We start from the raw sequence: 143528 nt of genomic DNA, 5'->3' as shown, positions 1-143528 counted from the left end.
ATCAGGAGCCAGCATTCTCAACCAGCTCCATCCTTGCTGTTTCCTTGCCATGATTTGACCAGGAAGTAGAATTTCTACCTGGGAGTCTTCAACTTTTTGTCATCAGATATTCAATGGGTCTGAGCCAGGCATTAGCTTGGACTTACCCACCAAAGAGGTAGTAAGGAATGATGGTCTGTGATGGAATGGAAGTTTTCTCTCTGCCAAATACTTCTGCCAAGAGCTAGAAGAATAAGTTGGTATCCAATTGAGGAATCCTAGATCTGAGCTTCCTGGCAGGAGGTGGCTGTATGTGGTTTAAACCAGGAGATTACAAGGTAGAACTCCTGCACACCAAGTAGTTAGGGTAAGGCAGTAGTGCTGTGAACTGGCTGAAAGGCAGTGAATTTCGCTCCTACTTTGTTTTCCTGTGTCAGATAGGATGAAGTTCCACTGCAAATAATAGAACAACAGATAGAATTAAAAGAAAGCCTGAAAATAAATAGTCCAGGGCTTTTATGGTGGCTCCATCATCAAGAATCCAGGCTTCTTTTTCTTTCTCCATCATCCTTAGTGCTTGGCTTCCATTGTCAAAATTACTTCATATATTTCATCATCACAACATGGCTACTGGAATTCTAGCCATCATATCCTAGTGTAAGGGAGAACCACCCCTAATTATAAGGGAAACTGGGAAAGATTATCTTTTTAGCTGTGGGCCCATTGCCATCCGAAGTAAAATTAGAGTTCTAGTGGTAAGCAGGAAAATAAGATTAAAAGCTAGATTTGCAGCTAGTAATAGCTACCATATTTTCTCAAGACCAGCAAACTATGTCCATTAGTCTTTGTGACCAGTATAGCAAAAAAGAGAGCATTAGACTAGAATCATAGGCTTCGAGCAGATCATGTCTTTGAGCCTCAGCTTCCCTATTTATAAAATGATTAGGCTAGATGGGATAAACTCCAAGAGTCCTTATACATCTATTAGCCTTAGAGTCTGAGTCTGGCCTAAAATCAAGTAAGCAAAATGAATATATTTACAATCCCAGACTCTATTAGAGTAGTCAAATATATATGTGTAGAAGGAAACTATTTTGGTGGGAGGAAACTTAAATGCTTTTATTTGAAATTCAATACTTTCTTTAAATATTACATATACTTTATATTGCGACTCATCTTTGGTCATTGTTTCACAAGTTAACAAATATAATTATGATATGGGTTCCATCTTACCATAATAAATTATCATTTATGGTAAAATGTGCTAAATTATCCTCTTGGACATAAGAATCTATTTTACCACCCTATCCAAAATATACCTGTCACTTTCCATCCCCTTACACTACTTATTACTTATCGTTACCTGACATTTTATTTACACACATACACACACAGTCTATTTATTGTCTGTTACTCAACCCGAATATAAACTATATTAGAGATTTGTCTGTTTTGTTCACTGCTGTATCTCCAATACCTAGAACCTTGTCAGGCATATTGTAGGCATCCAATATATAAATAAATGAATGAATGGATGTTTGTGCTAATTCACAAATGATCAGAGAATCTGAGTGTTTAATAGCTTACTACAATCAGGTCTCACTTTATGTTCATCCAGACATAATTCAGATAATTTACAGACTTCTGTTATTCTTTTAGGTTGGCTAAACTGATCTGCTTTTGGTTTTTCAGGGCCAAGTACTTTAGGTAACATTGTAGAAGAGGTGACTCATCCTTGTAACCCTAATCCTTGCCCCGCTAATGAGCTCTGTGAGGTCAACAGGAAAGGCTGTCCTTCTGGAGATCCCTGCCTTCCATACTCTTGTGTTCAAGGTAAGAGAGGTAGGTGGGTGCAGGTGTGGGATGAGTATGGATGTGCCGCTGGTGTTTCTTTATAGGAATTATCTTTGGAATGAGATTACAAGGGACTTTATTTTCTCAATTATATTTTTCTATAATGTTTCGGGTTTTCCCAATAAACATGTATTATTTATATAAGCAGAAAAATGAGAAAGACAAATATAAATTTCAATAGTCATTTAGATTATAAACTAATATTAATCCAAAACCAAACCCTCATAATGAGTTATAGGGTTATTGACAACAAAAGATAAAACAAACTTTGGGCCAGCTTTTTGTACTTTGTCTTTCATATTGTAATGTTTGAGAATATGTACTGCATGTTTTTCGTGTTTTTTCTTTTTTTTAGCATATGGAGAATTGGCATTCTCAGTGGACTGTGTAATTATCTCCATAAATTTAAAGTTATTTCCCAATTAAACATGTTTCTTTATTACGTTAGAATCAACATTTTTTTAAGGTGTGAAATAAAAGGAAAGTATTAAATAAGCATGATGTCTCAAAGGATCATCTATAATATTTTTGTAATACCATAATATATCAACTATAGAGTCATAAGAAATCTTGTTAAAATTAGAAAGTAATGAGTTTTCCTTAAGCCCAATCAAGTATTCAACTTTTTTAAAAATTTAAGGTATGTTTATATTCCATCAATAAAAGTTTTCTGATCAAGATTATTCTAAAAACTGTCTGATTTTATACTCTATTTTTAAAGTATCTGTGATTTTTAAATCTCTTTGATAAGCTCCCCAAAATAAAAAACTACATATCTTCTAACATTTTTGCACAGAACTATAGCTAACTTTGGGATATAGGTCCTTAATCACCACCATTTCACAGAACATGGAATTTTCATCTGAGAAACTATGTTTTTGACCAGTGAACCAAAACAATTCCTTAGTTTCATGAAAGTTCTCTTACATAATTGTTAGTAGCTGCACAGTACCTATAAGACTTATGTGAAGTGTATCTAATGCGTAAAATATTATCATAGACCAATACCCACTGTCTCAGCTAATTTTTGTTTGTATAGGTTGCAAATTGGGAGAAGCCTCTGATTTCATTGTCCGTCAAGGGACATTAATCCAGGTGCCATCATCTGCAGGAGAAGTTGGTTGTTATAAAATTTGCTCATGTGGACATAGTGGACTTTTAGAAAACTGCATGGAGATGCACTGTATAGACCTTCAGAAGTCTTGTATTGTTGGAGGAAAAAGAAAAAGTAAGTCTTAAACTGTATTTATTTGTTTCTTGTTTTTAATATGGGATTAGTTATTTTAACTTTGTAGGAAGAACATTGAATGGATTCTCACCAGAGGGTAAGTCTACAAATCTGATACTTCAGGGCAGTATTTTTCAAACTATATTCTACAAGGCACTAGGACTTCTAAGGAACTCTCTTATAAGCCTCCTCAAGAAAGGACTACTAGCTAATAATAATTAACACTTATTGAACTCTTAACTGTATACCAAGCACTATGCTAAGTTTTATATGTGAGATCTTATTTGAAAGAAGAGTGCTCTTGGCCAAAAACGTGCTTGCACATTCTACTTAGCTAAAATGAATGGTGGGTACCTTGTATCTTTGAGAATAAACAAATTCATTCCTTCTAGAAACTTTCACTAATTAATGCCTATTCTATACATAAGAACATACTGAGATGAAGGATTAAGGTCGTGCTTTCCATGATAAAATGGAAGAGAATTTGAGCCCCAAAAAGGAACAGGCGAAGTGCTTTTCGGGGAGCTAGTCATTACTGCCAGGGCATTGGAAGAGTCCGTGATTCAAAGGTGGCATTGGTATTGGTCCTGGAGAGAGGAGTGGAGTTCCAGGAGGAAAGGAGCATTTGAGGCAAAAGAGCAGCCAGAAGCATCCTCAGAGAATAGGAGCAGTCTGGTGAGACCAGCACATTAGGGATTTGGAGGGATATGGTGGAATGTAAATACAAAAATATAAATATTACAGATTTAACTCCCTTGTTTGTATGTTCAGAAGTTATTTTTCAAGAATTTCTATTTTTAAACTTTTTAAACTATTACATTTAAAATTTGTGATCTATTTATAAATGCATGATATGGAACAACGTTTTATTTCTCTCAGGTCATGGAACATCCTTTAATATTGACTGCAATGTCTGTTCTTGTTTTGCTGGCAATTTGGTGTGTTCTACCCGCCTGTGCCTCAGTGAGCACAGTTCAGAAGATGACCGTCGCACCTTCACAGGTAACCGTGGTCACCCAGAAGCTGTCCTCATCCCTTGTACCCATTTTCCCTTCACTGCAGATGTACACAGTAAAGTAACTACATAACCTGTATTTATAAAAGCAAGATACCCTCTCTAGATCTGTTTCCTTCTCTACAAATTGAAAGCATTAAATGAAATGATTTCTTAGGGCCCTTCCAGTACTAATATTATGGAATTCCATGTGAAAAGAACAGGACCAGTGACTGAGATGGTTTTAGTTAAATGGAATTTTCCTACCTGCTAACGTACCCCATTTACCCCTACCATTATGGTCTAAAATACCCATGTATTTTCTGAGTTTATTTTTGTTCTAATGGTTTTCTTACCACTTTCTTCCTTGTCCTACCTTAACCTACTGGTTTATATAGGTAGAGACCCCTATAAACAAAGTTATAGGTAGGAAAAGTAAAGAATGTTTCTCTCAATATGATGTATAAAATCTGAAATTTAGATATTTAAAGTCTGGCTTGGGGACGGATTTCTGGAGAGTCAAGGGATAATACCAAAAACAAGACAGAGAGCGGAGGTCGTAAACTCCTCACATGGGCTTCTTCCCCTCTCGTCTCCTTAGGGATTTCTCCAAGATGGTAACTTGAGAAATTATTGTAATTTTGAGACTTAAGAATTTTTCTGAACAGTCAGTCAAGAATACTAATTTCTTGTCTTCCCTGTTTTCCGCTGCTGGAATTATACTCACTCCAGCTACAGTAAGTGAGAAATCTGGTGAGGTGGGATGCTCTTTTCTTAAGAAGAAACTACAGTTGTCAACGGCAGCGGTGTAGTCTACTGGTATCTATCGGTCTCTGCTTTTTCCCAGATCTGAAATACCTTTAGTCTGGGTAAAGAGGAACCAGATAGCTGTCCTTACCCTATTTCATGCTGCCGTAGCAGCAACTTGATTCTTCTTCCCCTGGAGTTAGTATTACACATGGAGTGGGGTGAGGGAGAACAGAATAGGGATTTAGCAACCTCGTGTCTCCAGACCATTGAAAATACAAAAGGAGACCAGAAATAAGTGCACAGCAGACTGATGGAGAAGTAAAGGCAGGACCAACTCCACCTCATCCTGTATCCACCTAATGAGCACCAGCCTTCACTGCTTGGTTGTTGTTGTCCTTTATTGTTATCCTTTATCTGCTCTGCTCTGATGAGGACGGTTCATTCTGCTAATTTCTGTGGGGATGAAGAGTGAACTAAAGATTTACCTGAATACTTTTATTTATTTATTTATTTACATCTAAGTGATTTTGAAAGATGAACCTTACAACTAGCAGAACCCTTTTCCCTGTAGTGTGCAGCCCCTCGTTTCTTGGGATAAATTAAGCTAATGACTGTTTAGCTAGCAGACTCTAAGGAGATTTTCCTGGCTGCAAAGTTTACCACATTTCTTGGGACTCAGGTGGTTTCCCAGTACAGACATGACTCAGAGAGAGAGATGTTCATAAAAATTCTTGAATTTCAAAACTACAGTAATTTCCCAAGTTACTTCTTTTTCTTCCTCTTCTCTAAGGAAATGGAAGGAACCTATATGAGAAGTTTACAACCTCCACTCTTTGTCCTGTTTTTGGTGTTTATTTTTTAGTCCATATTCTATGGACTAAATGTAAGGTAGGTGCATTCCAGAAATCTTCCAAGACAGACTTCAAACTTCTAAATTCTAGACTATATACACCAGATTGGGAGAAACAGTCTTTACTTTTCCTACCAATAGCTTTTTTTATAGGCATCAAAGTCTGGAAGCCCTCAATTATCTGGCAATAAATGGAACAAAGGAAACCGTTATGCAGATAAATGGTTTTTCAGAGGCCTCCTTGCCTTTACAAACAGTCATAGATTGGAGGAATGGTCTTTTAAAAATTCTTTTTTAACATGAGACCCCCATGTAATCGTTAATGGTTTGCCTTAATAAGGAAATATGAGGAAAAGGGGCATGTGCAAGTACACATTGTTAAGGCTATTTCATTTCTTCAGGTCTGCCCTGTAACTGTGCAGATCAGTTTGTCCCCGTGTGTGGGCAGAATGGACGCACTTATCCCAGTGCTTGCATTGCTCGCTGTGTGGGCCTCCAAGACCATCAGTTTGAGTTTGGATCATGCATCTCAAAGGATCCGTGTAATTCTAACCCCTGCTCAAAAAACCAAAGGTAAGTCAAATGGCTCCTTATCTTTTTCAACTGAAGATGAGCCCTTACTAAGCATCTCCTGTGTACCAGACAGTGAAATGAATTAAAAAGGTCTCTGCCCTGAAGAGTTTGGAGTCTAGCAGGGAAAAGCCATGTAAAGCTGCTTGGTAATGTACTGTGATTGGGGTCCTGGAGTGGAACAGTTGATGCAGCCCGAGGAAGGCCTGGGAAAATAGAGGATGTGCTATTCAGCTGCAAAAATGAATAGGAGATTGCAAGCAAGGTTTGCAATGGAGGTGTTGGTAAAGGCTGAGAGAGTCCCAGGAGAAAAGATCTTGGCTGCCGGAAATGAGGGGATAGCATGGAACCATGCCGGGAGCTACACCAGTTTTGTGAGACTGAAACAAAGTATGGGCAAAGTAGGGGCAAAGAGGGGTAGCAGACGAGACCACAGAAACGGATGTATTCTTATTATTAGCTATTTATGCGTGATAGTAATGGGAAATTTTCTTCTGTTTGTCTGCTTCCATTTTAGAGATCGGACATGAGAAATCTTGGGAAAATGCAGCTTCAGTATCATTTGAAATTATTTGTTTAGGGGTTCCTTTCTCTGGAGTTTCCTCATGAGCTCAGGGTACAGTTGACCTACCCTTACTGGGGGATTTCTGCATGTGGTGGCTGCAGGTCAGGTGTCATGCCGACTCTCTTAGGCAGCCAGCCTTCTTTTTTCCGCTGGCTGCCTCAAAGACCTGAGCAGGACACATCCAGTGCCATAGTCCTTTCCTTAGGAAGGATTTTGTGGAAAATAAGCAGTTGCCTCTCCATCCTTAAAATCTTGGTGCAATATAGAGGGATAGGTAGATTTTTCTCATGTGTTAAAAAAAAAAAAATTAGTCTCCCATCTGGCAAAGTTTATGCCATGAAAGCTAAGCCCCAAAATTTCTTATGGGAAGAAGACAGGGTGATGTGCATAAGAAAAAGGGATAAAGAAATAAGCCAAAAGGATAATAGAGTTGTGTTGGGAGATAGAATTGAGGCTTGTTTTGGTATTTGCTTGTTCGTTTTCCTCCATTTGCTAACCCTTCTGAATAAGGTTTGCTTTTATAAGAAAAAACTAAAATCTCAAAGTCCTTTCTGGGTATAATACAAAACCAACCAAAGAAAAGATTGAAAAATATAGCTACATGAAAATGAAAATTTTCTGCATGGTAACAGACAAATGACAAACTGAGAAGAAAATTACAGAGAAAGGCTACCTAATAGAAAAATGGACCATGGACATAAACATAGAAAAAGAAATACAAATGGTTCTTAAACCATTTGTAGATGCTTTTATTAGTCAGGGTGAGTAACTCTAGTTACTGTATACAAACTCAGAAATAGCAGTACTTTAACATAACGGTTCTAATATGGACCATTTGGGTGTTCAGCAGGTGGCTTTCCACATGGTGATTTAGAGACAGGACCCTGTCATCTAGTGACTCTGCCAGCTCCCATAGACTCCTCGTCCTCTGTATCTTCTGCATCTGGCCAGCAGATAAGCTTTTATGGGCCAGGTTTAAAAGTGGCATTCATCTCTGCTTCCAGCCACATTCCATTGTCTAGAACATAGTCACTTGGCCACAACTAACTGCCAGGAAGACTAGGATGTGCCCTGGAAGAAAATTAAATGAATTTGATGAACCTCTCACTAATCTACCACAGTGCTTAACCTTCCTCATATTAAGTGACATGTAAGTTAAAACTACAATTGTGTACCATTTTCCATCTACTGGACTGGCAAAGATAAAAAGTTTAATAACATAATGTGGGGAAACAAGCACTCTTATATAAGAGGGAGTTGGAGGATTGGTGTATCTTCAATGGAGGGCGATTTGGCCAAGTCTAACAAAATTTTAAATGTACATGCTCTTTGAATCAACATATGTAAATGTTTATACTTACATAAAATATCTCTGGAAGAATAAACAAGAAATTGGTAATAGTGGTTGCGGCTGGGGAAGGATACTCAGTGGCTGGGACACGAGAATAAGAGACTTATTTTTCACTATATATCATTTTGAATTTTTTTAATTTCACCATAGGTTTGTATTATCTAAAAATAATTGTTTAAAAAATAAAAAGTTGTATTCATGCATCTAAACACTAGGACACAACAGTAAGCATGACAAAGTCCCCACCCTGATCATGTTTACTTTAATTGACGCCCCAGATTCTCAGCCTTTCCTATTGATCCTCTTATTTCTTTATATTCAAATTGATAAAGTTTGTCTTTCTAAAATTATCAAATTTCTCCTGATATTCTCGGTTCTCATCCCTCCTGTGTTAATAGATAATGAGGTTATAAATATCCTTTTCTATTATTTCTCTTCAAATATCTTAAATTTCCATACAGCCATAACTACATGCATTCTAATTTTAAATCCCATGAGAAAGGGGAATCGTGTAATAGTAGTGATGGTGGTGGTCATTTCAGAGCAGGAGGCTCATCCCTAAAGAGAGTAGAGCAATTTCCTTTGAAATGAAAATAATGTTAGTTTCTATATTCTTTTTTTCATTTCCAGGCTAATATTTGTAGATCCTGCTATTTCAAAGACCCAGTGAAAGCTCAATATTTTAATAGGTCTTATTTTCCTATAGAAGTTATAAATATCATTTATAGAAATGAAAGAAGTAAAAAGTCTAAAGAATAAAAAAGCCATCATCCCTAACCCCTCTAAGGAAGTTCAGGAATTGAGAATGAATCAAGGTTCAGATATTACTAGGAAAACCGAGCTTCACGGAGTGGCATTCTCCCCGTGATTCGCAACCAGCGCATTACATGGCTCTCAGCCTTGTAAGCACAAAAATCTGAATTTTTCAGCACATGTGCGAGGCTTTCTTTTAAGAAAGACTCATACTAGCCAAGTAGAAAATTAAGGACCTGAAAACGCTTTATTTATTATTGACTACAAGGCTTTCAGCATTAACCCACTTGAGGGTCTCATATTGGGTCACTTCTACCCTGTGCATCCTTTGCTTCTTTTCCTGGTGTCACCTGCCCTTTCCTCCAGCACCACAGAGTCTTGAGCATCACACCTTTGCTCATGCTGCTCCGTCAGCCTGGCAGGCCTGTGTGGCTCTCCTGATCCTCCAGTTTCCAGCCAGGATAGTACCTTTGCCCAGTGCATTCTCCAGGCTCCTCAGTCAGAATAACTCGTTCTCAGGAACTTTTATATGTAATTTTCTAGCTGATAGCCTAATTTCTATGCATGCTTGACCCTCCAGCTCTCCATAAGCTCTTGGGGACAGGGACTGTTTCTCAGTTTCTCTCTTGCTTTCTCTTCAACCTCCTGGGCCTTGTCAATGCTTTACCAGTCCCACCATAGTCCCTCCCGACTCATGGTGCTACATTCATGTTTTTCAGATGCATACCCAGACCACAAGTCTGCTTGACAACTTTTGATAAATTTGGATGTAGCCAATACGAGTGTTTGCCAAGACAGCTCACCTGTGACCAAGTCCGTGATCCTGTTTGTGACACAAACCACATGGAGCACAGCAATCTCTGTACTTTGTACCAGAGAGGGAAAAGCCTCTTATACAAAGGCCCATGCCAGGTACAGGTGGTTAGCTGACAAACTGAAGTTCACAGAGCATAAAATTGGTTTATGGTCTTTTACAGATGAATCAGCAGTAAGATCACTTGAGAGTCTTTTGTGAACCCTATGAAATCTAGAGAACTTAGCCCTCTACTAAAAATGAACCATCCCAAGACTGGCTTTCTCCTAACTCTGAAGAACTTCCTTGCTAGTGTGTGTATCTTTGCACATCCAATGAAAAAGCAGGAAAAGAGAGTGACTTTTTACAGCCCACTCCTAAGAAAAGAACTTAAGGAAGAATGCACGTTAAAACAACCAAGAAAAGAGTTCTTTTCCCATTCTTCCCACTGAAGTCCCTATTGTAGTACTGAAAAGTAATAAAAAATGTCTCAAAGACAATGTCTTTTTTTACATCAGTTTATCTTTTGGTCTTTTAAGGTTGTGTAATCGCTAATCTTGTTTAAAAATAAACTCAAGGACAACCCCACTGAGGCTTCCCACATGCACCACTGGTCTATGTGCTTGCCCCTTTCCTGGGAGAATCCCATCTTTGGGCCCAGCATCCTCTGCCCACAAGCAGCTAACACCTGACACAATTGCTTCTCCTTTCCTGGTCTTCATTGTTGAAAAATCCTTTCTTCAGCTTGTTTCCCTTAAACTTGTTTTCTCTCAGAGTTTGTATTCCAATTGCATTGATAACTTGCTACTCTGAATTCCCAGTCTTCTCTTCCTGCTTGTTCCCTCTTCCTGGCTATGGTTTTTCTCTCGCATATTCCTAGCCTACCTGATGGATCTAGAGTCTTCCTGCCCTCTACCTCTCCACTCTTCCTTCTCCTTGCCCCTTACCCAGTGTGAAATGGTAGAGCCTCTATATGTGCATAAAGATTGATCTTGTTTTCTTCAAACAGGCACTTCTGGAATAATAGAAATCTGAGGGAGGGGGGATTTTATCTCATATTGCTTCACTTGGATGGAGCACCCAAGTCCCGAAGAGGCTGAGAAAAGTACTCTTCATTTCATCTTGGGACAGCCTGCTTGCCCCACACCCCATGTTTAGCCTACCTCAGGAGCTTAATTAAGAGGGACCCAGAGTTTATACCTATGTCTTTTTTCCTTCCTGAAAATAGGGAGACCTACTGTGTACTCTTGGTTAGGAAAAGTACACCATAGAGGTTTCCAGGCTAACTGTGATTTATTTGCCCTCAGCCCTTCTGCAGAGCCTCAGAGCCCATCTGTGGGCACAATGGGGAGACCTACAGTAGCGTGTGTGCTGCCTACTCAGATCGTGTGGCAGTCGATTACTACGGGCCCTGCCAGGCCGTTGGGGTCCTCTCGGAGTACAGTTCTGTCGCAGAGTGTGCTGCTGTGAAGTGTCCTTTGCTCTCAGCAGCTGAGTGCAAACCCATCATCCCACCTGGTAAGCTGGCAATATTTGGGGTGGGGTAGGGGTGGGATTGGGAAGACGTGCTTATCTGCCTCCAGAGAGTGAGTCACTGAGGAGAAAAGAGCTGACTAGTTTATTAAAAATTTTCAAAAAGTTTTAACTCTACCTGACGCTGATTAGATGCATTACTCTGGGTCGACCTTGAAAAGCCATGGGTTACCTTAGTATCATCTGGTCCAGTGGTTTTAAAACAGTATGACAAACTTTTTTCAAGCAAAATCTTACACCAAACACCAATGTATAAACCGTTAAAGCAGTATTTAATTACTAAAATTATGGTTATTAGTTCCATTGCACAATGTTTACTTTAAAAAGTAGATATTACCATAAAGTTAATTCATAAAGAATTAGTAATTAATGAATGAATAATTGAAATAGTTTTGATGAACACAAACATTTGAAATTGAGAGAGACAGAAAATAGTTGTCTTAGATTGGCCTTAGCATCTAATTGTTTTAGTTGCATATAATCACGAAAGTCTTGTTCTATACAGACTGTTACAAGCGATAACAGTTTTTTAAAACAGCTTACCTTACAGTCTAATATTGTTCAGTTAAACAGAGGTGGCGGAAGAGACTTTATCTCAAGTCTGCACAGAACAGATTAGTCTGGATCTAACAAGTGTGTTCCTCATCCATAAATTCATCAAGTGTTTATTGAGCTTCACTATATGCCAAATACTCTTCTGGGCACTGGGGACACAGCAGTGAGCAAAACAAAGCCACTTTCCTCCTGGAGACCATGATCTGATGTTTCGTTAACAGTTCAAAATAATTTGCAAAATTCAAGTAGAGTTAAACACTCATGAAATACCTGCTCCCTTGTTTTGCAGCCAGAAATCAAAGGCCCAGGAGATCATATGCCCCGGGTCACAGAATGGGTGTTGAAGCAGAGCATGGTTTAGACCCACGTCTTTTGAAAGGCCAGATCTCTTTGTGTGGTCTTACACCACCACACCTCACCCTGAGAAGTGGTAAAGCAGGGATGGAGGGAGGATTTGGTAAATGTATAAATTATAAGATCCAGGTTGGTCAGGGTACGATCTAAAGGGCAGTCATTAGGAAGGCCAGCTATAACTCTTAGCACAAAATGAAGGGTTGATAGTGTCACCAACTATTTTGTATTCTCCTTGTTTCTAATTCTGAAATTCTGAACTCATGTAAAATGGTTTCTCTTATACAGGTGCATGTTGCCCATTATGTGCTGGGATGTTAAGAGTTTTATATGACAAAGAAAAACTGGATACTATTGCAAAGGTAAATTGGTTTACACGCTGGGTACTGTTGAAACCTTATCGATAAACTTCTCAGTAATCCTACTGAGTAGAATGTGTTGTCCCCTTTACAGATGGAGAAACTAATTTGCAGAGAAGCAACTTGCTCAGGGCCGTATAGCTCATAACCAGTAGAACTAGGATTGGAATGGAGGCTGTCAGGCTCCCGATTCTGTGCTCCTTTCCTCCACACCCTGGCTGCGTGGTGACCTTGCTCTGCACATCACAGCCTGAACCTTTCTTAGTAAAGGTACCCTCCTGGCACAGTAAGCAGAGTTAGGACTAGAGGCAAAGCTAGGCAGCCAGAAACTGGTAGATGCCCAGATGGTTTCAGGGCATCTGCCCTCACATGGTCCCCGTCCTCCGGGGGCTGTTTCCAGAGCCAGTCACCATCCCTTGAGTGTTTTGCCCCTTTCCTTTTTCTCTACCATCACTTTTGCTGTTTGCCGTTATGAAGACAGGGCTCCTGAAATGTTACAGCCTCTAGCTCAAAAATTATCCCCATTTTGATTAAAACACCTGTATTTTTACAGGAAGACTGATTATTTCCCTATGGCCTCCAATTCAGAACAGTCACTTTTAAACACTTCTGGTGAGAGTGTTTATCTTGGCTACAAAGCTCCATGGCAGCTGATTTAGAATTCAGCTGACAGGGCCCTATTGGGGCCCTGCTCTTAGGACTTCCTTGGCCCAAAGAGCCTCCTTGACTTAGGCAAGATAGCAAGGCAGCTTAGGCAGTAATAAGGAATTTTTTTTTTTTTTTGATAATAGAATTATTGTTTCTCTTTCTAGGTAACAAACAAAAAGCCAATAACAGTTCTAGAAATACTTCAGAAAATTCGTACACATGTGTCTGTCCCACAGTGTGATGTATTTGGATATTTCAGCATTGAATCAGAAATTGTGATCCTGATCATTCCTGTCGATCATTATCCAAAAGCTTTGCAGGTGGGGTTCAGCGTACACTGTGCAGCTATCTTGTCAATTTCAAGTCTGGTGGACTTGGAAGGGGGTGGGCACAAGCCAGGTTGGGTTAGGACTAGATGGTGAGGAAGAGAAGCATTTGAGCTGGGCAGGAGAGAGAAGAGGAAGGCAGTCTCTGAGGGTCAGCGCTGCACCAGGTGAACCGAGGCTGGGTACGCATATGACAGCAAAATGCTAAGGAGTGGGAGAGGGAGAGGTTGAGAACTGTGGCTCAAAAGTGTGCACAGATGGACGGCATCTGCTCATCATACAGACGAGGCAACTGAGGCCCAGGGAGACAGGGAGTGACACAGGTCACACAGTGACAAAGGAGAATAGACTCCTGACTTCTCAGGGCTAGCTACCATTGGGAAGGAGGAGCCCACTGGAGCTGGTCTTGCGGGCCCCAGTTTTTCTTCCTCACAATACTGAGGTGAACCTCACTTGTGTAATCCCAAGTTTCAGCATCAAAATAATAGGGCTCAAGTTAAGGGGGTGATTACAAGCATCCTATAAATTGCCATCATTAGAAAGCTCATTAAGCCTAATTGCTTTCCTGAGGTGTGAATAGGCATTGAAAGTCCATTACCTATGGCTGTGTTTAACCATGTAAAGATAATGTCTAAATGTGGATAAGTAATGAAAGGATTATGGAAAAAGAAAGGGCAGTGCCATTGTGGATTGTTTCTTTTCTGATTTGATTTCCGTTGGTGCTGTTGTTATTTATGTAATAAGTTAAGACTATAATTAAATGTTACTTTGGCTAAGAAAAGGACAAAGAGAAAGCATATTCTCTATGTTGGGATATATGTGGAATTTGACCTTTTCACGGATTCTGTGGTTTTATATTAAAAGAATCTGATTTTCCTCTTCCAGATTGAGGCCTGCAATAAAGAAGCAGAGAAGATCGAATCCCTTATCAACTCGGACAGCCCTACTCTGGCGTCTCATGTCCCTCTCTCTGCCCTCATCATTTCCCAGGTTCAGGTTTCTAGCAGTGTGCCATCGGCCGGCACTGGGGCCAGACCTCCCTACCATTCTCGCCTCGTCCTCCTCAGCCTGGGCCTTGCCTTGCACATGGTCTGGACACGTAACTGACCACCCATGAAAAGTGCAAACTGTCCCTCAATCTAATTTTTCTTCCTTGCGAAAGACATGCAGGACTGCTGGTTCGTAATTGAATAGGGGCCAAGTAAAAGCACTTGTCACCTCACCACACAGTATTTTTTTAATCTGCTAATATTAGTAGGGTTTTTGTTTTGTTTTTACAAATGTTAAAATACGTTCTTCCAAATACTAATGAAAAGAGGATATTTCCTTCTGGAGGAGTCACTGCCTTGCAATTTCCCTTTTGCTCATTAGATGGTTCCCTCACTCAAACATATTCAATATCACCGATAAATGTGATGGTCACTTTTTAGAAAGATAACTCATTTTTACTATGGGCTTCGTATTACAGAAACTTCATTTCAGAGTTCCTAGAAGTATTAAGGGGCCCCTAGTGTGTGTGTTTGTTTACAGATAATTATACCTACTCTGTCTAGAAGCGATGGGTCACAGTGAAGAGCCACTGCCATTAGAATATGAAATAGAGATAAAGTATCTTTGGAATTATCATGTGGATCGTCAGGCAAATTTAACTTAAAAGAAATTTAATTTAGGAACCCATCTATTGTGTTAAGCAAAAGCAAGCTAACTGAGTGGCACTCTGATATACTGTGATGGTCTCAGTGGTTACAAACGTGTCTGTGACTTTTGTGAAAGGGAGAAGTTATATCACATCAAAACATCTTGCATTGTGCATCTTTATATTAACCAGATATATATTCGGTATTCATCCGAGTTAAAATCAACCTTTAAACCAATTGCTGCTACTGATATAATTGCCAAAAAGTGAAATAATTAGTAGTTCATGTAAATAATACATGATTTTTCTATTTTATTATGAAGAAGGTGAATAGCCATATTTGTAAAGTGACAATCATGTGTTTTAACCCAGTACTTTCCGTTCATGAAGATACATTTGCTTTTTGTGACATGCACATTGTAGATAAGTGTTCTGTCTGACTTTCTTTTCTGATACAGAATTATAAAGAGTATGGTTTATATATTTAAAAATGTCAATCTAAGTATTAAAATGTTTGCATGTTGTCTAAGAAATTGAATACTTTGAATGTGTTTTCACAGTTTGAAATAAGCTATTCAGTATAATACTTCTTGTTCGTATGCACCTAAACTTAGATTTTACATGAAGTATTTTTTTCAGTATTATATGTACCCTCTGAAATATATAAGAATATGCTTATTAAACCAAAATGTTGTTTAAAAGTGAGCACTTAAGCTTTCAGAATATCTCAATGTTGATGTAGCATGTTTGTTGCAATTCCTTTGTCTATATAAATGTCTTCAATGCAATATACTGGAAAGCTTTTCTATTTTAATAAAAATAATTTTTATATGGTTATGTGTACTTCCAGGCAATGTGGACATCTAAAATGAAACCACTGCTCATTCTTGGGTCTTGTGTCCTTTGCTCTGGAATAGGAAGTTACGGGAGTGCTATTATTCCAAGCCAAGGGCCCTGGGAAAGTGGGGCAGCTGGAACAGAGCTGGTCAGACCAGACCCAGGCATGACCAGAGGATAGGTGGTGGCAGATGCCAAGTACAAAGACCTCAGCTTTAGACCTTCAGGACCAAGAAAGCTTCGGGCCCTCCAAGACCCAGGAAGCCTTTGACATGATATTCCAGCTCCAGGGTATCTCCTAGGGCAGTGACAACTTTGGACTGTGGAGACAGAGTGCCTGTTGATCAGAGCCTGAGAGGGTCTATCAGTTAGCCGAATTTAAGGCCCCAAAACCTCCATGGATGACGACAGCAGAGGCTCCCATCTTGCTCCCATCACATGTCCACTGTGGGGCAGCTGCACTTCTTTTCCGCATCATCTTCGCTCCAGGACCCATTCTGGCGTCCTCACAAAGGGGAAGGGAGAGACCCAGAGAACCACGACTGGCCCATTGGTCCCTGCTCAGAAGTGACACTGTCATTTCTTCCAATTCAACTTGTGCACCCAGCAACGCCCGACCCTCAGGCTGAGCACACACCCAGAGGCGTTGTACCCATCAGCCACCAGAGCCTCATAACAACCAATGGGGTGCTTTGTGCGACCAATCTATTGAAAAAGGGGATTTTCCAAAGTGACTGAAAATAAAATAATTGTATCTAAAGCAAAAGTGGCAACAAAGAGCAGAGACTGTAACGGATGAGTGCAGAAAATTAAAATCAGTTAATGCAAAAAGGCCAACCTGCGGAAGACTCTGCTTGCCTCCTGGATGCCTCCCTCCACAGCCAGCTGTATCAGGGAGCTTCCCAAGGGCTCCAGGACAGAGGACGCAGGCTTAAGACTCGACTGTACTGATGGTCTCTCCTACATCATTTTTCTGTAGGCCAGGGACAGCAATGCATGTCACTCATGCCACCAAGTCTTCATTTTATGTCCATAGTAAAGAGATCACAGCTCTGTCCTCATGGTCGCCTGGAGGCTGTCTCAGCTCCAAGCTGAGCTTCAAGCACAGTATTCTAAGCAAGAAGAAAGGGGATGAGAGCCACGGGCCTCCTCCTTCTACTGCCAGTGCCTCTTATGAGTAAGAAAGATATTTCTCAGAAATCCCTTACCAGTCATCCCTTGTATCTCCTTGGCCAGGATCAGGTTGTATTCCCACCTTTAGACCAATTACAGGCCGAGGGGAGCAAGATGGCCATAGCTGGCTAGTCAGACACTGCAGACACTGCTGCCCAAACCAAGTCAAGGTTCAAGAAGGCAAGTAAGAATGCCAAGGCCACCAATAGCATCTTCCTTAAGAAAAAACAGGGAGACCACCTAAGAAGACCAGGTGCTATAGGCGTAAGAAATAGAAAATAAGGGATTGTAAACTGACATGTTCCTTGCAATCTGTGAGGTCAACCGAGGGTTGCCTCACCTAAAATAAAATTAAAAAAAAAACGGTTTTTTGCAGTCTCAAGTTAGAGTATAAATATGAAAACAGTTTTATTTTACCAATAACTGTCTCCAAGTGTGCTAGATGGACCCCTGTTTCTAACTAGGTAGTGAAAACCCGTAGCAAGATCTCTGTTTGATGCCATAACTTTAGTACTTTCTTCCAGTTATTTAAATTTCATTTCTCAGGTCTCTTTCCTGGTTGTTTTAAAACTTCATTCCCATATCCAGTGCAAAGGCCTCTTCTGCCTTCACCAGCTGAGGCTAGACGAGTGGCTAATCGTTTAGAGGAGGATAGAAGGTATGGTCTCTTTGCCCCAAACATAGGCAAGGCTCACTTCTCAGCAAGTCGGTGAGCTCGGCATGGTATCACTTGGCAGCAGCCAACAGCAGTCACTAGGATGTCTTTGATACAAGCTGTGGGGCATTCATTTCTAGTGTGAAAGGCTGCCAACTAAGCCCCTGTGTGGCGTTGTCCTCAGTTATAGGTTTGCCTGTACAAGACAGGAGCAGGTGATCTGATTGCACAGCCAACATGCCACAGGAGGCATGATGAGGAAGAAAGTCTTACAAGGGGAAGACAGAAGGCTTCTTAGGGTTTGATTTGAGCTGGGCCTGGGAGAAACAGGAAGGCCCTGCCAGATGGCTTTGAGGAGAGGCATTCTGAGCATAGAGTCCAGCCCGAGCAAAGGTACAGAAGCAAGAGCGTCTAGGTCCTCAGTGGTGAAACAGTGGAGCTGGCAAGTTGGGAAAGGGTAGTGAGGGGAGGTATAGGAAAGATCGGATGTGCCAGCCTTGAATGCCAGGCCACAGTGGCATCTAAAGCCTCTGCCCTTCTCTCCCGGCTGTACTGACTGATCTGAATCACCCAGGTGTGCCTGGAACTATGTGCATCAAACTTCAATGTCACAAAGACCTTCAAGATCGTCCACCAACCTCGCTATCAGGCTGTGCTTCCTTTCCCTCTGTCCTGTGAATATCTTGGGCTCTATCGAAGAAATATTAACTGAGCCAGGCTGAGTGCCAGGCTTCCCCTGGGCTTGGTCCCCTCCCTCCAGGTTCAGCCTGGGTCTGTTTCAGCTCCATCATGGGAAGAAAGTTACACCTGCCACCAACACTGATGACCTTGACAAAAAATCCATAGGAAACATTTTATTTTTCTTCATATGATTTCATGGTTTTCCTTCAGTCCTGGCTGGTGGGAGTCAAACCCACATACTCCCATAGAGGGTGTTCTATTTCTCAAAGGGAACTTCCTCTCTCCCAGTTGCCAAAGGGGCTTGAGTTGTGTACTTTGCCAGCTGAGGGAAAGGGAAAGCAGAGAGATCTTTCCTAGGGAAATTTCTCTCCCAAATCCACCAGTTTTGGAGGTAGGGGTGGTTTCTACTTTGTACATAGAGGGAAACAGGCCCAGAGAGCAGAAGTACTAGTCCAAGGTCTCGCAGGGAGTTAGGGCAAAGCCAAGGCCCAAAACCTGGTCTGGACTTTACCTGGCACAAGGCAGCTAGGCAGGATTAATGATTCTCAGGGCTGGAGCCAGCCATGCGAGAGAGCTCTCTGAAGGTGAGCACAAGGGGTGGGCAGAGTGGAATAGGTTCAAGGTCAGACCGACAAGGCTTGCTAGGTTGGGTCTGACTATCAGGACCAAGGAGCAACTGGAATTATAAAAGTAACAGACACAGCTATTCAGCACTGTCTACGTATTTTCACCTTGTTCTCTCACTGGCCGAGAGCAAATCTGTGCACACAGAGAACAATTGCAAAGTCTAAAGTCAAATTCTCAGGATGTTAGGCTGGTGGGGGGTAAGGTAAGCAGGAAGCCTTCACATGGGGAAGCAAGTTAACACCCTTGCCACAGCTCCACCCACTCTTTTATTTTTCTGAAATTGTATTGTTTTCTCACTATAAAAATAACATGTACATTCCCCCAAATACCTGGAAATATAAACAAAGGAAAAAGTCAGTCACACTACACCTTCCTCTCTCTGGACTCTACCAATGAGTGCAGAATCTTTCTAGAGCCTTCTCTGTATCAAGTTGGGGCAGGGTCTCTCCTCTGCCCACATGGGAGCAGAGGTGGTTATCTTGCTGCGCTGTGAGGGAAAGTTCAGGAACATGGTTTCATATCTGGGATGGCATCTGCTGGTTAACACTTCCACAGGTGGAAGCCCTATCTTAGCCAGGACCCCACCAGGTAAGCAGGTGAGGTCACCTCACCTGTTCTCCGCAGACCAATCTCCCACTGGACTTGGCTGGAGATGTGAGCAGTTGCTTTCCTGAACAGTCAGGTAAGTGTTTACGTTTTTCGGGGCTCAGCAGGAAAATAGTGGCAGGTGTAAGAAACCACAGGGAGAATGCAGGGCATGTGCTGTAACACGGGGAGGCCAGCACCTCTAAGTCCAAAATGATGAGGTGGTCTCCAGAACCTAACGAGAGCACTGCATGGAGCAGGCATGTCCTCCCTCCCTCCCTTGGGTCTCCTCCCATTTCTGAACCCAGTTGGAAACCAGAGGACAAGGGAGCCTGTTGCGGTAACTATGCAGGTCAGCATTCTGGGCAAAGAGCAGGGCGGAGAGTCATTTTAGGGAAGGAAATGGAGCAAAAAGAAGATACCAGCACAGCGGGCCAGGGCATTGCCAAGTAAGAGGACCAAGGAGATGTGACCGGATCTGCCAGTCATTCCAGCGCACCGCCCAAGATGGGGAAGGCCTCTTGCTTTAAACTTTTAGAGGTGTTCTACTGAACGCTCCTTCCTCCTGACCTCACTAGGCCTTCTCAGTTCCTCTCTATCTTCTCTCTCAGTCCTTCTGCACACCCACATTTTCCAGAGTCTCTTCCTTGCACCCTGAAAACCTCCAACCCTCCAAACCTAGAAAGGAGTCCAGGCCCTCTGCCCCTTCTTGAGTCACACAAACATGGCCCTCAAGCTACAGTCCTTTAGACTAGAGCAGAAGTACAGGCTGCACTAATTTGGCCCATGGCAGAAACTTCCTTCTGACCGGGCTTTGCTGGCTCTGAAGTGGAAGACCAGACTCTGGCCCAAGAGTGGCAAAGGTGGGCACTATGGATCCAGTTCACCTTCCCATCAGCAAGGAGCAGCCACACCAAGAGCAGCACCCCTCATCACAGCGAGTGTTCATTTTCTTTCTAAAATGGCCCAGGCTGTCACATGTGAGTAAAGGATATATAATCTTTATAATAGAATGAATTTGGTCATGTGTCTAGTGAAGTAAGTCTATACCTGGGTGCTTTTAAAATGACTTGCTGCTATTGTTGCTATTTCCTCAATGATATATTTTAACAGCTTATTGATTCTACGTAAAAAAAAAAAACTATTGACTTTTAAAAATATTTTTCTTGGACCTGGCTATCATTAAAATTTTTTTACATTAATTTAATAGATTTTCTTAGGTTTTTCCAGGGAGGAGCCATAATGAAAACTATGCTTTTCCTTTTCCAATATTTATACTTCTTATCTCTTTTCGTTGTCCTGGTATTGGCTAAAACTCCCAGAGCAATGTTGAATAACAATGGTGATAGCGAGAAACCTTGTTATGCTCTTGATTTTAATGGCATTGTCCCATTTTACTGTTAAGTATGACATGTTTAAGTATAACATGTTTTACTGTCATACTTTTATTCTGCTAAGGGAAAATTAAAAAATTTTTTTAACAGTAATGGATATTGAATTGTATCAAAGATATTTTTGACATTCACTTACATTATATTTTCCTTTGGCTTATTAATATTATAAGTTGTGAATACATTTCTTAATATTAAGCCATCCTTTATACCTTTGAAATAAATTTTATTTGGCTGTGATGTGTCATTCAAATAATACACTGCTAGATTCAATTTGTTTGATATTTTATTTAGGATTTTGGTATTTATATTCATAAATGATGTTGCACTATGGTTTTTGTATTTGCAATATTTTTCAGGTTTTGGAATCAGGATCGTTCTAGCTTCATGAAATGAACAGGGGAAGTTTTCTACACTTTAGGACACGTAAGTAGTAACAGAATCATCTGTCTCTCAAAAGTCTGATAGAAGTTGCCTGCAACCCTACTGGGTCTAACTCTATTGAAGTAAGCAGTGATATTTTCCTTTTTTTTTTTAATGGTTATTTGGTTCATTGAGAATTTTTTCTCATCTTAAATAAGTCTTAGTAATTTCTGTTTTCCTAGAAAATTGCCCAATTCAGAAAAATTACTAGTGGAGAGTTGTAAATATTTTTCTGAACACTCCTAAAAAGAGATTACATCCCCTTTTTAATTACTAATGTGGTACTTTTGAGTTTTCTCTCCTTTTAGACATTTTTTATTAATTTGATTTTGTAGAGATTTATCTATTTGTCTTCCAGTTCTAGGATGTATTTTTCAATTCTGCTTTTTTTCGTTTTCTAATATATAATTTTCTGTTTTTAATCTATATTAACTTCTTTGTTTAAATAATATTTAAACACTTTATTATGGGAAATTTCAAATCTGCAGATCATTTTAAAATGAAAATTCATATACTTACCCGCTAGAGTCTACGATTAACATTTTGCTGTTTGTTTTATTGCTTTTGTCTCTCTTCTTCTATCCATTCATCTTATTTTATATGTGTTTTAAAGTAAGTTGAATTCATTTTTTTATGCATTTCATAGTAAATTGTAAACATCAATACATTTCACCCCTAAACACTTTAGCATCCCTTCGTTAACTAGAGTTTGATATTTGTATATGATTTTTTAATTGATGTTTCGTAATTTGTCTAGCTCCTTAAGTCCAACACTTAGTTTGTTTTTCTCTTTTTAAATAAGTAGTATAATAAAATTTAAGATATATTGACTATCAATCGTGTTTCAGACCATTTTAAGGGCATCTTTTTTAAGTCAAAGATCAGGGGAGAGTCTTTTCTCTCCAGACCCCAAATTAGGCAATAGATTATTTTTATTATAAGCCAATAAACGTAAGGTTCAGAATGCTAAGATACATGTCTTAGTCAGTTTGGGTTACTATTAAAAACACCATAGACTGGGTGGTTTATAAATAACAGGAATTTATTTCTCACAGTTCTGGAGTCTAGAAGTCTGAGATCAGAGTGCCAGCACGGTCGAGTTCTGGTTGAGAGCCCTCTTCCGGGTTGCCGAAGACACAACCACCTTCTGGTTGTATCCTCACCTGGTGGAAGAGTCCAGGGAGCTCTCTGGGCCCCTTTTCTAGGAGCACTAACCCTATTCATGAGGGCTCCACCTTTATGATTTAATCACCTCCCAAAGGCCCTACATCCAAATACCATCACACTGGGGATTAGACTTCAACGTTGGAACTTTAGAGGGACACAAACCGTCTATAGTAAAAATGGATTTTCATTAAAGTACTCTATTTTCAAATCAAGGAAATCTTACGTAATAATAAGTCACTCAGCACACTCTTTTTTTCAGCCTTTTTATAGTGAAACTTCTCTCCTTACTGGTTTCTAAGCTCTGGGCAGAGAGTCAGATAAGTCTGACTATAAATACCAAAGGGGGGGACAATAAGAGGTTCATCAATAGTTTAGCCCCATGGACATGACCTAGTGACAAGTCCTCTTCCTGACTCTTGCTTATCCAGGATTGACAGTGATGTCATCTAACTATAGCTTTTCTTTCTTATTTGGAGTTTTGAGAGATGAATTTGGTCTCTACACAGGAGTAATATACTACAGGTCAGCAAAATGTGAAATCTAGTGAACACTCCATACTCAGTTATATCTTACATCTTTTATCTCATTGCACTAGAACAGCCTGAGCCTTATGTATCATGTTCTTCTACTGACAGTTCCCACTGGAAGAATTGTTATGTCACAAATGACCAAGAATGATCAAGAAGGTTCCTGGACTACTTTCTCAAGGTTGTCCAAGGATTCCTTTCATATAAGCATAGAATCAAGTGCTTTAAATGAATTAATTATCTCATATAATTCTCAACCTCCATATGAGGCAAATAGTATTATTAACATTGTGTAAATTGATGCAACTAAAGAGTGAGGAGATTAAATAATTTCTTCAACGTCGCATGGCTGGTAAGTAGCAGAACAGGGATAGTTTGGACCCGGGTCTAACCTAAAGTTTATGTTCATACTTATTATACAGTATATTTGCCTCTAAGTACGGCTTTGGCTTCATCTCATATATTTTACAACAACAATAATAAAGAGAGAACAATCTGGAAAAATAAGGAGATTTCTGGTAAGATTTTTCTATCCCACTGCTTTTCTAGTTGCCATGGCCTTCCACTCATTGAGCTACTACAAAGAATTTTTTATTCTGCCCCAGGGTTTATTGCCCCCTCCCCAAAAAAACCTCTGCAGAGAAGAGCCAAAGCCTGAAAGGCTTAAAGCACAATTTGTACCTTAAACCACACTTTGGGGAAGAATTCTTGATGATGGAAGAGCTTAGACACTGAGAAAGGCTGAGTCATGGAGTGTGGAACATTCCAGGGAAACAGATGTAGGACAGAAACAAAATTCCCTCTTCTGAAAATGAAGATATGGCACACTTTTGCTGTGTTTTGGCTGCTCAGCATGTAGAGAAGTCTCTATTTGAGTGTAAAAGATCTTGTAACTAATTATGGATGCTTTCTAAAAGCTGTGTGGAGATACATGACCCAGGCTCAGCCAAACAGATGCTCCTGCCCAAGAATCTGAATCTGGAGGGGTTGACCCAGAGGTGTGGAGAGGAGCCAGGAAAGATTCTAGAATGCTTGAATATTTATCCCCAAGAGATTAAAGTAGATGTGACCTAGTTTTCTTTGACATGCCAGTTTAAATTTTCCATCATCAGCAGAATTTTGCCTTGAAAAGAGAAAAAAAGGTATCTTTTTACATATATAAATTGTAACCGTAAAATATAACACAAAAATAAGCGACATTTAATGTGCTTTTTAAAGTGTCACTTTATTTCATTTTTTAAAAAAATCCTCTAAGATAAAGTATTATTATCTTCATTTCAAGCACCTAGATCATAATCACAGTTAGTGGGCAGCAGAGCCAGAACTTGGACTTGAGCCACGTGACTTCAAGTCAATGCCCTATGCTCTTAACTGAGTATTCTAATTGTCATTTATCTCTGAGTGTCTGTTTTGATTTTGACTTCATTTACATTGTTGATTCATGAACATTGGATTCATGGCCAATAGCACTATTAACTCGTGCCTAAACGAAACTTGTCTAACACATACATTTTCTCCACACCACAGGCTTCTTGCACTTAGGAACACTAAACAGCACTTCACTTGGGGGCTATTTTGAAAAGTAAAATATCATCACCACCACCAACAACAACAAAAATGCAAAAAAGCATGGCACTAAATAGACCATGGAGAGGACATTTGCTTACAGTATGAGAGCTGAAACAAGAGCATCTTCTTGTTCAACCTCACCCGGGCACTTGTGTGTTGGGCAACTCAGATTTTCCCTGTTCTGCACATGTCTTCAAATGACCGTGAAAGCATCACAAGTATTGATTTTCGAGTTACAAATAAATCTTACCAAGTAGGTGGATTCATAAATACAGAATCCACAAATAATGAGGATCGACTGTATTAATAAACCTCTAGAAGATGCAAATTACCAATATTAGAAATGATAAAGAGATACCAGCACACATGATATAGACAGTAAGAGGATAACAAAATATTATCAACAACTTTATGCCTATAAATTCTACTACTTAGATGAATGAAATGGACACATCCCTTATAAGATACAAGTTACCAAAACTTACTCAAGAAGAAATAGATAATCTAAATGGTTCTATATCTATTAATAAAGCTGAACTTATCATTTTAAACCTTCTATCTCCCAAAAAATAAAAATAAAAATACCTCCATGCCTAGTTGACTTCATTGACAATTAATAGTAAATATTTAAGAAAGGAATGATACTAATTTTATACAAACCCTTCTAGAAAATAGAAGAGAGAACCCTCTCCAACTTCTTTTATAAGGCCAGTATTACCCTGATTCTTAAATCTGAAAAAGACATTATAAGAATAGAAAACTAAATAAAGAGCAACATCCCCGAAAACATAGTGAGAGAGATTAAAGAAGATATAAATAAACAGAAAGATACACCCTGCTGATGTATCAGCAAACTCAGAGTTGTTAAGAGATCAGTTCTCCCCAAGTTTATCTATAAATTCAAGGCAATCCCAGTCAAAATTCCAGCAGGCTTTTTGTTTGTTTGTTTATAGTAATTGACAAGCTGATTCTAAAATTTACATGGAAATACAAAGGACCTTAAATGGGTAAAACAATTTTGAAAAGAAAAATAGAATAGGAGGGTTTATACTACCTGATTTCAAGGTGTATATAAAGCTGCAGTAATCCAGACAGCATAATATTAGGGTGATACTATAATTAGTGTATAGTGATCTATATGTGTATAGATCAAAGGATTGGAATAGAGAGCCCACATATACTGGGCCAATTGAGAAAGAATAATCTTTTCAAGAAATGATACTGGAGCAATAGGAAAGTTATATGCCAAATAAGAAAAGAGAGAGAATTACAACCCTGACTTACTACCACACACCATACTCGAAATGAATGTAAGAACTAAAACTAAATGTAAAAGCTAAAACTGTAAAACTCCTAGAAGAAAACATAGAAACTTTTCATGATCTCGGAATAGGTAAGGAGTTCTTAAATAGGACATAATACAAAAAAGAAATGATAGTCTGGGTCAAACACTCCTGTGTCTGACTTTTGTTATCATTTCTCGTGTCTTGGTCTACTGCCTGGGCACCAGCTAGGACCAGCTGGGCAGTGACTCCCACTCCAACCAGCCCATGGCCCTTGCTAGGCAATAACTTTGACACTACCTAACTCCATTCATAACATTTTCCCTTCCACATGCCTGCTGCTAAGGTCAGCTCTAAGGCCCACAGACTCCAAAGATGCCACTAAGTTCAGATTTTTGTCCCCCACCAACTCTGGGGCCCTCTCTCACCTCAAACTTCACTTCTGTGAAGGAGATGTGAGTGAAACTTCATGGCCCCCAGATGGGCTTCCCTCTGCGTTCAGTCAGTGAGTGGCTCTACTGTGCTCAGCTGTCTCTGCCTATGACCTTGAAGTTTTGCTTAAGATGGAAACAGCCTTCTGGAGATTCTAGAGTTGATATAGAATTCTTCCTACTAGGATCATTTGGTCATTTCAATGAGGATTGTTGTCAAAATGGGAGAGGGAACTAAAATAAGGGATTAGATTCCCAACTAGCACCAGAAGTCTCTTTTGATTCAGAATGGGCCACTCTTTCTAACAATCTAACACTGAAAGTACTAAAATCTAGAAAGTGTTTTGCCTGATACAGTGGGAGGGAGTAGACAGGGCAGTACCCAGCCTCACCGTTGCCCTATGATCAGCAAGTCAGTTCACTTCAGTGCCCATTTATTGAAAGGGCTTAAAATTATCTTCCTTTGATTAGAATTCACTGAGCCCCTTCTCCAATAAGGAGTTACTCTGGGGAGCTACACAGGCGACCCAGGCTATGCCTTCATGTTATCACTCTTCTCAGACACGGCCATGACTGAGACCAAGTCTCCTTAGTGCCAGATGTGTACTGATCAGGAAAGGCCAGGACCTCTAGTAGTTGACTCGTAGTTGAAGGGATCCATAGGCCCTGAGGGATGGGTAGCACTTCAATGGGAAGTGATGAACCAGCACTCCAACTCCAACCCGGACTCACACCAGAAGGTGTGTCCTGGGGGGAGAAGGGACATGCCCTTCGGAGTACGGTGTCAATGGGGAGGAGAAGGCGGCACACTTGGCCAAGGCGTGGAGAGCGCCGACCTCTGGTGATGGGGGCCGGAACCATCCCTCGCGCGAGATAGGGAGCACCGCTGAGTGGCTACCGGGAAGCTACTGAGAGGCGTGAGATTCCGCGCCGGGAAAGGACACTGCTTGGGGCTGAGATCCGGCAGGCCCCGGGCTTCCTATCCACACCTGGCGAGCCCGGGTCAATTGCCGGAGTCCCTACGCAGGGCAAGTTCTTCGGAGCCGGGTGGGGAGGCTCGCGGAGCGCGGGGCGCGTGGCGCCTCCTCGGGGCAGCCCGCAGGGTGGCCTCGGGCGCCTCCGCCAGCCGCTGCTGCTGCCTTATAAGGCGGGGGCCGGGCCGTGCCGGGGGAGGGGCTGCGTCCGCCGGGCCTCCTGCCAGGCTATCCTAGCGGTGCCGGGCGGGTCAGAGAGCGCAGCGCGGCGGCAGCAGGAGCCGAGTAGCGTGCAGAGCCGGTCATGGGCAAGTCAGGTGAGTCCACCCGGCCGGCCGACCTGGAGTACGGAGATAGCTTGGGAGCCCCGGGCCCCGCGATGCTCTCCGTCACCCTCCCTCGCTGCGGGCTGGATCCTTGGGGAAGGGGACGCCTGCCTCAGCGCCGGGACAAGGCTGCGGCTGCGCTGCAGAACCCAGAGCGCAGGATGGAGACGCGCGTGGGGCGCAGCGCCAGGAGACCCGGCGCGGGCAGTTTCCGGGGCGGCCAGGAAGCTGGGGTGGCTGCCCGGCCACCAGGAGAGAGAAAGGGAAGGCGAAACCGAGGGAGGGTCCCCCTGTCTGTTAGCCAGAGATTGCATAAGGAGGGCTTCCAGGCGCTGATGGGATTAGCGCTCGGCGTCCGGCCAAGGCGTGGCTTTTGCATTGTTTCAGGAGGACAGAGTTAGGAGTTGGAAATAGCCACCAAACTCAGCATCTCTCGCAGCATACTCCAGCCAACCCTCCTAAGGACAACTCAAGCATCCTTCTGTCGTTGCCCCGCCTCCCCTGAGCGCCCCTCTGTGCCAGGCTGTCTCCGCTTCTCCTTTACCTCTTACCTGTTGCTGCCCATCCTCACAACTGGCTGTCTCAGGTGAACTATCTAAAATGCAGATCTAATCCTGTCACTCCCTAGCACCTTTCATTCCATTGTCTGCAGGTGAAAGAGTACACATTCTTCAGCCCCACCTTGAGGTCCTCTGGGAGTTGGTCATCACTCCTTAACTCCCCCTACACTCACCTATCCTGAAACTGGCACGCCAATCCCTTCCCCTGGGTTCCCTTTCCCAATACCCACCACCACCACCACTCTGCCTCTCCCACTTATCTGGGGTTGAACATGCTCCCATCCTTCTAGGCTCAACTCCTCGGAGCCCGTCCCTGATTCGCCCCATGCCTGCCCCCAAGGACACCTTCACCCAGTGTCTTCCTTGTTGTAGCCCTCCCCGCAGTCAGTTGGGTCTCTACCCAGCCATAGATCTGTTTCCCAGACACCTCACTCCTGGTGGCCAGGGCCACCCCACTCCACATAGTTCCTGCCTCACAAGAGGCTCTTAATGAATAGCTGTTGAACAGAGTTCAGAAGTCTTGTTTCATGAGAAGGCAAGGTTGTTAGCCTCAGGTGGGTGAGGCCGGGTCCCTTCTTGAATCTGTTCTCAAGATCTAGACTCATGAGGTACCAGTGCTGAGAGTAAGTGTCTTTCCCTCGCATTGCTTTTAACCTGCCTTACCTGTAGTAACAGGTCTGGCTTTCAACCCTGGCTCTGTTAATCACTTGCTGTGTGATCTTGAGCAAGGCTCTTTCCCTCTCTGTGCCTCATTTTCCCCATCTGTACAATGAGGATGGCCCATATGATCCCCAGGGTCCTTCACAGTATGGAAAGGTGACATAAGGAGTTGTCATGAGGTTAAAAAACAGGATGGTATATGGTGATTGGGCAAGAACATGACAGACATGAGAGAGCATTTTGAAATGCTCTCTGTAGATTAAGAAAAAATCTCTGAAGCTGCATTTTAATCAGTTGTTTCTGGCTTATTCCCTAAGAAACAGTTTTCCTGAACTGCTAATATTCAGCTGTGTGCCGATTCTTCTGCCTGTTCATCTATCTACCCATCCATCTCTCTCTTCCTTCTTCCTTTCTTCTCTCCCTCCCTCTCTTCCCTCCATTCCACCATCTATCAGCTCTGTACCCAGTTGTGGGCCCAGTGCTATGGAGGACTTGGCCCTTGTCCTGAAAAGTGTTCATTTAGATTGTGAAATGAATCATAAAGCTGATCGGTGGGGGGGTGGGTAGACAGGTACCATGTGGTTCATGTGGGAAGTGACTCAGGCCACAAGACAAGTGCAGGTGAAGAGCAGTGGGGAGCTCAAGGGAGGGAGAGATCTCCTTTGCAGAGGGGCCCATTGAAAGCCCCTGGAGGGGGTGGTCAAATCTCAGATAGTCTTGAGGATTTGGACTTTATCCCTGAGACCTGGGGTGCCATTGAAAGGCATTGATCTGAATGCAAAACCAGAGCTGTGCCAGGGTAGAAGGTAGATCAGATGGGGAGAAGGTGGAGGTGGGTGGTCAGGAGGAGGGTGCTACAGTTATTCAGAGAAGAGATAACAGAGACATCTAAGGGACTGGACAGGAGGAGGGGGTGGATTTTGGAGATGGTACCCTCAAGCAGATTTGGTGACTAACATTGTGAATGAGAGGTAAGTGTCAGAGGTATATCTGGGTGCAGAATGGTGGTGATGCCTTTTAGGACTAGAGATGCAGAGTCAAGCAGGTTTTAGAAGAGGGGGACAGTGGCAGAAAATGGGTTAGAGCGGGTTCAGGCAGGTGCCACCCACCCCCCACCCAGGGACCTTCCAGAATGCTGGCCTAGGCCTATCTCCCCCATAGCCACATGCATTCTATTTGTCTCCCCCAAACATTGTGGACCCCCAGGACAATGTCTGGCTCCCCTAAGAGTCTCTAAGAAAAAGTGACTTTTCTGGGTGATCCAGACCCAATGGCCATCAGCACAGGCATAACCTTGAAGCTCCAGGCCATAAGCCTAAGTTCTGTACTGTAGGGCTTGGAGCACTCACAGATGTGTAGGCACACAGGGGCTCAGGGGCTTTATGTGGTTCCATCAAGACTGTCATAAAGATCCAGTCCCTGCCTCTTCTGGGCCTTAGTTTCCTCATCACTGCATAGGAGCCAATCTCTTCTTAATCTTTAATCTCAGATATACCCCAGAGTGGCTTGGGGTAGTAGACATGTTGAAAAACTATCATGCAACTGACACAGCTTCAATTCCAGGAGACACTTGGCCCAGTGTTCAGAGACCGCCAGGTCCATTTCTCAGCCTTGGTCTCTGCTGGGCTTCAGTTTATAGCAAGTGTGATGGAGACAGAGAAAGACAATGGCTTTGGGTTCAGTGTAAACCTCTGATCCCTAATAATAGTGATTGCCAATTATTAAGCTCTTAGTACAGGCTTAGAGCTAGGTATTTTATATATGTTAGCAACTTTTTAACAGCTCTGCAAAGCAGTTATTATCAATTGTATAGATTTGTAGAGGTTAAGTACCTTGACCAGTAAGTGAACAAAGTGGGATTTGAAGCAAGCTCTCTGACTTTCCAACTGTGGGTTTTCCTCTCAACCACACTGACCACTTCCCACCTGTTTCCTGCCTGCTTCTCAGCCTGGAATCTGGCTCAGTAGGGACTTCTACACACTCTCTAATTATCTCTAAGAATCTTAGTGTCCCCTGCACCCACATCTCCCAGCATCAGAGGCTATCAGAGTAGAAAGGCTTTTCAGACCAACTAGCCCAGGAATTTTCTACTGAGCAAGGCCCTGACACCTCTGCAGGGTGAGGCTGTGTGGGCTGGGTCACTCCTAGCAGTTCCATTTATGCTGACTTTATTTAAAAAAAAAAAAAGTTCAAAGTAAAGGTTTCCCTGCTTTGAAGATATTTTGAAAACCACAGATGTCATCATTCCTTCTCACACAGATGAGAATCTGGGGCCCAGAGGAGCGGGGACTTGCCCAGTACTCAAGTCGGGCCTAAGTGGCCACGAGCAGGGCTGAAGAATAGACGCTGGCTGCCCTGGCTTCTTCAGTCCCTCAATGACTGTTGTGTATCTGCAAAGGGACAGCCTGCGGTGGGTGCTCCCGGTCACCCTTGTTCTTATAAGCAATCTAGCAAGTCTTAATTGACCATCACTGTTGCTTAGGGAGAGGAAGATGTATGTAAAGCGGAAAGTATGTAAAGATGTATGTAAAGGGGCAAGGGAGGGGGTGAAAGGAAGGCTGTTCTTAGATCTGGCTCAAAAGTGGACTCACTGTATGAAATTCTGCAATTTACACGTCCTTCCAAAGATCACGGTTTCCTAATCTGTAATGAGAAAATCTCATTCTAGTGTCTTCCCAGTGCTGCTGTGAGGATCTCATTCATTTGCTTTCTCACTCACTCATCCACTCAGCAAATATCTGTGCTCAGAGGTCCTGATAGAGGTTGTCAAAGACTGATTTAAATACCAGCAGACCTCCTCCTAAGAAAATCAGGGAGGAGAGTTTCTCCCAAGGCCAGGGGCTAAAGGGTCTTGGCCCAATACTAATGGTATAATTATAGATGACATTTAATAATTGTTCACTGTGTTCAAGAACTGTTCTAAAGCATTGGCATAGTTTAGTTCATTTAATTCTCACAACAACCCTGTGAGATAGATACTGTTATCCCCGTTTTTTATGTGGGGGAAATGAGGCAAAGAGTGATTAAGTAACTGGTTCGAGATCACACAGCTAGTAAAAGGCAGAGCTGGTATTCCCCTATGAATTTCCTAGAGCCCTGGCTGGAAGAACCGAAGCTGCCCATCTGAAACTCTTGCTTTTTTTTTTTTTCTCAGCTTTTTATTCTTTATTCCTGATAAACTAGCAAAACCAGTTTTACCTCAAGGGTGGGACCAGGTCACTTTCCAGTATTAACGAACAATATTCAACTGAGTAAATATGGAGGTCTAAAACTTGCCTGCGTTAGTAAGCAATTCATGGGATTCGTTGCTTCTAGCAACTGGAAGGGACCTCCGATGAGTTGTACAAAATGGAAGGTTTTTATAGGCAAAAAGGGGGTAGGACTAAGGGAGTTAAATGAGTAGATTATTTTAGGCAGGGTCACCTTCCCTTAGTGGGTCTTATCAGTCAGTTTACCTCACTAGCATCAAGAAATTCCAAACTGGTTTAAAATTCCACTCTGAGAGGCTGAAACTACAATTAATTAAGTTAGTTATTAAGTTTTGGTTTTGTGAGGTGGCTTAGCAAAAGTGACTCCATTTTGGCCTGTTGTTTCTTTTTTTTAAACACCAGCCTCTTGCCAAGGGGTCAGAAGGGGCCTGTCCACAATTCCTGCCCTGGTCTCTGACAGTCCTGGCCCTCTTTGGTGGGGAGAGTGGAAATGAGTCAGGCTGGGCTCTGGGAGGCTTCAGAAGAGAATAGATGTGTAGGGAGGAGTCTGTCCTAGCCAACAGCCATGTGGGAGGGAGGGACAGACCTCCTTAGGGTCTTTATTTGGCATTTAGCAGCCCAGGCCCAAAGGACCTTCAAGAGCCCCCAGTTCAGCTCCACCTAAGATGCCTAGCTGCACCCTCTACCTAGCAGAGATAGCCCAGCCCTGCCAGGCTGGGTGTCTAAGGTGGAGCTGAACTGGGGGCTCTCAGCCTCAAGGAGCCATGACTGGACAGCTCCTTCTCCCTTTCAGCAGCTCTGACCTTAAGCCCCAAACTTGCCCGCTGGAGCTTCTACTCCTGTGGCCCCTGATTTTCCTCTGGGGCCCCTCAGGCCCGTCTGTCCATAAGAAGCTTGGCACAGGAGGCTCTTGAGAAATCTTAGTTCTTTTTTCCTCTTCCTTCCTCTTCTCTCCCCTCAGAGATTTGAAGGCAGCCGCCAGGCTCACTGGGCCTGACCTTCCTCCGAAGTCTGGTCAACCCTTCTGTCTCTGCTCTGTGATTTCTTTGTCTCATGCTTCTTGGGGGTGCTGTGGGATTAAGGACAGTGTTTTCTTACCTCGTGGGCTTACCCCTGGACCAGTTGTGGGAATGTGGGCAGGTTACTTCTCTTCCTGAGCTTCGGTTTCCTCATGTAAAAAAAAAAAAAATGGGTACAGTAATAGAAGCTCCCACAAAAGGTGATGAGAAGTAAATGAGATCATGCACAGGCCCGGCACCCAGCAATGGTCGGCCAACGTGTAGAAGGAAGGACCTCCTTCATTCCAGGCTGGCACCCTGAGCCTCAGTGTCTCTTCAGATGCAGACATAATCCTTCCCCTCCCCATTGGGAGGCAGCTGTGAGGGCTCTCTCATATCCCTGCCTAATGCCGGGATGAGTGAGTTTTCTTGGACTTTCTTTCCACTTCTGTTTATCTTTGTTCTTGGGTTTTTCTACAGAAGTTGGGTGTGCCTCTTGCTGGGTGTGGCCACCAGTGATATCTTACCACCCTAAAGCTGAGGCCCTGCTCAGAGGAGCCACCTGGGCAGCCACTGGCTGCGTTGGTGGGAGGGGACTCCTGGGGCCAGCCAGAGGTGTAGTGGTGGGGCCGCCATCCCTCCCAGCAGGGGTGGGGAGAGAGAGCACCTCTCCTGATTACCAGAAGTTCTCCTGGTCCCTTCCTGGGAACCCCGGCTTGGGGATCTGACCTTATTGGGGACAATGACTAGCTTCAGTTTCCAGGCACCAAGCTTATGTTGAGCACAGGAACTTTCACTTTTGTTTCTCTTTACTTCCCATATTCGAGGACCGTGGTGACCTAGTTTTTTAGCAGCCTTAAATGTCCTTCTCTGCCAAGGAGATGGCAGGGCCTACAGTACTACGGGCCCAGCGCAGCCTGGCCCTGGTGTTCAGGGCAGCTTTACGCTGGCTTCACCTGAGCTACCAGCCCACTCCCCTTCTCTCTACCTTCTTTCCACAGCCCTGGGATACACCAGATTCTATCTACCCTGGCCCTTTTTGTGCCCTTTGCCTCCTCACTGCCTCCTGCAGGGAGCCTTCCTTGAAATATCGATGGTCACCATTACCCATACCACTTAGTCCCATGCACCTCCTATGGTGTCCTGCCATGGCCTGCTTGGGACATGGGAGCTGGAAGGGACATTAGTATGGGTCTCCCCATCTCTGCCTGTCAACCAAAACCTCTCAAATCCTGACATTCAGCCTTGCCCCCACTTCCCTCACCCCCACCCCCAACTGCCACATTCCTATCCCACCCACATTACTGTGACCGGACCTCACTGAACTACCCTGTTGAGCCCCACGGTCCTCAAGGTCAATACCATTTACTCTTCAATTTATCAGAAACCCGTAGGACAGCTCCACCACCACCGGCATGACCTGCAGTTACCTCCATCTCCCCTGGATCGGCAGCTAGCCCAAACCTCCTGAGGGCAAGTTCTGGTCTTCTGCCCCTCATGTCCCCCCAGAGGCCCAATGGGATTTGATTTGAAGGCCCAGGGGACATGGGGAATCTGGCTAGGGACAGGAGGCGGACTCCCTGATGGGTTATCTCCTCAGCCTCTGGGGTGAAAAGACAGCAGAGGAGGACCTGCTGAAATGTGACCCGGGGCATTGGAAAGAAGGGTGCTTCTTTCACACTCTGGTTTATAACTTCCTCCCATAGCCAGGCCTCCTCCTGCCAGATGGGACTAGCTCAGTTTAAGGGTCCTCTATGGCTCTTACTCCTGGCTCACCCAACTCACCCCATTTCCACAGAGGGGAACCCCCAGATTCCTTCGGCTGGTGCTCAGTGCCTTCACAGTCTAAGCCTGGCTAGCTGCTGTCCAGACATCTTTGGGGCCTCAAGTCAGGCGTCACCTCCTTCCTGATCCCCCAGACCATGTTAGGTTGCTTTTCAAGTTCCTCTGGCACCTGTGCTCATCTGCACCTTGGCCCTATCACACTGTTTGCCGGTGTCTGTTTACAGGCTGTCTTACTTCTGTGTGTGAACTCTTTGAGGACAAGACGTGGCGGATTTGTCTCTGGGCACCTAGCACACAATGTGGGACCTGGCACAGAGGTGGCGCTCAGAGAGCAGATGAGTGTATTAGGATTGGATGGATGATGCTATTGGATAGATGGCAAATCAATGGATGATAAATATTGGAGAGGTGGATGGAGGATGTTGGATGGCTGGGGTTCCATTTCAGATCCAAATTGATGTGCCTTCTGTCCACTATTAACTTTGCCTGACCCTGGCTTCACCCACCTATTTTCTCTCTAATCTCAGCCCCTTTGATCTTACCCAGCTGGGCACAGGCTCCATCTCATCCCTCACTGCAACTCTGGGCCCAGCGGATCATCCCTTATTCCAACACCACCACGTTTTTTCCACATTCCCTCATTCCACTTCCCCAAATGCTGTTCTTCCCTGGATCTCTTTTCTTCATCCATCCCCCTGTCTTCTTGATCTCACCAACCCAGTGTGCCCACCCCTCCCCCCGCCAGTCCTTACCATGTACCATAGAGCTAGTCGGAGATATCTAGCATTTTAACATTTTCTTTCAGAAGTTCCTTCTCTCACTGCCCAATCCCCCCAACGTCAGCTCTGCACCCCTGGTCCATCCTCCACTCAGTGGCCAGCAAGATCTTTCAGAAACACCAATCTCACCAGGCTACTCCCATGCTCCCATTCAGTCAATTCCCATTGCTTTGGATAAAGACCCAAATCCCCAACATGGCCCATATGACTCTGCATAATCTATGGGGTACAGATGTGCAGGGGCGTGGAGGGTGATATGAGGGATGGAGACAGGATGAGCAAAGGTGTGGAGCAGGGCATCATAGTTGCCCATTTGGCTGGGGGACTGAATGAGAGCTTGTCCATGTGGCCTGAGGTCTGAGCTGGGTGTCACTCTGAAGCCTGCCATCATCCTTTTGGTGGGTGTTTTCTCTGCACTGAGACATTCTCCATTTTGAAATCACTGCAGCTTCCAAGCAGTTTAACAGTGAGGTCCTGAAGGCCCACAACGAGTACCGGCAGCAGCATGGCGTTCCTCCACTGAAGCTCTGCAAGAAGCTCAACCAGGAGGCCCAGCAGTGAGTCCCCCAGCGCCCTGGGATGACACAGGCCCTTCACGGTGCTGTTGCTGCAGCCAGAGGAGCCCTGGGGTGGCTGCAGCACATGGGTTTTGGGGGCAGATATAGCCAGGCTTGAATAGCCTCTCTGCCACCTAGGCAGGTCCCTTTGTTCTTTGAGCCTTGGTTTTCTCCTCTGTAAAATGGGGTGAATGGGAGACTCAGCAGAGATACAGGTGTGATGCCCCTGATTTCCTTGACAAGCCTGGGGAAGGAAGCACAGCCACACCAGTTTAGGGCTCATACTTTGGGGCTTCCCTGGGCTGAGCCCACTCTGAGAAAGCACCATGGTCTCCGGCAGGTATTCGGAGGCCCTGGCCAGCACGAGGATCCTCAAGCACAGCCCGGAGTCCAGTCGTGGCCAGTGCGGAGAGAACCTAGCTTGGGCATCCTACGATCAGACAGGTGGGTTGCTTTCTTGGCTCCCCCGCCTTCTGCCTGAGGCAGGCCTAGGGCAGCCACAGGCCCAGAGAGAGAAAGGAACCCCAGAGCTCTGCCTTCTGCCAGGGGCTAACTACAGCTCACTACAAGACCTCTGATGGCTCAGGGCCAGGTCTGTGCTGGGTGCCAGGGACACTGAGATGAGTCAGACTACCCAGCCCCGCTTTCAGAAAAGCTCCCAGCTGAGGAATGGGGTTGGGGAAACAGGCCAGCTCTGTGCAGAGTCTCAGCCTGACCCCGCGGGCACCAAAGCATCCCCAGCAAAAGAATTTCACTTTTGTCACATTTTTCTAAATTTTTTTTCCCAGTGCTGGTATACTAACTTTTTTCAACAGAAAACCACAATAGAGTTTTTTTCCATGTTGGAAAACAAAATAATAACAGGAAAGACAACTCCTCATCCAAGGTGGCAGCCTGGAATGGTGATCCACATTGACCAGACATTCTTGAGCTTCCTGGCTCTGACAGCCCTGTCTTGGCTTTTGAGGAAAAAAGTTGAAGAGCTCTACCGCCCTCTCTAAAGCGGTCTCCAAACCCCAACAGGAGACTGACTCCTCCCTCCCTGGCCTCACATTCCTGGGAATTCCCAGGGGAGGCCTAAGTGTCCTCTTGGTTTCCCCAGCTCTGCAGCCCTCCAGAAGAGGTGTGCGCATGCTCTTGAGGAAGGCAGGAGCCCAAAGCCTACAGCTGCCTACCCAGGCCTGGTTTTGGGTTTGGTGAGCCCCAGGGAGAAGGGAGAGGGATGGGAAAGAGGTGTCAAAGACGTGGTTCCATCCTGGTTTTGCCCTGGCTCCCTATGGAGCCTTGAGCAAGTTCCTACCCTCTCTGGCTCCAGTTTCCTCAACTCTACAGAGAGGGGGCTGGGTAGGTGGTCTCTAAGACAGTGGTTCCCCACCCTGGCTGCACATTAGGATCTTTTCTGATGCTTTTTAAAAATACCAGTGCCTGGGGCACTCCTCCAGAGTGCCGATGCAGTCTGTGGCAGGCCTCAGGCATCAGTCATTTGTAAATGCTCCCCAGGTGAGGCCAGCGTGTAGCCAACTGCAGTCTAAATCCTTGCTACTCAAACTGTGGTCCACAAACCAGCAGCAGCATCTGGGAACTTGATAGAAAAACTAACTATAGGCTCCATCCTAGACCTACTGAAATCAGAATCTACATTTTAAGAAGAGCCCCAGGTGATTAGTGCACATATTAAAGTTCGAGACTTATTGCCCTAGGTCCAGGGGTCCTAGCTCTGACACTGAGATCAGCAGCTCCAGGGAAATGCTGTGGGTTTCCTCCTATCAACACCTGCTGGGCCAGAGGATGCTCCCAGTGGGAACCCTTCTGCCTCCAGGGGAGGCCCTGGCCCACCAGCCCAATTGCCTTTCCTCCTGTGGATATTTCAGGAGCAAGACTTGGGATAGGATGAGGGCAGAGTCTCCGGGAAACTTGGAGCATCATTAGAAGCCCTTGGAGTACGTTTCATTCAACCCTCTTGTACAGAGGCCCAGAGAGGTGAAGGCCTTGCCTAGGACTGCACAGCGAGTTAGTGGCAGGGTGGGGACACAGATGCAGGTGACCCTAGGCCATGGCTTTTCCCAACTCCCAGCAAGGCTCTCTCTTCAGCCTGGGTGTGCTCATGGGCCTGAGTCCCTATTTTAGCTCATTGGTATTTTATCAGATGTCTAGCTGTGGGATAGGTAGTTTGGGGTTAATGGGAGAAGATGGTAGGGGTTGATTTTAGTGCTGAGTTTTAAAGTGTCTTTTCCATACAGGAAAGGAGGTGGCCGATAGATGGTACAGTGAAATCAAGAACTACAACTTCCAGCAGCCTGGCTTCAACTCTGGGACTGGTAAGTGACAGAGTCACACCAGTGGCCTGGTCCTGGGCAGCATTGCAGTTTGGGTGTCTGACTACAGAGAGGAAGTAATCCTCTGAAAATCAGTCATTTCGCTCCTGTTTTACCTCTTCCATATTTCTCTGGTTTGAAAACTTACACACACACACACACACACACACACACACACACACACACACACACACACACGAGCTCCTGAGCTGCTGATTCCTGCCCCACCAGCTCTAAGTTCTGCAGATGACTGGAGCATATCATAAAGAGGCCGTGGATTTTAAAAGCTGCTCAGTGCTTCTTTCCGGAAGTGGTGGTTCAGCACTTTTAACTACTTCTAGTCATGCTCCCCTCCAATCCAGCCTGCTTGCCAGCAGCCAGGAAGTTCTACTGCTCTCCTGATTAAACTGTCAATGGCATTCTGGAGCCATCAGGAAAAGGGCAACCTGCTTGCTCTTCTCTTGGTTTTAACTCCTCTTTCCTTCACACCCTACCACCCACATCCTTCCTGCCTTGCACCCCATGCCTCATGGCCTCCCAGGTATTCTCCCTTCTCCTTTACGCTGGAGTTTGTGGTTCAGGTGAACTTAGAATGCAGAAAGCTTAGAGCTAGTCTCAGCCTTGGCACTGTTAGTTGTGTGAACTTGGGTCGACTCCCTGTCCTTCCCTGCCCCCGAGGGAGAGGAACAAGGTGGTGGTCTCTGCAGTACATTCTGAGAGCTGGTGTTCAGATGCAGGGAAGAGCTGTTTCTGGGCCTGTCCGGCCTCTCTCACAGGTCTCCACGACGAGTGGTGAACATCTATCTAGCTTACCACAGTCCAGGCAGCCTCTCTGAGCTCTGGGCTCTCTCTTGCCCCTCCAGGCCTTACCTGGCTCCTGTCTTTCCTCAGAACCAACTCAGATCTTCCTGGGGCCCAGGACGGGTTGGAAAGGGCTGTGAGTTTCTCTGGTACCAGAAGGTACCAGGGAAACTGAAAAGGGGGATTCTCTACATACCCCCATCCCTCTACCCCACCCCACCCATAGGTGGAGCCACTTATGGCCTCCCACCTTCTGGGGTGTTCTTCAGAAGCAGGAAGTGACATGTTCTCAGAACCAGTTACTGTTTCCTGTGGTTTTCTGCTCACCCTTTTGGGCAGGAGTTCTTGCAACCATGTGGGCAGGACTATGGGGCAGAGGTAGAAACATCTGCTGAGGCTCTTCCCTCACCACCCCCATCCCTCAGCACTCAGGCCTGGCACAAGGAGGCTGCTATCAGTGCCCTGAGGGAGAATCGATAGCTCTGTGGCAATTAAATTTGAGGGGTGTGGGAGGGAATAGTAACAACCTCCTACCAGTGATTAAATATATGGTATCCTTTTCATAAAGATCAATGTCCAGAAAATACTTAATTTTATAGTATCTGGATCTGCTTTTCCCATGAGCAAGATTCACAAACAACCGGACATGTGTCAGAGCAAGTTATTAGCTTTGCTCCCGTGTACACTCGACAGTTATAAAGTGCCTCCCAATCCACGGCCATGTAAGCCTTGTAACACCATTCGAAGGTAGGGCTTTATTCCACTCATTTTGCAGAGGAGGACACTGAGACCCAGAAGAGGGAAGAGGCTTCTTTATACTTTCTATCCTCAATCTGATGTTCTTTCCATGGCCCCTGCTCCAAGGCAAGAATCTCACAAGTGTCAGAGTTGAGAATGGGACTCAGTTTTCCATGATCACTGACTGTCTGTCACACCCATTGTCTCACTTCTCCCACTCCTAAAGAGAGAAAACCCCAGAGCAATTAGCCCCTATGACAGTGGGCAATACCTGAGGTCAGACAGAGCCTGATCCTAAGATGGGAGCACAGATTTGGGTGGAGATCGTTGGGCCCATCCCCCTACTTCAGCACTCCCCACCCCCACACCTCCACCAGATGCACCATTATGCAGGGGTCCCCTGATCTGAGACCATGTCGTAGGTGAAAGGGCCTTTGAAATATCCTATAATCTCACCCCACCCCCATCAGCATCTTGTGATGAACACTATGCTATGTGCTGAGTGGAGGGAAATGGTTTCTTGCAATTTCTTTGTTATATTTTATCTTAATGAGTTTGTTTGCTTGTTTATTCTGAATAAGTAATACTTTTACATGACATGGAATTTACAAGCTGTATAAGGTGAAAAGTCTTTCTTCCATCCCTGGCCTCTGGTACTTTCCCTCCCAACCAATGGCACCAGTTTCTAGGGTATCCTTGTAGGGTTGTTCTGAGTTTATGCTCAGGTATCAGATACGTGATCTGTTTTGTGCTTGTTTTCTTCACACAGCAGATTGACAACGATTGTTCCATATCAATACAAAAAGAACTTTCTCATTCTTTCTTGCCGTTGCACATTTTTCCCTGGCAAAGATATACTCTAACTTATTTAATGTATTTTTCAAACATATATTTTAGGAAGTTTGGGCCCATAGCAAGAAAGACAATTGTGGACAATTAGGGAAAAAAAGAAAATGAAAAAAAGGAAGTTGTTAGTAGTTTAGAGTTACAAACAAGTGTGTATCTGATGGTTGCTAAGGAAGTCGTGTCCTTTAATTCATCTCTGAATATCCATACTTAATTATCTCTGTGTAGACAGAAACCTCCCCAACCAGAAGAAAGATTACTTAATCTCATCTATTTGCAAAAGACTTCCACAGGCATTTATGCTGCTGTTGCTCATGTTGTGTCTGGAATCATATTCTTGGCAACCAGTTGATAAATGGCAGCTCTTCCTTTCTGGGTGACAGAGAGAGTGGTGGGTCAATGACCAAAGTATGTAATCTCTTGAGAGAAAAGGCTTATATGAAAAAGGGCTTGAGCCTAAATGCAGGGACACCTGATAAAGCTGCTGAAAGCTTGGAGCTATGAGTCGAAAGCATAAGGTCCAAGAATGAATGGCAAGAATTGTTTCTCCTCTAGTCCCAGGCGAAAATCAGAGTTTCTTGGGCAATGATTAATATAACTTTAAGGATAAGTGGTAAAGATACATAATTATACTTAAGGTTTATATTCTTTTCATTCTTGCTTTGATTGTATCACATCAGCTCTACTGATTAGTGTTTATGTTTGGTTATTTTCAGAAGGAATATCTTTTTTGGATATAGACAAAGAAATAGACTATACCTAAATTTAAAAATTGTAAAAATGGAGTTCAACTGTAAGGGGAAAAAAACAGAATTTAATCGATGGACATTTATTCAGTCCTTACCATATATGAGACAAATGAGAGATAACAACTTTGTCTCTTCCCGGAAGGTTTAGGAAAGTGTGGGTGCCAGACTCTCAACCTCTCTCTCCCTCCCTTCTTTTCTTTTCTTTCTTCCTTTCTTTTCTTTCTTTCTTCCTTTCTTTCTTTTCTTTTCTTTCCTTTTCTTTCATTTTCTTTCTCTCTTTCTTTCTTCCTTCCCTTCTTTCCTTTCTTTAATTTTATGGTAAAATATACTTACCATAAAATTTATCATTTTAATCATTTTTAAGTTTATAGTTCAGTACATTCACATTGTTGTGCAACCATCACCACTATCCATCTCCAGAACTTTTTCATCATCTGAAATTGAAGCTCTGAACCCATCAAACAATAACTCTCATCCCTCCCTAACTCCCACCCCAAGCCCTAGTAACTACTATTCTACTTTGTGTCTCTATGAATTCGACTATTCTAGGCACCTTATATAAGTGAAGTCATGCAATATTTGTCCTTTTGCATCTGGTTTATTTCACTTAGTATAATGTGCTAAAGGTTCATCCACATTGTAGCATATGTTAGTATTTCTCTCTCCACCCCTTTTTTTTTTTGCTAAAAATACATTTTGTATCAAGTGTTTAAGAACTATTCGTGGGGCAAGATTTCTTCCTCCTCCCCAATATTTTTGAGATCTAATTGATATAAAGCAATATATAAGTTTAAGATGTATGGCATAATGGTTTGACTTATATATATTGTGAAATGATTACCACAGAATTTCATTCCTTTTTAAGACTGAATAATATTTCATTGTATTACATACAGCATTATGTTTACCTATCCATCATCGATGGACATTTTTTCCCTTTTGGCTATTGTGAATAATGCTGCTATGAATATGTGTACAAATATCAAAGTCCCTGTTTTTAATTCTTTTAGATATATACTTAGAAGTGGAATTATGAGATAATTCTATGTTTAACTTTTTGGGAACTGCCATACTGCATTCCACAGCAGCTGCACTATTTTGTATTTCTGTCGGCAATGCGCAAGGGTTCCAATTTCTCCACATCCTCACGAACATTTTTTTTTTCTTCTTTTTTAAAAAAATGATATCCATCCTAATGGGTATAAAGTGGTTACCCTCTTTCTTTCTTAACCACCCTATGGGAAACTTAGATATTCTGATTATTATTTTTCTTCTTCTTTCTTCCCTCTGTCTCTTTCTTCTTCATCAGGTATTTATTGAGTATCTGCTATGTGCCAAGCCCAGTGCTAAACACTGGGAATATGGTGGTTGATAAGACAGATGTGGTGCCTGCCCTTCAGAGGAAATATAATTTCTTTTCTGCAGGGTATTTTAGAAAATGAATGCCATTCTATGAATGACATGGAAGTAAATATCTCATTGAGCTGTCAAAGGATCTCTGTGAGTCCTTAACCGTAAAAGTGAGAGAGATGAATTCCTGACTTTTACTCCCAGGAGATAAGAAGAATTTATGGTCATGTAGCAGAGAACCTTAGAGCATCAATTCTTTGATCCCAGAGTGGAAGGGGAGGTTGAAGCTAAGCCATGTTAGCAGTTTTAAAGGACAAGTGAGTGAGTAAGGAACTGGTAGCCTGAGCAAGGAGAGACTGATGCTGAGAAGCTTCAGTAAGCTTCAGGGTGTCTAGAACATCAGGCAGTAACTTGAGAAGGAATTGGGCTGTTTGGCTCAGAGCAGAGGGGACTGAAGGAGGCTCTACCTTGTCAAGTCCTCAAAGAGCTCAAGACATAGAAGGCCTGCACTTCCAGTGAGGACAAAACCTGAGTTCAAAAGGGTGCTTCCATATGCTTTTCATTCATTCATTCATTCATTTCATTCATTCAGTCAGTCAGTCAATGAAAGTCTATTGTACATGTATCATGTGCCAGGCTATGCAAGGGTATACTCTACCCATGTAAGGCTCATAGCCTAGTGAAGGAGCCAAGCAATAAGCAAGTAGTCGAATCTATTATTGCAGATGGTAAGAATACTATGAAGAGAAAAAACAGATGTGATAATACTATCTTGGGAGAGAGATGTTCAGGAAATAAAAATGATTGTGAAAGCTTTCTCTGAACAAGAGACATACATTAAGGCAGGCTGAGGCCTAAGGGACAAGCAGATGTTGATCATCGGAAGAGTGCTCCACACAGTGGCTAGTATGTGCAAGGTCTCCATGGTGGGAAATAACCTAGAGGTCACTAGGGCCAAAACGTCCACTTTCATGCCAGGTGCATTTGGAACCAGTCAAAAGATTCCAAATTAGAGAAGTAAACAGATATGAGTTGGTCTCAAAATGATCACTCTGGGTACTTAAGCAGAAAGTGAATTGAAGGAAGCAAAGGTGGAAGCTTGGAAACCACTCAAGGGCTATTATAATGACCCAAGTGAGGAAAGTTTGTGTTTGAGATCAAAGTTTTCAGAGTGTGTGGACCTGAGATGTATTTTGGAGTTAGAGTCATCAGGATTGAATGATGGGCTGTTATAGGGAAATGAGGTAGAGGGAGGAATGCAGACCAATCCCCAGGATTGTGTGCATAGAGGTGCCATTAATGGAAACGGGAGGGTAGAGAGAGGAGTAACTCTGGGTGGACCAAAATCAAGAATGAGTTAAATGGGAGATGCCTGTGAGTCATCCAAGTGGAAATGTCAAGTAAGTAGTTGTGTCTGAAACACAGAGGAGAGATTTGGGCTGGAGAAATAAATTTGGGAGCCAGGGAAAGATGAAATTGCCTAAAGAATGCAGCAAGAAAACAGCTGAGAACTGAGCCTTGGGAAATACAGGTCCTCCAACAAGTGAGATCAAGAGGAGGAGGGAGAAGCAGTAAGATAGCAGGAATGCCAGGAGAGGTGGCATCATGGAAACCCAAAGGGGAGAGTGCTTTGAAAAGGGGAGGAGTCAACCTTATTAAATGTTCCTGAGATGTCAAGGGGGATGAGGACGAAGGGACGATTGGGAAGGAACATGGTGATCGTTGGTAACTTTCAAGAGTGCAGTTTGCGGGGAGGGTTGGAGGCAGGTGCCAAGTAGGGTCGCATTCTTGTTGTTGGGGTCACTGGGCTTTGTCATGATATCTGGGAGACCCATGAAACCTTTGGGCATCGGAAAGTGGTGAGGTGAGTAGGGTCTGTGTGGCTGATCGAGAGGACCCGATGCTATAAAAAAATCAGGCAGTTGGTGTGTTTTGTGTCTCCTTCATCTGATTGCTATTTGCAAAGATAAGCTTCCCCGAGCCTGGCAAGATGGTATAGGAGCTCAAGAATCATTTGAAACATCCTTCCTCAGGCTCTGATAACTAACCTGTTCCCCTTCCTCCCCCCACCCCCCACCTGCTCCCCTACAGGACACTTCACGGCCATGGTGTGGAAGAACACAAAGAAGATGGGAGTGGGGAAGGCATCTGCAAGTGATGGGTCCTCCTTTGTGGTGGCCAGATACTTCCCAGCAGGGAATGTTGTTAACCAGGGCTTCTTTGAAGAAAATGTGCTGCCTCCAAAGAAATAACTTATCAAACATAATGGGAAGGTGGCAGACTTAAGAACGTGGTATGAAGTACCTAGAAGAACATTAGCTGTGTGTTTGTCCTTGTGGGTGTACATGCTTGTGTGTGATGCATGTGTGCATCTCTTGCACACATACTCGGATATACAGTTCTGTATGAACTCATTCTTGTCAAAAGAATGAGCATATGAAGGCTTTACCCTGATAGTTACCTAGACCACAATTATTTGGACTTTGGGGACAAAATCAATTTTTAAACTTTTTTTTTCATTTTTTTAAGCAAACTGCTTTTGTACCTTTCTTACTTTTAATATCCATCCCTGGACTTTTTATATTCCTCATGTTTGTGATACTGAGAACTGAAGTTCATTTTTTGTGATCTTCATACATTGTAATCTACTTGTGGTAGATATTTAAAAATATTAAACCTTCATTTAAATGTGACATAAAACGCAGCTTTAAACACATAAATATAAAGCAGCTTCCATGAGAAAACTGGTGTAGGCAGGAGTTCCATCTCACAGAATTACTGAGATTTCTCAGTTGTAAGACATGATGTCATCTGCATGCCTCCTGGAATTCTCTAATGGGATTGCCAAAGAACAAATGGAGAAGAAAACTTTACTTCTTTGCATTTTTCTACCTTTAAATAGCAAAGTACCACTACCACAACTACCCCTTGCCCTCTCCCCCATCTTGTTTCTTAAAATTCTCTGGCATTTCAGGGCTCAATATGTTTCCTGATTTCTGGGGAGCTGGGCAAGGCCTGAAATTCACCCCTCCCCCACCTCTGCTGGGCGGCCCAAGACCCGTTCTGGGAGAGAGCCCCTCATACTGCCTGGGCTCTCAGCCAAGCGGCCTTGGATGGATGAAGTCAGTGAGTGTGGGGGAGAGGGTGAGCTCACTCAGGGCCCCCAGAGGAAGCTCTCCAGCCTCTGCCCTCCTCCTGACACACAGGGCGGGAGCCCGGGCTGTTCGTGGCAGCTGTGGCTGCAGCTGTGCTGCTGTACCCTCCCAGAATGTGTGACAGGCCCAAATGTTCCTGGGAGATAGCCCATGCGGGGCTTAGAGTCGCTAATTTGGTTCTGTGTTTTGCCTCAAACTGCACAAAGCTCCCCTAAACAACAATTTCGTATGGTGGGGGAGGGACCAATCCAGAGGCCAAGCTGAGTGTCCCTGAAACCATGGCATCTCCAGGTGGTGAGATAGCAGGGGCAGGAGTTAGGGAGTTACCTGCTTAAAGACTGGAGTCTGAGCAGGCCAGTCTGATACATGCTTCCCGAAGGTCTGTGTTGCACTGTGAACACAGTCTCATGCTGTGCCCTTCATTTCACCCAGAGATATTGACTAAGACAACAATAAAATCTTTTGTGTAATATTTTCTTCCCCTGTGATTCATACCCGATTCTTTATCGGTGACTAAGGTAGCCCATAACTCTGAGTTCCTGTCTAAGCTTCTGAATGCCTCCAACCTTTCCCCCTGTAGACTGTGTTCTTTGGGTAGCCATGTTTTGAACCATGTGACCTATCACCACATAGTTGATTGGACTAGAGTAGATATGGACCAAGAATTTGAGCTAAGAATCATGGAGAGAGTTTACCAGGGAAACTAAAAAATTAAGGGTGCCATGACTTTGAATTAGGGCCAGGGCAAGCCAAAGCTATGCTACCCAAGTTACCCAAGTTGGAAATACTGTATATAGAAATGAGAATGCCAGTTGTTAGGAGTACAAAAGAGGTGGAGATACTGAAAGACAGTTCCTGAATTTTCCAGTTCCAGGCTAGATCTGTGTATCTTTAAAACATGCACCTCATTTTCTTCAAGGCTTCCGAACAAACTGATATTACCTGATGGTCCCCGGAAGGTTAGAATATTAGGTCCCCTCCCCTAGGGAGTCTCCATGAACAGAAAATGCTGAGCTAGGCAGGACGCTGAGGATACGTGAGGGACTTGGGCTGAGGCCTTTTTCTGGCCACATCTGGGCAGCCACTCTGAGCAACGGGGACTCAATGACCAGTCAATGAACTTCTTGGTGGCTACGAGGGACACCCTCCACCCAATACACACACATACATAACCAGGTGGTGGACGTTGGCATATAGCCAGCCTCTTTAGGCTGGAGTCTGTTTCCTCAGTTGGCTGGAGTAAGGAAAACACTGACCAGGGGAGCTTTCCAGGCTGAAGAAAAGCCAGACAACAAAATTGGCTGAGCAAGTGGGCACTAATCTCACTTCTTTAATGGATTTCTTAAGGATGGCAACTTTCATGAGTTCAGCAAAAGCAGAAGACAAGCCAGATTCCAGCTCTCCTTTGTAGTGAGAGGGCAGAGGAAGGAGTCAGGAGCTCTGGCTCCAAGTCCTAGCTCTGTGCTCTCCGAGTTGAACCAGACCCTTATCCTCTCTGAATGTCAATTTGTCCAACTGTATAAGGTCTGGCACATGGAATTAGGTCTACTGGATCATCTCAGGTCTCTACGACACTCCCTAACTCCTTAACCAGATGGAAGCATCCAATAAGAGATCTTCCTGCCCTGGTGTTCTGGGGCCCAAAACAAAAGCAAAGGGGCATGGCCACCTCCTCCACCAACATGCCCCCAAGGCTGAAGGGTGTGGGGGCAAAGGAGCAGGTGAAGCAGCAGGACCTCACCTACCCAACCCCTACTCCTGGACAGGGATGCCCTGGGAGGTGAGGTCTGCCAACCTCTCATAAGGGCAGGCCTGGAGGCCAATGGGAGAGAGGTGTTTGGCATCAACACTAAGAGGCCTCATCCTCCGCTCAAGTTGCGGCTGCCTCTAGAGAGATCAAGGCAGGAGAATCAGAGCTCAATTATTCTCATTGGCAGAGAAAGGAGCCAGGAGGAACTCATCTAAGGCACACAACTAGTCCGTGGTGGAGAGGCTGCAATCTAAGCCTTCTTCCCATAGGGAAAACAGAAGTTCTTAGCCTTCAGCCTTGTGGCGACAGGTATCTCAAGAGACTGAGTGCCTCTATCCTGTTCAGGCATCAAGGTGAACAAATTCAATATTAAAAGGTAGATACTTTTAAATAATTTTCAAATAATCAAAGAAAAAGCCAAGTCTGGGATGAAAGGATGAGAGAAAAACAGTGAATGGTAATGAGAACTCACTAAGCCAAGGAAGAAGAGAGCTGGTGGGCTCACATTTCCAAGGCTCCGGGTGACACTTTATCCTAGTAGGAGCCTGAAGGACCGGCTGAGAGTCAGGAGTGGGGCTTAAGACCCAGGATGGAAGAGACTGGGTCGGGGGAGCCCGAGCCTAGGTTCTTTCTGCACCATCTCGCAATACCGTTGGGGCCTGCATGACGATACCCTTCCTGGACGTCTCCAAAGGCTCTGGGTGGGGCCCCGCAGGAGCCAGCCCCCTCCATGGTGGGGGAAGGTGGAGGAGGGTGCTCCAGCTGGCCCTTATCCTTTCTCGGCACAGACGCTACGGGAACTGCGGGAGCCCCACACCAGCTGAGAGACTGGGGTGCCGAGCTAGCGGAGTCTGCGAGCACCCCGCGGGGCGCGGCCCCGAGGGGTGGATCTGAGAAGGCTCCTGCCCGGCCGCCGGGTCCTGCACACTCCATCTGGGGCTCATTACCCAAGTGGATACTGGCGTGTTTGAGGTGATCGTAGCGGGTAGACCTGCACTGCCGCCTTTGCCCGGGGGAACGCGGTTGTGTGGCAGGCCAGCGGAAAAGGGAAAACCCTGCGGCTCCCCGCACCCAGGAGAGGGGTGCGGCGCAGCGAGGGCGGGGGCGGAGGGGGCGCGCCGGGTCCGCTGGCTGGCTCCCTGGCAGGAGGTAACCCTTCAGCCCCACCGCGTGGCCGGAGGAGGCGCAGGGATCCTGCCCAGAGGGGACCGGGGGATTCCAGACTTCCCAAAAACCACGCCGACAAGTACTTATGAAAGGAGCATCCAGAAATGCCAGCTCTTGGCGAACTAATGTAATAGTAATAAAGTAACGTCAGCTAGCATTTATTGAACGTTTGCTACTAGCCAGACACGGTGCTTAACACTCTCTAGTCATTTTCTCATTTAAACTCTTAATAATCTTCGAAGCAGGTACTATTATTCCCATCTCATAGATGCAGAAACTGAGTTTTAGAGAGAATGGGCAACCTGCCCAAGTCCACACTTGGAGAGAGCTGACTCACCGCAGCCCCTAACATTTTACAACAAGACACTTGGAAATGTAGAAAGAATGTCCCAGTCTGCCGTAAAACTGAAATAATCAGGGCTTCAGAGGCTCTCCTATCTCCTAGTGTTGGATAACTACTGCATCTCTGCTCCAATGAGTGGCTCCCACCTCTCCCTCTATTTTTTTAAAAAATGGTATCTGTGGCCACAAAGGTCAAAAGCCAAAGGACAGCTTTTCTTCTCTGATGCCCAGGAGCCTTGGCAGAGAAAGTTACTTCAAGGCCAAAGAATCAGAGACTAGGGAAAGCTGAGTAGTAAAGGGCTTTCTTGAAGGGTGGGAAGAGTCCTAAGTTACAGAAGACTTGGGCTCCAGGCCCTGCTCCATTTTTAACTGGCTATGTGATCTTTGGCAAGTCCTATCTCTTCTCTGGGCCTCAGTTTTCTTCCTGTACAAATGGGGGGATTCTTCTAGATGATCTAATACCCTCTTTCCTTCCCCAAGCCTCCCCTTATCCCTCCCTCCACCACTCCCACCCAAACTGGCTCTGACATTTCAGAAGCAGCCTTGAACTGAGGTCGCAACCCATCTCGGAGTTTCCTCCTGAGCTTTGGGCCCTGAGCACTCGTTCCTGGTAGAGTGTCTGGCCTCAGCAGGTTGAAACCATCAGAGGGGAGAAAGGCCTGTGCCTCTGAGACAAGCCTCAGGGGGGCCTGCATTGTGATGACCTCATCCACTCTATGACATCATCCTCTCTCCCATCCCCACTCCTCCCTGATCAACTGCTCTGCAACCAACCATCAATCTGAATCCCAAAGGCCTGAGAAAGTCTGTTCTCCAGTACCTGCTGCTGATCTTCTGCCTCAGCCCCAGCAAGAAGCACCATGAAATTAGAATTCACTGAGAAAAACTACAACAGCTTCGTGCTGCAGAACCTGAACAAACAGAGGAAACGCAAAGAGTACTGGGACATGGCCCTGACTGTGGACCACCATGTCTTCTTTGCACATCGCAACGTGCTGGCAGCTGTCTCTCCACTGGTGAAGAGCCTTATCTCCAGCAACGACATGAAGAACACCGATGAGCTTTTCATCACCATTGACCCCAACTACCTGAGTCCAGCCACAGTGGACCAGCTCCTGGACTACTTCTACAGTGGCAAGGTGGTGATCTCAGAGCAGAATGTGGAGGAACTCCTTCGTGGGGCCCAGTATTTCAACACACCACGCCTTAGAATCCACTGCAATGACTTCTTGATTAAGTCCATCCGCCGTGCCAACTGCTTACGCTACCTCTTCTTGGCCGAGTTGTTTGAACTCAAAGAGGTGTCGGACTTGGCCTACTCCGGCATTCGGGACAACTTCCACTACTGGGCCAGTCCTGAAGGCTCCATGCACTTCATGCGCTGTCCACCTATCATCTTTGGCCGCCTGCTCCGAGATGAAAACTTGCATGTGCTCAATGAGGACCAGGCTCTCAGCGCACTCATCAACTGGGTGTACTTCCGGAAGGATGAGCGGGAAAAGTATGTGAAGAAGTTCTTCAGTTACATCAATCTTAATGCTGTCTCCAACAAGACGCTGATGTTTGCCAGCAACAAGTTGATGGGCATAGAGAACAGCTCTGCGCATGCAGCCCTGATTGAGAGTGTCCTTGTGGACCGCAAGCAGGAGAAGCCATCCAGCCTGCTGAGCTACCAGCGGAAAGGGGCCCTGCTTGATTCAGTGGTCATCCTAGGTGGCCAGAAGGCCCATGGCAAGTTCAACGATGGAGTGTTTGCTTATATTATACAGGAGAACCTGTGGTTGAAGCTCTCAGAGATGCCCTATCGGGCTGCAGCACTTAGTGCCACCTCTGCTGGTCGCTACATCTACATCTCTGGGGGCACCACTGAGCAGATTTCAGGGCTGAAGACAGCTTGGCGATATGACATGGATGACAACTCCTGGACCAAGTTGCCTGACCTGCCAATTGGGCTTGTCTTCCACACCATGGTGACCTGCGGAGGGACAGTGTACTCAGTGGGTGGGAGCATTGCCCCAAGGCGGTATGTCTCTAACATCTATCGCTATGATGAGCGCAAGGAGGCCTGGTGCCTGGCAGGGAAGATGAGCATCCCTATGGATGGCACAGCTGTGATCACAAAGGGTGACCGGAACCTGTACATTGTTACGGGACGGTGCTTGGTGAAGGGCTTCATTTCCCGGGTTGGGGTGGTAGACTGCTTTGACACCAACACTGGGGACGTGGTCCAGTGTATCACTTTCCCCATTGAGTTCAACCACAGGCCCCTGCTCTCTTTCCAGCAGGACAACATCCTTTGTGTGCACAGCCACCGGCAGAGTGTGGAAATCAACCTGCAGAAGATAAAGGCCAGCAAGACGACCACTTCAGTGCCTCTCTTGCCCAACAACTGCCCCTTGGATGTGTCCCATGCCATATGCTCCATTGGAGACAACAAAGTGTTTGTATGCGGGGGTGTCACCACAGCTACCGATGTCCAGACAAAGGACTACACTATCAATCCAAACGCCTACTTGCTGGACCAAAAGACAGGAGAGTGGAAGACCGTGGCCCCCCCACCAGAGGCACTGGACTGTCCTGCCTGCTGTCTAGCCAAGCTACCTTGCAAGATTCTTCAAAGGATTTAAACAACTTTTTAAGTGGGAGAATAAGTAAATGCATTATTATTCACAATTTAATGAGAGAGAGAAAGAAAGGAAGATGGCCTGTTGATTCCTTTTTAGTGTTCCAATCTGTGTTTGGCCCTGAAGATGGAAATCCTGGGCTAGGGCTGCTCCCATTGGGTAGAAATTCAGGGCGGCTCTGTCACTGGTGGGATCTAAGCTGAGTCTGGGAAAGAGTCCCTGGTGGGTAAGACTGAGGCATATCCCGGGCACTGGCTCCCAGTGGGTGGTAGTTCAGGGCCATTCTGTCACTGGATAAATCCAACCTGAGTCTGGAAAGAAGACTCTGGTGGATGGGATTGAGGCCTTTCTTGGGCACTGGCCAAGGTGATGTCTAGAAAGTTCCCTATTCTATACCCATGTAGTCACCTTGCAGGCATCTGCTAGACTGACAGGTAAAGCATTTGCTTAGTTATGAAGTCTCAGGCTCCTCCAACACTCACTTCCTTCTAGTCTGCCCAGAAAGGCAGGGGAGGGCCAATCCCAGGTTAGGGAGTAGAGTCCCCTGGGCTGGGGAGGAAGAATTTGGTGTGGGTCTGGCTCAGGGATCTAGGCATAGTGAATGGGGTGGGGGCAGAGGGTCGTAGGAGAGGGAGAGGCAAGGTTATCTGGTTGTTGTATTTGACCTTGCAGTTACAGGTGTGTCTGTGTGTCCTTTATGAAGAAGTTGGGGGGTTCCTTACAATTGTTTCCAGTAAGCAAGTTTCACTGAGAACTTTCTCTAGGAATACGAGGTCCAAGGGACTCTCTGGAAGAGAGATCAGTAAAAGGAGAAGAAAAATACCTCTGTCTATTGGAGAGCAGCTTGGGGATGGGGCGAGATGACAGGACAAGAGACAGGATGGTGTAATAGAGTATGGACACTGGGGAAAGAAGGTCTGGTTCAAATACCAGTTCCATCATTTACTGGATAATCCTAGGCAAGTTACTTAACATCTCTATGCCTTAGTTTCTTTAACTGTAAAAGGGAAATAATAAGAGCGTCTGCCTCATAGGGCAATGTGAAGTTTAAATGAGTTCCTATATGCAAAATGCCTACGACAGTCCCTGGCATATATTAAGAAGTGCTACAGGAGGACTTTTTAAAAGGAAAATAAAGGAGTGAGGCAAGGGTCCAGGTTCTTCAGCCCTTATATTAAGTTTGGTCCCATAAAATGCTCTTTGAGACTTCCTACCTCAAAGCCTTAGTGAGCTTTCCTCATTTCTAACTACCTCTATTTCTCTTTCATTCATCTGTGAACTCACATATAATCCTCAACAATTTAGAAAAAACTGACCAAGTCCTTGAACACCACATATATTCCTTGTTCACCCATTCACCCGTTCATTCATGAATTTAACTGATCTACTCATCAATTCACACACACACACACCATTTAATGAGGCCTCTCTGTATAGGTCCCTGTTCCAGGTGCTGGGGCCACAGCCATGTCACAGACAATCCATGTCACTGGGAGGGAGTATCTATACCAGTATCTGGTGACAGGAATATTATGCAAGCCATGTGTGAATTTAAACTTTTCTAGTAGCAACATTAAAAAGGTAAAAACAGGTGAATTTTAATATATTTTATTTAACCCAAAATACTCAAAATATCACTTAAACAAGTAATCAATGCGAATATTTGTTAAATAGCTATTTAACATTTTTTTTCACGTTGTCTTCAGAGTCCAGTATGTATTTTACACCCACAGCATGGCTCAGTTTGGTCTAAGCACATACATAAGGCCAAATGAGGCTAGTCCTGTATTATACACACAGGACACTTTAGATACCCTTGTGGTTCGAATCTGCTCTCCTCCCTGCTTTCCCCACTCGGTCCTGCTCAACCTGCTCAGCACCATCTTCCTGATCTCCCTGTTTGGTGGCCTCTCTCTTCAAAGTGATGCAAGACAGGGCAAATTCCCTGGAGTGAGAATCCGAATCCTGCACAGAGAGAGTCAGTGAGGGTCCTGATACCGCACAGGAAAGAATTCAAGCTCAGGCCAGAGTCAGAGTCGAAAGGAGAGATTTTTAGAGAAAGAATAACACTCCTTAGAGTGTGGTCTCCCAGAGATAGAGAATGAGAGAGATTGAGAGACCCCAAATATTCGAGGAATTCAGTTTAAATCTGTTTTCCTCTCCGGAGATGGCTATGCAGTGATAAAGGCATGGGGAAGTGGTTGTTGGAAACCTCAGCAGGAATTTTCCCATAGGTTCCTCATTGTTTGGCCATATGCTGATCAGCCAGGTTCCCATGTCAGGTAGCACATAGCAGGCTCTGAATACAACTTGACTTAGTATGTAATTCTCATGCCTCCTCCCTATATGAAAAGCTCACCCTTCTGCCCAGGTCTTTCCTCCTTCCATGCTGGAACCTTGGACTTCATGGCTAAACCTCTCTCCCCTGGAACTTCTTCCACATTTCTAACTTCTCCAACTCTGGGCAGCCCCCAACTCATTGCATCTCCCAGATGGAAGAATGAAGTCTTACAGATTTCATGCAACTAAGCCCAGCTGCCCCACCCCCCGCCACCAAGCTTTGCTGACCACTGAGTCACCTCTTACTGCCTCCAGCTGCCATTCCCTACAGCTGATTTTCCAACCCTCACTGGTATCCTAGGGCCCCGCCCTTCTCCTATCTTCCTTCTCAGCCACTTCTCATTCTGCCACCAGGACTTCAGAGAAATGGAGGTCACATGACCTGAGCTCCATAAATAATCCCATGTCCACCAAAAATCTCTGCAGAGCTGCCCCTTCTTTTCTACGCAGTAAGGAAGAGGCTCCCCAGGTGTCCTTCCACAATTCAAAGCTGATCCCTCCCCTATCTCTTCATTCCGTCAACTTCTCAGGCTTCTCAGTTCCCTCTCTCACATCTCCTTCCTGATTTCTTCTCTTTATCTCATAAATATTCTCAACTTTCTCCCATCCTGAAAACAAACCCTCCTCAGCTCTGAGGTCTTCCTCTTACTATCTGCCCATCTATCTCCTTGGTTGAGCTTCCTACATTTTTGCTATGTTCTGTGGCTTGGCTCCAGATCAACCTCTAACCTGCTCAGGCTGGCTTCTGTTCCCACTGTGCCACCAGACTCTCCTGATGACACTGTCCTCTTCGTCCTTTTCTCAGTATTATACCTTTTCCTTGCAGTAGACAGTATTGACTGTGCCCACCTGCAGCAGAATCACTGCTAAAATGAGAAATCTTTAGCAAAGTGCAATTATAATTTGATATATTAACTGAATGTGGCCCTTCCTTCCTCCTTTCTCACATTAAAATTAGACTGTGAGGCTGAGCATCCATGTGGGGCTTAGCACTTTGAGGAGGCTGGCCCAGCTGAATGTAGGAATCAGACTCAAATTCTTGACTTTTGCTGCTAGGGAAACTTTAGCAGAGATTGCAGCCTTGAAAAACAAGGCTTTTGAATCACAACTCAGGTCTTCGAACTAGGGTACATGAAGTCTTCCCAAGGGAAATTCAGGCATGCATAGTTTTAAGGGAATCAGTTCCAGATCCTCAACATTTTCCTAAAATTGATCAACCTGAGAATACACCTCAGTGGAGATTTCATTCTAGTTCTTTTTTCCCATCTTTTCTTTCAAAATTATCTTTCAAACTCTCTCTCTCTTTCTCTCTCTCTCCCTCCCTCTCTCTCTCTCTCCCTCTCTCACACACACACAAAGCAAACTTTACCCATCCCAATACTTCCTAGAATGCACTGTCCCAGGATGTCACATGAGGATATAAATTGGTGTTAGTGAAGCATCAGTGAAGCCTCCTTTCATCAGGACACCAATATCCAAAGAAGAGTTTGTTGTATTTTTCTGTCTCATCTATACAGTGTTTCCATTAAGGTGTAAAGTGTGGTGTTTAAAACTGGGATACTTTGGCCCAAGTTGGGTTGTTTAGAAATGCTAAATAGCATGATGGAATGATGACTTTTTAAATATTTTTAAAGATCTCTTGAGATATAATTCGTACACCATATAATTCACCCATTTAAAGTATACAATTTAATGGCTTTTAGTATATTCACAGAGTTTTGCCATCATTACCACAATCGATTTTAGAACATTTTAATTACTCCAAAAAGAAACCTTTGTACCTCTTAGCTGTCACCCTCTAACCTACTGATCTTTCCTGTTCTAGGCAACTACTCAATTATTTTCTGTTTCTATGGATTAGCCTATTCTAGATATTTTATATAAATAGAATCAAATAATATACAACCTTTTATCTGGCTTCTTTTACTTAACACAATGTTTTCAACGTTCACGTTGTAGCGTGTGCCACTACTTTATTCTTTTTTATGGCTGAATATTATTCCATTTCATGGATAATACCAGATTTTATTTATCCATTTATAAGTTAGTTTGTGGGCATTTGGGTTGTTTTATGTCTTGGCTATTACGAATAATGTTCTATGAACATTTGTGTATGAGTTTTTGTGTTCACATATGTTTTCATTTCTCAGGTATATATCTAATAGAAAAATAGTTGGATCAAATGGTAACTCCATGTTTAACTATTAGAGGAACTGCCAGACTGTTTTCGAAAACACCTGAATGATTTTACATTTGCACTTGCATGTGTTGACAGAGTTCCAATTTGTAAGCATTCTCACCAACACTCCTTATTATCTCCCTTTCCAAATATAGTCATCCTAGTGGGAACAAGTGGCATCTCACTGTGGTTTTGATTTGCATTTCCCTGAGGGCTAATGTGTTGAGCATCTTTTCATGGGCTTATTTTTTATGACAGTTGTTTAATAACCTTGTCTCTTCCATGCTCAACTGTTATCCGAGAAAGCATTACTCCAGAGGAAGAGTTCTGTGAGGATAAAACAAAGACAGCATGGCTCGGAAACACTGATGGTCATAGTACCTTATTTCATTCAGGCCATGGAATCATAACTAAAATCTCTCTGTCTTCCTACCTATTCGTCCGTCTTAGAATATTCAAGATTTGTTAAAAAGTATGTTAGAAAATATCTGCTACCAAGCATGTCCTCTCTGCATTTTCACCATTCTCAAAAATGAGAGCTCCCATTCTCCTGTCTAGTTGCAGATTTTGTACCATTTAAAGGAAAACATAAAAAGTTCCACATTTACTTCCAAGAGTGGTGTATATCTTTGAACAAAAGAAAATATATCACATGTAAGTTAGAATGCTTATTTAGACACATAACATTTAAAAACTTTTTTCGTTATGCATATCACACTAAAAAGTGATGATACATGATTATGTAGCTTAATAAATTATTGCAAATATTGTAAATATCTGTGTAACTACTACTGACTTCAAGAAATAGAACATTGCCAATACCTCAAGTCTCCTATGCCGCCCTCTTCCTGATTATAACCCCTTCCCCTCTGAACTTTATGTGTTCCTTGCTTTTAGCATCTAAGTAAGCATTTTGTTTTCAATAGACATTTCTAATATATAAATTAGTTTGGCCTGTTTCTGAACTTAACATAAAAGAACTGAACCATATTAATTATTGTGCGTCTGGCTTCTTTCACGCAAAATTATGTTTTGTAATTTATCCATGTTGTTATATGTAGGTATAGTTCTTTCCATTCCATTCTGTATAATATTCTGTCATGTGAATATATCATTTTATTTAGCCAGTGTCCCATTGATGGACACCTGGATTGTTTCCAATTTGGCAATTACGATAATACTATTTTCATGAATGTATCTTGGTGTACATGTAGTTAAGTTTATCTAGGGCACGTACCTATGAGTGAAATTGCTGTCTTAATTGCTAACTGATGCCAAACTATTCTGCAAAGTGATTGTGCCAGTTTACATTGCCACCGGTAGTATATGAGAGGTCATGTTGCTCTATATGCTTGCCAATACTTGGTATTGTCAGACTCTTTTTATAGCCAATCAGATATAAAGTACTATCTCACTGTGGTTTTAATTGCATTCTCTTGATTGATAATTAGGTTAAGCACTTTTTCATGTTTGTTGGACATTTGAATTTCCTCTTTTGTGAAATCTTTGCTTCTTTTTTCTATTTGGTTGACTATCTTATTGACTTGTTAGAATTCTTAATATATCCTGGATATGAGCTCTTTATCAGTTACACATGTAGTAAAGGTCTTCTCCCACTTTGGCTTGCCTTTTCATAATGGTGTCTTTTAATATTAATTAGTTTGTCTTTTCCTTTTTGGTTACTGCTCTTCAATACTTGAATAAATCATTCTCCCCTGAGGTTACAAATATCCCATATGGCTATATAATTGTCCCAGTACCAATTTTCTCACTTCTCTGTAGTGCCGCCTTTGTCATAAATCACATGTCCATACTTGGGTGGATGTGTTTATGAGCTCTCTTATTCCATTGGTCTATTTGTCTGAACTTATGCCAATACCACAGTTTCCATTACTCTAGCTTTATCATATCTTATACGGTTTAGAATTAGTTTGTCGAGATCCACAAAAAACAAATCCTGTTGGGAATTTGATTATGATTGTGCTGAATTTATAGATCAGTTTAGGAAAATTTCATATATTTATATTAATTTTTAAAATTCATGGACATGGCATATCCATTTGGGGGGGTCTTCTTTAATTTCTCTTAGTTTTATACTAAGAGGTCTCTTACAACTTTTGTTAGATTTATTCCTAGGTACTTGAAAATTATATATTTGTAGATATATTGGTACAGACAGGATTCTTTAAAAATTCATTTTCTCTTTTTATAGTCTGTAGAAATACAGTTGATTTGTATGTTAATTTTATGTTTAGCAAATTGTTGATTTGATTTTGTATATTGATTTTGTATTTAGCAAATTGTAGATCTTTGGATACTCCAGATGTGAACCCTTTATTAGTTGTGCATGTGATAAATATCTTCTCTCCACTCAATATATCATAGCTCTAAATGTAAAAATATAAAATTTGTAAGAGAAAATCTTTGTAACCTGGAGTTAAGAAAAAATTTCTTAGATATGACACCAAAAAAATGATCCTTAAAAATCTGATAAAGTGGACCTTATCAAAATGAAAAGCTGCTCTGGGAAAGAAACTGTTAAGAGAATGAAAAGTCAAGCCACACACGGAAGAAAATATTTGCAAATCACCTATGTAGCAAAGGACCTGTATCTGGAATATATAAAGAACTCTGTAATAATTTAGTTGTAGATCTTTCCATACTTTGCATATACACAATTATATCATGTATAAATAATGACTTGATTTTTCTTTAAGGAGGTTTCCTCTATTTCAAGTTTGTTAAGAGGTTTTTTTTTTTGTTTTTTTGTTTTTATATCATGATACGGAATGCTATCAAATACTTTTTCTGCATCTATTGAAATGAGTATGTTATCTCCTTTAGTCTTGATAGACTAAAGTCTTTTATTAATTTGTCAATGTAAAACCATCTGTCCATTCCTGGGATAAACCTAAATCACATATTATATATTTTTATATAATTATGAGTCTCAGTAATTATATAGTTTTTTTAGATGTTACTGGATCCCATTTGCTAAATATTCACTCTGGTTTTTATTTGTAAAATTATTATATGGAGCTATTATAAATGGTATTTTTTAAATTTTAGTTTCTAATTGTACATTGCTAGTATATAGAAATGATTGATTTTTGTGTGTTGACCACGTACTTTGCAACTTTGCTAAACTTAACTTATTTTAGGAGTTTTTAGGGGGTAGATTTCTTGAAATTTTCTATGTAGACAATCATGCTATGTATAAATAGGGACAATTTTATTTCTTTCTCTTCAATCTATATGCCCTTTCTTTCTTTTTCTTATCTTGCTGTACTGGTTAGGACTTCCAGTACAATGTTCAATAGGAGTGATGAAAGGGAACATCCTTGACTTGCCCCTGATTCTAGGGGGAGAGCATTCAGTCTTTCACCATTAAATATGATAGGTTTTTCATAAATGTCTTTTATCAAGCTAAAGAAGTTCTGTTCCATTCCTAGCTTGCTGAGATTTTATAAGTGAATGTCGAATTTTGTCAAAAATTTTTTTTCTGTGAATTATGTGGTTTTTCTTCATTAGACTATGAATGTGGTAGATTACATTTCTAACAAATTTCTTTTAGCAATTCTTTTAGAACATGTTGGCTGGCCATGAATTTTCTTACTTTTCCTTTTTCTGAGATACTTTCCTTTATTTCACCTTCATTACTGGATATAAAATTCTGACTTGACAGTTCTTTTTTTTCCTACACATTAAAAATGTCATGCCACCTCCTTCCAGGCTTCAAAGTTTCTGATGAGAAGTCAATGTTTGTTTAAATCATGGTTCCCCTGTCAATAATGTGAATTATTTTTCAAATATTGAACCAGCCTTGCATCTTGGGGTAAACTCCATATTGTCATGATACATTATTCTTTTTATATTTTACTGAATTCCATTGCTAATATCTGTTGGGGGATTTTTGTGTCTATGTTCTTAGGGGATATTGACCTACAGTTTTCATATTTTGTATTCCCTTTGTCTAATTTTGAGTAATACTTCTTCATAAAATAAATTCAGAAGTGCTCCCTTCTCTCCTTCCCTCTCTCCCTCTCTCTTTCCTTCTCTCTCCTAAAGACATTGTGTAGAATTAGTGATACTTCTTTAAATATTTGGTAGAACTGGCCAGCAATACTGCCTGGTCCCGGAGACTTTTTTTTTGTGGAAGGTTTTAAATTACAAATTTGATTTCTTAAATAGTTATAGGACTATTCAGATCTTCCATTTCATTTTTGGTGAATCTGGGTAGTTTGTGGCTTTCAGGATTTGTCCATTTCAGTTGTCAAATATATATGTATAGAGTTGTTCATAATATTCTATCCTTTTAATGTTTGCAGGGTCTTTCATTTTATGATACTGGTAATTTGTGTTTTCTCTCTTGTCAACAATCTTGCTAGAGACTTATTTTATTGATTTTTTTTTGAAGAGCCAGCTTTTGGTTTCATTAATTTTCTTGATTCTGCTTTCAATTTCATTGATTTATGCTCTTCTTTTTATTATTTCTTTCCTTCTGTTTGCTCAGTTTATTTTGTTCTTCTTTATGTAGTTTCTTAAGGCAGAAGCTTAGATTATTTATTTGAGGTTTTTCTTTTCTAATATAAGCATTTAAAACCATAAGTTCCACTCTAAGAACTTTACATCCTACAAATTTTTTTTTTTTTTATAGGTGAGGCAACCCTTGGTTGACCTCACAGATTGCAGGAAACTTGACAGCTTAAAATCTCTTATTTTTTTTATTTTTTATGCCTACAGCACCTGGTCTTCCTAGGTGATCTCTCATCCAAGTACTAACCAGGCCCGACCCTGATCAAATGGGATCAGACAGGATAGGGCTTGTTCAGGGTGGCATGGCCGTAGACCTAACAAATTTCTTTTAGCAATTCTTTTAGAACATGTTGGCTGGCCATGAATTTTCTTACTTTTCCTTTTTCTGGGATACCTTCCTTTATTTCACCTTCATTACTGAAGGTTATTCTCACTGGATATAAAATTCTGACTTGATGGTTCTTTTTTTTTCCTACACATTAAAAATGCCATGCCACCTCCTTCCAGCCTTCATAGTTTCTGATGAGAAGTCAATGTTTGTTTAAATCATTGTTCCCCTGTCAATATGTTATTTTTGTCTGGCTGCTTTGAAGATTTTTTAATTTTCTTTAGTTTTCAGCAGTTTTATGATTATGTGTCTAGATATAGATTTCTTTGGCTTTATTTTATTTGGGGTTCACTGGGCTTTTTTACTCTATAGATTTATGTCTTTTGCCAAATTTGGGAAGTTTTCACTGTTACTACTGCAAATATTTTTCCAGTTCTCCACTCTTTCTCCTCTCTTTATGGAAGTTTGATGGAACAAATGTTGGACTTTTGTCGTTCCTTAGGTCCCTGGAGTTTTTTCATTTTATTTTTCCTCACTGTTATTCAGACTAATTTATATGAGTTTCCATGTACCCTGATTTTTACTTCTGTCATCTCTATTTTCCTAGGGGTCTATCCAGTGAGTTAATTTTTTTCCAGCTCTAACATTTCTATTTTGTTATTCTTTATATTTTCCATTTCTTTACTGGAAGTTTCTGGTCTTCCACTCGTTCCAAAAGGTATTTGCAGTTATTTGTTAGAGCTGCTTTAAAGTCTTTGTCAGATAATTCCAGTATCTAAGTTATTTTGGTATTGACATGTGTTGATTGTCTTTCTTTTTGCAAGTTGAAAATTTTCCTGGTTATTCCTATGCCAAGTAATTCTAGATTGTATCTTAAATATTGACTATTATGATATGAGACTCTGGGTCTTGTTTAAATACTATGAAGAATGTTGATATGTTTTATAATAGTATGCAATTGGCATAATTAGGTTCAGGCCATAAGTTCCAACTGACATTTTGTGAGCTGTAGTTAGAATTTCATTTCAATTTTCAAAGACTTTGCAATGGGATTCCGATCTGTCCCATGTGTGCTCCACCCAGTGGCTAGCCTGGGACCTGGATGATGGTCAATTCAGTTCTCAAAGTCTTATATGCAGGTGAAGACTAGACCAATCTAAAGTTGTAAAGGTGTAAACTCCTGAAGAAGTTTCTTTTTAAAAAAATTTATTTATTTTTAATTCTTTAATGTCACCACATATTTCATCCCTTTTACCCCATCTATCTCCCCTACTTCCCCCTCCCCCTAACCTCTGGTAACCATTAGTCGATTATCCACATCCATGAGTCTCTGTTTGTCATGTTCATTTGTTGCTTTTAGGTTTATATTCCACATATACGTGATATGTGGTTTTCAACTTTTTCTGTCTGGCTTATTTTGCTTAGCATGATTATCTCAAGGTCCATCCATGTTGTCACAAATGGCAGTATTTCATCCCTTCTTATGGCTGATCATATTCCATCATATATATGTACCACAGCTTCTTTAGCCAATCATTTATCATAGGACACTTCGGTTGCTTCCACATCCTGGCCACTATGAATAATACTGCTATGATCATCAGTGTGCAAATATTTTTTTCAGATATGAGTTTTCGAATCTTTGGGGTAAATACCCAGTAGAGGGATTGCTGGATCATATGGTAGATCAATTCTTAGTTTTTTGAAAAACTTCCATACTGTTTTCCATTGTGGCTGTACCAATTTGCAGTCCCACCAGCAGTGTATGAGGGTTCCTTTTTCTCCATATCCTCTCCAACACTTGTTATTACTTCTCTTGTTGATAACAGCTAAGAGGTGTGAAATAGTATCTCACTGTGGTTTTGATTTACATTTCCCTAATAGCGAGCGATGTTGAGCATCTTTTCATATGTTTGTTGTCCATTTGTATGTCTTCTTGGGAGAAGCGTCTGTTCAGGTCCTCTGTCCATTTTTTAATTGGATCATTTGTTTTTTTGTTGTTGTTATTGAGTTGTATGAGTTCTTTGTATATTTTGGATATTAGGCTCTTATCAGAGGTGTTGCTTGCAAATATATTTTCCTATTGAGATGGCTGTCTCTTTACCTTGTTGATGATTTCTTTGCTGTGCAGAAGCTTTTTAGTTTGATGTAATCCCATTCATTTATTTTAGCTTTTACTTCCCTTGCCTTTGAGGTCAAATTCATAAAATCCTCTTTAAGTCCAAGGTCCATGAGTTTAGTTCCTGTTTTCTTCTATGCATTTTACTATTTCAGATCTTATATTCAGGTCCTTAAACCATTTTGAAATAATTTTGGTGTGTGGTGATAAACAACAATCTAGTTTTATTCTTTTGCAGATGGCTTTCCAGTCTTCCCAGCACTATTTATTGAAGAGGCTTTCTTTTCTCTACTGTATGTTTTTGGCTTTTTTGTTGGAAATTATTTGCCCATATAAACATGGGCTTATTTCTAGACTCTTGATTCTGTTCCACTGGTCTGTGTGTGTGTTTTTCTGCCAGTACCATGCCATTTTGATTACTGTCGCTTTGTAGTATAATTTGAAGTCGGGCAGAGTGATGCCTCCAGCCTCATTCTTTTTTCTCAGGATCTTTTATGCTTCCATACAAATCTGATGATTTTTTGTTCTATTTCTTTAAAAAATGCTGATGGGATTTTGATGGGGATTGCATTAAATCTGCATAATGCTTTAGGTAATAAGGTCATTTAACTATGTTGATTCTTTCAATCCGAGAAGAAGTTTCTACATAATATTATGAGGTCACTTTCCCAAACTCCTCTCTCTCTGTAATCTCCCTTATGCTATTCAGTTCCCTGGTTTGTTTTTGTTTTTTTTTTTTCCTAGTTCTCCAGCCAGAAAGCTAGAGTTTCACTTAGCCCACTCTGTCATGTACTTTCATAGCCTTGTACATATCTGAGGTCAAGTGTTAGGAGGATCAGAAAATAAAAAATGGTGAACTCACTGCCAATTCATTGCTTCATATTTTGGTTGTCCCCAATTCATCTGCCACTATTTACTTTTCAGAGTCCTCAAACAGTTTCTTCGTCCTGGATTCTGGCTAGGACTCAGTGGGAAAGGCCAGGAGGAATGTGCTTACTCCATCCTACTCCTACTCAGGGTTTTTTCAACTATATTCATGAATAACTTTACCTGTATTTTTCCTTTCTCTTATTGTCTTTGTTGGGTTTTGTATAAAGATTATGCTTCCCATAAAACAAGTTGACTGTATCCTCCTTTTTCCAACTCTTTGAAAGAATTTGTAAAGACTGAAATTTTCACTAAAGAAGCCAAGTAGTTTTCTTTGTGGGAAGTTTTTTTAATTTATTAAATTGTTTTTACTAATCATAAGAATATTCGATTCTATTTCTCTTTGTGTTATTTTTAAGTTGTATTTTTCTAGGAGTTTCTCTAGTTCGTTTAAATTTTCAAAGTCATACCATATAATTATTTGTACATCCTCTATGATCTTTATAATGTCTTTAGAATTTTCAGCGATCTCATTTTTATTCCTGTTGTTAAATTTTTAAAAAACTTTCAGTCTTACATGGGTGTAAGTCTTTACGACTCTGAATAGGCAATAGTTTCTTAGATATTATTCCAAAAACATACATTAACCATTATTAAAATGGAAAACTTTTGTTCCTCAAAGGATACCATCAAAGTGAAAGACATAAATTGAGAAAATATTTGAAAAGTACATATCTGACAAGGAACTTGTATTGGAATATATAAAGAATTCTTACAACTCAATAACAATTAAAAAATGGTCAAATGATCTGAATAGACATTTCTTCAAAGAAGAGATATACATGGCCAAAAATACATGAAAAGATGCTAAATATTATTAGCTATAAGTGAAAATGCATGTCAAAACCACAATGAGGACCATCGAGTTAAGACCTTCTAGATTTCTGACCTTCAGAAACTGTGAAGAAATAAATATTTGTTAAGGTGCAATGTTCTAAGATAATTTATTACACAGGAATAGATAATACAAGCCTATCTATTTAAGACAGAAATTTCTAATAAAATTTTACTTTTAATATTTAATAATTACTTATAAAGTTTTCTGGAATATTTTATTGCTTGTACTAGTAATAATTATAATATTAATCCACAATATAATTTTAACTTTCAGAGCCTTATGGTCAAGGGATATTTTTTAAGTTAATTATATTTATATTATATATTTTTGTTACAGAGAAGTATGATAAGTTGATCAATAAAAGTCTTTCAAGCACAAAATTCTAATAGAATAAAATTTACGGGCAAGTGTTGTTATATGTTCATGGAGCAAAAGTGAAAATCTCAAATTTCTTAACGTTAAAGAAAAGTTTTATTATGTATTTTTTTAATGGAAGGTATCAAATCACTACGTTTGGAAGCCACTGAAAACATTTAAAATAGCAATGCAACAATTTTATTTGAAAGGATCAATATTTACAATATATTAGAAATTATATCCTTTGCAACTAACTTATTATAAAAAAAATTTAGATGTTAATTTTAAAGTCCACAAGAGTTCTTTTAGGGAGGTTATTTTTATCTTGCTTGGAGTTCATGGTGATTCTCAAATTTCTAGCTTAATTTATTTTGTCAATTTGGGGAAATTCTTAGCTATTTTCTAACACTGCTCCATTCTCTCTCCTCTCCTCTCCTCATGGCTAAATTTCATGTTTATACAACCTATTCCTCATTTTTTAATGCTCTTTTCTGTGTTTTCCATCCTTTAAATTGTGTTTCAGCCTGGATATTTCTCTGCTGTCTTCTAGTTCACTAATTCTCATTTCAGCTATGTCTAATCCACTATTAAAATTTATTATCCATTGAATTCTTAACATCGGCTACTGTAAATGTTTTAGTCAAATTTCCAAACTGCCGAAATTCTCATTTTCTTTTAATTCCTTGAACTCATTAATCATAGCTATTTTAAATTCTAGGTCTGATAATGCCATTATCTGAATCCCTTGGGATTTCTATTATATGTCTGCCCCTGAAAATGTTTCTGAGTATGTTTTGTTTTTACATGCTTATTTTCAGATGAGAGAATTCACTTTTGTTTTTGGCAGGCAGCTCTAGGCTAAGAGCACTAGAAAGCCTGAATCACTTTAACTCAGTCAAGAATTTATATGATTTAATGCTGGGCTTTAGTCTATTTTCACCTTTATTTCTAGTGTGTATTCCTTCTAGTTGTTTTCAGTAGAAGAGTTGGCCCTAAACAACTTTGCCCACCATTGCTGAAATTAGAACCTCCTCTCTCCTGAACTTCAGACTTAAATTTTCAAGATCGTGTTGAATGTCTCCTGAATGTCCCACGTGTCTTCCATATATGTCCTCTCATCTTTCAGAACCCTCTCCTATGCTTACACTGCCTAAGCTGCCAGAAGATTCTTCCAGAACAAGGTTCTCACCAAGTCATTGCCTGTTTAAAGCCCTTCAAAGGTTCCTCACAGCTTCTGCAATTAAGGAATAGTCCTCGCCTGGGCACTCAAGTGCTCCATAATTTGACTTCAACACACTTACTTCAGCTATGTATGAACTTTCTCCTGATTTTTCCATCATCTAGCTAAATCACTTCCCAAAGCACAGCCACACCCTCTGCCTCTCTTCTCCTCTATCTCATCTCTCTCACAGCACTTATCCTCTGAGCTCCGGCTCTAATGCTATTCCATTCATTCCATCAATAAATATTTATTGCTATGTACTACGCATAATGCCAGACCTGAAACACAAGGCAGATGAAGTCCATGCTCTTATCTAGAGGTCTAGTGGGAGAGACAGAAACTAAAAAAGGACTTATCTTCTGTATGAAACTTTTCTAGGACTTCTCAACCAAATATGACTAGCCTCCCTTCCATTTCTCTGAAAATTTCCATGAGTCCTTATCACTAATAAGGCTCCTTTGCATGGACTACATTTGGGGTCCCATCATGTCTCCAGATTTACTTTCAATTATTCCTCCTCTTAAGCCCTCTGGCTCAGCCAAGTTAATTTACAGGCAAATCTTGTTTTATTGTGCTTCACTTTATTGCTTCTCACAGATGTTGCTTTTTTCCCAAATGGAAGGCAAAACCCTCCGCCAGCAAGATCACGACTTGCTTTATTGCGGTGGTCTGTCACTGAATCCACAGTACCTCCAAAGTATGCTGTACTCACTGACCCCTAAACATGCCAAGCTCTGAACCTTTAAAGGCACAACAGTAATATTAGGCTGCCATTATTGACTCTTCCAAACCTTATACATATTCCAAAATAGCTTCAAGCCACCACCTCTGTGGTCATCCCTCAGCTGATTTCCCCAATTTTGCATGTATAAATGTTGACTTTGCATGATATGTGATGCCTCCTCTATCAAGTGACTCTCTGGAGAGCTTCCCCAGAATCATGCCCTTTCCAGGGAGATAAGGCTGTTTGTCTCTCAGTTACTGCTGTAAACAATCAAAATTGTCTTCCTCGGACCCTCACAGTCATCTCTTCCCCTTCTCCTTATATAGGCAGGATAAACTGTTTCAAGAAGATAAATGACAAATAATTCTATTATGTTATTGCCAATTTATTTTAGGAAAGCGTATTAAACGAGGAAATGGACAACTGAGTCAGTTGCAGGCCTTAAAAATTTAAATTTCTTAAACGTTTTCCTTCAAAACTTTCCTGTTTCATACTGAAAATGACTTTAAATACATGCTTTAAGCAAATATTACCTTTTTTATCATTAAAGATACACGTAGTTTTAAAAATCACCTTTGTTTCTTGCCTCTGGTTGGTTTGTTTTTGATTATTTCCTTTTTAGTGTGGTGGTGGTAAAGGGAGTGTTGGCCACTGCATAAGCCCACTCTTCAAAGTGAGTATGATTAACTGTGATTACTCTATTATTTCTATGGTGTAGACAGAATTAACTAGACATGTTATTGATATGCCCCTAATTTAAAATACTGAAGGAACTTTAAAGTTCCTGCCGTCCCTAGCCAGAAAATGTGTGTATACATACGGGGGTGCTACCTAGGTTTTCTCTTGACTACTGACTCCCTGTTACTGATCCCTCAATTTCCTTATGAACTAGGTGATCCCCACAGAACTTCCAGTTCTAGAAACTTCTAGCTCTGAAAAGACGTACTCGCTGCAAAAGGGTTTTGTCAAAAGAGATATATTCGTCTTTTTCCCTATGGGGGAGCAAAATCAGTGGATTTGAATCACATTTAAGTCAGGCTGGAGTTAGTGAGTTAACAAATACAAATATTTTAAATAAAGCCAGTACATCTCTGTGAAAAGATTTAGTCTTCCCAACAGTCCTGGGAGTGAGCCAGTGCAGGATTCTCGTTTCCATTTTACAAATGAGGAAACAGGTTCAGAAAGCCTAAGGAGTTAGCCTCTTCTGTAATTGACTAATCATCGCATCCTTGACTTCACCTCACCACTTGTGTCCCCTCAGAGGTGGCGGTCCGTATCTGTGTAATCCCAAACGCCGGGCGGGAAAGGCTGTTTTAAGTTAAGCGCCAATCCTGCCTCCTCAGGTCCACGGGGTTCTCCGTCCTCACCCGCGGCGCTGCCGGAGTCACGAGTTTTCCTCGGGGGCCCGCCCCTCCTCCTGCTGATTGGGTAGCTCGCGAATGGTTGCTGTCCTCTGATTGGTTATTACCGTTTTGGCTCTCTAACACCGCCTAGGCCAACCGGATATAGGGGCAGGGTTTCCGCTTCCGTCTTCTCCCTCCTCCCGCTTGTCCTCGGAGCGAAGTCGCCACCACAGCAGCTGCTCCCGGGCACGGTGTCCGTGTCAGTTGGTTTGTCTCTTAACGTCGGTGTGTTTGCCGTTGAACTGTCCGTCATGGCTGAGCTAGATCCGTTCGGCGCCCCCGCCGGCGCTCCGGGCGGCCCCGCGCTGGGGAACGGGGTGGCCGGCGCGGGCGAAGAAGACCCGGCCGCGGCCTTCTTAGCGCAGCAGGAGAGCGAGATTGCGGGCATCGAGAACGACGAGGCCTTCGCCATCCTGGACGGCGGCGCCCTTGGGCCCCAGCCGCACGGCGAGCCGCCCGGGGGTCCGGGTGAGAGTGCGGGCGCTTTTGGGGCGGGAGGACTTATATGGAAATTCGTCCCAAAATGGGTCTGAGAGCTCTGTGTAACTCTTGTTCCTTGCTGAATCGGGAGGTTGAGGAGTGCAGAGAGGAAACGAGACCCGACCCAGTCATGCGGAAACCTAGGCTCTGGACGCCTACTCCGTTCTAAGAGTGTGAGTGCTCCTGGGCGCGGGCAGAGCGAGAAACCAAAGAACATAGGGTGACAGGCTGAAAAGCCCGAAGAAGCCCGTTTAGTTCCGGAACTTTTCATTGAGCACTTTCTGTGCCATGAGCCTGGCCTCTAAAGTACAGCTGCATTGGCGTAATTTGGCCAGACTTAACAGGCAGGTCTGGGCTCAGCACAGGACCAGTTATTAGGAAAAGAGGGCAGGAAAAAAAAAATAGTATCGTTTTTGAGACATGCAAACAAAAATGGCAATGCAGTGATGCTTTTGTCACTTAAGATGTACAGAATGTTGGGTTATGGGGAAGAAAGGAGGAGTGAATAGGGAACTGAAGAAAGATGGTCTAGCCCTGGAGAAAAACTCTGGCCCAAGAGGCATAAGAGTTTGTTGTTTATTGTATTACGGCTTGGACTCCTGGAACTCTGCTTCCTCTGGAACAGCTTTGGTAGGCAGTGTTGCCTAAGCAGAACTGAAGATTATCCTGGACTAGTCTTCCAAGAGGTGAATAAAGTATCTGGTGTGGCCCTTTTTCAGCCAAATTAGAAATAAATATATATATATATATATATATATTTATTTATATATATATATATAGTAGAATGCCAGTTTGAACTTTGAATGCCTTATCTATGTATGATGTTTAGGATTGTGGTGGTGGGAGGAAAGGATGAGTGAAAGAGATCTTTTCAATAGAATAAGGAAGTAGGAAATTAGCTAGAAGAAATGAGACGTGGCTTTTCCTTCACTTAAAGTTCTAATTAAGGAAAATAGGGAACTAGTGGGGCAGATACTATTCTAAAATCAAACCTTAAGGGGCTGGGTAGATAACATATATGGGAGAATCATGCCGAGGATGAGATAATGAGTATTGGAGACTGAGGCTTTGGTGCGCTAGAGTAGTGCTCTTCATAAAAGCATTCAGACTCAGAAATCTCAAATTACTATGCCAGCCAAGCAGAACCTTTTGTGTTGGGAGGTGGGGAGACCGCTAGTTTGCAGCCTCTGAGTTTTTACACTGTACAGTGCTGCCTCCTAAGCAAATCAGTCTCCTGGTAAGAGCTTACATGAGATCGTGTAATATACCTGAAAATGCAGTTTATAGCAAGCAGGTTGGACTGAACTGGGCTGTGGCTGGGAGATGAAGTTGACTTTGAGTGATAAGGGGTTTTTTTTGTTGTTCTTGAGCGGTCTTTAACATTTGCCTAAGAATTATAAAATGTACTTTTTAGGTTGATGGTTTACCTCTCTCATTTAATAGAAGAGAAAACCGAGTCTTACAGAGAAATGACTTGCTTAGTTGAGCCCTGTTTTTCCCCACCCTTCAACTGTACCATATTCTGTTGCAGTTTCAACGGAAGGATAGTGGAATAAGATACTATTTTTCTGGAAGGCAGTTGTGGCTGACCTGGCTAAGACAGAATTGGGAGAATCAGGACCCATAGTTAGAAGACTGTCTGATTTAAGGATAGCGTTACTCTGGCTCACTGCTGTATCCCCGGTGCCTAGCAGGGTGTCTGGCACATAGACACAAAGGAATGGACAAAAATGTCAGGTCCAAGGGTCCTGTATAGAAGCAGCAGATCTTGGTGATTAGCAGAGGTAATAGGGAGATAATAGGGTTGGGCACATGGGTCGCTTATGCATCAAGCTTTCAGCAAAGGGAAGGAAGGGATGATTGCTGACTTAGTTCCTGGGAAGGACTTTCTTAGTGAACTAAGCATTTAGTGATTTAAAGCCAGATCTCTTGACAATGTGGTTGGGGTTGGTAATAGCACACTGGTCAGAAAAAAATAGTGCAGTGGTCAGCACTGCCTTTGGGAGTTAGAGAATCAGTTGGACACTTTGTCTTTCTCTCTCTCCCTCCCTTTCTCAAGATTCTGTGCTGTCCTAGACAGTTTGAGTGTGAGTTTAGCTTTATGATCTCAGGCAACGCTGGCGCCACTACCTTGCCTCAGTTTTTTCCTCCTTAAAAGGTGCAAATACACACCACATAGGATTGCTAGGATTACATTAGAGAACACCTGTAGAGTGCTTACACACAGTACCTGGCTACTATTTTTTCTTGGGAGTAGGGAGAGGAGGGTGTTACCAGGCCTATAGGCTTTGGGGAGGGGGTGTTTTGAGGGAACATTTTAGGCGGGAGCTCTATATCTGATGTGTTATACAAAGATCTATAGGCAGGAGGCTCTAACAGATTGAGAGAAGAACATATCTAAATTCCCCCTCAGCCTTGGGGAAAAGGCCTGTGGAAGACAGAGGCTGGCAAAAACTAGAGGGGTACGGTCTGAGCCCTGGGTGACTCTGTTTTTAGGAGAGGTGGAGAGGAGACTTAAGTTTAGAGGTGGGAGGTACCAGCAGGGTGAAATGGCTTAGGGGATATTGAAGATGAAGTGATCAGGAAAGAGGGAGCCTAATTCTAGAGCTGTTCAAGCCTTCAATCATGAGGACTGAGGAGGAAGAGAATAAGAGGCAATTAAGGAGCTACTGAGAGAGTACGGGGATGAGACTGTCTGGTATGTTTCTGACAAGTCCTTTCTTGGAGAAGGAGGAAGAGAGGTATGTGAATTAAAGCTTGCTTTCTGGAGCAAGAGAGTAATTTTCTTGGTAGCAGTGATAGAGAGTAGTTCAGGGAAATCTCATGCTTAGTATTTAGTAGTACTGCCCATTTACTTTATGCCAGGTTCTGTCCATACTTTCAAGTCCATGCAGTAAGTCTGCAGGCTACGTGGTAGTCATTCTATTTTAGATGGGAACTGATCATAGAATTAAGCGGTGATCCTAAGGTAGTAAGCTAATAAGACCTCACTGGAATTCAGACTCGGGTCTGTTTGACTTTCAGTGGTTGGGGAACATGGGAAGTTGAAGGTGAGTTTGGGACAGAGTCTTTCATCTCCAGAAACGTATTCTGACCCTCGTTTCTGTCTGGAGTTCCTGAGATGCCTTAAGACAGTTTCCTTCTGGAGCATCATGTTGCTTAGCTTAGTTGTCCTAATAAATCAAGGTACCTTAGATGTGTTTTCTGCACATTTCTGTAGCAACAGATGATCCTTTGACTTGGGCCAGTTGGAAAACACTACAGTGGTAAGGTAACTAAGAGTTCAGGTATTTGCCAGTGAGTCTGGATGAGTCTTCAGACCTAAAAGAGAGGTAACATGCGACTTAGGAGGAGGTATGGGATGAGAATTGCTTCTACTTTTGTGATAGAGTAGTGATTAAAGTCTCCTATTGGCAATGGCCCTGGGCTGGAATATGTGAACTGGATAGTTGGTGTGTTAGTTGTAATATATTAACCAGAATGTTGGCTTGGTCATACTAGCTGTTGTAAACTCTAGGATTTAAAATTATCTCACTCTTTTCTAGCTTACACAGAAATTAATTCCAGGTGGATTAAAAAGAGGGTTTTTTTTTTTTTATAAGTACCAAAAGTGAATATCTCAGTAGGAAAGGCCTTCAGCATAAAAGCAGATACAGAAATAATAAAGGAAAAATTGATAGTGTCTGCGTACAAGTTAAGTAGTTCTAGGTGTTAACTATCAAACCATATAAAAAGTCAAAGGGGGGAAATATTTGCAGTGTAAGAAGAAAATAACAGTACTTAGAGATTGAAAGTAGCAGAAAATGGGCCAAACAGAGAATTCAGTATAGAATATCGAATGTGAGGTATGTGATTACCTCACAGAAAATTAGACTGGTACAACAAAGCCACCATAAGTTGTTTTTCCTGCTGTCAAGTTAGCAAAAATTTAAAAACATAAAATTGAGTCTTTAGTGTTAAAGGTCTGAGAAATGGGGCACTCATGTTCTGATGGCCGAAATGTAAATGGTAGACCAAAAGGGGGCAAACTGTGTTTAGAAGCCTTTAAAATGTATGTCCTGTGAGTCTACAGCCATGCCACCCTGAACAAGCCCGATCTCGTCTGATCTCGGAAGCTAAGCAGGGTCGGGCCTGGTTAGTACTTGGATGGGAGACCACCTAGGAAGACTAGGTACTGTAGGCGTAAAAAATAAGGGATTGTATGATGACAAGGTCCTTGCAATCTGTGAGGTCAACCAAGGGTTGCCTCACCTAAATAAATAAATAAATAAATAAAAATTAAAAAAAATAAAATATATGTCCTGTGACCTAGCAGTTCTACATCAAGGAGTTTATTACTGAGGAGCAGTTGAATATGCCTGCCCCAAATATTTTTAGTTTTTTGGTAAATATTGTATTTCCAAAACTTCATAGAATACTTGAAAAATTATGTGTAGGTGGCACACAAACAGCTTTAAGTAATGAAAAGCCAGTGACAAAAACTATGAGAAACTCATTTTTGTACTATCATAAAGCATAGGAGTAAAACAGGGTAATTAAGTTAAGAAAAGTATGAGTTGTGTTGAAATAATCAAGATACATAACCATTTGATCTATTGAAACATAGATCAAAGCTGAGGTGGGTTGGGAAATACTTAGATCTTACAGATTGTGTTCATGTATCAAGTTATCACATGATCTTTCCTGTGACTTCCTGGCTTGCTCAGGTATTGCACCACTTTTTAAAGGCTGATTATCTCATAATAATGCGTTTAATATTTTTCTTACATATCTTAAGCATAAAAAATTTAAAGGGATGGCTCCATAGTGTAGTGGTTAGCACATCCGCTTTTACATGCAGAAGGTCCTGGGTTTGCGCCCCAGGTGGAGCCTCGGACCATACTCTGGGTGCGCCAGGCCTCCCAGGTGCACGCCACGAGCGCGTGGGAGGAGATGCCTCGCCTTTAGAGATCCAGTTCTTAAGGGGAAATGGCAACATCCATCGATCAGGGGTGGAACAGGGCGGGGAGAATTTAAGAGGGGGACAAAATTTAAAATATTATCAGTTATCTACCCCTTTAAGAACACCATATTCACCCCAGGGTTCCCTGCTGTTGCATACAGGTTTGTTGTGAGGATTAAAACTTAATGTATATAAAGCGTTTTAACACTGTGCCTGGCACATTGGAAGAGATAAGTAGTAGGTGTCTTCATACTAATAAAGTTGAGGGTTTAATAATATAGAGGAATGGGTTACTAAAAAGTATATGTTGTAGGGGACCAGTTTTGCTGAAATTTTACGCATACACATTAGGTAAACTGACAGGATAGAAACCAGTGGGCTGAGTGATGAAATTACATGGCATTTTCTTCTGTCTCTATTTTTCTTTTTATAAAAACAGAACATTTTGGTATCAAGGAAACATGTTGGGGGAATGATCTATAAAATTTTTCAGTACTCCTCAAGCCAAGAGAAGAGTATTTGGCAGAAGCAAGAGACCAGAAGAATAGATCAAATGTTAGGGTTGATTTGGAAAATGGGAAGTTCAAATTGTATTTACAGGCATACTTTGGAGATATTGTGGGTTTGGTTCCAGACCAGCACAAAAAAGCGAGTGTTAGGAATAAAGCAAGTTGTATCTTATTGCTGGTGGAGGGTCTTGGCTTCAGTTTATAAAAACGCACCATTTGTGAGGCACAGTAAAGCAACATGCAATAAAATGAAGTGCGCCTGTAATTAGGAACCAGGACCAGACTAGTTATTTGAACTCTTTGTCAGAAGGAAAGAATGAGGCTGAGCATACTCTGCCCCAGGCCTCTAGGAAAGCTGTGCTGTTTCCATATATTGCCCTCTGAGGGCCTTTTGTGTGTGGCCCACTCTTAAATGCTTGTTATTCCTTTTACTTCTTGAGTTCTTCTGTCATTTAGGTTTATTTATTTTCTCATCTTCCCTCTCCCACACCATGCTGTAAGATGTCATTGAAGTTTGAAAACATTTGGGCAAAATAATGGAAGTCTTACATAGTAGGTAGTAAATGTTGATCAATCAACAGATAAAGAATGCAGATTATGCAGATGGAAGCTAAATTTTTATGGTTCCTATATTGAGGGTTTTTGAGGGAAGGCAGGGCAGCCACTCCAGAGGAATGGTTTGCAGTTCTGTATAAACTGCCTCTTAGTGATGACTGTTGGGGCAGCGTAGGGGTTAGAAACATGCTCATTGGCCCAGTCAGGTAACTGAATTAGACACAGAATGGGTTTTTTAAAAAAGTGGAGCTAGTGTGGACTGACAAATTGACTGGAGCATGTTCCACGGAAAGGCCGCCTTCATTTCACAGTGATTGCCAGTTGAAGGATGCAGGCCCAGTTATTGCCAGATCTTCAGTCTGCCTGCCTTCGCTGCCCCAAGCCTGGAAATCCTAATTTTGTGAAATTTCCTAACTTGGTACTTTGTATTTTAAATATGTTCAGCCTGTTGACCACCATTTTGTACCATATAGATTGATAGTCTGTAGTCGTAGACATTTTTCATATTTCTGAGATGGATTTTCTCATTTAGTTGTGAATAATTGTGTCAGTAAAACCAGACTGTACACCTCACTTTGAGGGGTTTTTTTTTTTTTTTTTAACTTGTATCCTTGAAAACACTGATTTAATTTGGTATGTCCAAATCTTGCTGTTCTAGACAAATTCCAAGTGGACTGTAGAAATTAGCAAGAAGTCTAAACTGTAGACCCTTAGGTACCGGGCCTGCTCCAGCCACCGGATGGACAGTCCTGACTCGTGGGGACAGCACCTTGGTTTGAACATGAAGCTTCGCATCTCTACTCACTGTGAATGATTCCAGGCCATACTTCTCTTTTGCCTTCTCCAGAACTTTCATAGAGAAACACTCTTGTTCTGTGAGACCCGTCTGCCATGATTCCCTGTGTTATCTCTCTAGGCCAGAAAACAGAATCTCAAAGGCTTTTGGGCTTGGGAGCTTGGGACAGTTTTGATCACATTTTGGTGAAGTCATTTGTATACAAGCATATATTGGTTTCTTCAAATAGAAAGCTGTTCATTGTACTGTCTAGTACTTAGCGCAGGGGTAACATTGAGTAGCTTATAGTAACTATGGCATGCAGTACTATATTACACTCTCAAATCTTTTGGCTCAGTTTTTGACCAGTCCTGATTGACAGTGCAATCTCATGTCTTACAGATGCTGCTGATGGTGTGATGAATGGCGAATACTACCAGGTACATTATGTTGAATGATAATGGTCGAGAGTCTTCCTTTCCTGTGATTTGAATTGACCTAGAAAGGACTCCACTCCCTTAACTTTCCTGGATGTATGAGTAGCTGGTATGTTACCTGCCAAAGTAAAAGGATTTGAAGGGAAATGACACCGATAGAACATTCTTTTAAAATGTTACTGTCCTGGTCCTAGTGTTACCAACTTTAGTCTCAAGAAATGACCCTTCATAATGATGATAACGACGATAGCGAATTTAAACACTTGCTGCCATGCACCATGTCAAGCACTGTTTATACTTAGTCTTATTTAATTCTCACAACAACCTACGGGACCTGTATTGTATGTGGTGGGGCCAGCATTTGAACTTTATAGATTGTATGGGGGTAGGGGAGCTGGTATTTGTGATGGATACCGTTGTTATCCCTCTGTATCACTAAGCTTTTGGTTGCCACCCCAACTTGCATTGGCCTAAACAGAGGATTTGCTAGTTTATATAATTGAAAGAGCCTTGAAGTAAGTTAGGTGTCCTCAGACCAGGACCTCTAGGACTCCAGCTCTGCCTTCTGAGTGTGCAGTTTCATGCTCAGGCTTTTTTCATGGTGGGGAAATGGCTGCAAGCACTACCAGGCCTCATGTGTGCGTGTCACATTGTCTAGATCAAGACAAAGGTTCCTCTTCTCCCAACCACCCAGAAAAAGTTCTATATTTCCCTCTAGACCAATGAGTAATCATTGCAGCCCGGGGGAATAACACGGTGCCTGGCTTATCCTGGTTTTCTGTTTCTCGCTCAATCAGTTAACTGGCAAGAAGGATGAGATTAGTCTAATTGATTTAAACCAGAGGTGAACTGACTTTCTGTAAAGGGCTGGATAGTAAACATTAAGCTTTGTGGGTCATAAGTCTCTGTTAAACTACTCTGTTGCTATAACATGAAAGCATCCCTAGAAATTATGTAAGGAAATGGGCATAGCTCTGTTCTAGTAAAATTTAATTATGAAAACAGGCACTGGCCTGGCCTGTAGTTTCTGGCCCCTGGGTTAGAGCTTGGCCTTTAGAGTGAGACAGCATAAGGTTCAGGTCCTGGGTTTATTCCTTATTAGCTGTAGGTTTGGACATGTTATTTCTCTGTGCCTCAACTGTGAAATGGGAATAAAAACTTGCTTTGCAAGATATTTGGGAGAGAAAGCTTTTCTATGTGCCTGACACAGAGAAAGTACTAATAAGTTAGTTACTAATACTTTTTGTTGTTGTTTGTAATATGGTTAGGTTAAACTGGTAACATTCCCTGGGATTAGTTACTAATCCTTTTCACATTTGTTTATAGTCTGATTAGGTTAACCTGGTGACATTCATTAGTTCAACAGGTGAAATAGTTCTATAAAAACTAATTTCTATTTGTCTTGATCAATTTGTTTATTCTCAAATTTAACCCACTATAAAGAAGAATCCCCACCCACACACACACTTGTGACCCATAATTGTCTGCTTTTTTATTCTTTTTCTTGGTGCGACTGTAGTAACTACATTTTCTTTTGGACTTTCCTAGGATTCACTATATTTTGATTAGGTGGTATTAAATGACCTTTTCCTGCGTTGTATAATAGCATTTAGGTCTTAGAGTCTAGACCTTGCTCTATGGTGTAGTTACCTTTGTTACTTACTTTGAAAATATCACATAATCTCTTTGTCAGTTGAGGATACCAAAACCGATAACACATTCCTAGTAAGTCCTATTACCTCCCCAACTCTCCTATCTCCCACTCATGCCCCATTTTTTAATAGGAGATCAACTACCCTGCCTTCTCATGGACTGTAAAGTTTAAGTGTAGTAATATTAAAAGCTACCTATAAGCATGTCAGGTTGTATCACTGTTTTTAAGGCAATCCTTTAACATTTTGCAACAACCAGTAGTGCTGTACATAACCAGGGGTTCTAACTTGGATGAAGTGCATTTCCCGGAGGGAGTTTTCGGTACTGATGGAGTACAATTGTGTTTTCTGTTAAGGAGAGTAATGGTCCGACAGACAGTTACGCAGCTATTTCACAAGTGGATCGATTGCAATCCGAGCCTGAAAGTATCCGTAAATGGAGAGAAGAGCAGATGGAACGCTTGGCAGCCCTTGGTAAGGAATCCCTTTCTGTCTTTGGGTTTCTGTTTTCAGTGGAATAGTTGACCTTGATTCTACTTTTACCTCTTTTAAAGTTGAATTAGCCATAATGTCCTTGTCTTTAAGAAGATACCTTTCTCAGTCTAGTCTTCGAGAAGATATCTTTCTCAGCCTTAAGTTATAAGGCTACCCGTGTGGAGATGCTTAATTACAGGCTACTGTAAGGATTAGGGCAGCCCAGAAAGCCACTGAGTGCATCTTCTGCTTTCAGAAAAAGCAGAGTGGTGCCGTGCGTGGAAAGGAGCCATGGACTTGGAGTGAAAGACTAGATTCAAGGCCCAGCCTTAATTCTTACCACCTGTGGGTACTTGGTTGCCCAAACCTTGCAGAGTCTATTTCTCCATCTGTGGAGTAAAATCATGTTACCAACCCCAAGGGTAATCTGAGATGGTATTTATGAGAATGCTTTGTAAACTCGAAGGTGTTATATCCATGTGAGAGACTTCACAGTCCATTTATTATTTGAATGCCGAATTTAAGGTAATGCTTAGAGGAAAATGTGAGGTATTGTAGGAAACAAGCACAATTTGGTTGTGTTACCCTAATATCCCTGGAAGGTAAGGTTTTATATTTTTATGGATGAGAAAAGTGAAGCATAGGTAGAATAACTTTTTGAATTATACAGCTAAGAAGTAGTAGAGTCAGAATTTCAGCTTGTCTGCCCTGCTTCAGAGTCCATACCCATCCCTTCAGCCACATTGCATTTAGCGTATACTGTCTTGTTGGGCATGCCAAGCCCAAGGTCACTTCCAGCTAGCTTGGCCTTTGGTGAAGAGCTGTGTACGTGGAATGTCAGCTGTTGGTCAAGATCCGGAGGGACATGGTGTCTGTACATTTGGGTTGGAAAGGTTTGGCAGAGTTTAGGGATGTTATCTACAGAGTATTCTTTTCTCAACTTTTTATTAAAATTTCAAACAGAATAGTAGAATTAGTTAAACGAACATGTGTAGTCCTTAGAATCGGTAATTAACATTTTACCTTACTGGATTACCTTTATATAAACGAGGCATGTATGTATACATGGTATTTTTATACATACACACATATACACATGTGTGTATTGTGAATATAGACTCATAATTTTTTCCCGATCCACTTTTAAGATAGACATCATAGACTTCACGCCTAAATATTTTATTGTGCATCTAGACATATGACATTCTTTTATGTAACCATAATGTCAGCATTATTATTCTATCTTGAGAACCACTGAACTAGCAAAAACATGACTCTTATTTTTCAGATAGGGTAACTGACACCTAGAAATAGGACTCAGATAACACAGCCAATTAGTGTAAAATCTGTCGTCTCTCCAACCCAGTTTATGTGGCTTTCATAACACAGGGGACACTTAACGTTTGAACCTTTATAGCACTATCCAGTAGTCACTTCTTTGATGATGGAAATATTCTGTATCTGCGCTGTTCAGTATGGTAACCTAGCCACATGTAGCTATTAAGCACTTGAAATGTGGCTAGTATGACTGAGAAACTGAATTTTAAATTTTATTTTAATAAATTTAAATAGCTGCATGTGACTAGTAGCTACTATACTGGATAGTGCAGCTTTAGAAGATGAAACTGGGTCTTCATGGTGCTAGCAGCCTCAGCCCTTACTTGTTCTTTGTATGTATCTCTTCTTAGTAGACTTAAAGGCAAGACTTAGCTAGTATTTGTATTCCTGGAATTTTTCTTTTTTTTCATTTTTCTCCCCCGATCCTTCTCTCCCTCCCTGAACTTTTATAAGAGTTTATTTGAGCCAAACTCAGAACATATGCTGGGGAGCGAGATCTCAAGTGCACCCTGGAGTATTTTTCATGTTACAGAACCTAACTTTGTCTTTCTCTTACCCCAAAGTTTAGCAAAGTTGTCTTCTCCAAGCAGAGAGTACACTTTGGTGTTTGGCAAAATTGCACTTTCCGTTTCAATTATCACATTGGACACTTTGGGAATATTCCATGAAGTATCGTTTACTTAATTCAAGATGCCTTCCTGAGGGAAGTCAAATATTTGGCTTTGCATTCTGATTGAATCAAATTAAATTGGTCCACGAACTAGGTGTTTCTTCAGTTTCACCTTTTTTCCTCGCAAGAACTGTGAGAAAGCACAAAATGCTAAGAATAGAGAACCGGTGTCAGTGGTTTTCAGTTTAGCTAGTGGCTGTTTGCAAATAATATTCTTTTCTGTGAACAGTAATGAGGATGACCAAAGAAAACCACTGTCACAAGGGACTCCATTCCTGCCCCTCCCCACAAGATTCAAAGAGAAGATTGTATTATGGCTTGAATCTTTGTCTCATCAAGCTAAATGTTTAAGAATTCTAAATTCTTACTGCCAGTGTCACTTCATAAATCTGTAAAAGCAAGAAGACAGTTTAAAGGGATTGTTTAATACAGTAACTATAATTTGTGTAAATTTTTATTTAGATAAACTTTTCGGAGATAAATTTCTATATTTTGTTCCTACTGTATAATATCAAAAAGTAATTTTACCACTCTTGAAAAGGAGACTACATTTCAAATCTGGTATTTTTTGGTTTCTTGTCCACGTAGCACAGTCAGCCCACAGTATCTCTAATTGCATCATAGCACCCTGCGTTTCACATACACTTAATGCCATGGACAAACATTCATCAGAGGTTTACTCTGTATACTGAGTCATGAATGGAAAATCTAAGTAAAATAATTCTAAGCAATAGTTCACCTTCTGATAAGGTAGATAACAGAGGAAATTAATAATCTGGAACTGTGGGAAGTTTCTAGCTGCTCTTAGACTGTTTCTAGTAGTTATTGACCACTTTCTGTAGGTTATTCCTACAAGACATTTCTTGCGAAGGCCCTAAAAATGCCTCCAAAATACTTTATTTCTTCCCTTCAAGTGGTTACTTGCTACCACCACTGCTTTAACCTCCCCCCACCGAGGACACTGATGGCATGTTGGGCTCTGGTTCTGCATTTTCCAAACTCTAGTCTGGATCAGTGGTGACCACCTTCCATTCACATCTTGTGGTTATTTCTAGCTTTACTTCTCTTTCCATCCCACCTTTTGGAGACAGTATAATGAAGTAAGAATGTGTAAGCTTTAGAGTTGGACCTGGGTTTGAATCTTAGCTCTGCACTTGATGTAATCTTTATGAAGTTTTCTCAAACTTTCTGAGATGCAGCTTTTCTCACAGTTGAACATGAGACTAGAGTTTACCTTCTTGGGATTGTCGTAAAGATTGAATGAAACATCTGTAAAACATCCATTAGAGAAGGTGTCCTTGGGAACACATTTCTGGTGAAGTATCGGTAACTCCAAGTGTCACCTGCAGCAGTAGCTGTGAGCAGTAGCTGTGACCTGAATTTCTTTCTTTCTTGCTATATGCTGGCATGTTTCTTTGGCTAAATGTCTTAGGAAAACCCATATTTAGTCCTGAGAAGCTTCCTGTTAGGTGTGCATTTTCCTTCTAATTTCTAGAACCTCGTGGATGACAGTTGATATTCATAATGATGCCCCACCCTCGTAATTCTCTCCATTGAAGCGTCTCTTTTTAGTTCTGTCCTAGCTTTGCCACAAGCTCACTGCAGTGTAAGCAGGAATAGATACTTGTGGTTCCCCGTTCCTGAATCTTCTTTACCTCTGGTAATTTCCTTAATAGCTCCTTGCTTCATAGAAGTGCTTCTGCCATACTGAGAATGCCACCTTTTGTTTTATAAAACCACTGTCAGCCTGGGGTGTGGAATATAGTTTGTGAGAAGATTTAGTTAGAAGAGTATCTAATATGAATTGTCCACCCTGAACTAATAATATTGGTAGAATTATTAAAGACTCATTTGTAATTGCTTTCTCCCCAGTTGGTATTTCTGCCCTCCCCCCAACCCTAAACAAACCCAAACTAGTGATCCAGTAAGGTGTCAGTGGACTGGGATAAAATGTGTTGGAACACCTTGATAGAATCACTGAGCCTGAGAGCTCAGTGTATAGACAGGGAAAATAGAATTTTATCTTTCGTTCCAACACACACATGCACATGTACCTGCACACAACATGAGCTTAATAAGACCAAAATAGACTGATGAAATTCACTTGAATTTGTGTTTTGTTTCATTGGTGTTCTCTTCCTTTTCCTTCCCTTCAAAGATGCCAATTCTCGGAAGCAAGAAGCAGAGTGGAAAGAAAAAGCAATAAAGGAGCTAGAAGAGTGGTACGCTAGGCAGGACGAGCAGCTACAGAAAACAAAAGCAAACAACAGGTCAGTCCACGGTGCTTCTAGCACAGCTTGTTTTCCAAGATTTAATCAAATCCATTTCCAACATCCAGTATAGGGTCTCAGCTGCTGACTCATTTAGTGTGAAATGTCTTTGCAGGTTTTCAAAAACATTCTTGAAACATAAGGCTTGCAAGTCTGTTGGGTCTTGTGAGCATAATTCAGCTCTCTATTAGCCATCCCAGTTATAGTGAGTTTAGCTTATCAACTAAGAGTTTGGTTAATAGGCACCACCTGTAATGGTACGATACAGCAAAAGGAAGTTATTTCATAGAGCAAGTCCACAGGTGAAAATGTAACCCAGAAATGAAAGGCCACTTTTATGGCTATACCAGGATCTCACTGGGACTGATTATAGAGTTGGTCATGTTGCATGCCTGCCCTCTGAAAGCTGTTCCATAGAGGGGTCCATTAGCAGGGAAATGTGCTTTTTAATTAGGTAGCCAAGGGTATTCATCCAACACAGTGACTTCAGAATTCAGGGTTCTGTGGGTACTTATCTCTGTCTAAGGAAACCTTGAGTTGATTTTAAAAATGGTCTTTTTAGAATTTACTCACTTACTGAAGGTTAAGTAGTTGTGTGAGAAAGCATTTTTATATTACCACTGACCAACAAGTGTGGTCTTTAATGCTCCACACCTAGAGTCCACTTTGAAGAAGCTCAGAGAGAGAGGCGGAGGCAGCGCTGCCTGCCTCGATATAAGTCGATGGGCTTGCTTTCCCATGCTGGATTCACACTTCACTCATTTCAGTGTAACGATAGGCCACGCTGGTCTTGGAGATATTTTTGATTTTCAAGGTAAAGAGCCTTACATTCTTGTTCTCAGAAGCAGAAGTGGGTTTAAGGCGCCCCTTTCTCTTGTCAGATCTATTAGGTGGAAATCAGCCAGAAAAGAGGGAGCTGACTGCTTTGCCAGCTATTTGTGCCATTATGGGGCAACAGTGGCAGGAAAGGTATACAAAGCGTACAGCAGTCTTGGGCTACCTACCTCCTGTTGGCCATCCTTGGTTCTGTCAGCTGCCCCTCAGGTGCCAGGCTTGAACCTCTGTCCTGGCAAACTTCCTGTGGGGGATGTACTTGTGTTTGTTGGGTTCCATTTGAAGTTCTCTGATAAGTATAGCGGGGGCTACTCTAGGGTTTGGGCACCAAAATGCTGAGGGTCACATTAGCTACCAGGGCTTCCGCTGAGCTTGTCAGTTTGAAGTGCTGACAGGGCCAGGCTTCTTTATCCTGTGCTCGTTCAAGGTAGTTTCCCCAGATGCAAGTTCACATCTCTAAGAAATGGGTACTTTGTGCAAGCACCGTGTGAGGCCCCGTTTACCCTAGCAAGTTGCCTCTGTCCATGAGTCTGCTCTGAAGTACTTGGTAAAACTGGGCTGACCCTCCCTGTTTAGGGTCCCTGTGGCTTAAGCACGTTGACATTCCGATTCTCAGACTTAAAAAATAATTATGTTGGGAACAGACTTCCCATTGTAGAACTTTTTCAAGCCAGTTTTGCTAACTATATCCCTTCTGTCTGTATATAGAATCGGTTGTCCTTGAAGAGAGTAATTACACCTATTTTTAGGAGCTGAATCTCAAAGGTTTAGTCCCTCCAGTCATTGATTTAGGGCTTAGTACCTTTCTTTAGGTAAAATTGTCGAATGTTGGGTTGGATGGTTTTATAGATGAACTTCAGGTTCCAGAAAGGGGAAGAGACTTCAGCTTACCACTTACTGAGAATGTAGAGCTGTTTAGAAACTAGGTCACTTGACTCGTAGAAACCTTGCAGCACAGGGCTGACCCTGAGTATATAAAGCTAGTGGCACACTAGCCATTGTCATCAGGGTTCCAGGACAAAAGAAATGGTTTTTACATTTAATGCTAGTTATTCTTCAATGTGTTGCGGTGGAAGCCAGTATAGAACCACTTTGGAGGACTTCTTCCAATGGTATATACCATCCCTGGAGATTTTGACATTGTTGATGGCTTCCCCTCCCCCATCCACATCCCATGGGATGAATGGAATAAGTCCCATGTATATGTGTAAAGTGACTCATCTTTTTCATTATCTAGAGGTAAATAGTAAATTTTGAGGAAAAAAATGAGGGTGCTCATTTCAAGCAATGCCACTCTCCTTGGGTGACTCCCTGGATGTTTAAGGAAGACCACAAAGATAAGACAGAAGGCAGACGAGTTCGAATAAGACTCAGAGATAGCAAGGACCTATTTTTATGAGTGTATCATCAAGCTTCCTGCCTTCCGGTTGTCCTCAACAGAATCCTTCAGAGCACATCTGTGTCTGGCACTGTGCTGGGTGGTGGGTGGATGACTGCCAGTTTACCTTGCCCTCAGGGTATCTCTGGTCTCCTGTCAGTCATCCGACTACATCTCCCTCCTTTCATCCTAAGTCAGGCCCAGCGTTGCTGCACAAGAACCATGAATTATTAAGCGACGGCCAAGGGGAAAAGAAAAGAATTCTCTTTTTATAGGAGCCAGTCAGAGGCGTTTACTTATTGAGAACAATCCCAGACCACATCCCTTTCCAAACAGTAACAGAAATATTTCCCCTTTTACAGGTAGCTTTGGTGCTGACTTTTCACCTCTTTAAAGCCTTGTACAAGTTTAGGGAATCCATGATTCTCAGTTTTGGCACACATTTTTTTCCATGCCCTCTGGGCTATTTATGGGCTGTTTATGTGTATCAGCCTCCTGCATGCCCTGTGGTCAGGCCTGAAGGCATTCCTCCTTGTCCTCTCTCCGAGGCTTCCCTGAGTCCCTTCCTGCCTTGACTGAGGATCGCAATTCTCAGGCCTGTCAGTCTGCTCGGGGGAAGAACAAACAAGTGTAGGGGCTCCCTATGTTTATTATGTTTGACTTTTCCATTTGTTCTGGGTCTAGAAACCTGACTGGGCAGCACTATCACAGACAAGCTCTTTAGTCTTAGGGCTAAGGGCCAGCTGAAGAGGAGAAAAAGCCTGACATTCAAGCTTTTGTTGTCTTAGTGATGCTTTGACAGGAGTCATTAAACCTTTATTTTCTGCAGATGCAAGTGCAAGTTGAAATTAATTAGGTTTAGTCCTTTGTGTAAATTAAAAGGTTTATGGGTTTACAAGCTGGCTTGCCTTTCCTTTCTCTCCCACTCATTCTGCCCACAAACAACTCTGTTTTGCTGCTGACTCACTTTGTGTTACAAGCAGGCTGTTCTTTTTGCTTTTTTTACATTTCCACAAAATACCTTCTATGTATAAACCAAAATGGTAAAGAAGGAAGAGTATGTGTGAGTTTAAAAATAAAGCGAAATTTAAATTACTGGGATCTAGGTGAAGAAGGTGAAGGGATTAAGAAGTAAAAATCGGCAGTTACAAAATAGTCACAGGGATGTGAAGTACAATATAAGAAATATTAAATAAATTACTAAAATTTTACTTCAAATAAATGTGATCTTAGGTTAATAACCAGGCATGATTGTCCTTTAAAAAAAAAAAAGTCCCTTCCATTCCTGTGCTGTAAACTGACCTGGCAAAGGACAGGGTAAGACTTTTTGAGAGAAGTTCCCTGCCCATCCACAGTGGATAAAGTGAGCAGCCTGGGGCAAGAGTCTGAGCCAGCCTGTTCCCTGCAGTGTACACTCCACTCAGCATGCCCCCTTTCTTCTTGTCCCAGAGCCCTGCCATCTTGATCCATTCCTGATGTGGAGTTAAGGAGGGATGAAGTTCTGGCTTCTGGGCTGTGTCTTGTCAAAGCAGTCAAGTCTGGCATGGATTGAGCAGACAGTTGTATTTAGGGACACAAAGGAAACCAGTCCCAGAGCCAGAACCCTTGCCTCCAGCTGCTTTTTTCTCTAAGTTGGGAATTTTTAAATGACGATATGTGTTCCTACAATACTGAAAATTGATGGCACCCAGCCAATGTGGGAAGCAGTACTCAGATAATCCAAGATAAAACTGGCTTTGGGACCTAGTGTGTCTGGTATTGGTAGCGTTCATGTCCAGTGATACTGAGGCTAGCAGGAAGGTGGCATGGCTTCCTGAGCGCACACCAGCTAGAAAGAAGTATTAATGTACAGTGAAAAGAGGAGGGCAGCTTTGGCTATCAGTTTTGCTGCCTTGTTGCCATTTGCTGCTGAGTGAGTTGCTTCATCTCTAGGCCTCTTACCTCATCTGTACAGTCAGAACACTCAGTGTCCTAGAGGTTGTTGGGGTTGAAGATTCAATATGATGTTGTAAAAGCCCACAAGTGAGTGCTTAGGAAATGCTTGTTGTGGCTGGGGTAAGGCAAGGGGAGAATCCCTGTGGGGAGTCCCAGCGGGAAACCTCGCCTGCTGGAGTCTCCCAATTGCTGGAAACTTCTCTGGGTTAGGATGGAGCCTCAGGAACAGCTCTCCAGAGCACAATTGTGCCCCTATTGTGGATTTGAGATGTTTCTGCTTCTCAATGTTCTCTCTTTTTTCCTGCCTGCTTGCCTGCCTTTTGGACCTCTTGCTGTCTAGGGTGGCAGATGAAGCTTTCTACAAACAACCCTTCGCTGACGTGATTGGTTATGTGTATGTTGCAAAACTAATTCCTTTCCTTGTTTTGATTCTTTCTACTTTTCATTTAGATTTAATGTTCCTTTTATGTCACAAGTTGCTTTGCTTTTTACATGATTGCAAATTGGCACTGTGGGTGCTGATCAAGAGTTGATAAGCTGGGGGTATGACCCATTGATTGTCTTGCAGAATCATTACTCCCTGCAACTGATTACATTTTTTGTATTAGGGGTGTTAGAGAGAAGGAAGCTGACTCCCTATCAAAACGTGGGTCATTTGTGATCTTGTCTGGGAAGGCTTTGGGACTGGGGTGGGCTCTGTCTGACCTCTTGCTGCCACCACTGCTGCCTCCCTGTCCCAAGTGGGAAAGGGCAGTTTCCCCACCTGGGGGAGGTGGCTGTCCTGGTTTTGGAGCCAGTGGGGGCAGCATTTTCTACACTTGGGTTCCTTCAAAGAATGTAGGGTTGGTTGCCTCTCCCTTGGGCAGAAGAGTCCAGAACAGAGGGAGTAATCGTTTCTCTATGGTCTTACACATCAGAAATTGTTTGGTAGCCAGCTTCTGATGCCCTGTCCCCTCAGCCTTGCAGAGAGGCCCCATTTTGAGGTCGAAATAGCCAAAGCTGTCTGATATGGGCCTTCCCTTCCCCTCCAGAAAACTCTTTGGAAAAGTTTAAAAATTTTTTTTAGGATTCCTGTTATCAAAGCAGTATTGCTGAAGACTTGGAAATAGTTCTTGCTGTTTCCTCAACTATTAGGACTAGCTTTTGATTAAAGAGAGATCAAGGTGGAATGGAGGAAGAGAAGAATTTGTGGGAAGGGTGGGCAACAGGCTGAGGGCCCGTGACCTTGAAATGTTCATCCCATTAGAAGAACTGGATTTCCTGGGCCCCTAGATGTATTTGTAATGAGACTTGTGAAATGCTGGACTTACAGGTGGTGTTGGATTTGATTTTTGCACATTCTCTCTGGTGTAGAAATGGAGAGTGGAAAGGTCGAGTCTGGGTTTGCTGGGCAGCAGGGTGGCCCAGCAAAGCCAGCTGCACGTTCCCAAGCGTATATAGAGTGGCAAGGGCATGTCTAGCTTACTGACCATCTGCATTGAGCTCATTCTCATTTTCTATATCTGACCTAAAGTTTCTCTCCTTGTTTTTCTTCTCTTCACCTTTAAGCACAAACATAAACCATCCTTGCTACAGCCTAGAACAGTTAAGTAAATCTTTCTCACTGCTCCTAACTGTGTGTGCCATGCAGTCGCAGTGTTGTAGTGGCTCTGGCTTCAGCTGTGTTTGCCACGGCCATCCCTGTGAGAGTGCCACCCTCTGTCCCCACGGACCAGTCATCTCCATTGCTTTTGCTTTGCCCGTGATGCTTGTTGGAGTAGATGAATATAGTGTGTCTTCACTCTTCTTACCACTGTCCTTTTGGGCTGTAGCTCCCACCAGCTGGTTCCCAATGGGGTTGGCTGACCTTGACTGAAAGAATGTTGGAGCAGCATCCTACCAAAAAGCACCTAACATTGATTGGCTCTCCGGCCATTGGGTGCCCACCCCTGCCACAGTGTGCCCTGAGTGGCCCAAGGCACCTGGCTGGAGGGAAAATGGCTGAACTGGAGAATGTCCTGACAAACCCCTTCCAGAATGGCTTTAGTCCCTAGTGCCTGCTAGCATGGGAGCTTGTCTTGAATTCTTTTTGATCTGCCCTGTCTCTCTCCAGCCTTAGGAATAAATCCAGAGGCTATTGTGCAATGACCTGTGGGCTTTTAGAAGTCTCTAAATTTACTTGAAACTTAGTACAGCCCAACATAAACTACTGTTCAAGTTCTTGACCAGCCAGCTTCTTTGCTCTTGTTAATGAAAGCAATGTGTAACTGGCTAAAGAATTGCTTTTTTAATGCTCTGTATCAGTAGAGGCAGACACACAGAACGAGAGAGAGAGCGAGCGAGCGCCCTGAACCAAACACCTGTATTCCAACATTTTACACGGCAGTCCGGGCACCCTGTGCCTAGGAGAGCTGGCCATGTGTCTGCTCCCCAACTTGGACCCCAGGGGCTGTGATTCTTTGGAAAACCAGAATGCCATTAAGTCAGGCATGAAGACGCAGTCATTTCTGTAAAAGGCAGCCACCAGGTAGCTTACTGCGGGTTTTACATTAAACCAACATATTTTGTTGTTGCTTCCAGGGCAGCAGAAGAAGCCTTTGTAAATGACATTGATGAGTCGTCCCCAGGCACTGAGTGGGAACGGGTGGCCCGGCTGTGTGACTTTAATCCCAAGTCCAGCAAGCAGGCCAAAGACGTCTCCCGCATGCGTTCTGTCCTCATCTCCCTCAAGCAGGCCCCCCTGGTGCACTGAAGAGCCCCCCCTGTGGAAACACTACATCTGCAATATCTTAATCCTACTCAGTGAAGCTCTTCACGTAATTGGATTAATTATGTTGAGTTCTTTTGGACCAAACCTTTTGTCTTTAGAGTTGATCATTGTTTGTGATTGCATGTTTCTTCCTTCAACTGTGTTCTCCCTGGCATTCAGAGAGGTGGGGAGGCGGCGGAGGAAGGGAGGGAAGCCTCCCGATGGTAGTCTGAACTTGTGCTTTTGTGCATTATTCTGAGAATAAATTTGTTTCAAACAATAAACAGGAAGCTTCATTATTGACCTCAAGATGTGCTGCAGTTTGGAGTGAGGTTCAAAAGGATGAGGAATTTACTTATATCATTTCTAGGGCTATAGAGGCACAGACATCGGGCTTCCACCCCTGCCTTGAACTAAAATAGCTCCAAATTTCTGTTGTCTTTAGTAATATTCTATGGCCGTTTCCATTTGTAAAAGGAATTCCAAGGCTAAAAGTTAGCTCCTCGTTGCCCACCTTAGAGCTGTGAATTCTCAGCAACCTAGACGTTTTCTCCCAGATGGTTTTTGTCTATACTGTCCCTTACTTTAGGGTCTTGGAGAGTATATTTCAGGGTCTCTCTGGGTTATATAGACTATAGTGAGACCATTACTCCTTTGTATTCAGCCAGTAAACCTGAGTCAGGATGACATCAGTGTGTGGCTAGCCTCATTACTCTGGATTCCCCTAGCACTTTGCTCATATTGCTATTGTCAAATTCTTCATTTAGACCTTGCTGGCCAAGACAGTAGCCACTAGGCACATATGGCTATTTAACTAAAATTTCAAATTACATTCTAGCCCTAGTTACATTTCATGTGCTCAGTGGCTACATGTGGTTAGGTATTATCTGATTGACACAGCACAGATTACATAGAATATTTCCATCATCGCAGAAAATTCTGGACTGCAATGATCAACACAACAGGTGCCTCCAGGGGACTATGCTCTAGTCAGGCATCAACACAATATCTACCCTCAGAACCTTTCACCTTTTAAGTGATGGTTTGAGAAACAAAGCCATATTTCAGAAATCTGCCTTATAGTTACCTGATATTTCCAAGTTGGAGATTGATGTAAACTGTAATGCTACACTCTGGAGGGCATAGGTCTTGCCATTGCCAAAAAGGAAAGTCTGCCATCTTTCCTACAGTAATTATGTCTGGACTTTTCCACCTATGTCCCCCTTTCCAAGCTTCTTAGTTGGGCATTCCTTGATTTGGCCCACAATTCTGGCCTCTTTGCTCTTTTTCCCCTTTTAACAACCCCGCCCCCCAACTCCCCCTCTGGATTGCAATCAAGCAGTCACTGTCGTTCACCAACCATTTGTTACTTTTGGGCATCGCTAATGCCATTCAAAATACCAAAATCCAGTTTAAGAACTAGCTCAGAGGCCACTTCCCCAATGCCTTCCCTTAGTCCTGCTGAGCTCCCATAGCCCTCTGGTGGGGCAGCTTGTTACCTTTTGGGTAATACCTCGGTAGTGTCATCTGGGCTAGTCTTGCCTCCCACACCAGATGGATCTCTTAAGGGTGGATGTGGCAGTTATAAAATGTCAGTAAAGTCTCTGATATTCCTCAGATCAAGAGGACTGGATAATATGACAAAAGTAATGCTCTGTGACTTCCAAGGCTGTCATAAAAGGCAGAGCAGCTGGTTTGTTGAAATATGCAAGCCAGTAGTCCTGGAGCCACCATGTAAAAAACTACCACCCTGAAGCTGCCATGCTGTGAGGAAGCCCAAAGCAGCCCAGGTGGAGAGACCCTGAAACTACAAGCAGAGAGAGATGCCTGGCCTGTCTCTAACATTCCAGCCTCCTATTCCAGCTCCAGCCCCTGTCTAACTGTAAGTGCATTACCAAGTAGAGCCTTTCCCTAATTCCTGACCCACAGAAACCATGAGAGAATGTGATTACTGTTTAAGCCTCTTGGATTCTGATGTGGTTTGTTACACAGCAGTAGTAACTTGGGATTGTTTCTAAAGCCTACATTACTCACATGGGGCTTCATAAAAAGGAGAGAATTGGTCCCAGGGACTTGCTGAGTACTCAGCATTTAATTTCAAACCTCTTCCTTGGGGCTACTTTGCTTTTTATGTCAAATTTTAAATGTTTTTCAACATAGTACTGGAAGTTCTAGCTAGAACAGGCAAGAAAAAGAAATTAAAAGGCATCCAAATTAGAAGGGAAAACTAAAACTCAACTATTTGCAGGTGACATGATATTATATATAGTATACCCTAAAGACTCTGCCAAAACACTTAATTTGGTAAAGTTGCAAGACACAAAATCAATGTACAGAAATGGTTTCTGTACACTAATAGCGAACTATCAGAAGAAAACAATCCCATTTACAACTGTATCAAAAAGAATAAAATATCGAAGAATAAATTTGACCAAGGAGGTAAAAGACTAAAAACTACCAGAGATTGGTGAAAGAAACTGAGGATGACACAAATAAATGGAAAGATACCCTATGTGTTCATGGACTGGAAGAATTAATGTTATTAAAATGTCCATACTACCCAAAGCATTCTACAGATTTAATACAATTCCTATCAAAATTCCAATGGCACTTTTAACAGAAATAGAACAATTCTAAAATTTATATGGAACCACAAAAGACCCTGAATACCCAAAACAATCTTGAGAAAGAACAAAAAAGCTGGAGACATCATGTTCGCTGATTTCAAACTATATTTACAAATCTATAATTATCAAAAGAGCGTGGTATTGGCATAAAAACAGACGCATCTATCAATGGAATAGATAACCCAGAAGTAAACTCACACATATTTGACCAGTCAATATACGGCAGAGGAGCCAAGAATATACAATCAAGAATAGTCTCTTCAATAAATCGTGTTGGGAAAACTGGACCACTATTTTACACCATGCACAAAAATTAACTCAAAATGGATTAGTGACTTGAATTTAAGAACTGAAACCATAGAACTCCTAGAAGACAGGCAGCAAGCTCCTTGACATCTGTCAATGCTTTTTGGATTTGAAACCAAAAGCAAAGGCTGCAAAAGTAAAACTGAACAAGTGGGACTGCATCAAACTTAAAAGCTTCCACACAGTAAAGGAAACCATTAATAATATGAAAAGGCATCCTATTGAATGGGAAAAAATACTTGCAAATCATTTATCTGATAAAGGGTTAATATCTAAAAAATATAAAGAACTCATACAACTTAATAGCAAAAGACAATCATTAAAAAACGGGCAGAAGATCTGAATAGACATTTTTCCAGAGAGTACATACGGATGTCCAACAGGTACATGAAAAGACGCTCAACATCACTTAATCATCAGGGAAGTGCAAATCAAAACCAAAGTGAGACACCACCTCACACCTGTTAGAGTGGCTGTTATTAAAAAGACGACAAGTATTGGCAGGGATGTGAAGAAAAGAGAACCCTCAGGCACGGTTGGTGGGAATGTAAATTGGTGCAGCCAATATGGAAAAGAGTATAGAGATAACTCATTAAAAATAGATCATAAGACCTAGCGATTTCACTCCTGGGTATTTATCTGAAGAAAACAAAAACACTAATTGGAAAAGATTTATGTTCACTGTATCATTATTTAAAATAGCCAAGACAGAAACAACCTAAGTCCATCGACAGATAAATGCATAAAGAAAGAATATTCCACACAATGGAATATTAAGCCATAAAAAAATGAAATCTTGCTATCTGTGATAATATGGATAGACCTTGAGGGCATTATACTAAGTGAAATAAGTCAGAAATACAAATAGCATATGATCTCACCACTTTGTGAAGTCTTTAAAAAACAACAAACCAAGCTCATAGATACAAAGAATAGATTTGTGGTTGCCAGAGGTGGGGGGGTGGTTAAAATGGTGAAGAGTCAAAAGGTATATATTTCTAGTTATGAATAAATCATAGGGATGTCATGTACAGCATGGCGACAATAGTTACTACTGTATTGGATATTTGAAAGTTGCTAAGAATAGATCTTAAAAGTTCTCATCACAAGAAAAATTCTATAACTGATATGTTAACTACTAGTGATTTACTGTGGTGTTCACGATATATTTTTAAACGTTATATAACAATGCTTTCTGTTGTCAATTTTTTTTTTCTTTTAGTTAAGTAATCCATTTTAGATGCCCTAAAGAAGTTTATATGACCTTCAAAAAGTAAGCAATGCAACAATTTAAATCTCTTCTTGGAAAGGAAATGCTTTTCGCTAATGAGTTAAGAACAAAGCAAATTACAAAAGTGCTAGGATTTCCACAAGGAAATACATTTATTTTTTTCTTTAGAATTGGGCTCAAAACTGCAACAAAAATATTTACAATTAAAATAAATTAAGATGTGATTATTAACTAGGTTAGAATTATGTTGGAATATATTAGCCTATGAGTTTAATAAAAACTAAGATTTTGATTTAGATTCGGTATCATCCTTCATATATTTGGGTAGCAATGCAATTGTCTGGTGTATAGAATGGTTACAGATTACACCAAGGAACAACTGACACCCCTTCACAGTATACCATCTTGCCCCAGACACTGATGGCTGAGCAGACTAGCCTCCTTCCCAGGAATCACTGGAATGTTTCAACAATAACCAGGACTTGGAGATTATTTCAGGGCTGGCAGAATTCTAGAAATCAGCCAACATATCTTTTCATATTAACCCACCAGGAAGGAAGTAGTTGATTCCTTCATTTCATTTTATATGCTAATACTGAAATAATATGTTGTAGAAAGCTTCAGGTTTTCCTAAAATAATAAAACAATCTGAAAAACATATGTATATGTTTTAGATCATCTAAAAGTACTTATAAAAGCTATTACTAGTCCAAACTATACCAGCAAAACTTAGCCTAAAGGAATATCTGATTAAATCCACTGTTTAGAGATAGTGTCAAGGATAAATCAAGTTATTAGTAATGAGATATTATTATTAAAGCTTATTTGGTAGCTTGCAGTAAGTAAATCAGAATATATTTGCATTTTGAAAGTTTCTGATATAAGAGGTTGTAGGCTTAGCAGAAAACTACAGCGGGACCTGGGATCAAACCCTGTCTCTAAGACTCACTAGTCTATAGCTTTAGGTATGTTTAAACACTAAGGCTTAGTTTGGGGTTCTACAAAATGGGAATTAAAACATCTACATCACAGATTGTGAGAATTCAGAATGTTAGTTCAGAGTCTGACACAGTAGGCACTTAATAAATGGTGACTATTAGTATTTCTTCCAGCTTGTAATTGACAGCAAGAATCTTGTCCTTTCTTTGTGCCTTGACGGCATGGAATCTTATTTAGCCAGAATTCAGATTCACAGATGTGGGCTCTAGATATCACAAACCTCACCTTAAAAGACACTCCAGAGTCATATTCGACATAGTATGAAAAGCTACTGAAGGGAGAGGTGTCTGCTTGCCAGCAGCAAAGATGCTTTTGGGACTATTAATCTCCTTTCAGAGGGTATAAGTCCTAGTGGCTTCTCAGTTGTTCTTAAGAATATAAGGATAAGGTCATTAAAGCCAGTGTAATTCAGATCCCTGGTCTAAAGTTGCTCAAGGTTCTAAGAGGAATAAGTAATGGCGGGGGCGGGGAGGCAGGGTGGGTGGTGACAGATATATTAATATCATGATAGTGGTAACGGTTTCGCAGGTATATACATATATTGAAGTTTATCAAACTTTTAAAAAGAGCTCAATAAAGCTGTTTTTTAAAAAGTTTACTTAAACCTTTCGTGGTAAGATTTCCTTCTGTTCCTTGACTGGATCCCTTTCTATGATCTCAGTTCAGGGTCAGAGGAGGAAGGATTAATAATCCAGGTCACATCCCAAGGAAGGCCTGCAAGTCTGAGCGGTACATATAGAAAGCAGAGGCCTAAGGCTTCATCTTCTATTGTTGCTCCTTTTGGCACAGAAAACTGGCTAGGGTTATAGGGTTTGAGCTGAAATGACCCCAGAAAGGGCAGCATCTACAGAAATGGTTGGGAAAGGCGACTTTGGAAGAGAAATTAAAAGCAAAAACTGCTCTGCCAAAGTCACCTGCAAAATAGCAAATTTAAATACCAAATTCGTTGTTTTGTTTTGTTTTTTAATGCCTATAGTACCTGGTCTTCCTAGGTGGTCTCCCATCTAACTAGACCCGACCTTCCTTAGTTTCCGAGATCAGATGAGATCGGGCATGTTCAGGGTGGCATGGCCGTAGATCCAAACTCGCTTTTTAGGAAATGTTCATTTAAAAGACAGGCTGATTGCATTGAGGAGCTCTTGCGTCTTGGTCCATGTCCACGACTGAGAGGCCTAGTAGATCCTGCGAGTTGTGTAGTCCAGAACCATGCTGGCGGCACCAAGCAGGGCAGGATCCACCAAATCCGAAACCACCACATCCACATCCTGAACTGAAGACAAGGCTTGCTGGCGGATGACGTCTTTGACAATGTGGATGTAGTGACTGGCTAGGACTCCAGAGAGGATCACAAGGGAAGGGTTCATAGTGTGGAGGATGTTCACAACCCCAAGACCCAAAGCCGTTCCGGCTAGAGGAAAACAGAAAACATTTTATGAAGAGAGCCACACCAAAAACGCCCAAGAGGAAAGTGGAAAAGAGCCAGCAGCCAGGAATAGTTAGTATATTCATATTATGCAATGGGAAGCAGTACTTTTAAAGCTGTTCATGATTTATTCTTAATATGAGAAAATGAACATGGGATACTTTGAAATGAAAAAACCTGAGTATAAATTTGTATATACCATACTAAATGATCTCAACTACATATGACCTCAACTATGTAGAAAAATAAGCTGGAAGGAAATGCTAATAGTTGATATCTCTGAACAGTAAAACTTAAAGTGACACTTTTTTTTTACTCTCCTATTTCTCTAAATTTCCTATAAAATGAACAAGTAGTTTCTTCATAGTTATAAAATTAAACAACAAAAAAAAAACTCTGCATAAATAAGGTGATACTGCTAAATACCTTGAAAGCAATTTCCTTTTCTCTCTCAGTAAGTTGGAAAAATACTTCTGAACAGCCACTCCAGAGGGCTGGTCCTGAGAGGAGTTGCGTATTTGAGGGAGCCCGGGACAGCCTGAAGGCCCGCCTCCTGCACTAGAGCTGCCAGGAGCCGACACTCACCTGTTCTCAAGATGCTCTGGGCCTTTGCATTGCCAAGTTTTGCAGCTTGGATGAGATGGAGTGCACCCACGGCCTCGTCTTTTGGCACTGACATCCCTTCTACCAAGAGTAGGTCTTCTGTTTGAGCAGAGGTAAGAGGAAGCGGTCATTAATGAGCTGTGGCAGCCCTGTTAGGCGGCCACGGTTACAACTGCTGGTGGGCAGTGGGCCCCAAATGGGAAGACTATCTTCTTTTCACATTTGCAAAGCTTTTTATCATTCATGAACATCCATATACATTCTCCAGAGACCTTTGCTGCCCTCTTGCTGCCTGGTTATACATCACTCAGGACACCCCTAAATGGAATATCCTCAACTCTGACCAGAGTCTCCTACACACCCGATTCCCTCACTTCTCACTTCCATATGAAGCAGGGTCCTTGAAGTGTTTTTGCTTCCAAATTATCAGACTTCTCTGTCTACATTCATCTTCCTTATCCAACCCAAATGCCATGTGGCATTACTTGCCAGTGCCCCACATTCTATGGCAGGAAGGTGCATCACCTAAGGAAGAAACACGGACCTGCGTTCAGTTGCCAGTTCTGACATCACTAGCTCCTTCGCTCCTTCGTTCCCTCCCTTTGGGCCCTCTGCTTGGGCTTTGTACTCATCTCTTCCCCCTCTTTAGGGGCCTTACTGTAGGGAGCACCCTTTCTCTACTGCATTCTCAACTTCTGCTTCCATTCTCACTGTTTCCTTCCCACTGGCACATCTCACAAATCCCATGTCCTCAAAGCACTTCTTCCCTCTTACTCCGTGTAGTTAGGCTTCTGCCCCCACTATTTGGCTAAACTTCTTTAAGATGTGCATTTGCCCCACCCCCCAAGGAGGCGGGGAATCTTACTCTTTGTACAGACAGACATAAACAGATAATCAACATATCTGTGGTATTAAAGTTTCATGGGGTTAAATGATTAGGAAAAAAACATCTAAACAGGTTCCTTGTGGGGGGTTGTGATAAAAAACGAGGCTGAAGAATAAACACTTTTCAGGGCTTCAAATGATGTCCTCATGGCTAAAGCCACTGAACTTTTCTGATTTTCTCTTACTCATAAGCAGCACTTGACATGACTGACTATAACCTCACTGAAACACTCCCTTTTTGGCTTCTGTGGCTTTACCCTTTCCTGGTTTTCTGCCCTGCCCTCAAATGCTGATGTTTTGCTGGATTCCATTTTTGACTCTTGCCCCATTCTCATTCACAGGTTTAACTACCCTTTAATGCTGACGATTCACAAATCCTTAACCTCATCTCCCCTGAGCATCAGACCCCTATAGTCAGCTGCTTCCTATGCATTTCCACCTGGATGTCCCATTGGCACCCAGCCATTACCTGCTGCCAAAACCTGTTCCTCCTCTTATAGTCCCAACCTCAACCTGTCCATCTGGAAAACAAAGTCACCCTAGAACTGTCCCACTTAAAGCCATTCTCCATTCAACTACTACCCAACCCCAGAAAACAAAAAGTTATAGTTTAGTGAAGAATCTAAAAATTTTCAGTGGCTTCTCCATTAGCTGCTGGTGGTCTTGGCTTACCTCTTGCTACACTTGTACTTCCTGGCCCAATACGCACCAATACCACTGTTCTCCATGCTTGAAAGCATTCCCTTGCTTATCTAAATTTGTCTCACTGATTCTGTTTACCCTCTGACTCTCAACACCCCCAGAGGGAATGCTGGTGTCCTTATATGCACCTACATTCCTTGGCTGTCATTCTCATTGGACCTGACACACCATATTACATTAAATGACTCCCTCATGCATTAGACTAGAAACCACCCTCATTTTTATAACATGTCCAGAAACAGCTTTAATTCAAAATAGACCTTTCAGAGTTAAAAACTGTATGTTCATCTATTTAATTCGTCATTAAAAGTGTCGTAAGTTCCCACGCTGTGCTAGGGGCTGAGAAAACAAAAATAGAAGAACTCTTCCCTGCTATCCTGGAGTTCAAGGGCCCTGCCCATCTCTGCCACCGGAGAGGAAGCATGTTAGTGTGGGTCAGGACCAAGAAGACTCTGGAGCTTCAGTATGAGAGAGCCTACTTTTCCTCTAGGAGGTGAAAAGGTTAAAAGTTCTGGCTTTAGTGTTCAGCTCTCTTTGGAATATCTACTTTAAAGTAGTTGTCTACCATTTGGCTATTTAATTCCTCAGGAAAAGAAACCAACCATCATGCAGCTTTTTTGCTTCCCTTTGCAAGGCCATTCCAGAGGCATAGGCTTCAATACACCCATGGCTTCCACAGGAACAGTCAGGCCCGTCCAGAGAGACAACAAGGTGGCCAAGTTCTGCCGCACAGAAGGAGCTTCCATGGATCAGTTCATGCTGATGGATGATTCCCCCGCCAATTCCTATAATGAGAGACAACAACCACTGGGATGACTCTTCACTTGAAACAGAAACTGATACTGCAACGCCTCAGCTGTTGAGCAAAGCTTTGGAATGTGACGTTATATATAATGCCACTTTCCTAGATAGCTGAAACTTACTAAGTCCCAAAACGTTACTTGGAATCATTTTGGGTGGAAATCATTTTAGCAGATCTTCTGATACCTTGTTTCGCATGAGCTTGGCTCACTTATGATTTTGGCCATAGCTGTAGCAGACAGTTCTGTGCAAGCTTAGACCCACCCTGTGATGACAGATACCTCCTCAAGAACACACTGCCCACTGTTCTCGCCAAGGCCTTCTCCAACACTAAAGTGAGAGCTCTGTCAGCCATGCAAGCACAGCATTCAGAGGCAACCCTCAACCGGGGCACGACAGGAGCCAACAGATCCAAGTAGACAATTCTGGGTGGTATTCTGCAGGCTTCCTGGGAGGTTCTGGTAGATTTCAGCCCCCACTGCCTCAAGGCAACTTCGATAATGTGTCCCCTACTGGCTCTCCTCCTGCTCAGTTCCATTCCTCCCACTCAGTCACTCCTGCTTCTCAGGAATGCCTCCAGAATAAAATACCCACAACTAAATCTTGTCTCGGGCTCTGCTTTTGGGGGTAATTTTTCTAAGGTATCATACACCACCTGCTTTCTTAAACAGAGAATATGAAATATGATTTTTCCTCTTTTTAATGCCATGTCTAAAACTATGATTCAGTAATTATGATTATCAATGATTGTTTTGTTAAGGAGTTTAGGAGTTACTAAGGAAAAAAGGGCTTTCTGCCTTAGAAGGCTCTGCTTTTTAGAGCTGTCCTGCCATCTATTACTTCTTGTGGCAGCTACTCCTCAACCTCTATCCCTGTATCTTGCAGCTTATTAACCGCCTTGAGATAGGAAATGATAGCCAAGGTTGTTAAAATTGTGTCTGAGATTAAGGGAAGTAAGTACATGAGCTGAAGTGCATATGCTTCAAGGGAAGGTAGTATAAGGTAAAGTTTGGAACTCTGGAAACTAACCAAAAGTTTGTAACAACCAGGGGAATGCTTAATATAAAAAAAACAAAAACAAAAACCCTAAATGTTAGAGAGCTTTGTGGCTTTTTCTGGACCTATCATCCCCTCCCCTCACAAACTGGCAGTGGCCTTGCATAGCCCACATTCCCAGTACAGATGTCAGTACTGGAGGGAGCTGAATGAACCTTATTCTCAAAAAACTGTGGTGGTTGGTTCTGACCTGCTTGGTGGATTCTGGAGGACCAGCTCAAAGGGCCTGCCTTTGAACTGAACCTACCTCAGAACTCTCCCAGGGCTCAGGGGGTTACCCAGGGGGTATTTGTCAAAAACAATTTAAAGGCAAAATGTGTTTATTATTCTTTGCTTAGGGTAATGGATAACAGTTGGGGCAAACAACATACTAATCAAAAAGATGTGGAGGAAAAGCTAGGGAATGAGAAGCTTTGGGGAATAAGGGCTTTGAATAGCTCTGACAAGTTCCTGAGAATTTAGAAGGCTACATGCATGCTCAGGGCCGAGCACAGGCTCAGAAAAGACCTGGGCAGACCCTCAGTGACCTGTGTGGCTCATCTTCAAGCACTACTGAAGTAGGCTAAAGCAGAGTTGTAAACTGGCTGAGGGTAACAGGTGTGCCCCAGCACAAACTCTAGTTCCTGAAACAACCTTCTCTTATTCCTCTTACCTGTGCCTGTAATCAGTGTCACAAAGTTTTCCAAGCCCTTTCCTTGGCCAAATTTCCTTTCCGCCATGGCGGCACAGTTGCCATCATTGTCTACCCACACGGGGAGATGCAAAGTGTCAGATAGGGGCGTCCTGAGGTCCACAGAGTTCCATTCTTGAATCAGTTTGGTTGAATGCAGCACAATTCCTTCCCGAGGATTTACACGGCCACCTGTGGAAATACCTGAGCTCCACCACAAACACAAGGAAAGATAATCCTAATTAGCAACCTTAGAGAAGTGTGTCAACTTTCTGGGCTTGGAGCACAAATTAATTCACCCAAGATCTTTTAAGACAAACATTACCAAGGCCTGCAAGGAAATGTCAAGCAATTCTGAGCTAAATCTGTAGATTCCCAGATTTATAGACCACTAACACTTCTCCCAAAATGCATGTTGGTGTCCTGGAAAGACCCCTGGCTTGGGACCAACAGACAGGACCTAGAGTCATCTATATACAGGAGAGCGACCTGATGTTCAGTCATGCATTAGAACTCAGTTAATTTTGTACATACAATGAACATTTCTTGGATATATAATTCACAATCTTACCTACTCCCAAAATTCTGCAGTTCAGTTTTACAGCTTCTGCTGCAGCTTCTACACACATCTGTAGGATTAAATTAATCCTTTCTTCATAGGTTTTAGGATTGAACTGAGTATACTTCTTAACTATTTCACCCTAAAAGAGAAATAAACGAAATCTGTCTCAATAGTCTTAGCTAAGGAGCATACACAGTGAATCTTTTGACCTTTTTCATGATAAATCAGACATTGCCTAGGACAGTACTACAGATTTAGATGACTGCTTCAGAAGGGAGCCACCGTGGCTTAGGCCAGCCTTAGGATATACCCAAGTAATTTCCTGGGAAGCCATCTGGACATATGGCTGTTGAAGCAATGACAACTCCAGAGCCAACCAGATGGGCCCCTCTCTTAAGCATAAGGTGAATACTGGCTAATCTGAATCTTCATTAAAAGGTCATATTTTACTTTCAGGTTGATGGAATTTCCTTGCTTAAATACTGAGGCAACTAAATAATTATCCTAAGTAGTTAAACTTTAATCAGTTCAATTTTGAAAGAGCTGATGTTTCAAAAATACTTAGCACTCCACATACAGGACATTTTTCAAGTCTTTATATTTTACAGTAAAGTTTTATAATTTTCTTTATATAGATCACATAGTTTTCTGGTTTACATTATTCTTCGAAGTTGTTCTACATAGGATCTTTTTCTATTGTTATTAATGGGTTTTTATTCTTTTACAGGTGTTAAAGCCATTACTAAATGATTGCCATTAAAAATAAACCTAAAGTAAAAAAAAATAAATCTAAAGCTGTGTTTCTCAACCTTCACTGTGCATCAGAATCATGCAGGCAGCTTTGAACAAATATTGATGCCTGGCTGGACCCCCAGAGATTCAGATTTAATTAGTCTGGGGTAGGAGCCCAGGTAGCTGTATATTTTTTAAAGCTTCCAGGAATATTATTGTGCAATCAGAGTTGACAAACACATAAGGAAAAATTCAAATCTTTGTCCACAATTTCATATAAGTAGAAAGTTATTGATATTTATATATTTATCATACTATCTAGCAATTTTACTCAGTTGTCTTACTAATTCTGTAAGGCTGCTGGTTTATTCACATTGCCTATAAATAATAGTTTTTTTTATCTATCCTGTCCACAGTCTCTATTTTTTGTTTGTCCTGTGCTTTATTCCCTTCATAACTTCCAGAATTATATTTAATAATGTTATAGAAAACATCCTTTTCCTCTTGATTTTAATAGAATTTCACCATTACAAAGGGTGTTGGCCATTGATATGCAATATATCATCTTTATGTTGAGAAAATACTCTATTAATACTTTTCTGGTAGGTTTATTCTTTGTTAAGTCATTAGAGATCATTTTATCATGGACAGTTTCGCGTTTTTATGAAGGTGTTCTTCACCTCTGTCAACACTGTGGTAATGGTTTAATTAAGGGACTGAAGGAGTGCTGTACTCTACACAAAATCATATTCTCGAAGAGATGCATTCCCCTCACCATTTGCAGACATCCTCCCTGGGTAGTAAGTAATCAGCATACTCCATACTCCAAGCTGTTACCAAGCCCAGAATTTAAGGTCTCCTGGGTAGCAAAAGCCCTTTCTGGTGCCTAAGGGGTCTCCCACTGTCCACTCAGCTCTACTAACTTGGATTCCCTGAGTTTACTTTGAAATGTTAATGATTAGTAAAACAGTGAGACAAATGTTATAATGGATCCAAAAGTCAATATTTTGGGCAAATGATTACAAGCTCTCATGTATGTTTCTAGTCCTATCTTCCAACCACACTTTAAAAAAGTCAATTACTCATATGAGTAATTTTCAAGCCTTAATAAAGTTAAAACCTTAGGAGTTCTTTTACCTTCATGCCGACTATTGCAACTCGCAGGTTCGTGCCGCCGAGATCAACAGCCAGGGCACTCAGAGTTTCGAGAATATGGTCAATATCTTGAGAGATATTCTCCTTCACGGGAGGAAAGCAGAATTTCTTTTGTAGTGGCTCTTGAAGATCAATAGATTTGAGAAACTTCAAAATCCTTGGAACAGCATTTCCGTCCCCATATATCTTTGAACTGCAATATCCAAAACATCAATTAAATTAAATGCTTCTCTCATACATGTTAAATGATGTTGAGGACATGGTATTAATGGAATCTGAGACTTGAGGAAATAGTTTGTGCTTCTGCTTTTTAAAATAACATCTGGATCTCTTCAGCAACCCAGTAACTAAGTAGCTTCATATTACTAATACGATGTCTAATTCCACTGTTGACTGAAATACAATTATTTCCAGCCTGAGATACCATTAAAAAAATGCCTATATCATCAAAGAAAAAGTATCTTTGTTAAGCCAATTTCAGAATATAATATAGTCTGAGACAATGAATTTTTTTTTTTTTTAATTCTTATTTTTTAGCTCTACATTCGCCAGGGGGAAAGTTATTTTTAGGAAAAAAATTCAAATACAGAAAAATCTCATGAATTCGAAATAGAAAGGAGAGCAGTCTGAATTAAAATGCTGAACTAGACTATTTTTAAAGAAAATCAGTTACATTATTTTCTAATACTTATGTAAATTCAAAGTAGGCTAAAGAAGTATTTCCTAGCAGAAGTACTTTGCCAATTAACTGAAACAAACGAAAACATTATTCTTCAAAACGCTTAGTAGAGTAATAGGGGGTATATTAGTAAGCCCTGTCTTACTAGCAGCTAGGGACCCCTAGGGATGGAGAATGAGAGCTCTGTTAGGATCATTAAACAGTGATCACAGCTTAAAAAATGGTGCCCAAGGCAGCTCCCCTTTGAAATCTTTTTTTAAACAGACAGTATCTACTCACCAAGGGTACTGTTTACCAAACTGAAGGTGCAGTGCTTGCAATATTTTGTCTTGTGTATCAGCATCCCGGACATGAAGGACATTCTCTCCTGGTAAATCCAGTGACACAGTAAAAGGATTCCAAATTGGGAATACCCAAAGAAGAAAGAAATTAGCAGTGTGTCATGCTCATAATTAGCCCTGAAACCCAGAGGACTTCATGTAAGTTGTCTTCTTTTAGAGAGATATCAGCTTTTCTACTTTATACCTTTTAAAGCACTCTCGGCAAGATATCAAATACTTAAGGGCATTAGGGTCCTTTATTCCCAAAGAGAATAAATCAAGTTTTTGTATGTTTATTAAAATAAGGTGGATTAATCTAGTACCCACTTGTCACTCATCTAGTCATTTAGCATATCCACTCTTTCAATCTGCTCTGCCTTCTACTCAGCCAGTTGTTTGATCAGCTGGTCAGGCCAGCTTGGTCAGTTAGCCAATTATCTAGTCAGCCGTTCAGGCAGTCATTTTCTCTCCATATATTTTCTGACCGATATGAAGGAGTAAATACAGTGAACTTGCTGTGTTTTTCAATAGACTTAGCTAAGAAAAGGAGAAGAGCAGAAGAGGGTGGCTGGAGAGAAGTGTGGGGTCAAGGAAGGTGTGAGTGGTCTTCTATTGTTTTTACGATATGAGAGGCCAGGGAATGTTTAAATGATGAGGAAGCTAAAGATACATGGAAGAAAGAGGATGACTGATAGGTCCCCGAGAAAGGCAGGAGGGGTGATTTAGAACATAGAGGGCTAAACAGTAAACAAGCAAGAAGACCCCATTCCTCACACCCTCCAATGAAAAAAAGGAAAGGATGGATGGGCATGTTTACATAAGTGTGGAGGGAGAAAGTACAGAGATTGCTTTTAACAGAAGACCACATTGCCAAATCCGGTGTTCAATTCTCAACAGCATTCAACAACCCCTCCTGGAAATACTTTTCTGGGAGTTAATGATATTACACTCCTCTGACCTCACTAGCAGGTCTTTTTCAGTTTTCCTTGATGAGCCTTCTTCTCCTCACCAGAATTCTAAATATTGCAGAGCTCCAGAGGTTGGTCCTGCGCTCCATTCTCTTTCCTACTTACATGTTCCTCCTGGGTAATCTCATTTAGTCCCTTGGTTTTAAATACCATCTCTGGCAGAGTGTACCATTATCCTCAATATACTTTCTCTGGACTAGTAACAGAAATCTTAGCCATGGCATCTGTTTACCCAGCTAGAGTATATCTTCAGCTTCCCTTGCAGCTAGACGTGGCCATGTGACTACATTCTGAAAGGATGTATGAAGAAATATTTGTAACTTCAAGCCATTAGAGAACTCAATTCCACCCTCTCCCAAATCTGGTCTCCCTCAGTGTCCCCCATGTCGAGAAAGAGTATCTCCAATGCTTAATTCAAAAATCTAAGAGTTATTATTGATTCCTTTCTTCCTTCCACTACTCGCATCCAAGCATAGGCAAGTACTATAACAAACCCCAAATCTAAATTTTCTCCATCTCTAATACTACCTCATAGTCTAAGACACTATCATCTCTCATATGAACTGAAATAACCTCTTAACTGGTCTCCCGGCTTCCACTCCTGCCCCACCACATTCCATTCTCCATAGAGCAGCCAGAGTGATCTTTCCAAAATGCAAGTCATACTGTGCTACCCTCTCTCTTAAATGGCTTCCCATCATACTTAGAAAAAATCCAAATTATGTACCCTGGCTTCGGTCTGCCTCCTTCTCTAACATCATCTTGTGTCGCTCTTCCTCTTCCCTACTACTCTACAGCTACACTGACCCTTCTGTTTCTCAACTATATCAAGCTTGTTCCTATCGTAGGGTCTTCACAATGGCTTTTCCCTCTGCCTCTCCCTGATCCTCACAAGATTCCTTGTCATTCAGATCTCAGCCAGCTTAATTGTATCTCCTAAGAAGCCTTCCCTTATCCAATCTAATGTAGCCCATCACATTAACTTGTATCATAATCTGCACAGCACGCAGAAATATATATATATATTTTTGGTCTATCCTCTCCCCTCCCACTAGAATGGAAGTTATACGAGAGCTCAGACCTTTTTAGACTAGTTTACAGCTGAATCCCAGTGCCTAGCACATAGTAGGCACTTATTAATATTTCTTAGTGAATGAATTAATGAACTTGAAAGAATTTTCATTTAATGACTTCTAATTTGTCTTTGAAGTAGGGAACAAAGTAATACTTTGGGAATGAAAGGGGAAGAAGGTCTAAAAATAACAGAAAGTTACAGTGGCATTTATGAAGAGTAAGAGAAAGAGCACAGCTGGAACTAACCTTGATTCTAGTCCAGTTCTTTTTCTATTAACCACATACATTTTTTCCATTAGCTATAGAAATATATTTGCATGTAAACAGCATTAGAACTTGGACTAATGTTACTAATAGGATAAGCTCAGTAAGCAAATTCATTAATAATAATCCTACTTAATTAGTTATTAAGGGAGCATCTTACTTAGACTTGCCATGCTCTAACATACTGACTAAAGGGACACTATAGGCCCAGAAAATGAAAGACTAGCATTCATATACCAATAACACATTCTCTCTTAAACAGCCATCAAAGACCACAAATAACTAAGAAACTCTTAGCTCTCACTTATATTACAAAGACAATACAATTATAAGTAGAGCCCTAAAAAAATTTGGTAATCACTGTGTGCTATTTATGGATTTCATGCTACAACTGGTAATTAACCTCATTCACCCACTTGTTGATAAAAATGTATGCGGGCACTGACACATGCACACTTTGTAATAATTCATACATATGTATTAAGCCTAGTCAGTTGAAATATAAGCAAAGATAAATAAATACCTGTTTCTCTTCCAATCTGACGTGTTCCTAGGTTGATCACAGGTGTTCCAAAAGCTCCAACCTCTCGTACCCCACAGCTGCTGTTCCCAATCATACAACCAGCATGGGCAACCAACTGTATAAACTGGTCAAATGGGACATGTTTAACTGCACGAAAATTAGGGTGATGTTCAATGCCCTTCTTCCGCATCACTCGAACCATCTCTTTGCTCCCTGTGAAAATGAAAAGAACCAATTGTTACATGTTTTATGAGATAAAGAAACAATTTTCATTGGCAAGTATAACCCACTTAAAGAATTCTCCCCATAAAAACTCATAACAGTTATTAGGGAAATAGTAATTTTAATTACTGATCTTTTCATAAGTGATGAATATCTAAAATGGCTGGTCAGCTCTCAGCTTCGAACTCATCTAGAAACTTTAAATGGCAGCAGCTAGAACTTTTCAAACAGCACTGAGCAAAGCAAATACCTTTTCTTTTATTCATGCTCCAGCAGAAGTTTTTACCTTGAACAATTAAGAGGCTAGAGACAGGCCAACAATCTCTATCCCTTAAGACAGCAGTTCCTAAATGGAAAAGTGTCAGGTTCCAGACACCAAGCTGATCAGACATGCTCACATTTATCATACTAACAACAAGGATAGCACTCCAACTTACATGGACTAAGCTCCAAGAAAGTACAGAGATTCTGATACTGTAGCTAATATCTTATTTTAAATACATGATTTTAAAAGATGTTACAGGTATATGAGGGGGAGGCAATATTTAATGCCTCTGCTTGCCTCTCTACTTGCCTTTTTCTAGCTGCCCGGGGAGGCAAAGTTGCTAATCTGGTTGGTTAGACAGCAGAAGAGCAACCACACTACCATTCACCAGTAGGCAGGAGTCACAGATTTAACAGAAGCTGGGCATGCGGTATTCTCTCTTAACCTTCTCCATGTGGTGAGGTGGGTGATAGGCTCGGGGTCTAACTCCTTAGCACAGGCCTGGCCACTTCTTCCCTGCTAGAGCATGCCAGTCATTGCCTATAATTACTAGTACATGAAATGCCAGAAGGTGCTACTATTCCAAGATTTGGATTTGGCTCAGTTGAAGTTTTTTCTTTGGCTTTAAGCCTCCACCACAGGTATCAATCCTGTTTTCCAGAGAGTTCTACATTAGGGAACTGGGCGCTAAGCCATAATAAGAAAGTGATGCCCTGATTCTCATTTCCCTCTGTTCTTTGTGAATATTTTATCAAAAACCCTGTGCAGAGGAGAGGTTAGTGGTAGGCATGATTTAGGTAGGCATTCCTGGGACCCTTTACTTTCAGAAGGGAAAAATATCTCTAATATAAATTATATACAATCAGGAAAGTACATTACAAACAGAATATCATTGACAATGAATATCAAACGAGGGATATATAATTACATTGCAAATATTCAAAAATTTAAAGAATTAGAAAATAATATTAAGATTTTTGAAATATCGATAAGTTACCTGGACAGAACCTGTGTTGTGGGTTCTTAATTTTTTTTCAACTAATACCCTACTTTGTTTCCCCTAATAGTCAAGATTACTAAAGGACACTAAGGATTACTTCAGAGTAAGATGATGACACCTTGACACTGCAGAGAAGGGATCCTGCCTCTTTTACCAAAAAATGCCTAAGAGCTCATCAATGAGTGGTGTCAGCTAATAATAGTCAGTGTTTGAAAATTCCTCAGTGTTTGGCCCTGCTCTGGCATTTCTCGTTTATATCTCATATCCCCATTAACATGGCTAAGGTGTCACCAGCAACAAAGCCTGTAGTATCATCCACTAGTAGGTGATCAACCAGGCCAGGCTTGAGGATCGACTGGTTGGGGACTCCAGATCTAAATTGTTTAAGCTCAAGATTACTTTAAGGTATAGCTAACATCAATAGGAGAACAAGAAATAACAATAATGGCTATTTTACTGTGGTTAGTTGGGATCACTACTTTCCTAAAGACACTTTCAAATTCTGAGGTTTATGTCTCTTAGCTACTGCAGTTTCTCATTGGTGAAAAATGGAGATTTAAACATGAACCTAGAGTGAAGATTAGAGAGATCTTTTTTTAGTATTTATTTCTTTCCCATTAAGGGTCTACTAGACTTGACAAAAACATCACAAACTCTCCAAACTACTGGAAAATTGGTGATCCTTTAAAAACTGGAATGCATTTCAGAACAGAGTGGCCTTCAATGTAAAATAAGCTAGATAGAAAAAAAATTAAAATAAAATGAGCAAGATAGGGCAGTCAAAGATGACATAATAGAAACAAAACTGGAAAGGAAGGTGGCATACTTTCATTTTCAAGTTCAATTACCTGCATCAATATTTGGAAACAGAACTAGGGTCCGCTTGTTAAATGAGATAAGTGCATCCAATGTTAACTCAAACATTTTAATGGAATGCTTAATGTCAGTGGTCACAGGGTGCTGTAGTGCAACAATGTAATCTTTAGATTTTACATCATCACCTGTTTAAAAAAAAGTCAAACCACATTGCTTCATTAGTTAAGAATCTTAAAGGAGAAAGAAGTGAATTCTAAAAAGCAAACCCCAAAGTCTGCTCTTAAAAATTCCAAAGAAGAAAGCTTCTCACATTCTAAGCAGGGCATCCAAATTAGGTTCAAATGATAAGAACTTATAAACAACAAGTCCAAGGATTCAGCTAACTTAATATTTTACAAAGGTACTTGCTACCACAAACAAAACATGTAACTTTAAATAAGAGAAACCAGAATTCATTGTTTTAAAATCCAAAATATTTCAAAGCATTAGAAAAATGTGAATTTCCCCAATTTCTAGCTAGTGTTTCTTCTGAATTATCAGCAATATTAATGAATAATATGTTACAAATCAGGGCATTTAGAGCTTGAATGAGTATTAAATATATTTCATATAATATATAATATATATTTCCTATAATATATAAAATATATGAGCCTCCCCATACCATCACCCACCAGATTCAACAAATGGCAAGTGTTTCAAACTCTGTTCAAAAGACTAGAAAGGCTTCACTTATTCCCGGGCTAGAATACTCAGGACCGTTCCGTAGCAAAACTTTGAAGTATAAATGGTTCCAATGGACAGTGCTATGCCAAATAACACAACACATTTATCAACAGGACTTACATTAAATTTCCATAAAAATGAAAATGAGCTCCGCTCACTTATTTTTAATAAAATATATTTCTTTGTGATATTAATTTTAATGATCAACTTTATCATGAACTATAAGTTTATCATTAATTTCCAAATTCACAGTGGTAAATTTTTGATTTAATGGTAACAATTTTTACTAAGAATCTTCAGTAGTATTTGATTTGAAAGACTATAGGCTCCAAATTTTTATTTTAAAAAATTATTGGCCCCATATTATGTTCTAAAGTAGAGGATGGAAGGATATAATTATCAAAATTTTGTACAAAGTAGAAAAAAGACCTAAAGGCTTAAAAGAATCTATCAAAAACAGAAGTCTAGAAGAATCAGATGAACATATTAAGGTCATTAGATATAGATCAGGGCCACTAGAAACTATTGGGAGAGAAGTAGCAATAAAACAAGTGTCTTCACTCTAAGGCAGCAGTCCCCAACCTTTCTGGCACTAGGGACCGGTGCTCCTATGACAATCTAATGCCTGATGATCTGAAGTGGAGCTGAGGAGGTGATGCTAGCGCTGGGGAGTGGCTGCAAATACAGATGAAGCTTTGCTCTCTTGCCTGCCGCTCACTTCCTGCAGTGCGACCCAGTTCCTAATAGGCCTGGAATCTGTGGCCAGGGGTTTGAGGACCCCTGCTGTAAAGGACATGGAAATATTACGTATATGCTGCAATCTGACCACAGGTACAAGTTGGTCCTGCTATAATGCATGTTTCTATAGGGTGAATTAGCTCATCTGTGACTGGTAAGTAGAGGAATGATGTCAGCTTTTAATGTAGTACTTGAGTTACTCATACATGATTCCCTCTGATTTCCTCTTACATACAAAGAACCTTAATGTACATGTATGTAACAGACTGTGGAGAAATACAGTACTTGGCACAAGGCCCCTTCGCCCCACATTGTTGCTCTGGGTTTAGTGTGCCCAGGTACTCTGTCTTGAGAACATTTTTAGAGCAAGTCTCTCTGATCTTTGTACTTTTTTTTTATTTTTGGTGGCAATTTTTCTTTGAGAGTGAGAATGTGATGGAGCTTCTGCAATCCTATGCAGAGGGTTATTCTACACAACTTGTAGAATTGCTACAACTGATTGCTAAGGGGCAAGTGGAAGTGAAGAGGAAAATTTCAGCCGTTTACTCCAAGAGAGCTTTCCAGTTCTCATTTATCTTCTCCTTTAAGTGTGATTAAGAAACATCTGCACTATATAATAGAAAATAACCATATAATGCAGAATGCAACAGGACTGCACTTTGTAACTTAAGGCTCTATATGGTGCCATTTAAGCAGTCTCTTTATAAGAGAAGGATGGCAAAAGGGCAAAAATTAGATGTCTTTTTTTAAAAAAGTGAAAAAGAAAACAGGACAATGAGCTGAAGCTACCCATCCCTGGCAATAATACATTTCGTGCAAAGCTTGCACCTGCTTCTTGCTGTGCAATTCCTGACATTATCACTCTCTCCAGAACTCAGCAGTTTCAGCCCTTCCACGCAACCCTTTCCAGTTAGGTACCATCATTTTGTTTTGTGTTGTAAGGTTCTATATTTACTGTGGTGTTTCTTTCATTATTAGGAATTCAACATGTCTTTTTAATTTTGCTAATATTTTATTGGGACCTTTATTTTTTAATGTTCTGGTTATAAAGTTGCATGTTCTGAGTGGCCTAACACTATTTCTCCTATAAGCAGAGTGATGACATCAGAAGTTGCAGACTGAGAAGCAGGTATAGGCTTTGCACAAAATATTATTGCCTGTGGTAAGTGGCTTGGGCTCATTGTCTTGTCCTCCTCCTTGTGGTTTAAAAAAAATCTAGTTTTTGCTACTTTGTTATTCTTATTTTCATAAAGAAACTGCTTAAATGGTTCCGAATAGAACCTTAAACTCTACAAGTACAATCTTGCTGCATTCTGCTTTATAAGGGTTCTTTTCTATTCATTACAAGTTCTTAAAAAATACAAAGTTTTTCAGAATAGAGCTAACAGTATAATCAGAACAGAATGGAAGAATGTTTACTTAGAAGTATACAAAAAGGAGAGACTAAAGAGATAGTTTGTTCCGCTAGCATTATCTACATAGGTTCCCTGATAACTACAAATCTAAGAATAAGACACACATAGAATGGACTAACTTTTATATAGGAATGCCCCATTCCTTAACTGTTCTAACGTGATCTGATTTAAAATATACACAATCACTTTGATTACACAATCACCAAATCAATTTACTGTTCATTAACTTCATTATTCAATAGATCTACTTCTTTGAAAAGGAGAGTCCTAAATACCTAAATAAATGATTACTCCTGATTTGTCCCCTAGATAGTATTCTCACTATAAATTAACCAAATGAAATTTTGTTTGTAAACCTATTTTCTTTGCCTCTCATTAGCGAAAGGTAATTTCCAGGAAGCTGGATCATTCAACACTGAAGGTTTCAGACCTTAAGGTTTACAGAGATAATAAACTCTAATGGCACAACTATGACTTTTGTTTTTCAATCATCATCATCATAATCCTTTTCAGTAAGTATTTATGCCTTACTGCTTTCAACATTCATCTCATCTGAGCATTCCAACAATCATGTAAGGAAGGCATTAAAATTAAAAAGAAGAAATTTTTCATTGTACTAGAAAACAAAATAAAGGAAAACAAACATAAACACACATAATTCTACTAACCAGAAATATTATAAATGACTTGGTGTACATGCTTCCTTAACCTTCCATTATATTACTGTTTTCATGAAAATGGCATATTATAAATTTTGTAGCTTTTCTTCCTTTTTGCTATGTCAGGATCTATCGCTGTAACTATTCACCCATAACATTATATTTAATGGATTAAAAGCATTCCGTTGTATAAATTTAACATTAAAAATTCAATCCATTAAGTCTATTTTATAGAAAAGGTGAGTCTCAGAGAGGTGAAGTCATAACATAGGGCAAAATCTATGAACTAAAATCTTAGCCTTCTGATTGCTAATGGAATATTCTTTCACAAGTTTCTTAGAGGACTGAAACATACCCAATCAACACTGACAAACACAAAACCATTAGGCTGAATAGTCTGATGCGTACCTAACCACATCCGAATGACGCTCATGTAGTCTTTGTTCTTGGCAGAGAGAAGTTTGTCATAGGAAGGGCAGCCTGCCAAAAGGATGCGATCATGGTCCTCACACATGGAGATCAAGTGCTGCTCTGCACTTCGGGTGCAGCACACATGATAATGAGCCAGTTTTGTTATGGCGTGTCTGATAGAGTCATCAATGGTCCCACTGACTTCCCCACCTTCAATGTGAAGGATTCGGATGTTCATCAAGGCAGCAGATGTAGCCAGAGCTAAGGCATCAAACCTGTCTCCGTGAACAATCATGATATCAGGCTTCAGACGATTGAGGACATCTGGTAGCTTCACTAAGGCTAGGCCTACTGACTCCACCATGGCTGCTTCATCTTCCCCTCTAACAATCGTGTGCAGCCTGGTATTAATGTCAAAGTCATCTTGTTCAATCATGCGGTATGTGTTTCTAAAGCAGGAGAGAAATAAAAGATTTGAAATAAGCATGTTTATAAATACTGGGCCAAAAAGCATGAGAAAAGCAATCTAACATCAACTCTGAATGGAGAAATATTTTATAAAATTTCCCTGTTAAATAAGCTGAAGTATAACTTACAAAAATTAAAAGCCCTGACCATAAATGTATAGAATGCTTGATTAATTTTTCTACCTGTATACCTTCTAGCCACCACCCAGATAAAGACAGAACACATCCAGCGTCTTAGAAGTCTCACTTGTGCCCCTCTTAGTAAGTATGTAGAGGGAGAAACATCTGAGGGAGAATTTTTTTTATTAGGAAGAAAAGATCAAATTTTACAGTGGTCACGACTTTTTATTTATAAATTTATAAAAAATATGCTACTTAATAGAAAAAAATGTTACTTTAAAGCAAAGCTCATTTAAAAATAGTAGGTAACTAGGACACCTGACATGTCACTATAATATAAATGTCTGAATGATGGAAATTATCACCTGAATTCCTTGTATGGTACCATTAATGCAGCATAATTCTGATTGGGGTGAAAATGTAGGTTTTACAGCATTAAATTAGCTGTGAAATGCAGCTTCAAGCCTGTTTCATGCTTCAATACATTTTTTTAAATATTATAATACATTTATTTAAAAACTGGAAAATACAGAAAATTATCATCCATAACCTATCACTCAGCAATATCAGTGTTATTTTTTCTTTCTAGCCATTTTATGTACAGTATTTTAACATGGCTGAGAACACATTACACAATTTTGTAATCTACTTAACATTTTCTCTGATCATGAACAATTCTTTACATATATCATTTTATATCATATGGATATCCTAGTAGTCATTTTGTAGATTCCGTTGGATTTTCCTACACAAGCTATGATGTTGCCTGTAAATAATGACAATTTTTGTGCCTTTTATATACCTTGCTTTATTGTATTGGCTATTAATGTCAGTGCAAACTGAAGACAGTGATGAAAGCAACTATCAAGCTGTGAAAACACATGAAGGAAATTAAACGCATGTTACTAAGTGAAAGAAGCCAATCTGAAGAGGCCATATGCTGTATGACTTCAACTTTATGACATTCTGGTAAAGGCAAATCTGCGGAGACAGTAAAAAGATCAGTGGTTGCTTGGGTTTGGGAGAAAGGATGAATAGCATATTTTTAGGATAGTGAAATGACTGTTTGATACTATAACAATGGATACATGTCATTATACACTATTCTCCTGTAGGAAATGTCATTTTTGTCTTGTTGCTTTCAAGATTTTTTGTTTTCAGCAGTTTGACTATACTATGTCTGCATGTAGTTTTCTTTGTATTTATCTACAGAGCTTTCTGGATCTGTATATTGAAATTGTTTGCCAAATTTGGAAAACTGGCCAGCTTTCTTTTAAGATTTTTCTGCCCCATTTTTCCCCCTCTTTCTGAGATACCAGTTTAATATATATTACATTGCTTTTGACATTGTTCTAGAAGTCACTGAGGGTCTGCTCTTAATTTTACTAATTTTTTCATTCTGTCCACTGGATAGTTCTTATTGATCTGTCTTAAAAGTTCACTGACCCTCTCTTCCCTACAGCATCTACATCAGGTGAATTTTTTATTGCATGCATCGTACCTTTCAGTTCTAGACTTATTTGGTTCTTTTTATAGTTTCCATTTCTCTGTTAAGACAGCTGCTCATTGAAATAGTCCTTGTCTTGTCTGCTAATTCCAATATCGAAGCCACCTCTGGGTGTTTCCATTGACTTTTCCTCTTGATGTTAGGTCAAATTTTCCTATTTCTTCAAATATCTAGTAATTTGTGATTGTATACTGAACATTGTAGAGATTCTGGGTTCTATTATCTTCCTCTTAAGACTACTGATTTTTGATAGAGCAGGCAATTAAATTATCAACTGAGCACCTTGAGGAAGTTCAGTTTAACACTTTATTAGGGTTCACTTGTTTCAGTTAAAAAGCAAATGGAATGGTTTTACTCCTAAGGTGTAGCCCTTCTGGGATTTCAATGAAAATCCTGAGAAGTGTCCTCTAACTTGGTAGGACTCAGACTCTCAACTGTCTCCCCTGAGGTGGACAGCAGATAAAACAACTCCAGTTGTTTTCTGCTGGGTTTCCTGGGGTCCCCCATGCATGTGCAGTTCGGTGGTCAACGAAGAATTTGAGAAGAGTCTCTGTACAGACTCTGGGGCTTCCCTGTGGCTCCTTCATTTCACAATTTCTTCCCTCAATTTCCAGATGCTATAGAAGCTCAAGTTCCATTTTCTGGCACTTCGACCTAAACAACGGTGGCTTTCTGCTTGAGTCCCAGCCAACTTACACCTTGTGTACTGGGGGATACTCTAGGAGGAAGAGCTGTTTAAACAGGGATCTCACCTTCTATAGTTCTCTTCTATGGAGGATCAAATCCTCTCCAGCTTCTGCTGCTGGTCACTATCCAGTGCCTTCAAGTAATTTTTAAAAATATTCTGTCCGGAGTTTACAAGCATTAGCTGTGGGAAAGTTAGTTAGATACGAGCTGCTCTGTCATTACTAAAACCTCAACTTTTTCTAAAAAACTATTTTATAAATTTCTTGAGTTGAATATTTAGTTCAGTTACTCCTTATTTTTCTGCCATATAATGAAAGCACTTAAGACTATAAATTTATTTCTAATTAAAAGTTTTCTCTTATCATTTTATTTCCTTTATTATTTTCCTATTTTTATTATTTATCATTTGTCTTACCCACCAGAACGTAAGTTCTATGAAAGCAGGGACTTTCTTTGTCTTATTTGCTACCTGATACAGTCTAGAAGCTTAATAAGTATTTGTCGAATTTGCAAGATTGTTTTACACATGTAGCCATGCTGAGTTACATAACTTTAATTATTAAAAAGAGAAGTCACAACAATATTTGTCTTTCACAATATTTCAAGAAGGCTAAAAATATCTATTTTCAGGATAGAAATACTACCGGAAATTACCCTAGCTGAGCTTGAATTTTGGTTGCTTAGTATTTTATATTGCTTAATTAATTCTGTATCCCAAGAAGGCTACAGTTTTACTTCCTGAATTCAAAACCGCACTATTTCTATTGTTGGGGGGTGGGGTGGAGGGGGGAGAATGTAATTGGATACATATTTTGATTCTTCATTAGCTGAAGGACCTGGATTTCAGGACAGTTCTATTTCTGATGGGCAGCGCATGCAACATAGCTTTAATTCTGAGACTGTCTCTCCTACAGAATGTCCATATCTGACCACATGGTTCTTTCAGGAACAAGAAGATTATCCCCTTAAAACATTATCTCAAAAATAAAACAAAACACTGTGTCCCTTAACAGCAGATATCCTTTAAGAATCTGTTAAAGCCTGAACTAAACCAAAATATTGAGTTTATTTTTAAACTAAATTCTGTATTGGACAAACCTGCGTTAAGTATTTAGTTTGAACTGCTGCCAAACTTGAACATTTTCAAAACTATGGGACTATAACAAAAGTAGGCCACTGATATTTTCTGAATGAATTGGACTTGATCCAGTGCATTTGTTTCAAGTCCCTAAACTGAATCTCCTCACAGGAGTAGGGTCCTCATGTACCCATACCACCACACCAATTTTCTCATTAATCTTCACTGATAGTACCTCTCCCCTTTTGAATAACCTGTCTCTAATTTAGAAGCATCATTCTTAGATGAAAATGACTTCAATGAATTCAATGGTCTATCAGTTTTTGTTTTCCGATTCTTTGTCTTTTCTTTGTGCTATTGTATATTAAACGTACAAAGAAACATGATCAGCAGTTCTCAAACTTAATCTTCCCATCATCAAAGGGAATTTGATTCTTGAGGGATTTGTTTTCTCCTCAGCCTTTCCACTGGTGATAACCCCGCTACCGTGAATTTTCCAGCAGAAAATGGTGTGTACATACCAACTATCTTCTAATGATGTCATGAGATACAAAAGTTATGCACAATAATTATGAAGATAGCTATTCTCTGTTAGAGTCAACTAGACTTAAACGTCTTCATCCCTCCCAAGAAATTCCCATCTCCATAATTAGCATGTTTGACAGGCTTATTCTAAGTTTTTCACTTTAATTTGTTTTTATTTTCAATTTCTAGCCAGAGCAACTTCCTTTAGCCATGAGGATATTAATCTTTCTGACTCCAAGATAGTCACTTTAACGCTCTTTGAGCAACTGGTTGGTATGGGAACCAGTCTGCACAATGTAATAAGCACCAGTTGCAGGGCACTCTATCTGTGGGGGGCGGGGGGGTGGTGTGAGTGAGAGAGGAGAGAGAGAGAAACAGGGGAGAAGAGAGAAAAAAGAAAAAAGACACAGACATGACGGTACAGAAGATTTTGGCATACACGACTTCAAAATTCTCAAGCAATCTTGAAGTGCTGAATCATGAAATGATGTGCAATTTTGCTAAGCATGAATTTGAACCCCTTCTATATGAGGCTAGTGTAGGGGAGCAACTTAGCTAATGATTAAGCCAACTGTCAGACCAAAAACAGCCTGTTCCAATCCATTTTTTCACATTTTTGTGGGGGAAACACTACAGAGCAGAGTTTCTCAACCTCAACACTACTGACATTTTGGGCCAGATAGATCTTTGTTGTGGGGGGCTGACCTGTACATTATAGGATGTTTAGAAACACCCCTAGCTTCTTAAAAAAAAAAACTGTTGAATAAATGAACAAATGAATTTCTAAGTTATCTGTTAGGCATTTGATTTCCGTTTTTTATGTTTTATTTTTTATTTTAAGTGAGGCAACCCTTGGTTGACCTCACAGATTGCAAGGACCTTGTCAGCTTACAATCTCTTATTTTTTATTTTTTATGCCTGCAGTACTGGGTCTTCCTAGGTGGTCTCCCATCCAAGTACTAACCAGGCCCGACCCTGCTTAGCTTCTGAGATCAGATGGGTGATTTCCTTTTATAACCCAATTCTTAAGAGTATAAAAATGCTGTTTTTAAAAAAATATCCAAGTAGGTGAAGTAGAATGGTAACTTCTTTTTTCTGTTGGTTTAATGTCTTCTTAAAATAGATAATACATTCACATGGTTTTAAATTCAAGATACAAAAGGTTATACAGTGAAAAGGCTACCTTCTCACTTTTGTTTCCCAGTCATCCAATTCCTCTCCCCAGAAACAACCAATTTTTTATGTTAGAATGTACTTTAAACATACATTTCAATTAAGTACTACGTCACATTTCCTATTTAACAGTTTCATCAGACAAATACCACCTTTCCGTCCTGAATTACTTTTGTAGGCAGATAAGAAACCTACCACAATTTCCTTGAGAGCAACTCTCCCACCAGTTTTCTGTCAAATTTTTCTCATAGAAGTAAAAGAACCCACTTAGACTTTCATCTTAGGCTCTAGCTAAAATTTCTCTTCTATTTTCGTCCTATCTTTGTCATATGTATGGAAAACCCAAATGAGTTTTCTTAGAATTCATTTCACATTTTTAAAGTCTATGAATTTTTGAGCTATCCATAAATTTCTTCTCTATTCTAAGTATTTTCTTAGAGCAAATTGCTAGATTGGTTTTTGGAAGGAGGTTTTAATTTATTTGTTTTTGTTGTTATTATCTTGTGTTTAAAGAACAGTCTGAACTTGTTTAACACAAGTTTCTTTCATATTTAATACTGTATTTTTGACCATCTTTGGAGACTTCATTAACATTTTCATGCCACAAGGGTGCACTAAGTGCCACTTTATTACGTATAACAAAAGGAATGTCCATCTTTAGTTTATACATTCTGCTTTCTCAAATATTTCTCAACTTTCATTTTTCATAGTTCAACTCTGATCAATAACAAACCTAATGTTATCAAAATAAGCATCAGTGGCAATGGTAATATGGCATTCTACTTTACCTTGTAGACCAATTAGATTTTTAACATCTTGTTCCATATCTACTACTTTATATGCTGTTGACCTATATACCAGTTTTAATGTAGAATTATCATTAGAACTCACATTACCGATTATAAGGAATCACATTATTATATTACAGCATATATACTTATATGTGGCATTTCTTCTGAATGTAATAACAAATAATAATATTAAGAGCTATCACTTATCAAGCTTCTGTTAAACAGCATCACTGTGGTGAGTCCTTTATATCACCGTCTCCATTCTTCACAATAACCTATGACAAGAGTTTTCATTCCATTTTATAACTGAGGAACCTGAGGCTCTGAGATACTAAGCAACTTCTCCAAGGCCACATAAAAACTAAGTGGTAGGACTGGGATTTGAAGCTGGGTCCACATGGTTCCCAGATCCAAGCTCCCCCCAGTACGCCACGTTGCAATGAAGAATATAAGAAAATGCTTTCATCTTACCCATAGTCATCTATCAAGTGAGAGCCAAGGACCACCACGTCAAGTTCAAAGAACTCAGGTTCCGTTTTAATGCCAAACATGATCGGTGCGAGTTTAGAATAATCAGCACGGTTGCAAGTAGCAACACAAACCCGAAGCTTTCGGTTATTCCCATTCTTCTCCATGACTTTTTTTCTTTTTGAAACGTCTTTAAAATAGAGTTCCTGAAGTTGCAAAAATAAAAATTATTTATGATCAGAATGATAGGTCCTACATATAAACATACAATTTTGCAGTTCTAAGTCCTTATCCACAATTTAGTATAGTGATTCTTAGCCTTATTCCACCCTCACTCCTATATGACACATCCACTGCTATATCCGGTCATGAAGTTCCAGCAGACTCATTATAATTCCACTCCTTTCTCACACAATTAATATACTGGAATGCAATTAAGAGTGACATAAGTCAACTCTCATTTAAAAAAACAAGCAAACATCAGCTCTTTATTATTGAAAATTACTTGCCATACCTCACAATTGACCCCAACATACCAGTCTATTGCAAAACTTTGAGAATTACTGATCTAGTTCAATTCTATCACTTACAGAAAGGGAAACAAGTCTTGAGAGGGGAAATTACCTCCCCAAGAGTCAAGATCATGTGTTTTAAGGGATGAGATCTATTCACCCTCACACCACATACCCCCTATATACAAAACACTGTGATTAGTGCTGAGGAAGAGTAAGACGAGGAAGATATAATTTTTTTAAAAAAAAAACCACCCTGCCTTCAAGGCTTCATTAGCACCTATTGCCAGTGAAACCTGACAACTCCAAATGCCTACCAGAATCTCCTGTCTCATAGGCACCTTAAAGTCACTATCCCAAACAGAACTCATTTTCTTTTCCAAACCTATTCTTTCTTCTTTGTTCTCTAACTCAGTTATGAACTTTCATTCATCTAAATGCTTTGACGTCCTTGTTTCCTTTGTTCCTCACCCTTACCTCCTAAAGCCCTAACAATTCCACCTCCTGAATATCTTTCAAATCTCTTTCTCTCCATTCCCACCAGGACATCCCCTAGTCCAATCCTTCCTCTTAGATCTGAACTATTTTAACAGCTATTGAAGTGGCTTACCTGTCTCTAGCCTTGCTCTGCCTCCCACAAACTTTCAGAGTGATCCTTCCAAAGTTCATAAATCTGATTATCAGGGTACACCACCTAGGGACAAAGTAGACACTGCTGATTTGGACCTAGCCCATCCTTCCAATCGTTTCTCCTCTAACTGCAATTACCCTTATCCTGTGCCAAAGCCATACTGAAGTGCCTTCAGTTCAACCAATGGGTCTCTAATCTAGATGCAAGTACCCATACCTAAAACTACCTCTCCCTCTTGCCTGGACTCTTCCTCATCCTTCAAATTCAGCCTCAATGATGCCTTCAAATAAATCTCTTTCCTCTTCACTTCACCCCTCTTAGTTGCTGCCTGCCTCTGAGTACTGTGGCCCTATCGTACAGATATAGACTGCTGCTCGAATCCTCTGCCCACCCATCCCTCCACCGTTCTATTCGAAAAGTAAAAATCAGGGGCAACAGATAAGATATTTATTTTACAGAGCATTTAAAACTTCCTTAGATCGACATAAAATTTCACTTCATGGACTGATCTCAATGCTTATCTTTCAGGAAGTGTATCAATATTTAGAATTTGCACTCAGGAATCTAAAGAAGCTTGAGTAAGGATGCCAATAAAAGAGTAAATGGTAAACTCTGAAACTCAGTGGAAATCCCATCAGTAGCCCACTGCTGCTGGTACCTCATCTCTCTTAGGCTAGAACTTCTGTGATCACACAAATTGCCCATCATTAGGCCCATTCTGAATTTTCAATCTCTAGTAAAAACTAATGCCACCCAATGGAAAGCATTTATAAGACAATGAAAAGAGCATTCTGTCAAGGGAGTTGTACAGTAAGTCCTCAGTTAACATCTTCGATAGACTCTGCAACTTGAAGCGAAATGAAACCAATTTTACCATGGGCTAATGGATATAAATGAATTCAGTACCTATGACATCTCATCATTATAACAAAATGATTTTGAACTAAATAACAGTAAAGACCTACTGTATTCATAAGATCTAAGCACTACCTAATCATGAAACAAAAATATTTTTCTAAAAATGGTTGTCTTAAGTGTTCTTGTACATAATCCTTTTCCCACTCATCATTAAATGTAGGCTGAATAAGTTGTTGGTGATATTTAATTTGCTGGGTGAGGCAAAGCAAATCGTTCATGGTTGGTCAATTTGTATTTATTTTAAAAGAACAGTAAACTTTCCATCTGGCAATACTAAAATTCCTAGTATTTACCAGGTAACTCAAAGGTTATTCTACCAAAATAGAGAGTAAGACAGCCATATAAATAAAAATGAGAAATACAAAGTTACTTAAGTCAAAATGTTTTTAGGAAAGAAATTAACTCTTAAAAATAAAATAATGGCAAAATGCCTTTTAAGGAGAGAATTCTTTTTTAAAAATAATTTAACTTATTTTTTGATTAGGTGGTACATTCACATGGCTTAAAAATGAAGTCACAAAAGGCTATTAGCAAAAAGTCTTCTCATCTGTGTTCTCAGCCATGTAATTTTTCTCCCTGGAAGCTAAGTCACTAGTTTCTTATCTACCCTTCTATAGATAAACTATGCATTCATAAATAAATATATATATTTCTTTACAGTAAACATTTGCTAAGCACTTCTGAGGTGCCAGGCACCAAGAGAAAGCATCAACTCATTTCATCCTCACAGCCCCCTATCTTATTAGTGCCATTTTATAGGTGGGTACACTGAAGTACATGAAAAATAATTTTCTTGCCCCCAAATCGCAGTTAACTGCCAGAGTCAAAAATCAAACCCAGCATTCAGAACACTGCTCACACCCAGTGTTTGCCTTGTGTCTGTTCATTTCATAAATATCCGTAAGTGAGAACTTTCCTTGTACCTGGTCTTGCCATGAGAACGTGATATAGTAGTCCCCTGACCTTTACCTGAGGTTCACTTTCTGCAGTTTCAGTTACCCTTGGTCTGAGACAATTAAATGGAAAATTCCAGAAATAAACAATGCATAAGTTTAAATTGCATGCTTTTCTGTGTAGCGTGATGAAATCTCACTCTGTGCCTCTCAGGACATGAATCATTCCTTTGTCCAGCATATTCACGCCTTACATGCACCCCGTCATTTGGTCGCCTGTTCAGTTTTCAAGTTATCAAATCGATTATCATGGTATCACACTGTTTGCATTCAACTCTTATTTTACTTAATAATAGCCCCAAGCACACACAAGAGTCGTGCTGCTGGCAATTCACATATGCCAAAGAGAAGCTGTAAAGTGCCGCCTTTAAGTGAAAGGTGAAGGTTCCCAACTTAAAGAAAAAAATCATATGCTGAGATTTCTAAGATCTCTGGTAAGAACAAATCTATGGGTAAAATTGTGAAAAGGAAAAAGAAATTCGTGCTAGTTTTGCTGTAACACCTCAAACTGCAAAAGTTACAGCCACAGGGCATGGTTAAGTGCTTAAAATGAAAAGGCATTAAACTTTATCACAGGTATGCATGCATAGGAAAACAGTATTTATAGGGTTTGGTACTATCTGCTGGTTTCAGGGATCTACTGAGGGTCTTGGAACCTGTCCCCCACGGATAAGGGGGTACTACTGTATATCACACTTCCGTCAGTGCACAGGGGATGAGATTTCCATCCCCTGAATAAGATGGAAGGGGCTATAAGAAAGTGGTCTGAAATTCGGGACCCTTTCTTGAGCTATAATTCGTTTTAGCTTCTTCCAGAGCTTCTAGAGTTGGGTAATGCTAAGTTACACCCCACTCCTCCAATCGGAGGAGCAAAGAATACTTTATAGTGGTCTAACAATTTTACAAGCGTGCTCAGGATTGGGGGTGGGGTAATAAACACCTATCAAACTTGCAAGGAAGCCCAGACTCAGAATGCATTAAAGCTGGGAGCAGACCTTCAAAATCATCTTTTAGTTCACCTTAATACCTCAAGGCAACTTGCCTGCCCAGTAAGCTCTCCGCTCTCTCTTGCACACCTCCGTTAACAGGACACTCACAATCATTCAGGACAGCCTGCTTCCTTATGGACCGCACTGCCTTTGGAGACAGCGTCAAGCTGAGCCTCTCTCTAACACACCGCGGCTCCAACTTCCCGGTTATTCTCTACGGAGCCACAATGAACTTGTCTGCTCCACCTGCCACAAGGTGGAGCCCATAATGGGACCGAAGAGGGGCCCTGGAGTGTAGGCCCACGGAAGGCAGGACGAGGCCCCGGGCGGGTGCGGTGCGAAGCCAGGGGTGCTGGAGGAGGAGGCCCTAAGAGGCCGGGAGGATGCTCTCCCCGAGCCCGCCTCCGCCCCCCATCCTCGCGACCCCGGCTGACGTGCGGCTCTCACCAGACGCTCGTCGGCGGCTCCCTCCTGCGCCGCCGCCGCTGCTACGCCCCGAGGGCACGAGCCGTAGGCAGCACCTGAAGGCAGTCGGGGCGCAGGCCGGGCACAAGCCCGCCCCCTCAGCTCCGGCAATCGGCCCCGCGGGTCGATGACTCGTCGCTCGACCCCGGCCCCGCATGCCCCTACACGTCCGCCCCGAGCACCGAATCGGCGAGCGCGCCCTTACGTCACCTGAGAGAAATCCCGTGATTGGCTGTTCCCGTCCGCGCCCCACACCTCCCCAAACCGTTTCCAAAGAGGGCCAAGGGCGGGGCGCGCCGAACGTCTTCCGTGGTCGTGGCATTGCTGATCCTCTCTGCTTCTGCTCTGTTCCAACGCCGGCCACGCGAGCGCTCGGGAACCCGAGTCCTCCCACGTGGTAGTTGTTTCGGCCTTGCACCGAAGATGGAATTTCTTACGTCTTCTATCCACGCAGTCACTTCACAGGCTATGACCAAAATAATACCGTTGTGTAGCCAGTCCACCACTGAGCCCCCTCTCTTGGTTACACCACTCCAGAACCCTGCCTGTCTGCTGGAAGCCTCTGAAGGAATGTTGACGACGACCAAGGCAAGTCAGATACTAGCTGATTATTATAAATGAGCTCCGCCTAGGCCTCCCCTGCAGGGAAACCTCAGCCAGTCCTGGCCAAGGGACGTCCAGAGAGGAACAAGGCTGTGATGGGAAAGAGCTCACACTGATGACTTTTTAATGATCTTTTCCTGAGTCACCATTGACAAACTTTCAGTGATGATAAAACGTTTTTACAAACATTAAATATACCACAGATGAAACTATTTAAACAGTCTAACAATTCATTGAGTTCTTACTGTAAGAATATATCCAGACTTTTGCACTTGATGTATTTCAATTAATGACAAAGCTCTAATTTGCAGAAGACTCATTAACCGTTGGTTCCCCTGCAGCTAGCTCGGAGCCACTAAAAGATCACATCAGCCACAAAAGGACAGACGTTAAAGGGTTTTGTGTAAGCAAGTGCCGTCAGATTTCTTTAAATATCACTTTGGCCTGTGTGGAGAATGGATTGGGTGGGAGTCAAGAATGGTGGCAGCGAAAAAGAAAAGTGTTTGGAAGGATACGTAACAAACTGGTATTGCGTCTGACAGGGCTGGGAAGAGATGGACTTTTCACGAAATTCCTATTTATAATACCTTTTGTATTTTGTAATGTATACACATATTCTGTATTAAAGAGAATGAAATAAAATTGTTTTAAAAAATAGTGAAAGTGAAACTCAATTGAAGTGGATGGATATGAGATTTAGTTTGGAAATGGAACTGATGGAACTTAAATATGGATTAGGTATGAGGGGATGACAAAAAGAAGTAAACAAAGATGACTTCCACGTGTCTGGTATTAGTAATTGGGTGATTGGTGCCATTTACCAAGATGAGAAAAGCTGGGGGAGTGACCAGGTTTGGGGAATTTAAAGTAGTTTCACTTTGGCAGATGTTATGTTTGAGATGCCTGTGAGATTGCTACATGAAGCTATTAAATAGGCAAAAGATATGTGAATCTGAACACAGATTCACTGGACTGTAGATCGTTTATTAGTTTCCTATTGCTACTACAACAAATTAACTCAAACTTAGTTGCTTAAAACAACACAATTGTATTATCTTACAGTTCTGGAAGTTAGAAGTCTGAAATGGGTTTCTCAAGGCTAAAATCAAAGTGGCAGTGTAGGTATCACAAAAATTTATAGCTATGTGTGGTGATGGATATTAATGACATCGTGGTGATCATTTAGCAATCTATACATATATTGAATCATTATGTTGTACACCTGAAAAAAAATATGTCAAATGTATTTCAGTTTTTTAAAAAAGGTATCAGTAGCTCTGCCTTCCTTAGGCTACATGGTAGAATCTGTTTTCTTACCTTTTCCAGTTTCTAGAGGCTGCCCCCTATTCCTTGCCTTGTGGCCCCTTTGACCTCTGCTTTCCTTGACACATCTCTCTCTGCCTCCCTTGTTCACTTAAAGGACTCTGTGATTATATAGGATCCACTTAGGTAGTCCAGGATAATCCTCCCATTTCAAAAACCTAATTTAATCACATCTGCACAGGCTTCTGCTATATAAGGAAACATTCACAGGTTCTGAGGATTAGGATGTGGACATCTTTGGGGAGCTATTATTTTGCCTACCACAAGTGGTATTAAGTCCCAGAAGATGTCCAAGGTGGACATATTGCTTTTAAAGTTACATGCCATACCACCAAATACTCAGAATAGAACATTAATTTTTTTCTCTTGAAGTTAAGAAAAATTAATTTCAAAACCAGTGTTAATGTTCAGCTTTTTAATCTGGGTGTTTATTAAATGGGTGTGTTTAGTTTGTAAAAATTTAAATTGTACACTTGATATGTGCATGTTTTTGTACGTATAAGTGCAATACGTTTTTAAAATAATGCTTAAGATTATAGCTAAGAAAAAATGTAAGTAAAAATATAAATACTTTTAATAATAGGTAATACAGTTTTGAGAATTTGTGCACTTATTAAGCCACTTGTAGATTTTGTGTTTGACTAATATTGAGAATTTTATATTTCTATATATAAGTGGAGTAGTTCTGCATTCATGAAATCATTTAACCTTAAATGAAATGACCTTTTTAGAATTTTTCCCTATATTCTCTTGAGGTAAAGTTATAGGAAGGAGCGGTAGGAGGCATTTTCTATTTGGCTTTTTGAGATCACTTTTCTATGCATAAATAATGCTATATTTCTGGATCTCTGTTTCTTGCTATTCAACAGAGTTAATTAATATACCAAGAATCTATCCAAGTCATTAAGTTTTGTTGATTTGGTTTGGTTTTCTTCGACTTTGAGGGTTCTACAAGCTGCAAAAAAAGCACTTATAGCTTTGTAGTATAATAAAATCCGATTTCTCTATAGATTATTCCATAAGCAGAATTATAACTTCAGGTATTCAGGGCATAATTAGACTATCAAAGAATCCTATATCTTAAGAAATCATCTAATTCAGCCTTCTCATCAAAGGGGTAGACTTCTTTACAGCATCCCTGACAGATGTTCATCTGGCCACTTTGGGAACATTTCTTCTAATGGGGACTTGTCTTGCTCTTTTATTTAGTAATTATAAAGTACACTGCCTTCCTATAAATTCTACCCACATATTAGTAGCCTACTATTCTAAAAACTTTATTTATATTCACTCAGTACTCCTAACAACCTTAAGATATAGATTCCATCACACCCATTTTATAGGTAGGGAGACTAAAACACAAAAGGTAAGTTGCCTATGGTCACACAGTTATTAAGCAGAAGAACCCAGCCCTTGGTCCCACATGCTTAGCCAGTGCCCTATATTTCCTCTTTATTAGTAAACAGAGACTTTACACATTATGATAGAAACCTATATTCAGGTTAATCTCGATCATCAATTTGGGGGTAAGTTGTTCTACGAGTTAAGAATTCACATGATTCTTCTACTGTCTAAGCCCACCACATCTCTCTGAACTGCTCACACAAATGTCTTAAGATATTTTAAAAGACATCTTTAAAATCAAGATATATGATGTCTATGACATTCTCCGGATGTACTAGTTTAATAAAGCCTTCAAAAAAGAAAATGAGGTCATTTTGACACAATTTTTTAAAATAAACTTTCAATCAGCATTATTGAATTCTGAATTTTCATGAAGCGAACACGTCTGGATAACTACCACTAAGATAAAGAAAGAAAACATTACCAGTGCCCATGGGCTACCTACCCCAGGGCTGCTTACCCCTGGGGCCACCTACCAATGACCCAGGAAAAGGCCCAGCACCATGGCTGTGCATAGCAATAGACACAGCAGTACTGAGCACATTAACCTAGTTCCCTGAAGCACTGAAGACTTTGGAACACAGAGGGTTGGCCATTTTGGAGTGAGTTGGAAAATGGGGCATGTTAAAAACAGACGCAGATGTGCTATGAGAGGTGGCACAGGTGGGTCATTGGGAGAGAATCCAGTCCATGACTTGCCTTGGATCCTGAACAACTCTCTGACTTCAATTCATGTGTATCCCTAAAATAGTTTATCCCTAAAATAAATCACCTTTTTCTTAAGGTATCCTTTTTCTTACAGTCTGAAGATATTAGCACCAAAACCTTAAGCCAGGAAGAATCCCCAACTCCATAATTTTGATTCCCCACTCTAACCGATTGGTAATGCCTGCCTAGAGGACTGTGTGGAAAATGACTCTGAGGCTGAGTTTAATGGGAAAGAGCACTATGGTGTTTGCTATGTTGTTTTTTTGAGGGGGATAGAAGGAAAGGAGGGATGATGCCATGCACTTGCCATTCCTGACCTTAGCCAATATCATGAAGAAATCAAGAGATGGGAAATGTTGAGCAATTAATCAGCATATTAAGCTGGATATTTCTGTTTAATAAATATATTTCCCGTAGCTGTTCCCTTCACCCCACTCTATAACCTGGGCACAGCATTTTTAATTGCCAGAATCTCTTGAGTATATAAAGAGGTAAAACGCATCTTACAAACCAGATATCACTGCATGTCAGATTGTTTATAGCTAGATCAAGCCATATAGGCATTTTCCCAGAACAGATAGAATTACTCTTGTTATTCTGAGGTTACACTACATAGATGGGAAAGCAATTCTTTTCCCCTTAGGCAAAGCACATAAAGATTAAGTTTACATTAGCTGAAAACAATTCAGTAACGTCCTAAATTGTATGGGTCAACTTCAGGTTTGCGAGAGCATGAGATTGAAAAATATGCTTACAAATGTACTCATTAAGATACTCATAACAAGAAGAGAAGCCTTTTTGAAATTAATATTTCAGTGCCATTAATCACTATGCATATCCTCAATTACTGATCAGTTTATCCTGTCAGCCAATCAGCTTTTTAGAGCACCTGTGGTTGTGAGCCATCCCTCTGCTAGCTTTCCCAATTACAGAAGAAAAGTACAAATAAATACAATGACTGTGTGTTTGTTTTTGTGAAATATTGCCCTTCATTGGGATTTTTAAATGTATTTTATGGTTTTTGCAAGTACTGTATTTTAAACTGATAAATAATTTTTATTCCTTAGCTGTCTGCTAAGGAAATGAGGTAAACCAGAGAGTGCTCAATCATCCTCGACTAATAGGAGTTCACAAAATTTAATTGGCATAGCTATTCCAGAAGAACTGGAAAAGTGTTAAAAACTAGTTTGCTTTTAACTTTGTTGTAAAAAGTTGGATCCACAAAATTTGTTCTAAAATAAACTCATGCAGAGTTATGTGGGAAGTATGTTCTTTTGGACTTCAAAGAATCAGGGTAAGATCAACAGCACTCAGTACCAGCAACAAGCCTTTGGGAAAATTTCATGCTTTCTCACATAGGCTGGGGAACCAACCATGGTACTAGTCTAAAACTCCTAGAGCTGAGGAACAGTCCTCATTTAGCAGTCAGCATGCAGCTAAGGATGAAAGGTGGGGTCCCACATAGTATTCCTTTGGAGTACCGAATTGGGCTTCTTCACACTTGTGTGAATGCTTAAGACACATCCAAGTATACATAATTAATAGCCATAAATTCAAAGCAGGAACATGTCTTTCACTCTTCTCCTCTGGAGTGAATTAATTCAACCCTTCGTATCATTTCTGTTTTTCTTCCCTACCGTGCTTCCTGTCCCTAAATGTGGCCACTGCATTATAATGACACCTCTGCTCTGGTCTTCTGTATCCTCTTTCAGAAGTCCATTCCCTCTCAAGTCTTCCACTTTGACTTCTGTGTAGATAATTCCTTACATGTAAACTCTAGCCTGATCTTCTTAGTTCTAGGCCCATATCTTCAATTGACTGCTAGATATTTCCTCATCTTAAACTCAATATGTAAAATTTAGTTTGTTTTTTCTCTTCTTGACTTCCCCATTTCTCTTCATGGTATTAACCTGACAAAAAAAAAATTTAGACTAAAAATCATGAAGTCATATTTTAATCTTCTCTCTCTGTGACTTTTAACATCCAATACCTCAAATTCTTCAAAATGGATTTTTTTATTTCCTCTTCCCTCCCCATTCCTACCATCACCACCTTAGTTCATTCAGATCTTCATCCTCTTATTTCCATAATTCCTTGAGATGCCTATATTTTCATGATTTTACATACCTAAACTCAAGATTTACTTTGACCTAGATTACTGTGTTTCTACTTGCTCTTCCAGCCTGCAGTCCCTTGCTTCTCTAATTTGTCCTGCACACTTCTGCCTGATTAGTCCTCTTAAAAGACTGCTTTCATTAAGTTGCTCCTTTGCTTAAGGAAAACTTCAGTGGCTCCCACTCCCTGCTAGGGAAAGTATGCCCAGGGTATCAACTTCGGCATTATAGGTCCCCAACAATCCTACCCCGACCTCTTCTCATCCTTACCAACACTTTCCCCTACCCAAGTCCATAGGCCCTGAACAGCTCTCTCTCTGCCTCTGTTGTGTCATTCCCCACAATTAGAAGGCTTTTCCTCCTTCTACTTGCACCCGATTCAGGCTTCAAGCCCTATCTCTGTTGTGAAACCTAATCTGAATCCTATCTCAAAATAATCTCTTCCTCCTCTGAGTTCCTGTAGCACTTGCCTTGACTATTCATTTCATACTTATTACTGATTACCATCAGCAATCCATCTGATGTTTTATTAGGAACTTGAAAAAGTCAATCGCATCAGTTACCTCACTCTACATGTCCTATTTCTCTTATCAGATTGTACATTCCTTGAACTTAGCTCTGTTAGGTACACTTGTCTCCCTGATATGTCCTTGAGTCACGAGTTTTTAAGAAATACAGTCTAATAAGCATCGAGTCAAATGGGGAGATCACATCTCTTACCAAAGAGTCATTGTCATCCCGATTCTTTTCCCTCTGATGAGTCCAAGTCACTTGTATTCAACTTCTCCCATCTACCCTCCTTCAGTACCCAAGTTTACGATCTTAATAGTACAACAGTATTGCTCAGTCTTTATAGTGGATTGAGTGTAAAAGAGCACGGCAAGTTGAAGAACAAGGAGAAACTTAGTGGTATTATAAGAGATATGCGAAGGCAGAAAGTAACTGGAGATGCAGCTAAGATGTGAAGTAAGGCCAGGTCAGTGAGGACCCTGAATGACATCATGCTAAGGAGGTCAGACGTTCTTTCTCTTCTCTAGAATTGGGAGATTTTTAAATCAGGGGACTGACTTGATCAAATTTGCTTAATTAGAATTGTGGAAGATGGATTGGGAAGAGGAGGAAGGACTAGAAGGGAGACCAGTTCGAAATAAAATTTCAGGACCTGAAGTAGGATGGAGATAGTGGGAATTAAGAGCAAGAGAATGTGGAGAATCAAAAGAATGTGGAGAAAAAAATTGACAGAACTTGAAGACAGAGGTGAAAGTGAAAGGTTGATGATGAAAGAGAATGATTGATGTTTCTACTTCAAGAAACTGGGTGATAGGCAATGCTCTTATCTGAGATAGAGGAGAAGCAGGTGTGGGGATGGGCTGGAGGAAGTGGGAAGATAATGAGCTCTGATTAGGATATCTGCAGTACCTAAAGGACATTTTCATGAGATTGAGGACCTGGAGAAAGATATGAGTTGGAGATACAGATTTGTGAAAAGGTATAAAACTCACCTTCCCAAAAGTTATATCTTTTTTGAAATACACTGCTACTCCTAGCCCAAAGCACCCAATTACATTTCTTGTCCTACCTGTTTCACCAGATTTTTCTAAGGCCTCTGACTCCCAGTCTGTTATACTTTTGTTCTTGGCCAGTTCAGAGCCCTTTGTGTAATATTTTACATATAGCAGTTATCTAAATCTTAGACAATTAGACTCTTAGACATTATTAACTTTAATTTTATAGAGTATAAAGTTCCGTAGAAACCCAAAGACTTCAGTTTATTGTGCTTCGTGTTAAAACTTCTATGGTGCTTTCCTGGCCATGTTTTCTCTTTTTCAACTTATTTTTTCCAACTGCCCAGTCTTTTCTGCCCTCCAGCTTCTTTTCTCTTAACACTTTCTTTATACTTTTGGTCACTGCCTCATTCTTGAAACTTTATTCTTTTTGGGTTTCTGTGACACCTCCTGATTTTCTGCCTACCTCCAATCTCTTTGGGTGCTATACTTCCTCAAACCCCTGCTTAAAATGAATGTTTCCTAGGATTCCCTATTTAGTCTTCCTTTCATCTTATTTTAGAACACATCTAGTGGGACCTCACCCACTTGCATGGCTTAACAAACAACCATTGAAAATTATTTCTAAATCCGAATCTCTAGCCCAGTCTTTCCGGTCCAATCCCAAACACCCAACTCCTTTTAGGATATTTTTATTTTGGATGTGTTCCACAGGCACTTCAAATCAGCTTGACAAAATGAAATTTTCTTCCTTTGTGTAAACTTGGGCTTTCTCCATTCTACGTCTCAGTGAATGGTAGTACTGGCCACCCGGTAACCTAAGGCATCCTTGACTTCTCCTTTATCTCTCGAATTCAGTCTGTCATGAAATCCTATAAATTTTGCATCTTAAATGAGCATTTTCCTAGAAGAAAACTTGGTGGAAATGAAGATAATAAGAAGGGAGAATAGCATATAGAGAAGACTAGCCCGATAGGAGAAAAGTTTTATGGAGGAATATTGGAAAATATGGTTGTATTATTCAGTGGGAGAGTACCTGGGAACATAACTTATAGGCCACACAGAGTTCTTCCAAGTTGATGCAGCCACAGAACCATCGAACATAGGCAGATGGATGAAATGGTAATTTCAAGGCTCATTTTAAAAAAAGCGGTCACATGAGAAATGGGAGTGAGAGCAACTATAACCTTAGTAACTAGAAACAATCATGTCTTAGATTTCACCGAAGACACGAGGAAAAAAAAAAAAAACTAAGAAGCTCTGACTTTGAAATTAAATGTAAATGTAAGTGCTACTAAAGAACAAAAATAATAAACTCTCATTGAAGAAGGCAAATTGAACTTAGGATTGCTGGTACAGCTAGAAGTAGATCGTACTGAAAATAATTGTAAAAATGACATCATTTGTTTGAAAAGTGCTTATAAGCCATTCCTTAACTATAAACAATCTTTAAATAGCATATATATTTTTAAATCATCAAATTAAAATGTGATGATAATTTCCGAAAATATCTGGATTTCCACACACCTCAATAAAATTTTTAGGTTAAATAAACCACTTTATAATATAGCACACTATATTATAAATTGATATTGATATTATAAATTGATATTGATATATTGATAAACATGGCAATATCCATTTTATTTGTCTTAGATACTAAATAACTCAGAGTAAGTGCAACCCCCTCCCCAATGTGATTCATCAATAGTTAAATAACTAGGAGAAACAGGAATTCAAGTCCCACAGCTCTATTTAACATGCCTCAAAAACAAAAGAAAAAAGTAAATATAGTTGCAGCAACCTTCGCACTTTTGGAAATAAACTACATTTATGAAGTAGAAGATTTTAAAAAGCAAAAGCAAATCTGCTTTATCGAATGAAAGCATGAGTAATCTGAAGGAAAGAGTTCGTTTTCAGTTTAGACATGCTAAGAGACCATGAGCTTCAGCACAGTAACTGAGAAACAGCAACCATAGAATGACTAATATGAGTGAACATTTAAAAAATAAGACACTAAAAATAAATAATGGATATGATAGATTTAAAACCAAAGCTCTCCTCTTTCTCCTTGTAACTTACCCTTTTGTTTCTGATTGCAATTTCAGTAATAAAGCTCTACGAATCACAAAGTTACTTACATGAGGTCCTTGAAAGCACAGCTCCCTGAAGGGATACACATTGATTTCCATCCCGTAGCACAAGCTCTGTCCCCGGTGTTGTTTGAATCAATGAGCAGGGCAGCTGTTTGTTCTCTTGGTCTAGCAGCCACAGAGCAGTCATTAATAGGCACCTGAATTCCAGACTAAATCTTGAGCCCCGCCTCACTGAAAGGAAGGGGAAAAAAAAAAAATCACCATGAATCTGAACTCTTCCTGCATTCCTGGACGGTAGCTTGAAAGTAGGAGGACAGTATCTGAGGGTAACTTCCCTGTTTTTGGTTGACCATTCTACCTGATGATTTTATTTTCCACTAGAAAAATTATTTTCTTCTGAGTTTCTTGAAGATAGAAACAAATATCTACAAACAAAATCTCAAGTCTTTTTCATGTTGTTTTCACACGCGAGTACATTCAAACTATTTCTTGATATGCTACTTTGAGCCAAAAAGTAATAGAGAAAATAAACAAGAAGATTTAAGTTTCCTTAATAGTCAGTCATTAATATATTTAAAACCCTTCCTTTCATCAGATTGAAGGAAAAATCAATATTGTTGCATTTTGTCTAAGCTACGTTAGAATAAGAAACCATTGCTACATTTTATAAAGGTGCTCAGGGGCCGCCTCCATCTTCAGCCAGGTTAGTGGCAAGGAATACAGGCTGCTTATTCTCATTTTATTTGTATGTGTTCATTTGAACACATCACTAGACTAGCCTTCTTTACCACACGAATTTATATTTTACATAAGAAAGCTAAAGTAAAAAGTAATCCATTTTTCAGAAGAAAACACATTATACTGCTGTTTTTAAAAACTGATGAACAGGATGGGAAGCATATAGACTAGCATAAGCTAGCACATTTACTGAGCTAGCACAGGCTAGCACAAACCAAACCATGAAATTGGTTTACAGAATCCCAAATAAAATATTAGTAAATAAAATTCAACATTGTGTAAAAAGAATAATACCAAATGACCAAACAAATAATGTTTGTCTCTGAACTGTGAGGATGGTTCAATTTTAGAAAATGTTTTGATATAATCTGTTATATTAACAAAAAACTATATGTTAGATTTTGAGAAGCATTTTCTACATCCATTTCAAATTAAAAAAAAAAAAAAGCTCTTCTTGTAATGTAGGATATCTGGAAACTTCCTTAACTCATTAAAGAAAAACTACCAAAATCTATAGCAAGCATCACATGTGATGGTGAATCAAAAATCCTGTCATGCTATTGCCATTACTATTCACATTGCACTGAAGGTTGTAATCAACGCAACAAGACAAGAAAAATATATGAAGTGTGAATACTGGGAAGTACGAACTAAAGCCATTACAGTCGACCCTTGAACAACGTAGGGTTTAAAAGTGCAAACCTTCTTCCAACCATGCAGTTAAAAACCTGCATATAACTTTTAACTCCCCCAAAACTTAAGTTGTCCCTAAGTATCCATGAGGATTGGTTCCAGGACTCCCCACTGATACCAAAATCTGCAGATGCTCAAGCCCTCTATATAAAGTGTCATAGATCGTTGCATACAATTGACCCTCCACATCCGTGGACTCCCAACCATTGATTAAAACCAGTACAGGTATTTATTGAAAAAAAGCCACATATGAGTGAACCCACACAGTTCAAGTCTATGTTGTTCAAGAGTCGGCTGTATTTCTTGTAGATGGCATGGTTGTCTGCCTAGATATCTCGAGAGAAGCAACTAAAATAACTATTGTAATTAATGAGAGTTTACTAAGGTGACTGGATACAAAAGCCCCAGTAATAACTAATAAAATGTAACAGGAAAAAAATCCCATTCACAAGAACAACAAAGATGATAGAGTACCTAGGAATTAACCTAATAAAAAAAATGTATAAGACTTATATGAAGATAACTTTACTGGAAGACTGAAGAACTTGATAAATATATAGACATTCTATGTTCCTGAGTGAAATACTCAATTTTGTAAAGATGTTGATTCTTCCCAAAAAATCTATAACTCCAAGGTAATCTCAATGAAAATTTTCACAAGATTTTTAATCAGCTGTGACAAGCTGCTTCTCAAGTTCTTCTAGAATAGAAAATAAACAACAGCAGAAAAAAGTTTGAGGAAAAAATGAGGTGGAGAACTTGCCCTACAAGAAATGAAAACAATCTACACAATTACAGTAATTAAGCCAATGTAGTACTGAAGTAGGAATAAACAAATAGATTAATGAAAAATAATAGAGTCCAGAAATTAACTCATGTATTCATAGGAATTTAGCTTATGATAAAGGTGGAATTTCTAAACATGAGAAAATGAAAGATTATTAAAAAATAATACTACTACTGGGACAATAAGAGAGCCACACAGAAAAAAAATGAAGTGAATTTCTACCTTATATACATACTCAGAAATAAATCCAGATTGATTCAAGAACTACATTATACAAGTATTAGAAGAAAACACAAAGAAATATTTTTATAATCATGGAATAGGAAAGACTTAGTAGTTATAAGAAAAAATAGACATTTTATTACATAGAAATTTAAAACTCTGATGGAAGATTGGGAAAATTATTTGCAACACATACCTTAGACAAACACTTAGTAACTATAATATATAAAACTCCTACAAATATTCTATTAAAAATAAGCAAGCTAATATAGAAAAATGGCAGAGGAGAAAAACAGATAATTCTAAAAAGAGGACTACGGCCATGCTACCCTGCTACAGCCATTCCACCCTGAACAAGCCTCATCCCTCTGATCTTGGAAGCTAAGCAGGGTTGGCCCTGGTTAGTACTTGGATGGGAGACGACCTAGGAAGACCAGGTGCTGTAGGCATAAAAAATTAAAAGTAAGGGATTATAAGCTGACAAGTTCCTTGCAATCTGTGAGGTCAACCAAGGTTTGCCTCCCCTAAAAAGAAAAATTAAAAAAATAAATAAAATAGAAAGAGCAAATACAAATAATCCAATACATATTTGAAAACATCCTCAACTTCACTAGCATGCAGGGAAATACAAATGAAAACAAGGAGAAATTGTTTTTTGCCTATCAAATCTTAACAGAGCTAAAAGGATTGATAATATGTAATGATGCTGTTGGGGAAACAAGAACGCTCATACTCTGTTGAGAGTATAAAAGGTTACCTCCTTTTTGGAGAATAATTTGTCACCATCTGTCAGAATTTTTAATGTATATACACCCATCACTTCCACTTCATCTGTCCTACATATATTCCTGTAAATGTGTACAAAGATATATGTGCAATTATGATCACTGTACCTTTTCAAAAATTGGATGTAACCTAAATACTTCTCAATAAGAGACTAGTTAAAAAAAATACAGAATATCCACACTGAAAATACCACATAATTGTTAAAAAGAAATGCATGTCTGTGTGTATCTACATGAAACACTTCCTAGGGCACATTATTAAATGTAAAAGCAGCATCAAAACTATATGAATAATGTGATCCCATGTACGTAAAAAAAAAAAAAAGAACTATATTCTATACATTTTATAGATATATATAAATGTGTAAATAACCACATCGTAGTCACCAAACCACAATTTAATATTCAAAAAAGCACAATTCAAACAGGATTTCTTCACTTATTCCTCCTAAAATCTTACAAATTCAGATACATAGACTTTACTATTTAACTATTTTACTTTTCCAATACTTCACTATTCTTTTTTCCTCAATTCTTTGCTTTTCTGTATAAATTTTAGGAATAACTTTCCAAGTTCCATGAGAAACTCCAGTTGGGATTTTTATTGGTTTAATTAATTAAAAATTTTTCTCTATCCCTATAGACTGAAAGCTCTTCAATGACAAAAGACCATTATCTGTCCTGTTCTCACTGAGTTTCTCTCACCCAGCCCGGTGTCTGGAGTAAAGTAGGTGCTCAATAAACATTTGTGGAATGGCTGAATGAATGAACGAATGAATGAATAATCTATAATAATGACTCAACATAAAATGCTTTACAGGCACTTAAATATTATGGGGAAATATTCACAACATATTAAGTGAAAAAAGTAGGCTTCAAAACTTAAAATGACCCTATTATTGTAAAACAGATCTACATATACATTTATGTATGCATACAGAAAAATGAAGAAATAAAAACTGGTCGTCTGGGTGATAAAATTGCAGATTGTTATTTTCTTATTTATACTTTAAAAATTTTTCTATAATTAGCACATAATATTTTAGAATAAAATAATAGACATAATTTAAAATAATAAACAAAAGAAAATATCACAACATTTAAAATTTATGGGGGAGTATGAAAAGGCAGTGCTGTCTAATGCCATTAGTTCAGGTGATTAGGTTAAGCTGTCTTCTAGTTAAGGCTGGAGTTTTGTCAATAGATAAAAGGTAAATTTTTAACTTTTTCTACTTGAAGTTTAACACACATAACAAAAGAAGGCATAAATCTTACGGTGTACAGCTCAATGAATTATTACAAGGTGAATACACTGTGTAACCATTGCCCAGGACAAAAAAAATGAACCATTATCAGTGCCCAGAAGCCAAAAAAACCATTACCTGCACTCTGTAATACTGCTTTCTCCCTCCTCCGCAGAGGCCCTCACTGGGTTCTGCAGGACCTCCCAGGCTTGGGCTGCCAGACAGCTCAGGGAAGCCACAGGGGAAGCAAGCAGAGACACCTCTGGGGCCGGGGGAGAACCTACTGCCAACCCAGCCTACCTCCCAAACTGGGAGCACCTGGCCAGTGTCGAGTGATACCAAGATTTTTTAAAGGTGGGATACAATACACAAAATTTAAAAACACCTCCAGACTCACTTTCTTTTATCTTCCCCCACTGCATCTGTCATTGTGACCCCAGGGAGTGAGGTCAAATGCCACCACAGCAAGATGAGGCAGGGAGAAGTCTTGCAAGGAGAGAGCAAGCCCACTTCTTTCAGCCCCCTGGGTAGTAGGGAGAAAGATGGGAGTGGGAGACAGGTAATGAGATAGTGAGCAGGTGAGCATGACTCGTATTTCTCCCTCCCAGGCTGAAATTCAGAGTGTGGTCATGGGGTGTTGATGAGTTAAAATGGATGCCAAAAATAGAGGGGATTTTACCCAACTTGCCATTTGGGACTCAGGATGCCTGTCTTAGTCTGTTTGGACTGTGTAACAAACTACCACAGCACATAGTGTTTTGTAAACAGCAGAAATTTATTTCTCACAGCTCTGGAGACTGAAAGTCCGAGATCAGGGTTCCAGTATGGTGAAGTTCTGGTGAAGGCTCTCTTTCAAGTTTCAGACTGTTAACATCTCGACTTCTGGTCGTATCCTCATGTAGCAGAAAGCAGGGGGAAAGCCAGTGCTCTCCTGACTTTTATAAGTGCATCGATCCCATTCCATGAGGGCTGCACTCCCAAGACCTCATCTACTCCTAATCACCTCCCCAAGGTCCCTCCTTCTAATACCATCACACTGAGGAAAGGGCAGGGTTTTAACACATGAATTTTAGAGGGACATAAATATTCAGTTCATAGCAAAGCCTCACAGGCTGGGCCTCCTTGGCCCCTGCCCCATCAAAATCGGGTGGGTACAGGAGTAAAATAAATGGTGTGACACGGTTAGGCAGAAGGAAGCTTAAGCTGAATATCTCAGATAGTCTCCATTTACTCCTGAGTGGTAATAGTTATGGAGAGAGGCGGTTCCATCACAAAAGGGGCATATTTCGTGTGTATGTGAGTGGTATGTGCGTGTGTGTTTTTAGTTGTCACAATGAGGAGCGAGCGCTTTTGGTTTTCACTGGGTAAGTGGAAGTTTTTGCAATGCCAAGAATTGTCCTGCGCAACAAAAGATTCTCTTGCCCCAAATGGCTGGACTGCTCCTATTGAAAAATTCCGCTAAAGTGTTATGCCCGCTCTCCTTTCACGACATGTAGAAAGTTTAAGGAAAAAAATAGGATTGTCTTCTGCAATTTTGGGGGGAATTCAAGAGTGTTATGCATCATGGGTCTCCCTCCAGGCACAGAAATTCCTAGTTAATCATTATATATTAACAGATTGTGAAACAAGCCACGGTCTGAATTTAAAGCAATGTTGCAATCAGAGAAACCAGCTGGACCACCAAAGAGTAATGTTAAAATAATTCAATTTTTTCTTACATTTTTCAGATATGGTAAAGGGTATACATAACCCTCAGCAACATTTACTTGTTAAATCTCCACTCTTTGTGCCCATCCATTTTCTATAGTCAGTCTGCTTCTTCTCCTCGCTTAACTAAAAACTCTGGTTGCGGGGGGAAGTCCTCTTCTCCTCTGCCTCTTTTCTAGTCTCTACCACTAAAACTTAGCTCTGAAGGAGAATGTCCTCATCCCTGGGTTTCAGGCTGGGGACCTGGGGGTCAGACGGCCCAGCTATGAGCAGAGTACCTCGGCAGTGCGCCCAACCAACGTCTGCCCTTCGGTTGCTCATATTTGTCAAGCACACACCAAGCCCAGGACAAGGCCTGACTGGTTGAAGAGTAAAGATAGAGTAAGCCACTTTTAGAGTGCACACTCCCTTAGTCCTTGTCCCACACACCAAGAAGAACAACACAGAAACAAAAAAAGGACAGTTGTCTGCAATGAGATGTGGGACACCCGGTTGCTGAGGAGCTTCTTCTGGGCTGCAGCTAAGCAGTTTCATATGCCGTAGCTCTATTTTGAGGGGAGTGAGGCAGAAATCTCCTTACCTCATCAGAACCTGGAAGGCAGTAAGAAATCATGTCATGACATTCTCTCAGGGAAGATAGGGAGGTGAATGGGAGATGGCCTACCAACCTCCCATTCTCTCATGCTAAGATGTTTTTAAACAAACACGCAGGAAACAAGGTTTTATATTGAATAGTTGACAAAAATATTGTGACCAGAGACAGACTTGCAGGAGCATGACCCTAAACTTCCCTTAGAAGTTTAGCAATAGTCTAGTATTTGCTAATTCAATGTTCATAGCCTCTTCATAGAACATAACTAATGCAAATAATGAGAATAGGCTATATTATTAGGAATACAGGAATATAATCTGGGCTTCACACACAGCCCTGAAAGTGTCTCAGGGGCTCCTCCTCCCGTTCCAGAAGTCCTCACACCTCATTCTTTGAAAACGACCGCTCCGCCACATGACGTGTTTAACAGACTGGCACTTCTCATTGACGGTAAACTCCATCAGGGTTGGCCGTGGCTATTCGTTCACCTTCGTACTTCTGGAATCTTGCATAATGCCAGGTACATAATAGACACTCGATAAATTGTGAGTTAAACGAAAATGAGATGATAGGATATTTATGAGGAAGCTAATGAGACCCGAGAAAGGCAGAACAGTCTCTTTGGCACTGAAGGTCAATTCAGTCTTCATGTTCATGATTTTATGTCTAGAGTAGATTACTTTATCTATTAAAATGTGTTTTGGATTACTTAAACTGAGAACAACTATATCAAAGATATGAAAGAGGATTCTTTTTTAAAAGAAAATCAGATGTGGAGAGAGCGTACTGTGACAAATTGATAAATAAATACAAATCTATACTGATTAAATATCTTGATTATTGAAATGGATTTTACAGTGCGATTTTTTTTCTTTTACAAATGCAGAATTTGCAATCAATTTTGACTCCTCTAGATTGGAAAATATAACATCATCGTTCCTTATCTTTTCTCACACAAACGCAAGTAAGCATTAGGTCTACAGCTTCAATGAAATAATGATTTGTAACTCCATGTGTCAAATTCAGCCCAGGCCTTACTTTCATTTGACATATGACTTCTTCCACAGCCAAGACCAAAAATGAAACAGCACACATTCAAAAGAGGCTCTGCAGTTCTAGTATCCTAGCGGATTGCTGGAAATCGGTGGCCACAGGCCTGTGTTCAGAGAGGAAAAAAGATGGGAAATGACTGAGCGGACAGGAAACTTATGGAGGAACTTGTAGGTGCCCCCTGTACTGTCAAGAGTGCCCAACTCACAGTAGACACACAGGAAATGTTGCTGACTTGAGATAGTGACCGCACCAGGGTCCAAGGCCAAGTAGAAGGATTAAGTCCTCGTCAGGGAGAATCAGCACTACATCCTTGGAGACAGGCAGTCTGTGAGGAGTGAGGCACGCAGGACTGGGGTGCTGAGCGGGCAGGGGATGCCAGCTAGCAGTGAGGGAGCAGAACTCATCTGCTTTGGAAGAGCAGGCCCTGGGCAAGAGGTTTGAGGAGACTAGAGGTTAAGGGTCCTGATTAGGAAAACAGGGGACCTGGAGTCAAAGCACCCAAACAGCAGAAGCAGGGAGTAGGAAGCGAGGACTGTCTCTCGCCTTCCTTGTCGTGGGTGTGCAAGTGCATGGGTAGCAAACCACCACAGAGAAGTGAGACAGAAGGAGCCTCCAGCCATTTCCTAGTTGCCTTCATTTCTTGTGGCGGCTGTAACAGAACGATCACAAACTGGGTGGCTTAAAACAACAGAAATGGACTCCCTCACAGTTCTGGAGGTCAGAAGTCCAAAATCAAAGTGTCGGCAGGGCCACGCTCCC

General features: G+C 41.0%; 5 protein-coding genes, 1 long non-coding RNA gene, 1 other non-coding gene and 2 pseudogenes across 14 annotated transcripts in view; 7 read left to right on the top strand and 2 right to left on the bottom strand.

Annotated features, from left to right (window-relative positions):
• The window catches only part of RECK (reversion inducing cysteine rich protein with kazal motifs), a 62830-nt gene extending 46892 nt beyond the window's left edge, over nt 1–15938 (top strand). For both annotated transcript variants that reach the window (XM_039856875.1, XM_039856886.1), the window contains 9 exons: nt 1672–1812; nt 2873–3061; nt 3941–4063; nt 6057–6228; nt 9614–9806; nt 10995–11205; nt 12415–12488; nt 13298–13453; nt 14345–15938. In XM_039856875.1, coding sequence (XP_039712809.1) covers nt 1672–1812; nt 2873–3061; nt 3941–4063; nt 6057–6228; nt 9614–9806; nt 10995–11205; nt 12415–12488; nt 13298–13453; nt 14345–14566 — 1481 coding nt within the window. In that variant the 3' untranslated portion in view covers nt 14567–15938. The remainder of the gene's footprint in view (nt 1–1671; nt 1813–2872; nt 3062–3940; nt 4064–6056; nt 6229–9613; nt 9807–10994; nt 11206–12414; nt 12489–13297; nt 13454–14344) is intronic.
• Nucleotides 15939–19691: 3753 nt separating this feature from the next.
• LOC120598117 (uncharacterized) lies at nt 19692–22826 on the top strand. The gene is made up of 4 exons (XR_005651511.1): nt 19692–19750; nt 20447–20633; nt 21404–21470; nt 22523–22826. It is a non-coding gene; the product is annotated as an uncharacterized LOC120598117 (long non-coding RNA).
• Nucleotides 22827–27596: 4770 nt separating this feature from the next.
• On the top strand, nt 27597–46718 carry GLIPR2 (GLI pathogenesis related 2). Of its 2 annotated transcripts, XM_039856861.1 has the most exons (5): nt 27600–27735; nt 36184–36292; nt 36633–36736; nt 38533–38610; nt 45183–46718. In XM_039856861.1, the coding sequence occupies exons 1-5, from the start codon at nt 27723–27725 to the stop codon at nt 45341–45343; spliced, it is 465 nt and encodes a 154-aa protein (XP_039712795.1). In that variant the 5' UTR covers nt 27600–27722; the 3' UTR covers nt 45344–46718. The 2 variants fall into 2 exon arrangements, with proteins under 2 accessions (XP_039712798.1, XP_039712795.1); XM_039856864.1 differs by lacking the exons at nt 36633–36736; nt 38533–38610 and having other exon boundaries at nt 27597–27735; nt 45183–45249.
• Nucleotides 46719–50254: 3536 nt separating this feature from the next.
• Nucleotides 50255–52197, top strand: CCIN (calicin). Its single transcript, XM_039856849.1, has one exon. It carries the CDS (start codon nt 50366–50368, stop codon nt 52130–52132), a length of 1767 nt encoding a protein of 588 aa, XP_039712783.1. The 5' UTR covers nt 50255–50365; the 3' UTR covers nt 52133–52197.
• A 9185-nt stretch (nt 52198–61382) lies between these two features.
• On the bottom strand, nt 61383–61498 carry LOC120598490 (uncharacterized; annotated as a pseudogene).
• A 7721-nt stretch (nt 61499–69219) lies between these two features.
• Nucleotides 69220–102732, top strand: CLTA (clathrin light chain A). 2 transcript variants are annotated; one of them, XR_005651498.1, is made up of 6 exons: nt 69220–69570; nt 76766–76803; nt 78809–78926; nt 83093–83204; nt 97121–97381; nt 99444–102732. XR_005651498.1 is itself a non-coding variant. In XM_039856840.1 (5 exons), the coding sequence occupies exons 1-5, from the start codon at nt 69354–69356 to the stop codon at nt 90080–90082; spliced, it is 657 nt and encodes a 218-aa protein (XP_039712774.1). In that variant the 5' UTR covers nt 69222–69353; the 3' UTR covers nt 90083–90363. The 2 variants fall into 2 exon arrangements, 1 of the variants encoding a protein (XP_039712774.1); XM_039856840.1 differs by lacking the exons at nt 97121–97381; nt 99444–102732 and adding an exon at nt 89911–90363 and having other exon boundaries at nt 69222–69570.
• On the top strand, nt 73647–73765 carry LOC120598427 (5S ribosomal RNA). The gene has a single exon (XR_005651592.1). It is a non-coding gene; the product is annotated as a 5S ribosomal RNA (ribosomal RNA).
• Nucleotides 94486–125842, bottom strand: GNE (glucosamine (UDP-N-acetyl)-2-epimerase/N-acetylmannosamine kinase). Of its 5 annotated transcripts, XM_039856812.1 has the most exons (13): nt 125178–125367; nt 121850–121933; nt 120731–120933; nt 113909–114360; nt 109995–110147; nt 107660–107872; nt 104790–104877; nt 103814–104024; nt 101954–102083; nt 101365–101586; nt 99458–99640; nt 97251–97367; nt 96332–96650 (listed from the first exon to the last, which is right to left on the bottom strand). In XM_039856812.1, the coding sequence occupies exons 3-13, from the start codon at nt 120892–120894 to the stop codon at nt 96415–96417; spliced, it is 2169 nt and encodes a 722-aa protein (XP_039712746.1). In that variant the 5' UTR covers nt 120895–120933; nt 121850–121933; nt 125178–125367; the 3' UTR covers nt 96332–96414. The 5 variants fall into 5 exon arrangements, with proteins under 5 accessions (XP_039712731.1, XP_039712746.1, XP_039712755.1 ...); XM_039856797.1 differs by lacking the exons at nt 121850–121933; nt 125178–125367 and adding an exon at nt 124839–125155 and having other exon boundaries at nt 94486–96650; XM_039856821.1 differs by lacking the exons at nt 121850–121933; nt 125178–125367 and adding an exon at nt 125406–125842.
• An 11877-nt stretch (nt 125843–137719) lies between these two features.
• On the top strand, nt 137720–137837 carry LOC120598482 (uncharacterized; annotated as a pseudogene).
• The last annotated feature ends 5691 nt before the right edge of the window (nt 137838–143528 follow it).

Source organism: Pteropus medius, unplaced genomic scaffold (genome assembly GCF_902729225.1).
Source record: "Pteropus medius unplaced genomic scaffold, Ma_sr-lr_union100, whole genome shotgun sequence".
NCBI classification, from domain to species: domain Eukaryota; kingdom Metazoa; phylum Chordata; class Mammalia; order Chiroptera; family Pteropodidae; genus Pteropus; species Pteropus medius.
This window is presented reverse-complemented; position numbering and strand designations above follow the sequence as displayed.

Coding starts and splice junctions, on each gene's coding strand:
- GLIPR2 (XM_039856861.1), top strand. Junction 36,737..38,532: donor GGCATCCTACGATCAGACAG/GTGGGTTGCTTT, acceptor TTTTCCATACAG/GAAAGGAGGTGGCCGATAGA. Junction 38,611..45,182: donor TGGCTTCAACTCTGGGACTG/GTAAGTGACAGA, acceptor GCTCCCCTACAG/GACACTTCACGGCCATGGTG.
- CCIN (XM_039856849.1), top strand. CDS start 50,366: ATGAAATTAGAATTCACTGAGAAAAACTACAACAGCTTCGTGCTGCAG.
- CLTA (XM_039856840.1), top strand. CDS start 69,354: ATGGCTGAGCTAGATCCGTTCGGCGCCCCCGCCGGCGCTCCGGGCGGC. Junction 69,571..76,765: donor CGAGCCGCCCGGGGGTCCGG/GTGAGAGTGCGG, acceptor CATGTCTTACAG/ATGCTGCTGATGGTGTGATG. Junction 78,927..83,092: donor GGAACGCTTGGCAGCCCTTG/GTAAGGAATCCC, acceptor TTCCCTTCAAAG/ATGCCAATTCTCGGAAGCAA.
- GNE (XM_039856797.1), bottom strand. Junction 107,873..109,994: donor GTTTCCAAATATTGATGCAG/GTAATTGAACTT, acceptor TCATTTTCACAG/GGAGCAAAGAGATGGTTCGA. Junction 99,641..101,364: donor GACACTGATTACAGGCACAG/GTAAGAGGAATA, acceptor CTCTCATTATAG/GAATTGGCGGGGGAATCATC.